The sequence below is a fragment of the Perca flavescens genome, chromosome 18 (assembly GCF_004354835.1).
Source record: "Perca flavescens isolate YP-PL-M2 chromosome 18, PFLA_1.0, whole genome shotgun sequence".
NCBI classification, from domain to species: Eukaryota; Metazoa; Chordata; class Actinopteri; order Perciformes; family Percidae; genus Perca; species Perca flavescens.
The window spans coordinates 7,720,066-7,864,244 of NC_041348.1; the positions used below are offsets into that span (position 1 = coordinate 7,720,066).

General features: G+C 39.5%; 8 protein-coding genes and 2 long non-coding RNA genes across 10 annotated transcripts; 4 read left to right on the top strand and 6 right to left on the bottom strand.

Moving 5' to 3' along the window:
- Positions 1-42,435: 42,435 nt before the first annotated feature.
- Positions 42,436-43,783, top strand: LOC114573761 (uncharacterized). The gene is made up of 3 exons (XR_003694944.1): positions 42,436-42,467; positions 43,188-43,235; positions 43,738-43,783. It is a non-coding gene; the product is annotated as an uncharacterized LOC114573761 (long non-coding RNA).
- A 4,748-nt stretch (positions 43,784-48,531) lies between these two features.
- Positions 48,532-49,345, top strand: LOC114573762 (uncharacterized). The gene is made up of 3 exons (XR_003694945.1): positions 48,532-48,550; positions 48,657-48,695; positions 49,293-49,345. It is a non-coding gene; the product is annotated as an uncharacterized LOC114573762 (long non-coding RNA).
- A 987-nt stretch (positions 49,346-50,332) lies between these two features.
- LOC114573603 (mucin-2-like) lies at positions 50,333-64,279 on the top strand. The gene is made up of 49 exons (XM_028605879.1): positions 50,333-50,354; positions 50,492-50,563; positions 50,670-50,708; positions 50,851-50,922; positions 51,804-51,842; positions 52,051-52,122; positions 52,231-52,299; positions 52,508-52,579; positions 52,686-52,724; positions 52,867-52,938; positions 53,045-53,113; positions 53,322-53,393; positions 53,501-53,569; positions 53,712-53,783; positions 53,890-53,928; positions 54,071-54,142; positions 54,249-54,287; positions 54,430-54,501; positions 55,838-55,876; positions 56,019-56,090; positions 56,972-57,010; positions 57,219-57,290; positions 57,398-57,466; positions 57,675-57,746; positions 57,853-57,891; positions 58,034-58,105; positions 58,212-58,280; positions 58,489-58,560; positions 58,668-58,736; positions 58,879-58,950; positions 59,057-59,095; positions 59,238-59,309; positions 59,416-59,454; positions 59,597-59,668; positions 59,775-59,813; positions 59,956-60,027; positions 60,134-60,202; positions 60,411-60,482; positions 60,980-61,018; positions 61,161-61,232; positions 62,114-62,152; positions 62,361-62,432; positions 62,540-62,608; positions 62,817-62,888; positions 62,996-63,034; positions 63,627-63,698; positions 63,805-63,843; positions 63,986-64,057; positions 64,161-64,279. The coding sequence occupies exons 2-49, from the start codon at positions 50,539-50,541 to the stop codon at positions 64,277-64,279; spliced, it is 2,937 nt and encodes a 978-aa protein (XP_028461680.1). The 5' UTR covers positions 50,333-50,354; positions 50,492-50,538.
- Positions 64,280-64,369: 90 nt separating this feature from the next.
- Positions 64,370-73,597, top strand: LOC114573605 (adhesion G protein-coupled receptor F4-like). Its single transcript, XM_028605880.1, has 14 exons — positions 64,370-64,404; positions 66,761-66,867; positions 66,955-67,013; positions 67,102-67,241; positions 67,323-67,532; positions 67,932-68,141; positions 68,233-68,373; positions 68,478-68,653; positions 70,584-70,751; positions 70,870-72,240; positions 72,359-72,400; positions 73,075-73,134; positions 73,337-73,403; positions 73,481-73,597. Exons 2-14 carry the CDS (start codon positions 66,775-66,777, stop codon positions 73,549-73,551), a joined length of 2,808 nt encoding a protein of 935 aa, XP_028461681.1. The 5' UTR covers positions 64,370-64,404; positions 66,761-66,774; the 3' UTR covers positions 73,552-73,597.
- Positions 73,598-84,294: 10,697 nt separating this feature from the next.
- Positions 84,295-85,296, bottom strand: LOC114573606 (trace amine-associated receptor 1-like). Its single transcript, XM_028605881.1, has one exon. It carries the CDS (start codon positions 85,294-85,296, stop codon positions 84,295-84,297), a length of 1,002 nt encoding a protein of 333 aa, XP_028461682.1.
- Positions 85,297-93,718: 8,422 nt separating this feature from the next.
- On the bottom strand, positions 93,719-94,720 carry LOC114573607 (trace amine-associated receptor 1-like). The gene has a single exon (XM_028605882.1). It carries the CDS (start codon positions 94,718-94,720, stop codon positions 93,719-93,721), a length of 1,002 nt encoding a protein of 333 aa, XP_028461683.1.
- Positions 94,721-97,499: 2,779 nt separating this feature from the next.
- LOC114573608 (trace amine-associated receptor 1-like) lies at positions 97,500-98,498 on the bottom strand. The gene has a single exon (XM_028605884.1). It carries the CDS (start codon positions 98,496-98,498, stop codon positions 97,500-97,502), a length of 999 nt encoding a protein of 332 aa, XP_028461685.1.
- Positions 98,499-115,800: 17,302 nt separating this feature from the next.
- Positions 115,801-116,697, bottom strand: LOC114573693 (trace amine-associated receptor 1-like). Its single transcript, XM_028605992.1, has one exon. It carries the CDS (start codon positions 116,695-116,697, stop codon positions 115,801-115,803), a length of 897 nt encoding a protein of 298 aa, XP_028461793.1.
- Positions 116,698-127,879: 11,182 nt separating this feature from the next.
- Positions 127,880-128,776, bottom strand: LOC114573685 (trace amine-associated receptor 1-like). The gene has a single exon (XM_028605982.1). The coding sequence runs from the start codon at positions 128,774-128,776 to the stop codon at positions 127,880-127,882; it is 897 nt and encodes a 298-aa protein (XP_028461783.1).
- Positions 128,777-136,521: 7,745 nt separating this feature from the next.
- LOC114573609 (trace amine-associated receptor 1-like) lies at positions 136,522-137,439 on the bottom strand. The gene has a single exon (XM_028605885.1). The coding sequence runs from the start codon at positions 137,437-137,439 to the stop codon at positions 136,522-136,524; it is 918 nt and encodes a 305-aa protein (XP_028461686.1).
- Positions 137,440-144,179: the final 6,740 nt, after the last annotated feature.

A 144,179-nucleotide genomic window follows, 5' to 3' on the forward strand; every position in this document is an offset into this window, starting at 1 on the left:
AGTTAGCCTAACAGCTAGTTTGATTTGCATTGAGAGATGATTTTATGGAAAGTACCCCATGCCAATCTCTAGGTATGGTGAAGGGTATGTGATGATGTGGGGCTATTTTAATTCCAAAGGTTAAGGGAACTTTATCAGGATGCATAGTATCCTGGATCCATGAAATAACTGGCCTGCCTCTATGGGAATTTAACATAGGGGGGTACTGACTTTTGTTGCCAGCGGTTTAGACATTAGTTGCTGTATGTTGAGTTATTTTGAGGGGACTGGACATTGGCACTGTTATACAAGCTGTACACTTAATACTTTACATTGTAGCAAAGTGTAATTTCTTCAGTGTTGTCCCATTAAAAGATATAATGAAATATTTACTAAAATGTGAGGGGTGTGCTCACTTTTGTGAGATACTGTATATTTGGTGACTAATTTATAATTTCAAAAGGATGATTAATAAAATGTACCCTGTGTTTTACCATTTGTATGCACAATTCCAGCACTGTTCAAACCACTGTGAAAAGAAGGCCCAGTAATTAATTTATTCTGGTTGTAAAATACACTGACTGACAGGGGGGAAAAAAACAGGTTTTAAATATTTTCAATTCTCACATTCTTACTGGAAGAGGTGTGAAACCTGCAGAGCAAGTTTTTCAGGCTTGATGCTGCTTGATGGCTGTGCAGTATTTGCTGTGTGCTTTTTTGTGACTGGATTCCATATTGTTGGCTTAGTGTGGTTGTTACCAATGCTTTTGTGGACTGACAAAGGTAATAGTAATACATAGGCTAATTATTCCTGGACATTAAAGTGGGTCAAAATAAATTCCTTTGTGTTTCTGAAAGCTAGAATACACTCAGTGAGTGTTTGATGTATGTGACATTTCAGCAGGTTGACTCCAATGACAATTTCCAAATTTCATCTTCAATTTTGAGTGTGAGGAACTGGCAGTAAAGCCATAGAGTCATAAAGTAGCATATTATGTGTCCCTCAATGTTAAATTAAATCTGCACGCTTGTACGGATGACAGTTACTGTTGCAGTCAACGCTGTTGGGAGTTTTATGCTAAGTAGGCCTATTTTTGTCATTTCTGTTGCTTTTTAGTGCACCGTTATACAATTGTTTTCCGGACCCACTCCAATTATCTACTCTGATCTCATACCGATTTCCCCCATCAAATACAAAAATGTTTTCATCAGAGCCCTTATGTCCCCACAACTTTTCAACAGAAAGTGACACCCTTGATTTTACCTGCATAAAGGAGGATATATGATGTGGTGTGATTGATGTTTCCACATTACCCCTACCTTAACTAAGTTTTTTTTCTTCCTTAATAATTGTAGCAGTTGGTATGATGAACAGTGGCAATTATAGTAACAATAAAGATAATGGAACTATGACTAGAAATAACTGTTGTAGCAGTTCAGGGCATAGCAACTCCTTAGTCACTACATTTTGCATTAACCTACATCCTGGACTATACACCTGTACATTGCACACACTATATATTTCTGCACATTCTATTCTATTCTATTCATCCTCTTTTTTTCTTATATTAAACAGCTACTTTGTGCATATTTATACCAGTAGTTGTTTATTTCATATATATATATATATATATATATATATATATATATATATATATATATATATATATATATTTTTTTTTTTTTTTTTTTTTTTTTATTTATACAGGACAGCTGAAGACATGAAAGGGGAGAGAGAAGGGGAATGACATGCAGCAAAGGGCCACAGGTCGGAGTCAAACCTGCGGCCGCCGCGTCGAGGAGTAAAGCTCTATATATGGGCACCTGCTCTACCATTTGAGCTAATATGTTTGTGTATGAATGCAGCAACCACCAAGGCAAATTCTTTGTGTTAATTACTAGGCAATAAATCTTTTTCTGATTTTGATAAGCTTGATCAACTTGTTTGACATGCATTGCTCATTTGGGAGGTGTGCTCTTTGCTGTTGGCTGTTAAGTGTTAACAATGACTACAATATTCCGTTTTTTGCGGTTATTCCACTAATATTCCTGTTTACATGCAGTTGTGCAAAACAGGATTTTTTTCAAAGTTTTTTGTCCGCTGGTGGACTTGTTCAACCGTGCAAACACAGCCCTCCGCTGTCGTTCCTTCAACCACCTTCTTGAAAATGTTGGTGTTGCGATGTTTGTGCATTACTCTTGAGAGGGTAGTTGCCCCTCAACTTCAGTCCCACCTTGACTCAAACAACCTTCATTAACCCTTCCAATCGGGTTTCCGCCCTAAACGCAGTACTGAAACAGCCCTGGTTAAAATCACCAACAACCTCCTCCGTGCAGCAGACGTTGGCTTGCTCATCCTCCTCGACCTTACTGCTGCCTTTGACACCATCTCTCACCCACTACACTTGGAATTTACCTCCTTAGGGAGCTAAATCCTCCACCACCATGGTGTCCACTTTCACTGCTACGGTGATAACACACAGGTTTACATCTCAACTCAAGCCACCACTGCTGTTCCTCACCCCTCCCCACATCAGGAAATGGATGAGCAGGAACTTCCTGAAGGTCAACACCAGCAAAACTGAGGCCCTGCTCATTGGCTCCAAAACCACAATCTCCAAAGCCCAAAACATCACTGCCCTAAACGTCACCAACGGTTTCCCTGGAGCCTTCTCCAGCCAAGTCAAGAGTCTCGGTGTCACCTTGGACAGCACCCTTTCCTTTGCACCTCACATAAAAATCATCACCCGGACTGCTTTCTTCCACCTTCGCAATCTCTCCAGACTCCACTCTCGTCCATCCCTATCTGAAAATCCAGCACTGAAATCTTGGTCCATTCATTCGTTACATCCCAGATTGACTACTGTAATGCTGTTCTGTCTGGCCTTCACTTTTCAGAGCGAGTCACTCTCTTCTAACAGCTCTGCATACAGTGGCTTTACTAATATGCTCTGCATCAACAATGTTAAAAAAAGAAAAAAAAACGTAATGTGACACTAATAATCTGCTGGGATGTAGAGTATGTTCACGATGGGTGACGTTAGTGATATGAACAGGGATAAGGTTATGTAGTCTAGTTTAGATAACTGATAGACTGGGAAGAAAACCAAATAGGTAGTTATCTGGAAATTAAAATGCGTTGGGGCCTCAATATCATCTCCGATTAAGTTTTACACCCCTGAAGTAATACAGCTTCTTCATCAACGGGATCCTCGACAAAAGGAAATGCCATGTTTTGAGAAAAAAAAAAAAAGTTTTATAGTCTGCCTAACATGGTTAATAAATTCTTGATATAATAAATATTCATGCAGATAACAAACCAACCCCAACCTTACCCTAAAATGAGGAAATGAAAGAGGGCTGTGTCAGAGGGAGGTTTCTTGAAGAAAACCTGCTCCCGACCAGGTTAGGTTCACAGACTCAGTTAGCATAGTAATTGATTCTGAGGTTAAGTTACCCTTTCTTTCTGAAACCGAAAACCCAGAGTTCCCCTCATCTCAGGGTTAACAAACTCTAAACCTACTAAACCTGCTTTCTTAAACGGACCCCTGGTGCTTTGTGTTATCACCTTACCTTTTAACTGTGTTTTCAAGTTGCTGCTAATGCCACTTTCTATGATGCTATCTTATGAATTGTTTAGGGGAAAATGAGAGATTATGACTTGTTTATGTTTATGTTTCACATACATACAGGTACAAAGCCAAAATACAGTAGCTGATAAAATCAGGAAAAATTAAACCTGTTGAGCCACTGCCAGCACTATGTGTCCCCTACTATGTTCCTCAGATTACCACTTGCAGGTTGACAGCATCTACACGCAGGCTTCTGTAATGAAGTGGGTTTCCTAAACACACAGAATGGATACATACAGCTGATTAGAGGATCGTAAGAAGCTATAGGACATTGGCTGATTTACGTGTTTGTAAAAATGTGTATTTGTTGGGACTTGTGTATTTTTTTTTTAGTGTTGGTGTTTTTCAGGAATGGACTCGCTGAGAGGAGCTATTGTTTGCAGATTCCATAAAATCATCTCTCTATCATCTCTTTATCAGGATGCATAGTATCCAGGATACTATGCATCCTGATAAAGTTCCCTTGGTCTTTGGAATTAAAATAGCCCCACATCATCACATACCCTTCACCATACCTAGAGATTGGCATGGTTTTATGTCAGTTAGCCTAACAGCTAGTTTGATTTGCATTGAGAGATGATTTTATGGAAAGTACCCCATGCCAATCTCTAGGTATGGTGAAGGGTATGTGATGATGTGGGGCTATTTTAATTCCAAAGGTTAAGGGAACTTTATCAGGATGCATAGTATCCTGGATCCATGAAATAACTGGCCTGCCTCTATGGGAATTTAACATAGGGGGTACTGACTTTTGTTGCCAGCGGTTTAGACATTAGTTGCTGTATGTTGAGTTATTTTGAGGGGACTGGACATTGGCACTGTTATACAAGCTGTACACTTAATACTTTACATTGTAGCAAAGTGTAATTTCTTCAGTGTTGTCCCATTAAAAGATATAATGAAATATTTACTAAAATGTGAGGGGTGTGCTCACTTTTGTGAGATACTGTATATTTGGTGACTAATTTATAATTTCAAAAGGATGATTAATAAAATGTACCCTGTGTTTTACCATTTGTATGCACAATTCCAGCACTGTTCAAACCACTGTGAAAAGAAGGCCCAGTAATTAATTTATTCTGGTTGTAAAATACACTGACTGACAGGGGGGAAAAAAACAGGTTTTAAATATTTTCAATTCTCACATTCTTACTGGAAGAGGTGTGAAACCTGCAGAGCAAGTTTTTCAGGCTTGATGCTGCTTGATGGCTGTGCAGTATTTGCTGTGTGCTTTTTTGTGACTGGATTCCATATTGTTGGCTTAGTGTGGTTGTTACCAATGCTTTTTGTGGACTGACAAAGGTAATAGTAATACATAGGCTAATTATTCCTGGACATTAAAGTGGGTCAAAATAAATTCCTTTGTGTTTCTGAAAGCTAGAATACACTCAGTGAGTGTTTGATGTATGTGACATTTCAGCAGGTTGACTCCAATGACAATTTCCAAATTTCATCTTCAATTTTGAGTGTGAGGAACTGGCAGTAAAGCCATAGAGTCATAAAGTAGCATATTATGTGTCCCTCAATGTTAAATTAAATCTGCACGCTTGTACGGATGACAGTTACTGTTGCAGTCAACGCTGTTGGGAGTTTTATGCTAAGTAGGCCTATTTTTGTCATTTCTGTTGCTTTTTAGTGCACCGTTATACAATTGTTTTCCGGACCCACTCCAATTATCTACTCTGATCTCATACCGATTTCCCCCATCAAATACAAAAATGTTTTCATCAGAGCCCTTATGTCCCCACAACTTTTCAACAGAAAGTGACACCCTTGATTTTACCTGCATAAAGGAGGATATATGATGTGGTGTGATTGATGTTTCCACATTACCCCTACCTTAACTAAGTTTTTTTTCTTCCTTACATCTACAACTGCTGACAAACTGGCTTTATTCTTATTAGCATTGTCTGACATCCATCTTGTTACTTTTTGTAGGTTAATCAAATATAACTTGTAGGTGTAACCTTTAGTTCACATATTCATGTGACAAACTGGTTTTAACAACCTGGTTGTGTTCCAACCAAAACATTTTAGTGATGGAGAGATTGCCATACCTCTAACATTTCTTATTCATCGAACAATACACCTACAGTGCTATAACACCACAGACTCATGTTTCTATGCTGTAGCTTTATGCATGCTTATACATCCCTTAGTACATTCATGTGGATTTTTTATTTAGTATCTTTTCTTTTATTGTCCATGCTATTCATGTGGATTTGTTATTTTATCATCCATTTTGTGATGTATGTGAATGTTGGGTGTGATCTATCTATCTATCTATCTATCTATCTATCTATCTATCTATCTATCTATCTATCTATCTATCCATCTATCTATCCATCTATCTATCTATCTATCTATCTATCTGTATGGAAACAATTTTCAGTCACCACAAGTTTAAAAGTCATTTTTACTCAAGCTATACAATTTGTGCTTATTAGTTAGTGTATTAATCTTATCTGTGTAATAGGTTGCACAAAAAAACACACAGAAAATAGACATACTGTAACTGTTAATTGAAGGATCATTTCCTCAGGCTAAAACATTTTGAGGTCGAGGGCAAAAGGTGTAGAATATTGTTCTTCTTTTTGGCTTCTTAAAAGAACTCTTTACAGTGTGTTTCCAACGTGTTATATAATTGATTCTGAATCATCCCAGTGATTCACCATAATCAAGCCAACCAGCAGAGTTTTTGCTTAATAAATTTACATTCAAATGTTGTACTGTATCTTCGAGCTTGATACCCAAATGTTGTAAACGGGTGTAGCACACAATTCTGGAGACTGTACAAAGGTCCCATCAACAGCTATTCATTCTCATATCTGTATGGGTCCTCCTCACATTAGGGCCCTGTATACTCAGTCCCCTCCCCCAAGTGCTATGCCCCTGGCTGTAAATGTTATACAGGCGCAGTCATGTTCACTTAGCTTCACTCTCTGCACTGGTAACTCAAAGAAATAGAAAATACAGCTAGTTAAAGCTGTTGTAGGTGTTTTTTTAGACTTTTGCAACAGCATACAGGAGTGCACTAGCCATCACAGACTTGTAAAACATCCTCAGCATCGTCTGACAGGACTTCCGCCTCCTCAGTAAAGTGTGGCGACTCTGGCCCTTCCTGTACTCCTGTAGAGCTTTTTTTCATCCAGTCCAGTTTATTGTCTTTATGTACTCCCAGGTATTTGTAGTTCTCCACTATGTCCACATCGACACCTCGGATGGTGACGGGTCACCAGTGCCTTTCTCCTTCTCTGGTCCACTACCAGCTCCTTTGTCTTTGTCACATTGAGCTGTAGATAATTGTCCATGCACCACGTGACAACGTTCTTCACCACAGCCCTGTACTCAGACTCTTCACAATCACTGATACATCCCACTACCGCCGAGTCATCAGAAAACTGCTGAAGATGGTAGGACTCTGACTGGTAGCTGAAGTCTGTGGTGTAGACAGTGAAGAGGAAGGGAGACAGGACGGTCCCCTGTAGGGTAATCTTTCCTTTTACAGCCCCCTAATTACCAAGTATTTAGCTGTTAATTACATGGTAATAATATTACATTATTAGGTAACTACTAGAGAATACCAGAGAAACTACAGCTGAAGTAAAAACTCAAGTAGTACTTGTTAATTTAACAAAGTACCATGTAGTTCTGACCAGTTTAGGATGGTAATAACTCAGATAAAATTGTATCTTCCTTAGAAAATAGGCTACTTATCCTTTCCCGCCTCAATTACCCAACAATAAAAGGTACAAATTTAGTTATCCAGGGTTTATTTTGTAACGGCCCCAGTTTTATTGTGTACTTTCTATGAATTTAGAATTGAATTTAGTACTTTCCAATTAATTAGTTTTATGAAGTTATTGGTCAAGGCTATGAGCTTTATTTGATTTACCTTTAGAAAATATAATCATTACATCAGTACTTACCTAGTAACACTCACTGGGTTCAGTCAACACCAACTTGAGTGTAACTTGAAACTAGCTTTGTTTCCAGGTTATTACCATATACCTTGTAATAGATTCCTACCTTTGTTTGTACAGTCAACACCAACTTGTACCATACAGGTACCTCAAAATAACTGAAAAACATGAATATTTACACATTACAAAGGTTGAAAATGGACTTTCAAAGGAAGTCTTGTTTGTTCCATGGATAACTAAATTGGTACATTTCATTGTTGGGTAATTGAGGGGGCATTTCTAAGGATTAGTTGCATACTTTCTTAGGAAGTACCCAATTTTATATGAGTTATTACTATCCTAAACCGATCAGAACTACATGGTACTTTGCTGAATTGATGAGTAATACTTGAGGTTTTACCTCGTACTTCAGCTGTAGTTTCTCTTTAATTGCCTACTTATTACCAGTGGTAGTTACCTAATAATGTAATATTATTTCCATGTAATTAACAGCTAAATACCTGGTAATTACGGGGCTGGTGTTTTAAGCCCTCAACGTCTCCTTCCAGGCAGCGCTGCAACCATTGACTTCAAGGCACCTAAACCTAACCTTAAAGGTCCCATGGCATGATAATTTCACTTTATGAGGTTTTTTAACATTAATATGCATTCCCCCAGCCGGCCTATGGTCCCCCAGTGGCTAGAAATGGCGATAGGTGTAAACCGAGCCCTGGGTATCCTGCTCTGCCTTTGAGAAAATGAAAGCTCAGATGGGCTGATCTGGAATATTCTCCTTATGAGGTCATAAGGAGCAAGGTTACCTCCCCTTTCTCTGCTTTGCCCGCCCAGAGAATTTGTCCCACCCATGAGAAAGAGAGATCATGGCTTTCAAACGAGCAAAGTGGCAGTTGGTCAAGCCCACACCCCCACCCTCCACCTTGCCCCCCCTCTCTCTCCTTCTCAATAGCTACAGACAAAGAAATGCCACATCCTAAGGAAAGCTCATTGTGGGACTGGCTCTTGTGGCTGTAATTCTGCACCAAGGCTGAATTTCGGGAAATAGACTTCAGATACAGTATTAGGTGACCACTAAGGTCTATATAAAAGCATCCAAAGAGCACTATGTCATGGGACATGTGTATTGTTTTTTTACCCTCATAGTGTTTTAAATCTTTCTTTTGGCAGTGTTAAGAAAATCTAAAAGACGTGATCGTTTGATTTCCGAGGAGGAAGGAGAGGCTTAGTCCAATTGAAAGATTAAGCAAAAGGTTTAATAAACAACATGATGAAAATGACAAGACTAAACGCAAATGTTACAATGCAGCTGACAGCGGAGTGGATCATGCTTCTCCTTGTGGGATTCACATAAAAACTTGTCTTGTGAGATGACAAAACAATACACTGTATCCCTTGTGGGGTCACAGTTTACAGCCCTGAATCATCTCTGTTTCAGAACTATAGTAACTATTGTGGGTGTTTCCTTGAATGGAAACCTCTGATTTCAGGCTTACTCCAGGTCACAGACAAAGGTCGTTTATCATGGTAGTGCCAATTCTATTCAACTTTACAGAGATATGCATTTCCTTTGTTCTAATCAAGTCTGTCCCAGCAGGGAGTGGCTCCCCAAAAGGCAGAAGCAATCTTTCCTGTGGGGACATTGGCCCTCATTTATCAACCTAACGTAGAAACCAGCGCAGATATGAGCGCAGAAATCATCTTACGACAGGCTTCACGTGGGATTCATGAAAAGTTTGTATCACACCAATCCGAGCGTAAGAATGGTCGTACATTGATAAATGCGGCGGCTGGAAACGATCGTCATTTAAATATCACGCCCCATTATATTCTGGGTTTTGAGGCCTCGCCCCTAAAATTTACGACATTGCGAGACGTAATCCGGCTGAGAAGCGGAACTTTTCAGAGGTGGAGATTGAAACCCTGATATCTCTGGTTCATTTGCACTAACGTGTGTACTATTTGGCAGCCTGAAAACTGTTATTAAAGGCTGTAGAAAGAATGCGGGATGAAAAGAGATCACTGATGCGGTCAACAGTGTTTATCGTAGTAAATCGGACTCCAGCTGAAGTTTAGCCTATTTAATTTATACATCCTTGACACATTTTCTATAGTCCTAATAGTAATATACAGGCTTCTATTGCAATCTATTAGGCCTACATGTAGGTGTACCTATAATTAAATAAACACACGGTAGCGGAGTTTATGCAGTGTCTTTTATTTTACTCGTGTTCGTCTGAACGAGGCAACAGCTGAGGGAGAGCGCGTGTCCTCCACCCCCCCGTGCTGGACCCTGTCTCCTGACAGCAGAGGGGCTGGAAAAACAAGCCAAAATAACTTGGTCAATGGCAGAAATAAATCATTCACTTGAAAGAGAAACAAAAACCTGAAGAATAAATAAAAATGTTGTGCATCGTCATGTTTCCTGTATTGAATATCATTGCCAAACATAACACTATAGGCTACCTTTTAAAAGTGAGGAATAATATCCTGTTTCCTTCATACAGCCCTCAGTTGGTGGCTGTTCTGGACACTGCTCTCTGGGCATCGGGTCATCTGGCTCCATCGCTACATTTATGGCACCGTGTCTTCCTGTGCAATGTTGTGCAGAACCCCACAGGCTAAAACAATGTTGCAGACCGGCGCATAGAGGTCTTCTAAAAGAGCCAGATCTGCCATTACTGATACGTGATCAACTGATGACTTCTCCTTCTCCTGTTAAACTGATTATATGCTGCACCGCAAGTCCACACTGACTTGAAAACTTGCGTACACGAGTTCAGACCAGACGTGAGATTTGATCGCAGCCTACGCTCACGTCCAAATTGATAAATGCCGAGCTTTGCGTAGGAATCGGCGTACGCACGTTTCATAAATGAGGGCCAATGAGTCTTCTCCAGACCTGATGATTCTTTAGAAGCTTGTGTGAGCCAGACAAATGCTAATTAGTGTAGTTATTTGATTAGATCTAGCTGCAGGCTACATAAAACCAAAAGTACATTGTTTTCAAAACATAAGCATGGTTTTAACTTTTTTTATCTTCAACAGCAGCGATAAAGGCAGTGATGTTTCCCGTTTAATGTATGGGACTCTCACGTGTGGTTGCGTTTCTCCAAAGTCAGTCTCAACTTTTCGCTGCAGGCCTGCAACCCCCTTTTTCAGCTCCTTTAACCAGCTCTAAAAGCCCTCTTCTTGGAGTTAAAATGTCCTTAATGTCCCTTTTTACCCATGGCTTGTCTTTTGAGTAAAAATGAACAGTCCTTGTTGGGAAAATGGAGTCCACACAGAAGTTTATGTAGTCTGTTATGCACTCATTAAGCCCATTAATGTCCCTTCTGTGCAGCTCACTGAGTGCATTCCAGTCATCACCTCAAAACAGCCCTGCAGTGATTCAAAGGACTCCTCAGACCATCTCCTCACTGTTCTGGTGGTTACAAACTGTCTCTTAACCAAGGGCACATAGCAGGGATTGAGGTGGATTAGGTTGTGGTCTGACCTGTCCAGAGGGGGGAGGGGTGAAGAGCTGTATGCCTCCTTCACATTAACATACAACAAGTCCAGGGTCTGTGGTCGGGCAGCTTACATACTGTATGTAGTTGGTCAGGGTTTTTTCCATGGTGACGTCATTGAAAACTCCTGATATTATGATCACTGCACTGGGGTGTTTAGTTAGCAGTTTTGCGATAACGCTGTCATGACGCTGACGCGAGTGACTTCACACGTCGACGTTAGGTTTGCTGAGCGGAGGGTGGGATGTAAACTGCCACAACAATGACATGAGGAATCTCCCTGGGAAAATGATATATTATTGCTGGCCTACAGCAATAATATGTAGGACTGCTCTCTCTTTTGATCTTAGTCAACTTAGATTTCTTTAGTCTATTAGTCATGTTTTATGCTTTTTTTCATGCTGAATGACTTATTTCCAAGAAACGTACGAGCACATGTCTGGTAAACAGAAGAATCAAAGTGGTGCTTTTGCATGACTCTTTGCGGAGAAACTCAGATTTACAGATCTGTCGATTAAATCAACTAATCGATTAGTCGATACAATTGAATGCGTGTTAGTCGACTAAAAATGTCTTTAATCGAGCACAGCCCTAATAATAAGTCCTACAGCCAGCATTTCAATGTCCGGGCAGCACACACAATCGTTGATCTTGATGTGACCAGGATTAAACCATCTGTTGTTAACAAGAATGGCAAGCCCCCCTCTTTATGCTTACCACTCGTGGTGCGGTCCCTGTCTGCCCGAACAGTCTGAAAGCCGGTGATGGTCACATTGTTATCGGGGACGTCCCGGTGCAGCCATGTCACTGTGAAACACACGATGCTACACTCGTGAAACTCCTGCTGACTCCTTGCTAACACCGTTAGCTCGTCCACTTTATTCCCCAGGGACCTCACATTCCCCAGGACAACGGAGGGAAGTTGGGGTTTATATCTCCTTCTCTCCTTCCGTGCTGCTCTCTTCCACTGTCTCGTCCTCCTTCCCCTACCCCTTTACCCCCGATGCTTCCTCCTTGTTCTCCTCTGGGACAAGCTGGGTAGAGTCAGCGGCTGGTGGCGGCAGTCGGAGGGCGATCAGCTGTTCCTGACTGTAAATAATGGCTGCATGTTGTTGTTGTCCCCTGGAAGAGGGGTGAAACCTGCAGAGCAAGTTCTCCAGGCTTGATGCTGACTGGTGGCTGTTTCTCCTTTAGCTATGTTGATGTTACCACTGTGTACAGCACCACTGCAGCTACAGAGGGAAGTCTGATGCTGAGATTGACCAATCACAATTGGGGATCGGGAACATTTGCCACAGTACTAAACTCCAAGCCACATGCATTGCATACAGTATGATACAGCCAATTAAAGGCAACCATTTTTTCATCTTTCATAACACATTAAAGATGCTCAACTATTCTATTCTTTTGTATAGTACTTTAAATTATCGTATTAGATGCTCAACATAAGCTCTAAGCACTGACACTGTGCACAAAAACACACCGAAAATAGACAGATAACTGTTCATTGAAGGATCATTAACCTCAGGCAAAAATATTTTTAGGTCAAGCCAGGGCTGAAGGGGTTGCATTTTCTAGATTATTGTTTTCCTTGTTGGCTTCTTAAAACAACAACTCATTACAATGTGGTTCCAACTTGTTATATAATTGACTCCACCATAATCAAGCCATCCAGCAAAGATTTTGCTAAATAAATTAACGCCCAAATGTTGTACTGTATCTTTGAGCTTGATACCCTGAATGCTGTAAACAGGGTCAAAGCACAAACTTCTGGACACTGTGCACTGTAAAGAGCTGCTTGCATCTTAAACCTTACATCTAAAATGAAGTGATTCAGGAGAGGGCCACTTAATTTCACTAATTTTACATTATACATATAAATTTAATCTTTATAGTCTAGTTGCACTCTTTACAAGCTTCAGCAGTATCAATACTCTTTAAAATGAAATGGCTTACATTAAAATTACAGTCGGAATCTGTCTTGCGCTATGATTACATTAATTTATTATTTTCTCTGACAAACTCAAAACTTACAAATCACTGTTCAAAGATAACCTGTTTTATGTTTGGTTAGGTTTGGGCCACAAAGGGGAAAGGGTTTAGGGAAAGATCATGGTTTGGGTTAAAATTATTACTTTTATTAAGGTTAGGTTATAGTTACAATCACAAGGTTAAGGAATAGTGATAGGATAGTGGTCGTGCTTTTGAAAAGAATTCAGAAAACAGCAGAGTTTGTTGTTTTGTAACAATGTTATCTGATTTCCTCCTTTGAGCCTATCATTTTTACCACAGGTTTTACTACAGTGGGGTACAATGGGGTTTGCCACTGCATTTTACACAGGTGTTAACCCTTCCTAAACCTTTAACCGCAGCTAAACTAATGACAGTAATAGGTGTTTCCAAGGCCTAGCAGTGCCCTGTAGTGTTTATACACAAACACATCAACAAGGGTTGGGTACCTAGAAATAGTTCTGAGTTAGGAGAGCAAATGGCAGGCTTTTTCCAAACAGTTCACATCCGGTGACATAGACTAATGTAATGTTAACACATAAAGCAAAGTAGTTCCTTTCAGTTTTATAATTACGCCTGCTTTGGCATGTTTATGACATGTATTGTTGTGGTTAATGTCAAGTTGTCATTACAAATAGTGTTTATTTTGTCAGACGAGACAAGACTAAATATGTTCGTCAATGACCTTTTTTTCCATGACTAAGACGAGACGATGACGAGACTGCGGCAATGTCCAAAAACGCTGACTGAGACTAAATTAACATGCATTATTGTTGACGAAAAAAGACAAGACTAAAATGTTTTGCATGAAATAAAAACTAAGATAAAATCTCTCTTCATTTTCGTCTACAATCGTCTCTACTTTTCCATCATGAGATAGAATATTTAGCTGTTAATGGGTTGGGTGCCGAGACCCGGTGCTAATACGGCACCGACCGGTGCCTTAACAACGGATTTCGGTGCCACTTAAATGCCTTCACTTCTCTCTGATGCTCCTAAACGGACGGCTAGTTAACACTATACTTGGCAGCAGGTAACGTTAGCCTACCGTTAGCTAGTTAACACTACACGTGACAGCAGGTAACGTTAGCCTACCCTTAGCTAGTTAACACTACATGTGACAGCAGGTAACATTAGCCTACCGTTAGCTAGCAGCTGGATTAAACACGGTTAAAATGCTGACAGCTAAATGGTTTAAAAGTTTGTCTGTATTTCACCATGTAGGATTCCAACCGCGGAACGTACGACAGCTGCAGCTGCCGTTGTCTGAAAACAAATATGTAGCATTCACTTCAAACTCGCCTCGCCAGCCTCGTGCTGCGTTCAGTGTTATTGTAAAATACAATTTTCCTATTCAATGGTTGATTTTGTCGTTTAACAAGAATTTACTGGTGAAATAAGGAGGAGGATATTTATATAACTTTATACAATTTATTGTTATATAACTATTTGACCAAAATGGTTATCAGACTAAAATGTTTTGACTAAAACTTGAATAAGATATATTCAGTTCACTTTTGACTAAAACTAGACTGAAATGACGAGACTTTTAGTCGACTACAACTTGACTAAGATACCTTGAGTTCTCTTTTGACTAAAACTAGACTAAAATGACGAGACTTTTAGTCAACAAAAACTTGACTAACAAAAAAAGATATGTGAATGACTAAATATGACTAAAACTAATAAGGACATTTGGCACAAGACCTTAGTCTAAATTAAAAATGGGTGACAAAATTAACACTAATTACAAAGACATCTCAAACAATGTCAACTTTGCATAAAAAATGACATAATTGACGGAATGACACTTAATGACAACAGTCCTAAAGAGTCATACATACTCCATGTTCATGTCGGGTGTCATGTCATGGTAATGGCAGATACATGTCTGAAACCTTGATTAACTGCAGACTAGAGGAAATTTTGAAAAATAGTGGAACTGAAAGAGTGAACAAGAAGGTGATTTTGGACACAGTAAGTGTAAGTCAGTGTTTAGCTTCAGTCTTCAGATTTGAGCATGCTTCTCGGGCTGCACATACATTTGATCAGCTTGGTTGCATTGCTGAGATTTGGGAGGTGTGCTGTCTGCCGTTGGCTGTTAAGTGTTAAGAGTTTTGCTTGAGTGCACTGACTGGGCTTGGCTTTGTGTGTTTTCCAGCAGGCTTAATATTTGAAGGGGTGATTTCTTGGCTATACCTAAATAATAATAATAATAATAAATCTAATAATAATAATAATAATAATAATAATAAGGTAATTCATGTATTCAGAATAAAAGTGAATCACCTGTGCATTAACTGGAAGTCAGTCTGTTGCAGTGGATTTATTTAAATAGCTGCCACTTTGTTAAACAGAGTCACTGTATCCCTGGTGCTTTGTGTTATCATCTTACCCTTGTTTATAAGTTGCTGCCAATGCAAGTTTATGTAATGCTCTCCTATGAATTGTTTAAGGAAAAACATTTTTCTTTAAAAATCATTCTTCCATCTATATTTCTTCTTGTGATATTATGTCTTTGTTTCACAAATACTTACAAGTGCAAACCCAAAAAACAGTAGCTGAAAATCAGACAAGGAAGCTGAGGGAACAAATAGACCTGTTGAGCCACTGCCAGCAATCTGTGTCCCTTACTATGTTTCAGGAAGTCATTCATGCAGCATGTTTCCCATAGTTCCATTTGCAGGTTGACAGCCTTCTAATGAAGTGTTTCTTTTCCTACACACAGAGTGGATGAATACAGCTGAAGAGAGAGGATAGTAAGAGGCTATGGTAAGGACAATGGCTGATTTACATGTTTGTGAAAATGCCTGTGTTGGGAGTTTTTTTGTTGGTGTTTTTCAGGAATGTTACAATGTTATATGGTGCCTTTTCAACAAACAATAGCTTTGTAAATGTGTGTGAAATGATTGAAGTTAAAGTGAAATAGTTTTCCCTGATAGTCAATCTATTTGCTTTGACTCATCTGCGTCTTTGTTGACTTAGGCTAGGCAGAATTGGTGTGTTTTTTGGGTTAAATTATTGTATATTGTTGACTTAGTGTTACCAATGCTTTTGTGGACTGAAGCAGTACTAATACACACTTATTCTTTGACATTTAAAGTGGGTCAAAATAAATCCCATGTATTTGTGTTACTAAAAGCAGGAATATAAGACAAGTGTTTGATTTATGTGACATTTCAGGTTGACCTTAAGATATATTTGTTTTCATAGTATTTACACTTTTCCAATACTTTGCTGGCTCCTTTATCCTCAGTCAAAATGTTATAATAAAATGACTGCATCACCAGCATTACAAGCTGTTACTAGAATGAAATTAAATAATACTTATTAGATAATAATAACTTTACTGATCCCCAGCAAAGGAAGGAAAGTTAGCATTACATCAGCACAAGACTAAACTAAAGAGATAGGTAAGGTACATAATGAAAAGGAAAACATATTGAAGCCTTATAATGAAGGTAACACAGTCTATTAAGTGTAAATTGGCCTATCAACATTACTCATAGGTCTAAATGAGCATTCGATAATATGGTGATGTTTGTTGCCATTTTATGGCCCTGTCTGACAGTCTTTGCAGCGAGGGACAAAATTTAGAGGATAAGGCGTTGGGCCATAGAGGTACTGTATGTAAGCTATAACACACATTTTAGTTGAATGAAATGTTATGTATATGTAGGCTATTGGCCCTAAAAAGGTTTCGGGCTAGTGCTAGGACTAAAAAATAATGACAATAAGAAAGTGTCCAAAATCTCCATTTACTGCTCACTTTAGAATTAAGTATTCAGTGTCTATCATATAGCGAGTAGTGAGTTCACCTATTTTGTCTGATGCATATTCTCTTTTGCTGCTGTTGTTTTGCTACTTTTGTTCTGTTGCTTGTATGCTAGACTGTATGTCATTTATGTTATGATTGTATGTTAGTAGTGGATATGTTAGAAATGTTTGGAGGTGTGCTGCTGTCTTTTAACTTTTTACATTTCTCTTTTAGTCCCTACTCCCCCTCCCCTTTCCCAGGTCGCAATTGTAAATAAGAATTTGTTCTTAAATTGCCCATATTATGAAAAAAACACTTTCTGGGATTTGGGGTATTATTTTGTGTCTTTGGTGCTTCCAGACGCATACAAACTTTGAAAAAAACAAACATCCATGCTGTTTTGAGTGAGATACGGTTTCTGAATGTCTTTTGCCTTCAGTCTCCTGGTGAGCTGTTCAAAATCTGCATGGCTTTCTACGTCACTAGCCAAAACGAGGGACCTAGGGGGCTAACCGCTAGCATGCTAGCACTAGCAAAAATGGCAAAAGACTGCTACACACAAATTCCACCCGGTAACACTTTACAATAAGGTACACAAAAAAATAGGTAGTTAATGATTAGTTACTGTTTTTGATAGGGTAGTTACCCTTTTTCAGAAGGGTAGTTACCCTTTTTGAAAAGGGTAGTTACCCTTTTTCAGAAGGTAGTTACCCTTTTTCAGAAGGGTAGTTACCCTTTTTGAAAAGAGTAGTTACCCTTTTTCAGAAGGGTAGTTACCCTTTTTGAAAAGGGTAGTTACCCTTTTTCAGAAGGGTAGTTACCCTTTTTCAGAAGGGTAACGAATGGTTAGTTACCCTTTTTGAAAAGGGTAATTACCCTTTTTGAAAAGGGTAGTTACTAGGGGTGTGACGAGACGCTTACTCCACGAGACGAGACACATCACGAGATTGGGTTCACGAGAACGAGACGAGATTTCTCGTCGAGGTGAAAAGTTGTCTCGTGATTCAATGTGATGTCAGATGGAGCGTGGAATTACTATTGAAGATCCCCCTGCCACTTTTAAATTATTTGTGTGGCAACATTTTGGTTTTCCTGCGGAAATAATAAACGGCAAAAGAGTGACAGACAAGACAAACACAATATGTAAACATTGTAAGAAAAAAATGCTGTATACCGCGGCTAACACGAGCACTATGCAAAAACACTTACAGCACCACCACAGCTCTCTACTAACTACGCGGGTGCAGTAGTTAGTAGTACGGCATTTTTTTCTGTGTGGCAGGGGGATCTTCAATAGTAATTCCACGCTCCATCACGCTGACATCACATCGCCTCACGAGACAACTTTTCACCTCGACGAGAAATCTCGTCACGTTTTACGAGATCTCGTCACACCCCTAGTAGTTACCCCTTTTTGAAAAGGGTAGTTACCCTTTTTCAGAAGGGTAGTTACCCTTTTTGAAAAGAGTAGTTACCCCTTTTCAGAAGGGTAGTTACCCTTTTTGAAAAGAGTAGTTACCCTTTTTCAAAAGGGTAGTTACCCTTTTTGAAAAGTGTAGTTACCCTTTTTCAGAAGGGTAGTTACCCTTTTCCAAAAGGGTAGTTACCCTTTTTCAGAAGGGTTAACGAATGGTTAGTTACCCTTTTTCAGAAGGGTAGTTACCCTTTTTCAAAAGGGTAGTTACCCTTTTTCAGAACGGTAGTTACCCTTTTTGAAAAGGGTAGTTACCCTTTTTGAGAAGGGTAGTTACCCTTTTTCAGAAGGGTAGTTACCCTTTTTGAAAAGAGTAGTTACCCTTTTTCAGAAGGGTAACGAATGGTTAGTTACCCTATTTCAAAAGGGTAGTTACCCTTTTTCAGAAGGGTAACGAATGGTTAGTTACCCTTTTCAAAAGGGTAGTTACACTTTTTCAAAAGGGTAGTTACCCTTTTTCAGAAGGGTAGTTACCCTTTTTCAGAAGGGTAGTTACCCTTTTTCAGAAGGGTAACGAATGGTTAGTTACCCTTTTTGAAAAGGGTAGTTACCCTTTTTCAGAAGGGTAGTTACCCTTTTTCAGAAGGGTAATGAATGGTTAGTTACCCTTTTTCAAAAGGGTAGTTACACTTTTTGAAAAGGGTAGTTACCCTTTTTCAGAAGGGTAGTTACCCTTTTTGAAAAGAGTAGTTACCCTTTTTTCAAAGGGTAGTTACCCTTTTGAAAAGTGTAGTTACCTTTTTCAGAAGGGTAGTTACCCTTTTCCAAAAGGGTAGTTACCCTTTTTCAGAAGGGTTAACGAATGGTTAGTTACCCTTTTTCAGAAGGCTAGTTACCTTTTTTCAGAAGGGTATTTACCCTTTTTCAGAAGGGTAGTTACCCTTTTTGAAAAGGGTAGTTACCCTTTTTCAGAAGGGTTAACGAATGGTTAGTTACCCTTTTTCAGAAGGGTAGTTACCCTTTTTCAGAAGGGTAACGAATGGTCAGTTACCCCTTTTCAAAAGGTTAGTTACCCTTTTTGAAAAGAGTAGTTACCCTTTTTGAAAAGGGTAGTTACCCTTTTTCAGAAGGGTAGTTACCCTTTTTGAAAAGAGTAGTTACCCTTTTTGAAAAGGGTAGTTACCCTTTTGAAAAGTGTAGTTACCCTTTTTTCAGAAGGGTAGTTACCCTTTTCCAAAAGGGTAGTTACCCTTTTTCAGAAGGGTTAACGAATGGTTAGTTACCCTTTTTCAGAAGGGTAGTTACCCTTTTTGAAAAGGGTAGTTACCCTTTTTCAGAAGGGTAGTTACCCTTTTTGAAAAGAGTAGTTACCCTTTTTCAAAAGGGTAGTTACCCTTTTTGAAAAGTGTAGTTACCCTTTTTCAGAAGGGTAGTTACCCTTTTCCAAAAGGGTAGTTACCCTTTTTCAGAAGGGTTAACGAATGGTTAGTTACCCTTTTTCAGAAGGGTAGTTACCCTTTTTCAGAAGGGTAACGAATGGTCAGTTACCCCTTTTCAAAAGGGTAGTTACCCTTTTTGAAAAGAGTAGTTACCCTTTTTCAAAAGGGTATTTACCCTTTTTCAGAAGGGTAGTTACCCTTTTTGAAAAGGGTAGTTACCCTTTTTCAGAAGGGTAGTTACCCTTTTTGAAAAGAGTAGTTACCCTTTTTCAAAAGGGTAGTTACCCTTTTTGAAAAGTGTAGTTAACCTTTTTCAGAAGGGTAGTTACCCTTTTTGAAAAGTGTAGTTACCCTTTTTCAGAAGGGTAGTTACCCTTTTCCAAAAGGGTAGTTACCCTTTTCAGAAGGGTTAACGAATGGTTAGTTACCCTTTTTCAGAAGGGTAGTTACCCTTTTTGAAAAGGGTAGTTACCCTTTTTCAGAAGGGTAGTTACCCTTTTTGAAAAGTGTAGTTACCCTTTTTCAGAAGGTTAGTTACCCTTTTCCAAAAGGGTAGTTACCCTTTTTCAGAAGGGTTAACGAATGGTTAGTTACCCTTTTTCAGAAGGGTAGTTACCCTTTTTCAGAAGGGTAATGAATGGTTAGTTACCCTTTTTCAAAAGGGTAGTTACCCTTTTTGAAAAGAGTAGTTACCCTTTTTCAGAAGGGTAGTTACCCTTTTTGAAAAGGGTAGTTACCCTTTTTCAGAAGGGTAACGAATGGTTAGTTACCCTATTTCAAAAGGGTAGTTACCCTTTTTCAGAAGGGTAACGAATGGTTAGTTACCCTTTTTCAAAAGGGTAGTTACACTTTTTGAAAAGGGTAGTTACCCTTTTTCAGAAGGGTAGTTACCCTTTTTGAAAAGAGTAGTTACCCTTTTTCAAAAGGGTAGTTACCCTTTTGAAAAGTGTAGTTACCCTTTTTCAGAAGGGTGTTACCCTTTTCCAAAGGGTAGTTACCCTTTTCAGAAGGGTTAACGAATGGTTAGTTACCCTTTTTCAGAAGGCTAGTTACCTTTTTTCAGAAGGGTATTTACCCTTTTTCAGAAGGGTAGTTACCCTTTTTGAAAAGGGTAGTTACCCTTTTTCAGAAGGGTAACGAATGGTTAGTTACCCTATTTCAAAAGGGTAGTTACCCTTTTTCAGAAGGGTAACGAATGGTTAGTTACCCTTTTTCAAAAGGGTAGTTACACTTTTTGAAAAGGGTAGTTACCCTTTTTCAGAAGGGTAACGAATGGTTAGTTACCCTTTTTGAAAAGGGTAGTTACCCTTTTTCAGAAGGGTAACGAATGGTTAGTTACCCTTTTTGAAAAGGGTAGTTACCCTTTTTCAGAAGGGTATTTACCCTTTTTCAGAAGGGTAATGAATGGTTAGTTACCCTTTTTGAAAAGGGTAGTTACACTTTTTGAAAAGGGTAGTTACCCCTTTTTCAGAAGGGTAACGAATGGTTAGTTACCTTTTTTCAGAAGGGTAAGGAATGGTTAGTTACCCTTTTTCAAAAGGGTAGTTAGCCTTTTCAAAAGGGTAACTAACCATTCCTTACCCTTCTGAAAAAGGGTAACTACCCTTTTCAAAAAGGTTAACTACCCTTCTGAAAAAGGGTAACTAACCATTCGTTACCTTTCTGAAAAAGGGTAACTACCCTTTTCAAAAAGGGTAACTACCCTTCTGAAAAAGGGTAACTACCCTGTTGAAAAAGGGTAACTACTCTTTTGAAAGAGGTTAACTAACCTTTTGAAAAAGGGTAACTACCCTTCTGAAAAAGGGTAACTACCCTTTTCAAAAAGGGTAAAAGGGTATTTTTTTTTATTGTAAAGTGTTACCATTCACCCTAATCTACAAAATTAATTGTATAGAACTACTTCCATGTCCCTGTTCTGCAGGTATTCCACGCAAAGTTGGAAGTGTGCCCTCATTTAGAAGAAGTCTCCCGGCTTTGGAGAAACGGCTAGGTAGCTCATGTAATCCTTACCTAGCTACTGCGCATGTGCGACTGACAGCAAAGATGTTACAGAAGTTGAGAGCTCTCACTCTGAAGCTAAAACAGAGACCTGACACAGGGTGAAAAGAGGAGCTGCAGCAATGTGCAGTACAACAAAAATATGGTTAAAAAAATTAAACCATGTAAACCTATTCTGATAAAATCTCAAATTATAATTATGAACCTGAAAATGAGCATAATATGGCCAATTTAATGATTTGCCTGGCTAAATAAGGGTTCAATAAAATAAGAACAATACAAATAAACACTCAAACTCACACAAAATGACTATTAAAATGTGTGATGTGTCATCATGTCTTTGTGCCATGTTAAATTACAGCACTATGGGTCGTCTTTAAGTGCACATTTGAGCCAAACATGCACATTAAATTGTGTTTGTCTTCAGATTTTAGTATCATTTTAGTATAAGTATCTTAATGCATTTCTCATCTAAATCTCATCTTAATCTCATCTTCTGCTGTTGTGCCATCCAGCAACATTGGATCTTGTTGACTCAGCCAATACAATGTGGAAACTTCCCTGTCTTAATGCAGTTAAAGTTAGCTTGAAGAGGACAAGCCATTAGAGGTGTGTATACTGGAACACAATATGAGGTTTGTGTTTATTGTAAAAACAAAAAACACTGATATAAATTACGTCTGATATTTATGTCACACTTGGCTTGGCTATGAGTCAGCAGAACAATCAGGTGTCTGTATCATGGAATTTAAGTTACCACTAATGTTACTGGGCCATGCTAATAGTTGTGTTATAATTTGCCTGGTTCTTTCTGGGCCACCAGCCCGGTACAGTAGGTGTATTATATTTCACCTCGCTGTCAGAATTTCTTTTTTATTGGATCTAGTATTTGAAGAAGTAGTTCCAGTTGTGAGGTATCCTGTGTAACTCAGACACTTATTCTGAAAAGTTAAGTGTCACTTGTGATGGATGTGAGCACAACAAAGATGGCTATCTCAACTCTGGGCAAAAGCAAAAAACTCTGTATGAGTAAATACCACTAGAGGTTGCCACACATTCTCATACCTAACCGACGAATAGGTCGATTTCCAATCCCTCACAAAGCAACATACATGACTGTTCTATTTACTGACGTGATCGTAACACGTGACCACGGTGGCTGTTTTAACCATGTGACTGTTCTATTTAACACAACGGCTGCTGTTTTAAACACATAGTTAACGTTAAACGGAACTAGTTAAGTTGAGGCAACAAAAATAATTAGAGTTAGGAAATCATCAGAGATTGGTTAAAAATGAGTCACGTAAAACTACTAAAATTAGGAGGTTACTGTGTCACGGACGTCACAGCATTACAGGCTAATGTCCGTATCAGTCGGTTATTTTGAAAAAGTGACCGTTGACTTTTGGTTTTAAATGGGAAAAGTGTACTTGTGGAAAGGATGTCTAAGCTTTGGTCCTCTGAGTGGACATTTCCCATTCTAGGCATTTATCTTAGAGCAGACGTTGCTTAGAGACGCGCTCAACGCACAACTGGTCAGAATAAGGCTTTTTCTTCCAGTTGACCTATGTCAAAATCACACTGACCCACACCTAAATTAGTAAAATTGAACAACTTAATGTTTCATTCACACACCCACAGCATAGGAAAGCAAAGTGCTCTCTAACAACTTTGTTTGGCTCTTTATCTGTATCCAGTGTCGGTGGAATTATCAAGCTAGCTAACTAACATTAACGTTTTTTTTTAAACTGAATGTAAACCACTGATTGATGTAATAAGAAAATGATTAAGTTCAGAAACCCCCATTGCATTAATAACTGGCTTGACTTTCACTTGTTTAGTGGTTGGTAGTGGTTAGTAGAGCTATGACTAATGTGTGAGAAGTTTCATATCCATGTGACTGTTTAGCAATAATCAATAGTCTGTGAAACAACGCAGCAAGTACAGCTTGATGTTATCACTGTATAATTGATATCTCGTTTTTTTCTGTCCCTTTCAACTTTTCTTCAAAGGAATGGCAATATCTAAGAATGGCTTCACCATCTTTTCCCTTCTATTGACATCTACTATTTTGGAAACAGGGAGCTTCATTGAATGTTCAAGTCCGGTTTTACCGGTAGGTCGACTATATTTACAATTCTGAACAGAAAATATGGGATCAGAGGTTTCGATAATGACACAAAGCAATTATTTGAACTTGATATCTGTTGTCTTAGGTACCCTATGGAGAAGAAAACTTTCTACCTCACACCAGGGAGAAAAGAAGTGGTTAGTCCAATTAATAAATATGATATGAATATTGAGAAATACACCTACCGTAGTCACTTTCTAACGTATGATTAGATGAAAAGATTGATACCACTCTGATATATTTCTTACTATATACAAAGCTACAGCCAGGAGATTAGATTAGTTGAATAGAATGAGAGTCGAATGGACATTGAACTGTTTGCCAAAAGAAAATGGTGCCCAGCACTGTGCACTGACCATGGAATTAGAATGAGTTAGCCCACTAAATGGCCACCGCTCTGACCATCTTGTTATGTTGATTTTATGTTGAAATCCCCCCCGAGACCACCGTTTTATTTTCACTTTGTTTTATTTTTTTAAGATAATTTGATTGGGCTTTTCCACCTTTAATTTGATATGACAGCTAGGTGAGAGAGAGGGGGAAGACATGCAGGAAAGCATGTCTTCCCTTTCTTTAGTCACAGGTCGGATTCAAACCCTGGACCTGCTCTACCCACTGATCCAATCCGGCTACGCACTTTGGGGTTTTTAAGAACTAAACATGGTAGTTATCGAGCTTTAGTGGTGCTGGTAGGCAGATATTTTCACTATTTAACTGTTTTCACCTTTGGACGTTTCCAGTCTTTATTTTAAGCTAGACTAACTGATCCTGGATGTAGCTTCAAATTTAGTGTACAGACATGAGACTGGTGTCAATATTCTCATCTAACTAAAAACAACGAATAAGCGTATTTCCTGTTGTATATAATGTATCTATGTTTGTAAAAATTCACAGTTTTTTTTTTATCCATCTTTCTTTGCAGTGCTTACAGGCCAATGGGAATACATTATTGATGTTGTAGTTAATGTCTCTAATGTAGAAACATTTGAGCTGATTCGTTCCTCATTAAATGCTGAGTTATAGCTTGAGTTAATTCAATTTAGTGCAATTCAATGCTTGTTGCTTTAATTCGACAAACACAATTTGTCAATAAAGCACAAGAGACAAAAGTATAAATAAATGTATAAACAATTACATAAACACATAAATAAATGTTCAGGTTTTTCATGTAGTGATAAATACATGATCCCTAACTGGCTTCCCATGCCTAATGAAGTCCCTTATACATCATGTTGTATTTTTCATCCAGCGCTGTTGGATCTGGTTGAGTACGAAGTGTATGTGGAGTTGAATGTTACCAATATCGAGACAGTGGACTACCTTAGGAGCCTCCTGGACAACGGCGGCTTTACCCTGGCCTTGGGTCCCACTGTGAACGTCACAGACATTCACATCACCACAGGTAAGAATGGAGCTTCTTCTGGTCAGAACACTATGGGTGCTACTTTTGTAAATCAAGGTGCAGGATTCCCTAAGTCAAGTCTACTCTGCCCTTTTTCTGCAGTTCAAGTGTTTTCTGTGTAATGTCTAACCTATTAACTCCAGATATCTGGAGGAAATGATACAGCATCTAAAGTTTAAAGTCACTTTTTAACGCCCTGAGGCAGGAACCTTGCCGTCATTTTTTAAAGTGCTGGGTAAAACCCCTTGTTTAGGGTTAAGGAAAGATCGCGGGTGGGATTAAAAACATTTAACACAAACCTGGTCTCCTGTGTTGTTTATCAACCACCCCAACCTACCTCCATATGCAGATTGTCATTTTACAGCGCCGTGGTCGAGCTGCTGCTACGCCTGGTACGTCCCATACAGATGCTGAAAAGTATATACGATATTGGACGCTGAAAGCCAAGTGTCATTATGTGACCACTTGGGAGTGAGAATGAGTTGTATTTGGACACTTCAGTACTGTCCAAATACTTCTGAACTGCACTGTATGTCAACAAAAAGTTCCTCCTGAGCTTCAAAGACGAGACAAGAAAAGTTCAACCATATATAATCCTGCAGTCGCTGGGCAGCACAGGGGAACCTACTCGGCCCAGGGACTGCAGACACCAAAGATATGTGGGCAATCAATGATTAATCTAATAGGTGTCTTTCATTTCCTCATAGTTCACAACCAAGTCTGAAATATGAAAATGTTTGAAACTACTGCATATCTTTAATTGCAGACTAGTTGGTGCTCTTTCTTTTTTTTCTTACTTGTGTTTTGTTTTGTTTAGTGTGTTATCAAAATGGTACCAGCTTCCAGTGCAGATGTGAGGACCAGTATGTTTGGTCATATAGTAACTGTCTTACATACGGGGCATGTGATGAGATCACTGATGAAACATGTGGGTGTATCAACAGTCTCCCTACCAATGGGCAATACTGCCAGCCAAAGAAAGGTAATAGAGACTTTAAATGGTTACTTTATGCTTATGCTTAATAATGTACCTTTACATGTCAACATCTTGATGTTTCCGTTCTATGTGGAAATTTATGCAAACAAATATGAGCATGGCAGTTCCTTCTTGAGCGTTCAGAGCAGCATACAGTATGCAAAAAAAAGAAAAAAATTGATTATTTAGAGCTTTCACCTCAATCTCAGTCTTCATTTAGCAAAAATACTATTTAATTACACTGTTTTTTCCAACAGTACTTCCAGTTGTGTATGAATACCAGATTTCCATTGAGGTGAACACCACAGACATAGATCAACTGAGAAAAGCCCTGACAATAATAACTTTCCCCGTCAAAATCAGCAGCCAAACGACCATCTTAGATGCTAATATCACTACAGGTGAGAACAAATAGATGGTAGAATTTGTTTTAGTGTCTCTCTTAAACAATTCACCTTTTCATAAGAGAAAATATGGTGTTATTTTTAAAGTTTGCAGCCAAGATGACACTGGGTTCCAGTGCCGCTGTGAGGATGACTACCTTTGGCCTTGTGACAAGTGTGCTACCTATGGGGAATGTGATGGTAGTACAAACAACACATGTGGGTGCATCAAAGCTATTCCCAGAGATGGACTGTACTGTCAGTCAATACACCATCAAAGTGAGTAGCTATGGTCATACACTAATCCCAGTTTTAATGCCCAAATTCAATTTTTCTAATGTTTTTTACTTGGAATGATGACAGAAATTGTGTGTAAGTGACTCTCCTTGGCTATATCCTTGTTTGTAAGTTAATGTCTATTAGTGAGTCCTCACAGGGGAATTTCTTCTTCTTTTTTACCTCATGCATGCTTATTTTGACAAAAGTAGACACCTCTTCATCAACATATCCTTCTTTCTTTCAACAGACTTTTCAGTGTGTCCTCGAACAACAATTTCACCATCAACGGGTAAAGCTCAGAAGTCGCTGCTGATTTTAATCAGAAAACACATGAATCCAAGAATCTTGTTTGCCTAGGATCCATTTGATGTCTATTATGCTTTTCTTTTCTCTAAACGTGATCATACTAATTTAACGTTTTACAATTGTTCTTTTACTTTCTGCCTCCGCAGCTCCTCCAGTTCTCTATGAATACATAATTTCTGTTGAGTTGAACACCACAGATGTATTGCTAATAAATCAAATGAGAACCCTTCTTAGAGAAATCAGTTACCCCTTCAGCATCAACAACAGCATACAAATTTCTGAGGCCAACATTTCTACAGGTAAGAATAATGGCTGTACACAACTTGTTTCTACCATCATTTATTTTTTATACTCTCTTAAAGCTCTATCGGTGGCATACTAGTATTACCTGGGGGCCTCTAGTTATTTGTAATAATTGCGGAGGTGGTTGTGATCTTAATTCCATGCGAATCTGCCTTATCTGTAATTTATCAAATAAAAATGTCCCCGCAAATGACCTACCATTTTTCGCCAAACAGAGGTTGTGTGATAATATTAGTCCCATGCGAATTGCCATCTCTGTGATTTGGGGTTGTATTGGCTGAGTTGGCAATTATAAAGGAAAGACTTGACATTATATGTGGGGGATAATGCCAGTAAATTCAATTAAATACAGACCGCTTATCCTGTGCAAAATGTGCCGCAGGAAACACAGATGTGGGAGGTGGGAAGCCACGTGTTATTGTGTTCTTTAAAAACACTGATGAATCCCTATGTTTCCAGTTTGCTATCCGAGCAGTGGTGGTTACCAGTGTTTATGTGAGGATCAGTATCGTTGGCCATGTGACCAGTGTTTCCTGTATGGATCCTGTGACAACATCACTGATGACACATGTGGATGTATCAATGCCATTCCTCCAGATGGACAATACTGCCAGCCTGCTGATCAATACAGTAATCCAGTTCAAGCAACATTTTAAAGAATTTTGTTAATAAATTTGACATGTAATGTGGTGCAACTATTCTAATAGCAATCATGTCCAACGCCTCACATTATGCATAATTAATAGTGTCTTTTATTACATCTGTGGTTGGCACTGTGTATAATTAATGAACAATCATTTCACCAATTGAGCAAAATACACATCTGGACAAGCAGATTTGCAAGATTTCTATTGTACTTAATGTCCACTCTTCTCTCTTTGTCCTCCATCAGACTTCACAGCTTGTCCTGTGACGACACCCTCTCCACAACCTACAAGTAAGACTGAATGGACAATATTGAATCATTCAACACCATCAAATATGTGTCATGCCTTATTGTGAAACAAGAGACTATCTTGTCCCTCACCTTGCCTTTTAATTTCTCTTGCTGCAGCTCCTCCAGTTCTTTATGAATACATAATTTCTGTTGAGTTGAACACCACAGATGCTTCGTTAATAAATCAACTGAGGACCATTCTGAGAAGCATCACTTACCCCTTCAGCATCAACAACCACATACAAATCTCTGAAGTCAACATTTCTACAGGTAGGAATAGTGACTGTACACAACTTTTTTGTACCATTATTTATTTTGTATTCATTGAATTCAATAAAATACACACTTCACTTATCTCTGTGTGGTTCAACTTCCTTGTCTGCTCTCGCAACCTTAAAACAATGCACCTCTATGCCATGAAAGCCTAAAATATTTTTATGACTTAATCTTAACTTTCTGTGTCAGAGGTCACCCAGAGTAATTTTATCCACTTCCTCAATGACTACCACAGCTCTTTTCCAACCAGCACATACACACATTTTGTCAATAAAATATTTCTACACAGCACAAAACACAGATATGGGAGGGTAATTTCTGAATCACATGAGGTTCCTTGGTAATGCTAATCCTGTGTGAATAATGCGCTTACAAAAACACTATTTTATCTGTTATTTTACAATCACTTCTTTCTTGCCCACACCTTGCTTAAACATTTTACATCGTAAACATTTGTTTGGCTATACATCTAATGTTTTCTCAAAAAGGCACTTGTTATTGTGTTCTTTATAAAAACTGATGAATATGTATGTTTCCAGTTTGCTATCCGAGCAGTGGTGGTTACCAGTGTTTATGTGAGGATCAGTATCGTTGGCCATGTGACCAGTGTTTCCTGTATGGATCCTGTGACAACATCACTGATGACACATGTGGATGTATCAATGCCATTCCTCCTGATGGACAATACTGCCAGCCTGCTGATCAATACAGTAAGCCAGTTTAAGTAACTATTTCAAAAGAATTTAGTTAATAATTTTTACACGTAATGTGGTGCAACAATTCTAATAGCAATCATGGCCGACGCCTCACATTGTGCATAATAAATAGTGTCTTTTATTACAACTGTAGTTGACATTGTCTATAATCAATTAACAATAATTTCACCAAATGAGCAAAATACACATCTGGAAAAGCATATTTGTAAAGTTTATATTTTACTTAATGTCCACTCTTCTCTCTTTGTCCTCCATCAGATATCACAGCTTGTCCTGTGACAACACCCTCTCCACCACCTACAAGTAAGACTGAATGGACAATATTTAATCATTCAACATCATCAAATATGTGTCATGACTTACTGTGAAAAATGAGACTATATTTTACATCTGCCTTTTAATTTCTCTTGCTGCAGCTCCTCCAGTTCTTTATGAATACATCATTTCTGTTGAGTTGAACACCACAGATGTTACGTTAATAAATCAACTGAGGACCATTCTGAGAAGCATCAGTTACCCCTTCAGCATCAACAACCACATACAAATATCTGAGGCCAACATTTCTACAGGTAAGAATAGTAACTGTACACAACTTGTTTGTACCATTATTTATTTTGTATGCTCTCTCAAAGCATACAAAATGTTCTCCTAAAGCTCTATCGGTGCCATACTAGTATTACCTGGGGGCCTCTAGTAATTTGTAATAAGTGCGCAGGTGGTTGTGATCTTAAATCCATGCGAATATGCCATATTTGTAATTTGTCAAATAAAAATTGTACTCCAAATGACCTACCATATTTTGCCTAACACAGATGTTGTGTGATAATAATAGTCTTGTGCGAATTGGCATCTCTGTGATTCAGGGTTGTATTGGCAATTATAAAGGAAAGCCATGACATCATATGTGGGGGATAATCTCAGTAAACTCAATAAAATATAGACTTCACTTATCCCACGTAAAATGCGCCGCACAAAACTCAATTGTGGGAGGGTAACTTCTGAATCGCATGAAGTTCCTTGGTAATACTAGTCCTGTGTGAATAGGGTGATTACAAAAACCCTGTTTTATCTGTTATTTTACAATCTGTGCTTTCTTGGCCACACCTTACTTAAACAGTTTAGATCAATAACATTTTTCTGGGTTTAAAAACACTGATGAATCCATATGTTTCCAGTTTGCTATCCGAGCAGTGGTGGTTACCAGTGTTTATGTGAGGATCAGTATCATTGGCCATGTGACCAGTGTTTCCTGTATGGATCCTGTGACAACATCACTGATGACACATGTGGATGTATCAATGCCATTCCTCCAGATGGACAATACTGCCAGCCTGCTGATCAATTCAGTAAGCCAGTTTAAGAAACATTTAAAAGAATTTTGTTAATAAATGTGACATGTAATGTGGTGCAACAATTCTAAAAGCAATCATGGTCGAAGCCTCGCATTGTGCATAATTAATAGTGTCTTTTATTACATCTGTGGTTGGCATTGTCTATAATTAATGAACAATCATTTCACCAAATGAGCAACATTCACATCTGGAAAAGCAGATTTGCAAGATTTCCATTCTACTTAATGGCTACTGTTCTCTCTTTGTCCTCTATCAGACTTCACAGTTTGTCCTGTGACAACACCCTCTCCACAACCTACAAGTAAGACTGAATGGACAATATTTAATCATTCAACACCATCAAATATGTGTCATGCCTTATTGTGAAACAAGAGAATATCTTGTCCCTCACCTTGCCTTTTAATTTCTCCCTCTGCAGCTCCTCCAGTACTTTATGAATACATCATTTCTGTTGAGTTGAACACCACAGATGTTACGCTAATAAATCAACTGAGGACCATTCTGAGAAGCATCAGTTACCCCTTCAACCTCAACAACCACATACAAATCTCTGAGGCCAACATTTCTACAGGTAGGAATAGTAACTGTATACAACTTGTTTGTACCATCATTTACTTTTTATACTCTCTTAAAGCTCTATTGGTACCATACTAGTATTATCTGGGAGCCTCTAGTAATTTGTAATAATTGTGCAGGTGGTCGTGATCTTACACCCGTGCGAATCTGCCATATCTGTAATCTGTCAAATAAAAATTATACTGTAAATTACCTACCATAATTTGCAAAGCAGAGGTTGTGTGATAATATTAGTCTTGTGTGAATTGGAATCTCTGTGTTTCAGGGTTGTATTGGCAATTATAAAGGAAAGCCTTGACATCATATGTGGGGGATAATCTCAGTAAATTAAATAAAATACAGACTTCAATTATCCCGTGCAAAATGCGCCGCACAAAACTCAAATGTTGGAGGGTAAATTCTGAATCACATAAGGTTCCTTGGTTATACTAGTCCCGTGTGAATAGGGCGCTTACAACAACCCTGTTTTTTTCTGTTATTTTACAATCACTGCTTTCTTAAACATTTGTTTAGCTATATAAATGTATTCACAAAAAAGCCACGTGTCATTGTGTTCTTTAAAAAACACTCGTGAATACCTACTGTACGTTTCCAGTTTGCTATCCGAGCAGTGGTGGTTACCAGTGTTTATGTGAGGATCAGTATCGTTGGCCATGTGACCAGTGTTTCCTGTATGGATCCTGTGACAACATCACTGATGACACATGTGGATGTATCAATGCCATTCCTCCTGATGGACAATACTGCCAGCCTGCTGATCAATACAGTAAGCAAGTTTATGCAACTATTTTAAAAGAATTTAGTTAATAAATTTGACATGTAATGTGGTGCAACAATTCTGATAGCAATCATAGCTGAAGCCTCGCATTGTACATCATTTACAGAGTCTTTCATTACATCTGTGGTTGGCACTGTGTATAATTAATGAACAAACATTTCACCAAATGAGCAAAATTCACATTTGGAGAAGCATGTTTGCAAGATTTCTATTCTACTTAATGTCTACTCCTCTCTCATTGTCCTCTATCAGATTTCACAGCTTGTCCTGTGACAACACCCTCTCCACCACCTACAAGTAAGACTGAATGGACAATATTTAATCATTCAACATAATCAAATATGTGTCATGCCTTATTGTGAAACAAAAGTCTACCTTGTCCCTTACCTTGCCTTTTAATTTCTCCTCTGCAGCTCCTCCAGTTCTTTATGAATACATCATTTCTGTTGAGTTGAACACCACAGATGTTACGCTAATAAATCAACTGAGGACCATTCTGAGAAGCATCAGTTACCCCTTCACCATCAACAACCGCATACAAATCTCTGAGGCCAACATTTCTACAGGTAAGAATAGTAACTGTACACAACTTGTTTGTACCATCATTTATTTTTTATACTCTCTTAAAGCTCTATTGGTACCATACTAGTATTATCTGGGAGCCTCTAGTAATTTGTACTAATTGTGCAGGTGGTCGTAATCTTACATCCGTACGAATCTGCCATATCTGTAATCTGTCAAATAAAAATTATACTGTAAATTACCAACCAGAGTTCGCCAAGCAGAGGTTGTGTGATAATATTAGTCTTGTGTGAATTGGCATCTCTGTGTTTCAGGGATGTATTGGCAATTATAAAGAAAAGCCTTGACATCAAATATCGGGGATAATGTCAGTAAATTAAATAAAATACAGACTTCACTCATCCCATGCAAAATGCGCCGCACTAAAACACAGATGTGGGAGGGTAACTTCTGAATCACATGAGGTTCCTTGGTAATACTAGTCCTGTGTGAATATGGCGCTTACAACAACCCTGTTTTTTCTGTTATTTTACAATCACTACTTTCTTGCCCACTTCTTGCTTAAACTGTTTAGATCAAAAACATTTGTTTAGCTATATAAATGTATTCACAAAAAGGCATGTGTCATTGTGTTCTTTAAAAACACTGATGAATATGTATGTTTCCAGTTTGCTATCCGAGCAGTGGTGGTTACCGGTGTTCATGTGAGGATCAGTATCGTTGGCCATGTGACCAGTGTTTCCTGTATGGATCCTGTGACAACATCACTGATGACACATGTGGATGTATTAATGCCATTCCTCCTGATGGACAATACTGCCAGCCTGCTGATCAATACAGTAAGGCAGTTTAAGCAAATATTTCAAAAGAATGTAATTAATAATTTTTACATGTAATATGTTGCAACAATTCTAATAGCAATGATGGCCGAAGCCTTGCATTGTGCATAATTAATAGTGTCTTTTATTACATCTGTGGTTGGCATTGTCTATAATTAATGAACAATCATTTCACCAAATGAGCAACATTCACATCTGGAAAAGCAGATTTGCAAGATTTCCATTCTACTTAATGGTTACTGTTCTCTCTTTGTCCTCTATCAGACTTTACAGTTTGTCCTGTGACGACACCCTCTCCACAACCTACAAGTAAGACTGAATGGACAATATTTAATCATTCAACACCATCAAATATGTGTCATGCCTTATTGTGAAACAAGAGACTATCTTGTCCCTCACCTTGCCTTTTAATTTCTCCCTCTGCAGCTCCTCTAGTACTTTATGAATACATAATTTCTGTTGAGTTGAACACCACAGATGTTACGCTAATAAATCAACTGAGGACCATTCTGAGAGGCATCAGTTACCCCTTCAACCTCAACAACCACATACAAATCTCTGAGGCCAACATTTCTACAGGTAGGAATAGTAACTGTACACAACTTGTTTGTACCATCATTTATTTGTTATACTCTCTTAAAGCTCTATTGGTACCATACTAGTATTATCTGGGAGCCTCTAGTAATTTGTAATAATTGTGCAGGTGGTCGTGATCTTACATCCGTGCGAATCTGCCATATCTGTAATCTGTCAAATAAAAATTATACTGTAAATTACCTACCATAATTTGCAAAGCAGAGGTTGTGTGATAATATTAGTCTTGTGTGAATTGGAATCTCTGTGTTTCAGGGTTGTATTGGCAATTATAAAGGAAAGCCTTGACATCATATGTGGGGGATAATCTCAGTAAATTAAATAAAATACAGACTTCAATTATCCCGTGCAAAATGCGCCGCACAAAACTCAAATGTTGGAGGGTAAATTCTGAATCACATAAGGTTCCTTGGTTATACTAGTCCCGTGTGAATAGGGCGCTTACAACAACCCTGTTTTTTTCTGTTATTTTACAATCACTGCTTTCTTAAACATTTGTTTAGCTATATAAATGTATTCACAAAAAGCCACGTGTCATTGTGTTCTTTAAAAACACTCGTGAATACCTACTGTACGTTTCCAGTTTGCTATCCGAGCAGTGGTGGTTACCAGTGTTTATGTGAGGATCAGTATCGTTGGCCATGTGACCAGTGTTTCCTGTATGGATCCTGTGACAACATCACTGATGACACATGTGGATGTATCAATGCCATTCCTCCTGATGGACAATACTGCCAGCCTGCTGATCAATACAGTAAGCAAGTTTATGCAACTATTTTAAAAGAATTTAGTTAATAAATTTGACATGTAATGTGGTGCAACAATTCTGATAGCAATCATAGCTGAAGCCTCGCATTGTACATCATTTACAGAGTCTTTCATTACATCTGTGGTTGGCACTGTGTATAATTAATGAACAAACATTTCACCAAATGAGCAAAATTCACATTTGGAGAAGCATGTTTGCAAGATTTCTATTCTACTTAATGTCTACTCCTCTCTCATTGTCCTCTATCAGATTTCACAGCTTGTCCTGTGACAACACCCTCTCCACCACCTACAAGTAAGACTGAATGGACAATATTTAATCATTCAACATAATCAAATATGTGTCATGCCTTATTGTGAAACAAAAAGTCTACCTTGTCCCTTACCTTGCCTTTTAATTTCTCCCTCTGCAGCTCCTCCAGTTCTTTATGAATACATCATTTCTGTTGAGTTGAACACCACAGATGTTACGCTAATAAATCAACTGAGGACCATTCTGAGAAGCATCAGTTACCCCTTCACCATCAACAACCGCATACAAATCTCTGAGGCCAACATTTCTACAGGTAAGAATAGTAACTGTACACAACTTGTTTGTACCATCATTTATTTTTTATACTCTCTTAAAGCTCTATTGGTACCATACTAGTATTATCTGGGAGCCTCTAGTAATTTGTACTAATTGTGCAGGTGGTCGTAATCTTACATCCGTACGAATCTGCCATATCTGTAATCTGTCAAATAAAAATTATACTGTAAATTACCAACCAGAGTTCGCCAAGCAGAGGTTGTGTGATAATATTAGTCTTGTGTGAATTGGCATCTCTGTGTTTCAGGGTTGTATTGGCAATTATAAAGAAAAGCCTTGACATCAAATATCGGGGATAATGTCAGTAAATTAAATAAAATACAGACTTCACTCATCCCATGCAAAATGCGCCGCACGAAACACAGATGTGGGAGGGTAACTTCTGAATCACATGAGGTTCCTTGGTAATACTAGTCCTGTGTGAATATGGCGCTTACAACAACCCTGTTTTTTCTGTTATTTTACAATCACTACTTTCTTGCCCACTTCTTGCTTAAACTGTTTAGATCAAAAACATTTGTTTAGCTATATAAATGTATTCACAAAAAGGCATGTGTCATTGTGTTCTTTAAAAACACTGATGAATATGTATGTTTCCAGTTTGCTATCCGAGCAGTGGTGGTTACCGGTGTTCATGTGAGGATCAGTATCGTTGGCCATGTGACCAGTGTTTCCTGTATGGATCCTGTGACAACATCACTGATGACACATGTGGATGTATTAATGCCATTCCTCCTGATGGACAATACTGCCAGCCTGCTGATCAATACAGTAAGGCAGTTTAAGCAAATATTTCAAAAGAATGTAATTAATAATTTTTACATGTAATATGTTGCAACAATTCTAATAGCAATGATGGCCGAAGCCTTGCATTGTGCATAATTAATAGTGTCTTTTATTACATCTGTGGTTGGCATTGTCTATAATTAATGAACAATCATTTCACCAAATGAGCAACATTCACATCTGGAAAAGCAGATTTGCAAGATTTCCATTCTACTTAATGGTTACTGTTCTCTCTTTGTCCTCTATCAGACTTTACAGTTTGTCCTGTGACGACACCCTCTCCACAACCTACAAGTAAGACTGAATGGACAATATTTAATCATTCAACACCATCAAATATGTGTCATGCCTTATTGTGAAACAAGAGACTATCTTGTCCCTCACCTTGCCTTTTAATTTCTCCCTCTGCAGCTCCTCTAGTACTTTATGAATACATAATTTCTGTTGAGTTGAACACCACAGATGTTACGCTAATAAATCAACTGAGGACCATTCTGAGAGGCATCAGTTACCCCTTCAACCTCAACAACCACATACAAATCTCTGAGGCCAACATTTCTACAGGTAGGAATAGTAACTGTACACAACTTGTTTGTACCATCATTTATTTGTTATACTCTCTTAAAGCTCTATTGGTACCATACTAGTATTATCTGGGAGCCTCTAGTAATTTGTAATAATTGTGCAGGTGGTCGTGATCTTACATCCGTGCGAATCTGCCATATCTGTAATCTGTCAAATAAAAATTATACTGTAAATTACCTACCATAATTTGCAAAGCAGAGGTTGTGTGATAATATTAGTCTTGTGTGAATTGGCATCTCTGTGATTCAGGGTTGTATTGGCAATTATAAAGGAAAGCCTTGACATCATATGTGGGGGATAATCTCAGTAAATTAAATAAAATACAGACTTCAATTATCCCGTGCAAAATGCGCCGCACAAAACTCAAATGTTGGAGGGTAAATTCTGAATCACATAAGGTTCCTTGGTTATACTAGTCCCGTGTGAATAGGGCGCTTACAACAACCCTGTTTTTTCTGGTATTTTACAATCACTGCTTTCTTAAACATTTGTGTAGCTATATAAATGTATTCACAAAACGCCACGTGTCATTGTGTTCTTTAAAAACACTCGTGAATACCTACTGTACGTTTCCAGTTTGCTATCCGAGCAGTGGTGGTTACCAGTGTTTATGTGAGGATCAGTATCGTTGGCCATGTGACCAGTGTTTCCTGTATGGATCCTGTGACAACATCACTGATGACACATGTGGATGTATCAATGCCATTCCTCCTGATGGACAATACTGCCAGCCTGCTGATCAATACAGTAAGCAAGTTTATGCAACTATTTTAAAAGAATTTAGTTAATAAATTTGACATGTAATGTGGTGCAACAATTCTGATAGCAATCATAGCTGAAGCCTCGCATTGTACATCATTTACAGAGTCTTTCATTACATCTGTGGTTGGCACTGTGTATAATTAATGAACAAACATTTCACCAAATGAGCAAAATTCACATTTGGAGAAGCATGTTTGCAAGATTTCTATTCTACTTAATGTCTACTCCTCTCTCATTGTCCTCTATCAGATTTCACAGCTTGTCCTGTGACAACACCCTCTCCACCACCTACAAGTAAGACTGAATGGACAATATTTAATCATTCAACATAATCAAATATGTGTCATGCCTTATTGTGAAACAAAAGTCTACCTTGTCCCTTACCTTGCCTTTTAATTTCTCCCTCTGCAGCTCCTCCAGTTCTTTATGAATACATCATTTCTGTTGAGTTGAACACCACAGATGTTACGCTAATAAATCAACTGAGGACCATTCTGAGAAGCATCAGTTACCCCTTCACCATCAACAACCGCATACAAATCTCTGAGGCCAACATTTCTACAGGTAAGAATAGTAACTGTACACAACTTGTTTGTACCATCATTTATTTTTTATACTCTCTTAAAGCTCTATTGGTACCATACTAGTATTATCTGGGAGCCTCTAGTAATTTGTACTAATTGTGCAGGTGGTCGTAATCTTACATCCGTACGAATCTGCCATATCTGTAATCTGTCAAATAAAAATTATACTGTAAATTACCAACCAGAGTTTGCCAAGCAGAGGTTGTGTGATAATATTAGTCTTGTGTGAAGTGGCATCTCTGTGTTTCAGGGTTGTATTGGCAATTATAAAGAAAAGCCTTGACATCAAATATGGGGGATAATGTCAGTAAATTAAATAAAATACAGACTTCACTCATCCCATGCAAAATGCGCCGCACGAAACACAGATGTGGGAGGGTAACTTCTGAATCACATGAGGTTCCTTGGTAATACTAGTCCTGTGTGAATATGGCGCTTACAACAACCCTGTTTTTTCTGTTATTTTACAATCACTGCTTTCTTGCCCACTTCTTGCTTAAACTGTTTAGATCAAAAACATTTGTTTAGCTATATAAATGTATTCACAAAAAGGCATGTGTCATTGTGTTCTTTAAAAACATTGATGAATATGTATGTTTCCAGTTTGCTATCCGAGCAGTGGTGGTTACCGGTGTTCATGTGAGGATCAGTATCATTGGCCATGTGACCAGTGTTTCCTGTATGGATCCTGTGACAACATCACTGATGACACATGTGGATGTATTAATGCCATTCCTCCTGATGGACAATACTGCCAGCCTGCTGATCAATACAGTAAGGCAGTTTAAGCAAATATTTCAAAAGAATGTAATTAATAATTTTTACATGTAATATGTTGCAACAATTCTAATAGCAATGATGGCCGAAGCCTTGCATTGTGCATAATTAATAGTGTCTTTTATTACATCTGTGGTTGGCATTGTCTATAATTAATGAACAATCATTTCACCAAATGAGCAACATTCACATCTGGAAAAGCAGATTTGCAAGATTTCCATTCTACTTAATGGCTACTGTTCTCTCTTTGTCCTCTATCAGACTTCACAGTTTGTCCTGTGACGACACCCTCTCCACAACCTACAAGTAAGACTGAATGGACAATATTTAATCATTCAACACCATCAAATATATGTCATGACTTATTGTGAAACAAGAGACTATCTTGTCCCTCACCTTGCCTTTTAATTTCTCTCTCTGCAGCTCCTCCAGTACTTTATGAATACATCATTTCTGTTGAGTTGAACACCACAGATGTTACGCTAATAAATCAACTGAGGACCATTCTGAGAAGCATCAGTTACCCCTTCAACCTCAACAACCACATACAAATATCTGAGGCCAACATTTCTACAGGTAAGAGTACTGTACACAACTTGTTTGTGCCATCATTTGTTTTTATACTCTCCTAAATCTCTATTGGTACCATACTAGTATTACCTCGGGGCCTCTAGTAATTTGTAATAATTGCGCAGGTAGTCGTGATCTTAAATCCACGCGAATCTGCCATATTTGTAATTTGTCAAATGAGAATTGTACTGCAAATGACCTACCCTATTTCGCCAACGCAGCGGTTGTATTAGTCTTGTGCGAATTGGCATCTCTGTGATTCGGGATTGTATTGGATACGTTGGCAATTATGAAGGAAAGCCTTGACATCATATATGGGGGATAATTACAGTAAATTCCATTAAAAACAGACTTCACTCATCCCGTGCAAAATGCGCCGCAAAAAACACAGATATGGGAGGGTAACTTATGAATCACATGAGGTTCCTTGGTAATACTAGTCCTGTGTGAATAGGGCGCTTACAAAAACACTATTTTATCTTTTGTTTTACAATCACTGCGTTCTTGGTCACACCTTGCTTAAACATTTTAGATCGAAAACATCTGTTTGGCTATGAATAAAATGTTTTCACAAAAAGGCACTTGTTATTGTGTTCTTTAAAAACACTGATGAATACGTATGTTTCCAGTTTGCTATCCGAGCAGTGGTGGTTACCAGTGTTTATGTGAGGATCAGTATCGTTGGCCATGTGACCAGTGTTTCCTGTATGGATCCTGTGACAACATCACTGATGAAACATGTGGATGTATCAATTCCATTCCTCCTGATGGACAATACTGCCAGCCTACTGATCAATACAGTAAGCCAGTTTAAGCAACTTTTTTAATATAATTTAGTTAATAACTTTGACATGTAATGTGTTGCAACAATTCTAATAGCAATCATGGCCAAAGCCTCGCATTGTGCAACATTTACAGTGTCTTTTATTACATCTGTGGTTGGCACTGTCTATAATTAATGAACAATCATTTCACAAAATTAGCAAAATTCACATCTGGAAAAGCAGATTTGCAAGATTTCTATTCTACTTAATGTCTACTGTTCTCTCTTTATCCTCCATCAGACTTCACAGCTTGTCCTGTGACAACACCCTCTCCACAACCTACAAGTAAGACTGAATGGACAATATTTAATCATTCAACACCATCAAATATGTGTCATGCCTTATTGTGAAACAAGAGACTATCTTGTCCCTCACCTTGCCTTTTAATTTCTCCCTCTGCAGCTCCTCCAGTTCTTTATGAATACATAATTTCTGTTGAGTTGAACACCACAGATGTTACGCTAATAAATCAACTGAGGACCATTCTGAGAGGCATCAGTTACCCCTTCACCATCAACAACCACATACAAATCTCTGAGGCCAACATTTCTACAGGTAAGAATAGTAACTGTACACAACTTGTTTGTACCATTATTTATTTTGTATGCTCTCTCAAAGCTCTTTTGGTGCCATACTAGTATTACCTGGGGGCCTCTAGTAATTTGTAATAATTGCGGAGGTGGTCGTGATCTTAAATCTGTGCAAATCTGCCATGTCTGTAATTTGTCAAATAAAAATTGTACTGCATATTACCTATCATATTTCACCAAGCAGAGGTTGTGTGATAATACTAGTCTTGTGCGAATTGGTATCTCTGTGATTCGGGTTGTTTTGGCTGCGTTTGCAATTATAAAGGAAAGCCTTGACATCATTTGTGTGGGATAATATCAGTAAAGTCAATAAAATACACACTTCACTCATCCCATGCAAAATGAGCCGCACAAAACTCAAATGTGGGAGGGTAACTTCTGAATCACATAAGGTTCCTTGGTAATAGTAGGCCTAGTCCTGTGTGAATAGGGCGCTTACAAAAACCCTGTTATATCTGTTATTTTACAATCACTGTTTTCTTGCCCACACCTTGCTTAGGCCGGTTACACACTGCCGGCGTGGCGTGAGCGTGGCGTTTCTATTGCGTGTCAGCTGCGTGTCAGCAGCGTGGATTTTTCTATGTCTTTACACACCAGAAATGTTTCTGACGCGGCGCTGCTGCTAGCCTTGTCTGGACACATGTATGTTTCCCATTGATGAAATGAAATACCATGTTAAACATAAATATATACTGATTTGATTACAGCAAAGACAACGTCGGCAATATCGACGGCAAAATAGGCTACAGAATATTCCGTTCTGTACTGACAGGTGCAATATTAGAAAATCGATAAAAAAAAAAAAAATGGCATTCATATATCTGCATTTATATCAAAACCTAGAGGCTTTCAACATCAACATGTCATTTATTAATATGCATTTGTGTCTAAATGACATAAAAACATATTTTCCTATTGTATTTTGCCTGGAAACGCTTCCAACACGCTCGCGTCTCGCGTGAAAAATAGGCGTCGGTTCTATTTCTAGCAGGCATGCGTCTCACGCAAAGCTCTAACCTGTTAACATGGGAGCCAAAATATGAACGGACCCGCCACGCGGCTGACACACTCGGGCGACGCGTCCAGTGTGTAACCGCCCTTAAATATTTTAGATCCAAAACATTTGTTTGGCTATACATCTAATGTTTTCACAAAAAGCAACGTGTTATTGTGTTCTTTATAAAACACTGATGAATACGTATGTTTCCAGTTTGCTATCCGAGCAGTGGTGGTTACCAGTGTTTATGTGAGGATCAGTATCGTTGGCCATGTGACCAGTGTTTCCTGTATGGATCCTGTGACAACATCACTGATGACACATGTGGATGTATCAATGCCATTCCTCCTGATGGACAATACTGCCAGCCTGCTGATCAATACAGTAAGCAATCAGTTTGGAACTTATATACTCATATATTGACGATTAAAGGGATGATCAGCAATTGATTTTTCCTATGCCGATATTAAAGGGATTTGAGCTAACTTATTATCACTAATAAGGTGAGGTAAGTACTAACTGTTTGTTTTCAGGAATGACTCCGTCTAAATGACTCCGTCTCTTTTTCAAACAGATCTCTTCATTTGCCCATCGCCACCAACTCCAAATGGTACGAAACACCAGTGTATTTTTCAGACCTGTAATTGTAAAGTTTTTATTCTATACCACACTAAATGTGTTTTTGCCTGGTGCGCAAAAAACGGTAATTTATTTTACCTCTTTACTCTGTTGCTTATTCACTCTGATTTATCGAGCTACTGCTGGCTGTTTTCATGAACCATTCGTACATATAACTATGAATAGTAATGCACCGTAATTCGTATGTATTTCACGTACTGTATTTATTGCTGTATGCACTACATTAACTGCTGCTGCATAAAACCGTTCGGCTCCATTTAGGGAGGAGGTCGTGGTGGATGGGTGGGTCATAAAACACAGGGGTTTCAAGTGGGGGTGCAGAGTTTGTGTCCCAGGGAAAACGCAAGACTTTTACCCAGGAAAAGGGGGTTTTGTCTTTGGAGTAATTCTTAAGGGGACTCGAGTTTTAATCCAAACCACTTTTTTTTTTTTTTATCTTATCTAGATGTTTTGGTGCCTAAACTTAGAGAGATTTTGCTAGAACCAATCATGTCACTACAGCATCTACAACTACCACAACAACTAAGAGATAAACTTAGACAGTAAACTAAAAGACAACACTGGCATATTTATGTCTATATTGCTATCACCAACTGCCATGCATGGAATTGTAAAGAACAGTGGAATCCATAGTGCATGGGTAGTCCAATGAATTGATTTCAATAAACTGGTATTTAAATTGTCTTTTCAGACACAACACCTGTTTATACGACAACAGCACCCACAACTGCTGTGACCAGTAAGTATTTACAAATAAGGTAAAGGTAACACCCCTCTGATTTTATCGGAATACTTTTTAGATTCCACACCAATACTACGGGGTTACGGTTAAATTACTGTAGGTGCTGTTTCTTATTAAATTACAGCAGATTTTTAAGGGTTATTTTTTATTTTAAACTAAAAGACAACACTGGCATATTTATGTCTAAATCATCAACTGCCATGCATGGAATTGTAAAGAACAGTGGAATCCATAGTGCATGGGAAGTCCAATGAATTAATTTCAATAAACAGGTATTTAAAGAGTAAACAACTGTTGCTACAAAAGATGTAAACACCAGACAGCTGTATAAACATATCAACTGTAACAACAATTGTCTTATGATTAATTGTTGTGATACCATTCATTGCTCAAACAACAAATTGTGTATAGCAAAATCATTGTGAATAGCAAAAATGTAAGAAGCTTTAAAAACATGTTTTACATAGCCTAACACATCATTATAATTTTCTTTTTTTAGACACAACACCTGTAAATGCGACAACAGCACCTATAACTGCTTTGACAAGTAAGTATTTACAAATAAGGTAAAGGTAACACTCTTTTTTTAGATTCCACACCAATACTATAGGGTTAAATTAGCTGTTGTTTCTTATTAAATTACAGCAGATTTTTAAGTGTTATTTATGCAAAAGAATTGTATAGTAAACATGATATAAACTTTAAGTGGAATTTTGGTATTTTTTAACCTGAAACCTATTTTTCCATGCATTTGTGTCCAAGTAACTAATATTAATAAAGATCTTTGAAATGAGTGATAGCGCTGTAACCAGCAGCTGTGAACCATGCTGCAATGTTATCATTTAGGGCAATTGCGCATTCTCAATGTACGTCCGCTTAAAGTGCTGTTTTTGCCACTGACAAGATCAGATTGTCATTATAAGTATATAACTAATGCCTGTTCTTTTCAGATCCTACACTGCAAACACTATAACAGTTACAACACCAACAATTCTAACAAGTGCTGTAGTCATTTTTATGATTTTAAATGAAGCAATTGTGTATTCCATTATTGTCAGTTGAAAATGGTTCAAAATGTTCTTTGCAGACACAACATTAATTGGTACATCAGACCTGAACCCTACAACACCCACAACTACTGATACAACAGATTTAAACACTACTACAGCCGCAACAACCCCAATGACAATTCTAACAGGTAAATGCATTTGTTAACATTACTATTACTTTTTATACATAAACTATGTAATTTTTTATATCTAAAACATGCACAGTAAAAATGCTGAATCATTATGATTCTGTGAATGATCTGGGCTGAAATATTTTTTACTACAAAATGTTCTTTACAGACACGACACCTTTTGTAACAACAGATCTAAACATTCCTACAACATGGCCATTTTTGGGCTTATGTTTTATCTGTTTAAATTCTAATCTCAATGATCTTGTAATGTTTGCAGTTGATTTAATGATCAAACTAAAGTGTAACTTCTAATGGAATATCATTTAACAATTTACTTTAGCTTTGTCTTTACAAGAGCCGGCAAAAGGAAGCTAGTACTGGTGGATTAGCCGTGCACTACCCCCCAAAAATTATTTATCTGATAATTATCTGCAGAAATATGTCAGTCTTACCTGAAAATGCACCTAACAAATCCTCACATAATATCATCAAGGTTCAGTCCCCCCCTTTTTAAGTCTCATCTTTTGGAAAAAGACTGACTGAAGAACAAATCTTGTTTTAATGAAGAAAATATTTTTATTGGAAAATATGTCAGCAATTAATTTGCTGCTTTGTAGTTTGACAAACGTGTTTATCACTATCTCAAAGTTCATCAAAACTCTGTCATTTGTTTGCTAATTTTCACTACTCATGACATACTTTATTGTCCACTTGGGGAATCTTTTTGGACTCCGGCATTGACAACTTTAGTTGCACTTACAATAACAATAAAAATCAATAAATAGACTAAGGCAGACATTAAATAAATCGGAACAATAAAAACAGACTTAATAAATAGAAAAAAAAAAAACATCCACAAGTGTGCAAAGTGCAAATCAATAAGAGCACAAACAGAACACCATGATATTATTATTACACAACCCATACGGCCTCAAGAAGTATTTGGCTACAATTAGACTGCAGGCCTTAATGCTCAATTCCGATATTTTCCCAAATCCAATTTTTTTTTTTAACTGCAGTTTGGGAATGGAGACGTTAATAACATTAAATCCATGTTAAAGGCTTTATAGCATACAGCGCTCGGATGTATTATAAGATAATATACATGATGAATTACAGCCATTATATCCATTATTACAGCTACAGCAACTCGGGACAATTGTCATATGAGCCTGCAGTGCAGGGCGGATCTGCCCCGTATGGAGAAAATATTTATTCATAATTCAAATTGAAAGTCCAAAGAGAAATTGAAAGTCCAAAGAGAAACAAAGCGAGATCATATTAAAAATATTATTACTATTTTTAAATTTTCCATTTGGCTTTGGCTTTTGAATTTAATATTTGGCTTTTGAATTTCAATTCATCATTGGCTTTTAATTTTCATTTAATATTTGGCTTTTGAATTTCAATTTAACATTGGATTTTAATTTTCATTTAATATTTGGCTTTTGAATTTCAATTTAACATTGCATTTTAATTTTCATTTAATATTTGGCTTTTGAATTTCCATTTAACATTGCCTTTTCATTTGGACTTGACACATGTCAATGTAAATGAGGAGGCGTGGCCCAAAGGCTGGTGGGAGGGTCTGAAACGAAAGGGGTGCAGAGCACCTTATGAGCAGCAGGGGGGAGCTGACTGTTGGGGAGCACACTGTTAAGCATCTGTCTGCAGCTTCACCACTAGGCTGGGTCTTGTATCACATGATAGAAAATGATGATGTAAGCTAAACACAAACCACATTTCATGCAACAACAGTGAAGTTTTCATGTTGTTACTATAATTGGGCCCGTGTTAGTGAGGACTAGATTAGGACTGGATTTAAAGCTGATTCTGGTTCCCAACTTCGCCCCAGGTGTGTCTGTTTAAAACACGACTCAGACAACTTCTCTCTTTTGATGTTATATTTAATTAAGCAACAGTAGAAACATGGGTGTGGGTAGCTCTGCTTACGTGTGTTTGTGTGTGGTCAGATCTCAAGGACACACACACACACAATCTCAACCGGATAGTCATCGTCCGAACTGCAACCTCTCCTTTTTCTTTCTCCGGGTGGTGCGCGCGGTGTGAGGTTCGTGTCCGCGCTATTCTCCAACATGTAGCCTACTCACAACTATCACTCCTGATTGACGGCCTTTTGTACAGCCCGTGTACTTTTTCAGACTTCCAGCTAACAGCGGTGTCTGTGAACATCACTGGCCGGCCAGCAGGGAGGCCATCCCGGCCGCTTCTGACAACATCGGAGAAAATGTGCAGTTGGCCATCAACGTTTGTAAAACTGCCCATATTCAAACTCTACACAGTTAATTTATCGCATAAAAAAGTCTCAATAGTGAATTTAGTGGTGGAATAACAGATGAAAATTGTAAAAAGTTTCCAGTTGTTTGCTGCTGCTATTATGGCAAACTCCCGATCTAGATTATAGAATCGATTGCTTTTTTATAATTTCCAAAGAAAAGGCAATGTTAAATGGAAATTCAAAAGCCAAATATTAAATGAAAATTAAACTCCAATGCTAAATTGAAATTCAAAAGCCAAATATTAAATGAAAATTAAAATCCAATGTTAAATTGAAATTCAAAAGCCAAATATTAAATGAAAATTAAAATCCAATGTTAAATTGAAATTCAAAAGCACAATATTAAATGAAAATTAAAAGCCAATGATAAATTGAAATGCAAAAGCCAAATATTAAATTCAAAAGCCAAAGCCAAATGGAAAATTGAAAAAAAAAAAAAAATAATAATATTTTTAATTTGATTTCGCTTTGTTTTCTCTTTGGACTTTCAATTTGAATTATGAATAACTATTTCCTCCATAGCCCCGTTGGTCTGCCTAGTTAAAGAACTATGGATTTGGCTATTATTACATGTTACAACTTTTTAAACATAATGATTTAAATAAAGACTATTTAAGTGTTCCGACTTGTAAGTTCATGTACCTCAAACATTTATTCACTGATATATATAGAAGTGTCTTTTGCCATGTAAAGTCTATGGTAGAAACGTTGCAATTCCACCGTTGGCTGCTATGCCCTTTTCTGTATCAAAGCCTGCCGCTGTTCCTGGGGGCTTGCTGTTCTCGGCGCAGAATTGTGATGACGGTTGCTCTAGAGTGACGTCAGAGTCGATCTGACTGTCCAGACTCAGATCACATTTTTTTAATTATCTGACCTGTAACAGTCATAAACATTTATTGAGACTCCAGGTTCATGACCGTTATGTCAGTCTTATGCACACCCCTTCAAAGAAAATGTTACATATGATTGTAAAATGCACTTTTCAGATTCAACACCTACTGTTACACCACATGTGAACACTACAACACCCACAATGACTTGTCAGGTCTATCTTAAGCTTAACATATGTAATTATGACAGTGAAATTATCTTTTCAGACTCAACAACAGTTGCTACAACAGGTGTGACAACAGTTACCACAACACCAACAAATGTAACAAGTAAGTGCTTTGAAATAATTATGTGACATACTTTTCCAGAAAATATGTAGTATAACGTTATAGTAAGTAATTTGGGCTGGAATAGATTTAGTTTGTATTGCAAGCAAAAACATATGGTAACAAAATGACCCTTACATTTGTATGTGACTATGCCTTTCATATTGTCATACTTGATGACTGTTTGTTGATTATAAAATGTTCTTTTCAGATTCAACACCTATTGCTACAACACATCCAAACACTACAACACCCACATCATCACCAACATCTGCAGTTACCAGTACGTTTTTCAAAAGATGACGTAGCATTCCATAACTAGTTGTTGTTGTTTATCAAATTGTACCTCTCTGTTTAACACACATAATTATGATTTGTTTTCTTTTTCAGACTCAACAATAGTTGCTACAACAGGTGTGAATACAACAACAGTTACTACAACACCAACAACTGTAACAAGTAAGTGCTTAGAAATAATTAAGTGACATACTTGTCCAGAAAATATGTACAGTAATAAAACATTATAGTAAGTAATTTGGGCTATAATAGATTTGGTTTGTATTGCAAGCAATAACATATGGTAACAAAATGACCATTGCAGATTCAACACCTATTGCTACAATACATCCAAACACCACAACACCCACGATGTCACCAACATCTGCAGTTACTAGTAAGTTTTTGAAAAGATGACGTAGCATTCCATAACTAGTTGTTGTTGTTTATCAAATTGTACCTCTCTCTTCAACACACATAATTATGATTTCTTTTCTTTTTAGACTCAACAACAGTTACTACAGCACCAACAACTGTAACAAGTAAGTGCTTAGAAATAATTAAGTGACATACTTGTCCAGAAAATATGTACAGTAATAAAACATTATAGTAAGTAATTTGGGCTAGAATAGATTTGGTTTGTATAACAAGCAATAACATATGGTAAGAAAATGACCGTTGCAGATTCAACACCTATTGCTACAACACATCCAAACACCACAACTACCTCAATGTCACCAACATCTGCAGTTACCAGTACGTTTTTCAAAAGATGGCGTAGCATTCCATAACTAGTTGTTGCTGTTTATCAAATTGTACCTCTCTGTTTAACACACATAATTATGATTTTTTTTCTTTTCAGACTCATCAACAGTTGCTACAACAGGTGTGAACACAACAACAGTTACTACAACACCCATAACTGTAACAAGTAAGTGCTTAGAAATAATTAAGTAACATACTTGTCAATAAAATATGTACTAAGACTTTATAGTAAGTAATTTGGGCTAGAATAGATTTGGTTTGTATTGAAAGCAATAACATATGGTAACAAAATGACTGTTACATTTGGATGTGACTATGCCTTTCATATTGTCATACTTGATGACTGTTTGTTGATTATAAAACGTTCTTTTCAGATTCAACACCTATTGCTACAACACATCCAAACACTACAACACCCACATCATCACCAACATCTGCAGTTACCAGTAAGTTTTTCAAAAGATGGCGTAGCATTCCATAACTAGTTGCTGTTGTTTATCAAATTGTACCTCTCTCTTTAACACACATAATTATGATTTCTTTTCTTTTCAGACTCAACAACAGTTACTACAGCACCAACAACTGTAACAAGTAAGTGCTTAGAAATAATTAAGTGGCATACTTGTCCAGAAAATATGTACAGTAATAAAACATTATAGTAAGTAATTTGGGCTAGAATAGATTTGGTTTGTATAACAAGCAATAACATATGGTAAGAAAATGACCATTGCAGATTCAACACCTATTGCTACAACATATCCAAACACCACAACTACCTCAATGTCACCAACATCTGCAGTTACCAGTACGTTTTTCAAAAGATGGCGTAGCATTCCATAACTAGTTGTTGTTGTTTATCAAATTGTACCTCTCTGTTTAACACACATAATTATGATTTTTTTTCTTTTCAGACTCATCAACAGTTGCTACAACAGGTGTGAACACAACAACAGTTACTACAACACCCATAACTGTAACAAGTAAGTGCTTAGAAATAATTAAGTGACATACTTGTCAATAAAATATGTACTAAGACTTTATAGTAAGTAATTTGGGCTAGAATAGATTTGGTTTGTATTGAAAGCAATAACATATGGTAACAAAATGACTGTTACATTTGGATGTGACTATGCCTTTCATATTGTCATACTTGATGACTGTTTGTTGATTATAAAACGTTCTTTTCAGATTCAACACCTATTGCTACAACACATCCAAACACCACAACACCCACATCATCACCAACATCTGCAGTTACCAGTAAGTTTTTCAAAAGATGACGTAGCATTCCATAACTAGTTGTTTTTGTTTATCAAATTGTACCTCTCTGTTTAACACACATAATTATGATTTGTTTTCTTTTTCAGACTCAACAATAGTTGCTACAACAGGTGTGAACACAACAACAGTTACTACAACACCAACAACTGTAACAAGTAAGTGCTTAGAAATAATTAAGTGACATACTTGTCCATAAAATATGTACTAAAATTTTATAGTAAGTCATTTGGGCTATAATAGATTTGGTTTGTATAACAAGCAATAACATATGGTAACAAAATGACCATTGCAGATTCAACACCTATTGCTACAACACATCCAAACACCACAATACCCACAATGTCACCAACATCTGCAGTTACTAGTAAGTTTTTGAAAAGATGGCGTAGCATTCCATAACTAGTTGCTGTTGTTTATCAAATTGTACCTCTCTCTTTAACACACATAATTATGATTTCTTTTCTTTTCAGACTCAACAACAGTTACTACAGCACCAACAACTGTAACAAGTAAGTGCTTAGAAATAATTAAGTGGCATACTTGTCCAGAAAATATGTACAGTAATAAAACATTATAGTAAGTAATTTGGGCTAGAATAGATTTGGTTTGTATAACAAGCAATAACATATGGTAACAAAATGACCATTGCAGATTCAACACCTATTGCTACAACACATCCAAACACCACAACTACCACAATGTCACCAACATCTGCAGTTACCAGTATGTTTTTTAAAAGATGACGTAGCATTCCATAACTAGTTTTTGTTGTTTATCAAATTGTACCTCTCTGTTTAACACAAATAATTATGATTTGTTTTCTTTTTCAGACTCAACAATAATTGCTACAACAGGTGTGAACACAACAACAGTTACTACAACACCAACAACTCTAACAAGTAAGTGCTTAGAAATAATGAAGTGGCATATACTTGTACAGAAAATATGCACAATAATAGAACATTATAGTAAGTAATTTGGGCTGGAATTGATTTGGTTTGTATTACAAGCAAGAACATATGGTAACAAAATGACCGTTGCAGATTCAACACCTATTGCTACAACACATCCAAACACTACAACACCCACAATGTCACCAACAACTGCAGTTACTAGTAAGTTTTTCTAAAAGATGGCGTAGCATTCCATGACTAGCTGTTGTTGTTTATCAAATTGTACCTCTCTGTTTAACACACATAATTATGATTTATTTTCTTTTTCAGACTCAACAATAGATGCTACAACAGGTGTGAACACAACAACAGTTAATACAACACCAACAACTGTAACAAGTAAGTCCTTAGAAATAATGAAGTGACATATTTGTCCATAAAATATGTACTAAAACTTTATATTAAATAATTTAGGCTATAATAGATTTGGTTTGTACTGCAAGCAATAACATATGGTAACAAAATGACCGTTGCAGATTCAACACCTATTGCTACAACACATCCAAACACCACAATACCCACGATGTCACCAACATCTGCAGTTACTAGTAAGTTTTTGAAAAGATGGCGTAGCATTCCATAACTAGTTGTTGTTTATCAAATTGTACCTCTCTGTTTAACACACATAATTATGATTTATTTTCTTTTCAGACTCAACAACAGTTACTACAGCACCAACAACTGTAACAAGTAAGTGCTTAGAAATAATTAAGTGGCATACTTGTCCAGAAAATATGTACTAAAACTTTATAGTAAGTAATTTGGGCTAGAATAGATTTGGTTTGTATATTAAGCAATAAGATATGGTAACAAAATGACTGTTACATTTGGATGTGACTATGCCTTTCATATTGTAATACTTGATGACTATTTGTTGATTATAAAACGTTCTTTTCAGATTCAACACCTATTGCTACAACACATCCAAACACTACAACACCCACATCATCACCAACATCTGCAGTTACCAGTATGTTTTTCAAAAGATGGCGTAGCATTCCATAACTAGTTCTTGCTGTTTATCAAATTGTACCTCTCTGTTTAACACACATAATTATGATTTGTTTTCTTTTTTCAGACTCAACAATAGTTGCTACAACAGGTGTGAACACAACAAAAGTTACTACAACTCCAATAACTGTAACAAGTAAGTGCTTAGAAATAATTATGTGACATACCTTTCCAGAAAATATGTAGTATAACTTTATAGTAAGAAATTTGGGCTGGAATAGATTTAGTTTGTATTGCAAGCAAAAACATATGGTAACAAAATGACCCTTACATTTGTATGTGACTATGCCTTTCATATTGTCATACTTGATGACTGTTTGTTGATTATAAAACGTTCTTTTCAGATTCAACACCTATTGCTACAACACATCCAAACACTACAACACCCACATCATCACCAACATCTGCAGTTACCAGTAAGTTTTTCAAAAGATGGCGTAGCATTCCATAACTAGTTGCTGTTGTTTATCAAATTGTACCTCTCTCTTTAACACACATAATTATGATTTGTTTTCTTTTCAGACTCAACAACAGTTACTACAGCACCAACAACTGTAACAAGTAAGTGCTTAGAAATAATTAAGTGGCATACTTGTCCAGAAAATATGTACAGTAATAAAACATTATAGTAAGTAATTTGGGCTAGAATAGATTTGGTTTGTATAACAAGCATTAACATATGGTAACAAAATGACCGTTGCAGATTCAACACCTATTGCTACAACACATCCAAACACCACAACTACCACAATGTCACCAACATCTGCAGTTACCAGTATGTTTTTCAAAAGATGGCGTAGCATTCCATAACTAGTTGTTGTTGTTTATCAAATTGTACCTCTCTGTTTAACACACATAATTATGATTTTTTTTCTTTTCAGACTCATCAACAGTTGCTACAACAGGTGTGAACACAACAACAGTTACTACAACACCCATAACTGTAACAAGTAAGTGCTTAGAAATAATTAAGTGACATACTTGTCAATAAAATATGTACTAAGACTTTATAGTAAGTAATTTGGGCTAGAATAGATTTGGTTTGTATTGAAAGCAATATCATATGGTAACAAAATGACTGTTACATTTGGATGTGACTATGCCTTTCATATTGTCATACTTGATGACTGTTTGTTGATTATAAAACGTTCTTTTCAGATTCAACACCTATTGCTACAACACATCCAAACACCACAACACCCACATCATCACCAACATCTGCAGTTACCAGTATGTTTTTCAAAAGATGACGTAGCATTCCATAACTAGTTGTTTTTGTTTATCAAATTGTACCTCTCTGTTTAACACACATAATTATGATTTGTTTTCTTTTTCAGACTCAACAATAGTTGCTACAACAGGTGTGAACACAACAACAGTTACTACAACACCAACAACTGTAACAAGTAAGTGCTTAGAAATAATTAAGTGACATACTTGTCCAGAAAATATGTACAGTAATAAAACGTTATAGTAAGTAATTTGGGCTATAATAGATTTGGTTTGTATTGCAAGCAATAACATATGGTAACAAAATGACCATTGCAGATTCAACACCTATTGCTACAACACATCCAAACACCACAATACCCACGATGTCACCAACATCTGCAGTTACTAGTAAGTTTTTGAAAAGATGGCGTAGCATTCCATAACTAGTTGCTGTTGTTTATCAAATTGTACCTCTCTGTTTAACACACATAATTATGATTTATTTTCTTTTCAGACTCAACAACAGTTACTACAACACCAACAACTGTAACAAGTAAGTGCTTAGAAATAATTAAGTGAAATACTTGTCCAGAAAATATGTACAGTAATAAAACATTATAGTAAGTAATTTGGGCTATAATAGATTTGGTTTGTATTGCAAGCAATAACATATGGTAACAAAATGACCATTGCAGATTCAACACCTATTGCTACAACACATCCAAACACCACAATACCCACGATGTCACCAACATCTGCAGTTACTAGTAAGTTTTTGAAAAGATGGCGTAGCATTCCATAACTAGTTGCTGTTGTTTATCAAATTGTACCTCTCTCTTTAACACACATAATTATGATTTCTTTTCTTTTCAGACTCAACAACAGTTACTACAGCACCAACAACTGTAACAAGTAAGTGCTTAGAAATAATTAAGTGGCATACTTGTCCAGAAAATATGTACAGTAATAAAACATTATAGTAAGTAATTTGGGCTAGAATAGATTTGGTTTGTATAACAAGCAATAACATATGGTAACAAAATGACCATTGCAGATTCAACACCTATTGCTACAACACATCCAAACACCACAACTACCACAATGTCACCAACATCTGCAGTTACCAGTAAGTTTTTCAAAAGATGGCGTAGCATTCCATAACTAGTTGCTGTTGTTTATCAAATTGTACCTCTCTGTTTAACACACATAATTATGATTTTTTTTCTTTTCAGACTCATCAACAGTTGCTACAACAGGTGTGAACACAACAACAGTTACTACAACACCCATAACTGTAACAAGTAAGTGCTTAGAAATAATTAAGTGACATACTTGTCAATAAAATATGTACTAAGACTTTATAGTAAGTAATTTGGGCTAGAATAGATTTGGTTTGTATTGAAAGCAATATCATATGGTAACAAAATGACTGTTACATTTGGATGTGACTATGCCTTTCATATTGTCATACTTGATGACTGTTTGTTGATTATAAAACGTTCTTTTCAGATTCAACACCTATTGCTACAACACATCCAAACACCACAACACCCACATCATCACCAACATCTGCAGTTACCAGTATGTTTTTCAAAAGATGACGTAGCATTCCATAACTAGTTGTTTTTGTTTATCAAATTGTACCTCTCTGTTTAACACACATAATTATGATTTGTTTTCTTTTTCAGACTCAACAATAGTTGCTACAACAGGTGTGAACACAACAACAGTTACTACAACACCAACAACTGTAACAAGTAAGTGCTTAGAAATAATTAAGTGACATACTTGTCCAGAAAATATGTACAGTAATAAAACGTTATAGTAAGTAATTTGGGCTATAATAGATTTGGTTTGTATTGCAAGCAATAACATATGGTAACAAAATGACCATTGCAGATTCAACACCTATTGCTACAACACATCCAAACACCACAACACCCACGATGTCACCAACATCTGCAGTTACTAGTAAGTTTTTGAAAAGATGGCGTAGCATTCCATAACTAGTTGTTGTTGTTTATCAAATTGTACCTCTCTGTTTAACACACATAATTATGATTTGTTTTCTTTTTCAGACTCAACAATAGTTGCTACAACAGGTGTGAACACAACAACAGTTACTACAACACCAACAACTGTAACAAGTAAGTGCTTAGAAATAATTAAGTGACATACTTGTCCATAAAATATGTACTAAAATTTTATAGTAAGTCATTTGGGCTATAATAGATTTGGTTTGTATAACAAGCAATAACATATGGTAACAAAATGACCATTGCAGATTCAACACCTATTGCTACAACACATCCAAACACCACAATACCCACAATGTCACCAACATCTGCAGTTACTAGTAAGTTTTTGAAAAGATGGCGTAGCATTCCATAACTAGTTGCTGTTGTTTATCAAATTGTACCTCTCTCTTTAACACACATAATTATGATTTCTTTTCTTTTCAGACTCAACAACAGTTACTACAGCACCAACAACTGTAACAAGTAAGTGCTTAGAAATAATTAAGTGGCATACTTGTCCAGAAAATATGTACAGTAATAAAACATTATAGTAAGTAATTTGGGCTAGAATAGATTTGGTTTGTATAACAAGCAATAACATATGGTAACAAAATGACCATTGCAGATTCAACACCTATTGCTACAACACATCCAAACACCACAACTACCACAATGTCACCAACATCTGCAGTTACCAGTATGTTTTTTAAAAGATGACGTAGCATTCCATAACTAGTTTTTGTTGTTTATCAAATTGTACCTCCCTGTTTAACACAAATAATTATGATTTGTTTTCTTTTTCAGACTCAACAATAATTGCTACAACAGGTGTGAACACAACAACAGTTACTACAACACCAACAACTCTAACAAGTAAGTGCTTAGAAATAATGAAGTGGCATATACTTGTACAGAAAATATGCACAATAATAGAACATTATAGTAAGTAATTTGGGCTAGAATTGATTTGGTTTGTATTACAAGCAAGAACATATGGTAACAAAATGACCGTTGCAGATTCAACACCTATTGCTACAACACATCCAAACACTACAACACCCACAATGTCACCAACAACTGCAGTTACTAGTAAGTTTTTCTAAAAGATGGCGTAGCATTCCATGACTAGCTGTTGTTGTTTATCAAATTGTACCTCTCTGTTTAACACACATAATTATGATTTATTTTCTTTTTCAGACTCAACAATAGATGCTACAACAGGTGTGAACACAACAACAGTTAATACAACACCAACAACTGTAACAAGTAAGTCCTTAGAAATAATGAAGTGACATATTTGTCCATAAAATATGTACTAAAACTTTATATTAAATAATTTAGGCTATAATAGATTTGGTTTGTACTGCAAGCAATAACATATGGTAACAAAATGACCGTTGCAGATTCAACACCTATTGCTACAACACATCCAAACACCACAATACCCACGATGTCACCAACATCTGCAGTTACTAGTAAGTTTTTGAAAAGATGGCGTAGCATTCCATAACTAGTTGTTGTTTATCAAATTGTACCTCTCTGTTTAACACACATAATTATGATTTATTTTCTTTTCAGACTCAACAACAGTTACTACAGCACCAACAACTGTAACAAGTAAGTGCTTAGAAATAATTAAGTGGCATACTTGTCCAGAAAATATGTACTAAAACTTTATAGTAAGTAATTTGGGCTAGAATAGATTTGGTTTGTATATTAAGCAATAAGATATGGTAACAAAATGACTGTTACATTTGGATGTGACTATGCCTTTCATATTGTAATACTTGATGACTATTTGTTGATTATAAAACGTTCTTTTCAGATTCAACACCTATTGCTACAACACATCCAAACACTACAACACCCACATCATCACCAACATCTGCAGTTACCAGTATGTTTTTCAAAAGATGGCGTAGCATTCCATAACTAGTTCTTGCTGTTTATCAAATTGTACCTCTCTGTTTAACACACATAATTATGATTTGTTTTCTTTTTCAGACTCAACAATAGTTGCTACAACAGGTGTGAACACAACAAAAGTTACTACAACTCCAATAACTGTAACAAGTAAGTGCTTAGAAATAATTATGTGACATACCTTTCCAGAAAATATGTAGTATAACTTTATAGTAAGAAATTTGGGCTGGAATAGATTTAGTTTGTATTGCAAGCAAAAACATATGGTAACAAAATGACCCTTACATTTGTATGTGACTATGCCTTTCATATTGTCATACTTGATGACTGTTTGTTGATTATAAAACGTTCTTTTCAGATTCAACACCTATTGCTACAACACATCCAAACACTACAACACCCACATCATCACCAACATCTGCAGTTACCAGTAAGTTTTTCAAAAGATGGCGTAGCATTCCATAACTAGTTGCTGTTGTTTATCAAATTGTACCTCTCTCTTTAACACACATAATTATGATTTGTTTTCTTTTCAGACTCAACAACAGTTACTACAGCACCAACAACTGTAACAAGTAAGTGCTTAGAAATAATTAAGTGGCATACTTGTCCAGAAAATATGTACAGTAATAAAACATTATAGTAAGTAATTTGGGCTAGAATAGATTTGGTTTGTATAACAAGCATTAACATATGGTAACAAAATGACCGTTGCAGATTCAACACCTATTGCTACAACACATCCAAACACCACAACTACCACAATGTCACCAACATCTGCAGTTACCAGTATGTTTTTCAAAAGATGGCGTAGCATTCCATAACTAGTTGTTGTTGTTTATCAAATTGTACCTCTCTGTTTAACACACATAATTATGATTTTTTTTCTTTTCAGACTCATCAACAGTTGCTACAACAGGTGTGAACACAACAACAGTTACTACAACACCCATAACTGTAACAAGTAAGTGCTTAGAAATAATTAAGTGACATACTTGTCAATAAAATATGTACTAAGACTTTATAGTAAGTAATTTGGGCTAGAATAGATTTGGTTTGTATTGAAAGCAATATCATATGGTAACAAAATGACTGTTACATTTGGATGTGACTATGCCTTTCATATTGTCATACTTGATGACTGTTTGTTGATTATAAAACGTTCTTTTCAGATTCAACACCTATTGCTACAACACATCCAAACACCACAACACCCACATCATCACCAACATCTGCAGTTACCAGTATGTTTTTCAAAAGATGACGTAGCATTCCATAACTAGTTGTTTTTGTTTATCAAATTGTACCTCTCTGTTTAACACACATAATTATGATTTGTTTTCTTTTTCAGACTCAACAATAGTTGCTACAACAGGTGTGAACACAACAACAGTTACTACAACACCAACAACTGTAACAAGTAAGTGCTTAGAAATAATTAAGTGACATACTTGTCCAGAAAATATGTACAGTAATAAAACGTTATAGTAAGTAATTTGGGCTATAATAGATTTGGTTTGTATTGCAAGCAATAACATATGGTAACAAAATGACCATTGCAGATTCAACACCTATTGCTACAACACATCCAAACACCACAATACCCACGATGTCACCAACATCTGCAGTTACTAGTAAGTTTTTGAAAAGATGGCGTAGCATTCCATAACTAGTTGCTGTTGTTTATCAAATTGTACCTCTCTGTTTAACACACATAATTATGATTTATTTTCTTTTCAGACTCAACAACAGTTACTACAACACCAACAACTGTAACAAGTAAGTGCTTAGAAATAATTAAGTGAAATACTTGTCCAGAAAATATGTACAGTAATAAAACATTATAGTAAGTAATTTGGGCTATAATAGATTTGGTTTGTATTGCAAGCAATAACATATGGTAACAAAATGACCATTGCAGATTCAACACCTATTGCTACAACACATCCAAACACCACAATACCCACGATGTCACCAACATCTGCAGTTACTAGTAAGTTTTTGAAAAGATGGCGTAGCATTCCATAACTAGTTGCTGTTGTTTATCAAATTGTACCTCTCTCTTTAACACACATAATTATGATTTCTTTTCTTTTCAGACTCAACAACAGTTACTACAGCACCAACAACTGTAACAAGTAAGTGCTTAGAAATAATTAAGTGGCATACTTGTCCAGAAAATATGTACAGTAATAAAACATTATAGTAAGTAATTTGGGCTAGAATAGATTTGGTTTGTATAACAAGCAATAACATATGGTAACAAAATGACCATTGCAGATTCAACACCTATTGCTACAACACATCCAAACACCACAACTACCACAATGTCACCAACATCTGCAGTTACCAGTAAGTTTTTCAAAAGATGGCGTAGCATTCCATAACTAGTTGCTGTTGTTTATCAAATTGTACCTCTCTGTTTAACACACATAATTATGATTTGTTTTCTTTTCAGACTCAACAACAGTTACTACAGCACCAACAACTGTAACAAGTAAGTGCTTAGAAATAATTAAGTGGCATACTTGTCCAGAAAATATGTACAGTAATAAAACATTATAGTAAGTAATTTGGGCTAGAATAGATTTGGTTTGTATAACAAGCAATAACATATGGTAACAAAATGACCGTTGCAGATTCAACACCTATTGCTACAACACATCCAAACACCACAACTACCACAATGTCACCAACATCTGCAGTTACCAGTACGTTTTTCAAAAGATGGCGTAGCATTCCATAACTAGTTGTTGTTGTTTATCAAATTGTACCTCTCTGTTTAACACACATAATTATGATTTTTTTTCTTTTCAGACTCATCAACAGTTGCTACAACAGGTGTGAACACAACAACAGTTACTACAACACCCATAACTGTAACAAGTAAGTGCTTAGAAATAATTAAGTGACATACTTGTCAATAAAATATGTACTAAGACTTTATAGTAAGTAATTTGGGCTAGAATAGATTTGGTTTGTATTGAAAGCAATATCATATGGTAACAAAATGACTGTTACATTTGGATGTGACTATGCCTTTCATATTGTCATACTTGATGACTGTTTGTTGATTATAAAACGTTCTTTTCAGATTCAACACCTATTGCTACAACACATCCAAACACCACAACACCCACATCATCACCAACATCTGCAGTTACCAGTATGTTTTTTTAAAAGATGACGTAGCATTCCATAACTAGTTGTTTTTGTTTATCAAATTGTACCTCTCTGTTTAACACACATAATTATGATTTGTTTTCTTTTTCAGACTCAACAATAGTTGCTACAACAGGTGTGAACACAACAACAGTTACTACAACACCAACAACTGTAACAAGTAAGTGCTTAGAAATAATTAAGTGACATACTTGTCCAGAAAATATGTACAGTAATAAAACGTTATAGTAAGTAATTTGGGCTATAATAGATTTGGTTTGTATTGCAAGCAATAACATATGGTAACAAAATGACCATTGCAGATTCAACACCTATTGCTACAACACATCCAAACACCACAACACCCACGATGTCACCAACATCTGCAGTTACTAGTAAGTTTTTGAAAAGATGGCGTAGCATTCCATAACTAGTTGCTGTTGTTTATCAAATTGTACCTCTCTCTTTAACACACATAATTATGATTTCTTTTCTTTTCAGACTCAACAACAGTTACTACAGCACCAACAACTGTAACAAGTAAGTGCTTAGAAATAATTAAGTGGCATACTTGTCCAGAAAATATGTACAGTAATAAAACATTATAGTAAGTAATTTGGGCTAGAATAGATTTGGTTTGTATAACAAGCAATAACATATGGTAACAAAATGACCATTGCAGATTCAACACCTATTGCTACAACACATCCAAACACCACAACTACCACAATGTCACCAACATCTGCAGTTACCAGTACGTTTTTTAAAAGATGACGTAGCATTCCATAACTAGTTTTTGTTGTTTTTCAAATTGTACCTCTCTGTTTAACACACATAATTATGATTTGTTTTCTTTTTCAGACTCAACAATAATTGCTACAACAGGTGTGAACACAACAACAGTTACTACAACACCAACAACTCTAACAAGTAAGTGCTTAGAAATAATTAAGTGGCATATACTTGTACAGAAAATATGCACAATAATAAAACATTATAGTAAGTAATTTGGGCTAGAATTGATTTGGTTTGTATTACAAGCAAGAACATATGGTAACAAAATGACTGTTGCAGATTCAACACCTATTGCTACAACACATCCAAACACTACAACACCCACAATGTCACCAACATCTGCAGTTACTAGTAAGTTTTTCTAAAAGATGGCGTAGCATTCCATAACTAGTTGTTGTTGTTTATCAAATTGTACCTCTCTGTTTAACACACATAATTATGATTTATTTTCTTTTTCAGACTCAACAATAGTTGCTACAACAGGTGTGAACACAACAACAGTTAATACAACACCAACAACTGTAACAAGTAAGTCCTTAGAAATAATGAAGTGACATATTTGTCCATAAAATATGTACTAAAACTTTATATTAAATAATTTAGGCTATAATAGATTTGGTTTGTACTGCAAGCAATAACATATGGTAACAAAATGACCGTTGCAGATTCAACACCTATTGCTACAACACATCCAAACACCACAATACCCACGATGTCACCAACATCTGCAGTTACTAGTAAGTTTTTGAAAAGATGGCGTAGCATTCCATAACTAGTTGTTGTTTATCAAATTGTACCTCTCTGTTTAACACACATAATTATGATTTATTTTCTTTTCAGACTCAACAACAGTTACTACAGCACCAACAACTGTAACAAGTAAGTGCTTAGAAATAATTGAGTGGCATACATGTCCAGAAAATATGTACTAAAACTTTATAGTAAGTAATTTGGGCTAGAATAGATTTGGTTTGTATTGAAAGCAATAAGATATGGTAACAAAATGACTGTTACATTTGGATGTGACTATGCCTTTCATATTGTAATACTTGATGACTATTTGTTGATTATAAAATGTTCTTTTCAGATTCAACACCTATTGCTACAACACATCCAAACACTACAACACCCACATCATCACCAACATCTGCAGTTACCAGTACGTTTTTCAAAAGATGGCGTAGCATTCCATAACTAGTTCTTGCTGTTTATCAAATTGTACCTCTCTGTTTAACACACATAATTATGATTTGTTTTCTTTTTCAGACTCAACAATAGTTGCAACAACAGGTGTGAACACAACAACAGTTAGTACAACGCCAATAACTGTAACAAGTAAGTGCTTAGAAATAATTATGTGACATACTTTTCCAGAAAATATGTAGTATAACTTTATAGTAAGAAATTTGGGCTGGAATAGATTTAGTTTGTATTGCAAGCAAAAACATAAGGTAACAAAATGACCCTTACATTTGTATGTGACTATGCCTTTCATATTGTCATACTTGATGACTGTTTGTTGATTATAAAACGTTCTTTTCAGATTCAACACCTATTGCTACAACACATCCAAACACTACAACACCCACATCATCACCAACATCTGCAGTTACCAGTATGTTTTTCAAAAGATGGCGTAGCATTCCATAACTAGTTGTTGTTATTTAACAAATTGTACCTTTCTGTTTAACACACATAATTATAATTTTTTCTTCTTTTCAGACTCAACAACAGTTACTACAGCACCAACAACTGTAACAAGTAAGTGCTTAGAAATAATTAAGTGACATACATGTCCATAAAATATGTACTAAAACTTTATAGTAAGTAATTTGGGCTAGAATAGATTTGGTTTGTATTGAAAGCAATAACATATGGTTACAAAATGACTGTTACATTTGGATGTGACTATGCCTTTCATATTGTAATACTTGATGACTGTTTGTTGATTATAAAATGTTCTTTTCAGATTCAACACCGATTGCTACAACACATCCAAACACTACAATACCCACATCATCACCAACATCTGCAGTTACCAGTATGTTTTTCAAAAGATGGCGTAGCATTCCATAACTAGTTCTTGCTGTTTATCAAATTGTACCTCTCTGTTTAACACACATAATTATGATTTGTTTTCTTTTTCAGACTCAACAATAGTTGCTACAACAGGTGTGAACACAACAACAGTTACTACAACACCAACAACTGTAACAAGTAAGTGCTTAGAAATAATTAAGTGACATACTTGTCCATACAATATGTACTAAAACTTTATAGTAAGTAATTTGGGCTAAATAGATTTGGTTTGTATTGTAAGCAATAACATATGGTAACAAAATGACCATTGCAGATTCAACACCTATATCTACAACACATCCAAACACCACAACACCCACGATGTCACCAACATCTGCAGTTACTAGTAAGTTTTTGAAAAGATGGCGTAGCATTCCATAACTAGTTGTTGTTGTTTATCAAATTGTACCTCTCTCTTCAACACACATAATTATGATTTCTTTTCTTTTCAGACTCAACAACAGTTACTACAGCACCAACAACTGTAACAAGTAAGTGCTTAGAAATAATTAAATGGCATACTTGTCCAGAAAATATGTACAGTAATAAAACATTATAGTAAGTAATTTGGGCTAGAATAGATTTGGTTTGTATAACAAGCAATAACATATGGTAACAAAATGACCATTGCAGATTCAACACCTATTGCTACAACACATCCAAACACCACAACTACCACATCATCACCAACATCTGCAGTTACCAGTACGTTTTTCAAAAGATGACGTAGCATTCCATAACTAGTTGTTGTTGTTTATCAAATTGTACCTCTCTGTTTAACACACATAATGATTTTTTTTCTTGTCAGAATCAACAACAGTTGCTACAACAGGCGTGACCACAACAACAGTTACTACAACACCAACAACTGTAACAAGTAAGTGCTTAGAAATATTGTTGTTTATTAAATTGTACCTCTCTGTTTAACACACATAATATATATATATATATATATATATATATATATATTTTTTTTTTAGATTCAACACCTATTTCTACAACACATCTGAACACTACAACACCTTTAATTTCACCAACAACAGCAGTTACCGGTGAGTTTCCAGAAATAAGGCATGGGCTAACACTTCCCTGGTTACCATTTGTTTGAAATCTTTCAGTAATTCACATTGACTTGAAAGTTGCCACAACACAAACATTTGTTACACATAAACTAAAAATATTGTCCGAATTTAGAAATGTAGCAATTACAGCAAGTAGTCTGGGCTTGAATCTTTTTGATTTTAGCAATAACATGTTGGCGGTCTTCTGAATAGCAAACTTCTTCAGTTACACTGTTGATTGTTAAGATGTCCATCCTCGTTACAAGAAAGCAGTTAGTGTGTCAGTTAAGAATATGTGACATACCGGTACTTAAAATATAATGCATTTTAGTAAAGCTATACAGTAAGTCCTCTAAGTGTAAATCATTTTGTTTTCTATTGTCAGCTGTAATATACGATTGTAAAATGTTCTTTTTGGATTCAACAGCTACTGTTACACCACATGTGAGTGCTATGATATCCCCAATGTCCGCAACAACAAGTGCATGCTTCAAAAGGATTGTTACATTACTCTTCCATGTTATAGACCGAATCACTGTGATGTCGCGCTAACACAAAAATCGCCTCCGGGTGGACAACTGGCTGTTGAGTTGAATTGCCGAGATATGTGAAATTGGCAAACTTGTTTATTTCTGTTGTCATTATACAGTATAGTTGAACCTGGTGAGCTGAAGTTTCTGCTGTGCTTATTTTCTGTACTGTGTTGCCTTGCTAGCGACTTTGATAATCAAAATTTAGTGCTTCGAACGGCAGCATCTCACCGCTGGTTGGACTAACAGCTAGTTTTGGTGGTGTCCCTTTCTTTATTCTGTGGCCCAACAGGTAAATTAGCTCTCCAACCTAACGTTAGTGAAACTGTTGACATACGAAAGCATCAAACTTGCATTTTTGATGGATGAGATGAGTTTATTCAGTTCTTCCTCGCCCTTGTATACTCAGCATCGTATAATTGTTTGAACAGGACAAAGGAGTTTTCTACCTGAAAGTTATTGGAAACAAACATTGTGATTGCCCAACAGCATGTCTTTACAGCAGCATGGCTAACACCAACAACAGAAGCTAAAGTTACCCACAATCCATCAGGTGTATCTCAACTACGGATCTCACAGCGACCCAAAATACAAAACATCTCCTCCCCTCTTACAGTAGATAAATAACAACTGAGGGTCTACTCAAATTCGTAGCTCTCGTTATAACACAACATTCACAACTTCAATGAAAATATGAACATTACAACATTCTCAACATTGTGTTTCTCTATGCTGCTTTAAGGGTGAGGGTAAACTCCTGACTGTGGCCATGGGGATTATTCTGCCCCGTTGACTTGGGTCAGTCATTATTTAACCTAATAATTCAGGCATGCAGGAGGCCACTGCTCTCTGGTGGGGTATCAGCGGTCTGCAGAAACATGGAAAGCTTGTTTCTGGTGCTGATGCAAAAGAAGGTGTTTCAGTCTTATTCAATGGTAGACATAACTAATAATATATATATTTTAAAGATCTACACATTACAACATTAACTAATAAAATAATGTTGTATACCGTAAAAATCTTAATTTAAACACCTTAGACCTCTCTCCCTCTCTGGATAGTGATTTTACATGGCCATTTGTCTACCCTGAAGTGATTTTTGTGTTATCAAGTCATCACAATGATTCTGTCTATACACAGATAGGGAGCTTAACGTTTAGGGAGCAGCAGCCAAGGCCCACGCTAGAATGTGTGAGGTAGACAGCCGCGACTGCTCTATTACAGTATGACAGTAAGACCACTTGTCATGCAAATGTTAAAAACATATCATAATGCTGTAATGTCTCATATTGTACATCTTTCTACTTACTGTCCCCATTTACCTTTACTTTTTTTATGAATATTTTTTTATTATACTAACTTCATTTAAATAGCTTGATGTGCAACATGGCCTCTCAGAAATCACTTTTGTCATGTAAGCTTGCTGGACTTTTTAACTTGCAGAACAAAAGATACTGTATGTTTAATAGCCAAATTGACTGTTGATATGAGACTTGATACAAAAGGAATAACAGCTACCAGAGTGCATTTTGTTGAATTATCCAATACATTGCAATAAACACTGCTTTAATATTGGTCTTCTTAGTTCTGACAGCCACATGACATAAACATAGCTTATAGAGATATGTTATATATACCTTTTGATCTGCAGTGGTATTGCAAATACTAAAAGGAGCCATCATTTACAACTGTTTTTGTTTTTGTGTCCTCTCTACCTGACCTTTTTCTGGTCTTTATCCTTTTCTTTACATCATGAAAAAACGGAAAGTATTTATCCATAGCTTTGCTCATATTTTTCATATCTTTTAAATTAACAGTATTCCAAGTGGCGATGTCAATGAAACTAGACAAGCAATTCACAGCCGCATTAAATGATGCAACAAGTTCTGAATACAAGAATCTTAAATTAAACATTGAGTCAGTGGTAAGTGCATTGATTACTCCATATCCAATTGTAACTTGTATTTCCTGTTCTCCATGTTACAATGTTGATATCATATCTCTCCCACAGTTAAATGAGCAGTATAAAGTAATCACAGGGTTTATCGGTGTTTCTGTTAACGGATTCAGGTATGGAATTTCTGGCTTTAAATATTTTTTTCCGGCAGGACTCCATACACATTTTACACCACAACTTTGTCTTTTGTTATTCTTACAGAGAAGGAAGTATAATTACAGACTTTGTTGTTCAGACAACACAAGTTAAGCCGACTGAAATGGCTAAAGTAAATCAAAAGATCCCTGACGCAATGAAGTCTATTGCCGCAGTCATTGGTTCAATTACTGCAGATTACAACAGTAAGTTAAAAAAAAATAGTACCTAATTATTTTTTGGTTGACCGAATTCCCAACTGATCTCTTTTTAATTTTTTTTTAAAGGTCAAACTCCAATCAGCATACCCCAGATCACGTATACTGGTACAAGCATGACGCTGACATGTGGGCCTCCGGAGATTAATGTGGGACAAATTAATGGTTCTGAGTGGACATTAAATAGAGGGGAAATTACAGAAAGTGCAAGAATTAAAGTAAATACTTCTGGCATGGTGTCTATGCTTACAGTTGACAACGTCATTCTTGCTGATACTGGTAAGTCAAAGATAACTGGATTTTAACTACTAAGAAATTAGTAAACCTGAAACTACTATAAAATGTTACCAATGCAGTTATATAAACACTTCTAAAGCTGGGTCTTACATTTCATGATTCTGTGAGGTGATATCAGAAATATAGTGCATTTTGGAATTTTATTAATCTTATATTTCAACTGAATATTGTGAAAAAGCAGAGACATTATCGCTCATTTTTACTGCATCTCACAATAAATGTTGGACTGAAAGCACCAACAGCAGTCCTGTTCCTACACAAATATCATATAATATAATCAAAATATTTAGTCAGCTAAAGTGAAACGTGGCAAATTATAAATGAATCTTTATTTTACGGTATACTAATGCAATCATGAATATTTACTTCTCTTCATCACAGGAATTTACGAATGTACTCTAATAAGCGAAGTCATTAATTTCACCCAAAAAGGAGATACAACGAATAAAATCCAACAAGCTCCCATTATACAACTACAGAGTATTGTTAATGTTTATTGTAATGGGACAGAAGGACAGAAACAACCACTTGAGTGTTGCGTGCAGTCCCCCTATACGGTCACGTGGTTTAGCTCAACTAATGCACCCTTAGGTAAGTATGAAGTGACGTTGAAAACAGGATACAGCTATTAACAGTTTATATTATTAACAACACTGTTAAATGTTTACATGTTCCACTATAGTTTCCAAGAGTGAAAAAAACTGCATCACGTATGATTACGTGCTTGGGAGCTGCAGTGGAGGACAACAAATAAATTTTGTTTGTAAAGTAGATAATCCAAAGGATTATAATAAAACAACAGTAATTAAAATTTTCACACAAGGTAAGAGCAACCTTTGAAATGTGATTATATTGGCTTAGCTAATAGCTGTTAGCTGTTTTACCTTTTTTTCTGTGTAAAACTAATTGATTTTTGTAATTCTTTAGTTCCAACATGTGTTGATACTCATTATGGGTCTGGACGAGTAGGCGACATATCACGCATAGGATGTGATGTAGGTCAGGACGGGAGCAGGACTGCGGTCTGTCAGCAAACAGGGTGGACGCTTTTGCAGGACACCTGCATCGTAACAGCAATCAACAATTTGTTAATTTTTTCAACGGTAGGTAATCTTTTGCAAACAAATCATCCCCATTAGAACTCCCCAGAAGATACAATATACCATACGGTCAAATATTAGTTAATAACAAAAACGTAATGCCATGTCACCAGGGCCTGCAGTTAACTTTTTTGGCCACCAGCCACACAGGCTTTTCAACAGCCAAATTTGTTGATGACTCGTGGTACTTAATGGCTTCTAATTTTAGGTGTTTAGTCACATACATACGACAGGTACTGCACTACAGTTGTTCCGTACTACTGTCGTGAATCAGCTACTCACTTTTAATCAAGTTGTGGCTGAAACATACAGTATGAAACCTGGTTATTCATCTTCATGTATGTTTCTGCTATTATGCAGGTATCTGAGTGTTTCTGTTATGTACTGAGCTGCAGGTAGTATCAGTATCTGCCTTTCAGTTGTGGATGTTCTGACCAAATTTTATGATTCTACATAATGCAACTTACAATGCACACTTTAGGCAGACGTTATAATGATGAAGCAATTTGAATAGTTCTGCATCAAGAAAATTGTATTGCCCATTGTATTTTCTATAATATCTATTAAGAGTGGATGTTGGTTTTGATCTGTTCCAGGAAGACCTGGACAGGATTTCAACACTTGTTAACCTCAGCGTTAAATACTGAAGTTCTGAACACAAAGCAGCACTCCACATCACTAAAAAAGATTTACAAGTACCACATTGCTCAAATCGTTCATGCTTAAATCTGTCATATAATTCATTTAAACTGACCACTGTTTTCATGTATTGTTTGGCTGAGCGGGTCACTTGTTTGAGCAAACACAGTTACATGTATAGCCAATACCTTACTATTACTTTATTTTTAATTTCAGGATGTAGATCCTTGTTTATCATTGTATCTTTTGCTACCAGACCTGTGAGAATTGAAAATGCCCCTGTGCACAAAGTGGGACATACTTGTCCTTGTTATGGGATCTTGTCCCAAAGCCTATTATGTTTGTATGGAACATGATTCACACAACAGTGTCACAAAAGAAGCAGCAGCCAGCAGTAAGCTGGACAGCAGTGTGACCGACTTGTTTTCGTTTGATTGGGCAATTGGCATTGTAAATTAATAAAATGATTCCTTCCTCTTCCTTAGCACCCCTCCAGCTTGTGGCATCCTAAGCTACTGCCTAGCTCCGCTATGTCCACATTTGGTCACATTCTGCTTAAGAACCTCATGCTGTGATCTCAGCATCTCTGATGCCAGAGACCTTTGTTGTACACCACAAGCTCAATCTTTTAAGATTGAACATTAGTCTGGGGAGTCTGCTCTGTATTTTTTCTACTGCACAAGAGGCTGGATCAAGGGGCGTAGTTCAAATGACTCTGTACGTAATTGGATAGTCTTTCAACCAATCAGACCAACGATCCGGGTGACGTACTTTGCAGAGCAAGGCAGAGCGAAAGCCAGTGGCCGTCATGTTGAATGTAAACAAAAAGCTGCTTGCCTTAACTTCCCTATCGTCATCAACCTGCCAATAGCGCGCCAGGTGGATAAGCCAGTTTGTGATTGGTTCCCGCAAATTTGTAACGGAAGCAGGATAGATAAATGTACAGGTTTCCAGCCTGAGCTGCAGGGTGAAATCAAATTGCCAGCAGATTGGGCTGGGTTTACCCAGTCTACCACTGCCCCTCTCTCTCCACATATTACCATCTTTCCGGTGCGCCAGTGCAGGAATGTTAACAAAGACAGCAGCGTTGTGTGAACTCATTTGGCAAGGGCTTGAATGTAATGGACACTCAGTTATCTGTAAAAGTTCCACACTTTAGCTTTAAAACACATTCTCTTAGCCTGCCCTGCCAGTTTCTAGTGGCCAGAAAAAAACATCTTTGCGTTTATCATGAATAGTTTGTAATCTCATGCTAACATTTGGTGTCATACTTTTCTGTGTATTTATCTTTTAGAATTTGAAGGAGGCTCAAGTACCAGACTTCGTGGCAAATCTAAGTAGCACGGTCCAAAATGTAAAAGACAAAATAGCAACGTCATCTGCAACCATATCAGCTATCGTTGACATCCTAAACAACATTGCAAATGTTTCCATTGGTGTTGTCACTGCACGTGTCATGGAGGTAGGCTAAACCTTCCACTCTGTAGCCTTTTAGTAAAGGTTATGTGTTTTGTCATTAAAAACCTTTCGACTTTTTGATGAGGTTGTACACTTACAATGCAATGTCTCTTCATTTGCAGAATGTACTTGAAACAGTTGATGTCGTCATTGGTAGTGAATCAAGACAGTCCTGGACATTTCTGAATGAAAATAGAACCAGCAATGCGAGCTCAGCACTACTGGGTTCAATGGAGACCCTGTCTGAGAGGTTGGTAGGGGAGATTGTCTTAGAGACTCCACGGATCTTGCTCAAGAGAAACACTACGTTTAACAACTCCTTCACGGTCAATCTGAACAACAGCATTTCCATAGACGTTCCAAAAATCAACAGTAATGTCTCTTTCACCACCATCACATTCTCCACCCTTAATAATGTTATGCCAACACGGAACTCCAGCTTCAACACTACCAGCAATTACACTGTCACAGATAATGCAATAAACGCTGCTGTGGTGCTAGTCAAAACAAATGCAGTGGTTCAGAATGTTACTCTGAGCTTCAACAAGCTTAACAGTTCGCTATTACTAAACCCACAGTGTGTCTTCTGGAACTTCAAACTCTTTAATCAGTCGGGGGTTTGGGATGATGAGGGTTGTACGTTTGTTTCTGATGTAAACAACACTGTAACCTGCAGCTGCAACCATCTCACCTCATTCTCAATTCTGATGGCAACAGACATCCCTCCAGACCTGAGAGAAGCCTTGGATATAATCACTTATATTGGAGTTGGGATATCTCTGGCAAGCTTAGTTATATGTCTCATTATTGAAGGATACGTGTGGAAAGAAATGACTAGAAATAGCACTTCCTTCATGCGCCATGTTTCCATCGTTAACACTGCCCTTTCTCTGTTGATCGCTGACATCTGTTTCATCATCGGGGCTTCTATTGCCAAGAACCCCCTTGAAAACCCAGTTCCAGTTGGACCATGCAGCACAGCAACATTTTTTATGCACTTTTTCTACCTTGCTCTGTTTTTTTGGATGCTTGTGTCGGGCCTTCTGCTCTTTTACCGCACGGTCATGGTCTTCTCCCACATGTCCAAGTCAACCATGTTGGCCATTGGCTTCCTATTAGGCTACGGGTGCCCTCTGATTATAGCTGTTATTACTGTTGCTGTCACAGCACCAGGGAATGGATACATCAAGGCAGACAATGCTTGCTGGCTCAACTGGATCCAGACACGTGCCCTGCTGGCCTTAGTGATACCTGCCTTGACTATAATTTTCATCAACATAATAATCGTGATCGTGGTATTATTCAAAATGCTGAGAAGAGGTGTAGGAGACGCCACCCAAAGAAATGAAAAGCAAACGCTGGTGGTCATTGTCAGGTGTTTAGCCATTTTGACTCCTTTATTTGGACTGACCTGGGCTTTGGGAGTGGGAACCATAATATCGTCAACAGATAAGGGAATCCACATTGCTTTTGCATTCTTCAATTCACTACAGGTATTTGCATTCACTGAAATACAAAGTTCTTTAATACTTGTGGCAGTATTTTGTGTAATAAAACATTTTGTGTTCTTCCAGTGATAAAAAAATTTGCATGTCATCTGTTTTTCCTTAGGGTTTCTTCATTTTAGTGTTTGGGACACTATTCGATTCAAAGGTATGTTGACTTCAAAGAAAGACATTTTGCAAAATATACTTATTTGCTTTTCAGAGTGCTGCCGTAGATGAGAAGATAGCTATCACTCTGACAGTAATGGAGAAATTATTTAAATCCTTTATTAACTAATGGCAGCAGAACCACAATGTAAAAAAAAAATCATTCACAACTTAATTTCCTGGATCCTAAAATATTCTCAAATGAATGTACAGAAGTATTATCAGCTAAATGTACTTAGTATTAAAAATAAAAAAATACTTCTTATGGAGCAGAAAGGCTCCTGTCAGTGTGAGATTTTTCAATAGCTAGAGCAGTTACAGACAGGAGACACTTAGCTTAGCATAAAGACTGGGCTCTGTCCAAAGCAAAACAATCCAGCAACTGAAAGTTATTCAAAAACAAATAAGCTTGGGGGCCTGGATAGCTCATCTGGTTGAGCGTGCACTCCATGAATAATTGCCCAGTCCTTAGGGCAGCGGAAGTGGTTGAATTCTGACCTGCGGCCCTTTGCTCCATGTCCTCCATGTCTCTCTCCCCTTTACAGTCTTAAACTGTCCTGTCAAATAAATGCCCCAAAAATAATAGTTCTTATTTCCCAAAATCTTGCTAAATATTTTCCAAATTACACAGTAGTAATGATTTTGACATTGAAATCCATTTTATTGTGCCTGTAGATCCGTTCTATCCTCTCAAGAAAATTACCTACAGCAAGCACAGGCTCAAATACAACAAGAGTAAGTGCATTTTATTAATATCCCAAAACCATTACATAAACATTTTGAGTTTAGGCAGGTTTTCTTTGTTTGTAAAGTATCCTACCTTTGGTTGAATCTAAAGATATGAAATGAATATACTGTAAGAATATAAATTATACAGACATTATTAAAATTTCCTGCAAGAACTTTATTTTACATATATTTATTTTTTCTACTATAGAGTACAAGTGGAGGCATTTCCTCTCTCCCTGGCCTAAACTGGATAAATCAAATGCGTGGAAGAAGATGTAAGTTGTGTTTAAATATGGCTTTTTTGCCGTTTACTTGAATAAGCTGTCTTATTAACAATTTATTTGTCTTTCAGATATGTATCGTGTGTCAGAAGCTGCAAACTCAAGCAGCACTGGTGCATCGGAGTCATTCGTCAATATCTGAATTCACGAATCAAACTGTACACATATATTTTATTTAATTACTGATTCAAAAGATCTGGCAGTTATTGTAAGTTTTTTTAGTAAAAAATCAGAAAGTGAAGAAAGTAAAAAGCTTAGTGGGATGAAATTGTAAAAGCTTTTAATTCATTTAAATCAGAAGAAAATAGTGTGGTTCGAAACAAACAGCATTACAAAATGATTGCATGGTAATGTTCCCGTTTGTGTAATGAGAAGCCCTAGGAAAGCAAGTGTGACATAATCTGAAAAAGTTTAGATATACTATATTGTGAATGTAACTGAAATGGTATTTTAGTAAACGTTGAAGCAGCATGAAGAAACTGTTTCTGATTCTTAAATGTGAAGTCCATTGCTGCTTTGTTAGCCAACAACTTAAGCAACTTATAATTAACGAATGTCGTAGAAGTAGATCCTGAATTACTCTGGATCAATGACTCAAGTACCAAAGTTATTTAACCCAGTCTGACTCCCAATTTGTTTAATACGGACATTTGGTTGGTGGCTCTCAGCGTCAGATGCCGATGCAAAGGGCACCCTTTAGCATCTCTATGGGGGGCGATGGGCATAGCAGCAGTTTGACCACAGTGCTGTGGGATGACGTAGTATGAAGCGAGTAGTATAAAAAAAAACAAAAATCAAAACAACAGGACTTTCACCCAGGAGACTGGGGTTTGTGTCCTGTTCTTGTCCCACGTGTCCCTTAAATGAACATTTTGTAACCCCATCCACAATCTTTTCTCATCCTTACTGTCTCATTCTTGTCCCTTCTGTGACTTGAACATACTTAAACACACCTTTGCTCTTTTCCTTACCCTAACTTTACCCTGGGTGTAAAAAAATGAAGCCAAGGTGTATCGACCCAGAGCGTCAAAAAAGTGACATCAAGGGTCGTAAATGACACCAAAGAGGTAGGGGGTAACCAGAGCGTCATATATCGCTGCAGATGGGATTACATTGGAATAAATTGAAAGCCCCCTGCGTCTGACTGAGATGCTAAAGACACTCCCCTGACCAAGCATTGGTTTTTGACGCGTGACGTTTGAGAGTGTTGTACAAGTCGATCCTGAATAACTCTGAATCAATGACTCAAAAACCAAATGTATGTAATCATAAAATATTTTTACTTAAATTTAAGTCCTGACTAGTTATTAGGTTTCTTGTGATTACCTTACATTACCTACCATGCCAATGTCCCCTTAAGTAAGTAGACCATCATACTTCCTATCTGAAAAGTAGCTAATAAGGATTTAACAGAGTATCACTAATACCACTATTTAATGGAAGGCTGAAATCTATAACTTATTTTAGGGACAAAATGTATTGTGTGATATATTCTCTGTATGGATGTACATTGCTTGACAAGCACTGTCAGTTAACTGCTTTGCACTATACCAAAATCTGTCTGTAAGTTTGTCCCAGGAAATCACGTTTGCACAATCAGTCTGTAAGTTTCTACCAGTATATCTAGATTGCACATTGGTATGGAAAGGTAAATTGAGTCTTGGTAGTAGTGTAGCTCAATAATGTATGTTAGCTTAGTTGTGGCAATGTGTAATTTCACAAGCATTGCCATCATTGTAGTGAATGTGAATGAACAGTGGCAGTTACATTTTGTTTTTGTTTTAATTGTTGTATTTTTTGAGTTATACATTTTAGGATGTGTTTTTACTTCATAACATGCAAGATAACACGCAACACATTGCTAACTCTGTTAAAACACAAAACCATTTGGTTACCGATAGTTGCCGATTATTTATAGCATTATCACATATAAAATTATCTTTTGTCTTGCACATGTTCAATGACTATTTGGCTGTAATAAATGTTTTTATTTGACTCTACTTGAACTCTGTTATTCAAGATGATGAAGCAGGTATGAGGGTGAAATATTTTTCTGTGATCAATCTATCATGTTATTGCTTTTATTACATATTTCTTTGAAACTCGCTTGGTAAGTAAAACGTTTTCCATAACTGCACATCCCAGTTAGACAGTAAATGCTGTAAACATATACTGTACTTATAATGATCGAAAGGAAAACACATTTTCACTCACAACCCAGTTTCACGGCAGTTTGTGAAATTGTCACGTTATTTAATCTATTGATTCATGTACACGGACACGTTAATGTCGTTTATTTCGTACTGGTCAGCACGTATTTTAAACTAATGTATTTCAATGGGAAGCATCTTTTGTGATCACAGCACGACTACAGTAGCGAGTGGTATGAAATGCCGAAAATCCGCGCAGGGATGTTGGTTGGGGTGGTGGATTTGGTGGACTTTCACCCCGGAGACTGGGGATTGTGTCCCGTGTGTGACGTTAACTTTCCCTGTTGTTCTTTTCCTAAACTCAACCATCCTATTGTTGTCACGCGTCCCCCAGGGACAGTGGATCATGTCCTGCCGTGTGACGTGTCCTTTCCCAGTTCTTCTTTTCCTAAACACAACCGTCCCATTGTTGTTGCACGTCCCCCACAGACCGTGTATCGTGTCCCGGTGTGTGACGTTAACTTTCCCCATTGTTCTTTTCCTAAACTCAACCCCCGTTGTTGTCCCACGTCCCCCACAGACCGTGTATCGTGTCCCGGTGTGTGACGTTAACTTTCCCCATTGTTCTTTTCCTAAACTCAACCCCGTTGTTGTCCCACGTCCCCACAGACCGTGTATCGTGTCCGGTGTGTGACGTTAACTTTCCCCATTGTTCTTTTCCTAAACTCAACCCCCGTTGTTTTCCCACGTCCCCCACAGACCGTGTATCGTGTCCCGGTGTGTGACGTTAACTTTCCCCCTTGTTCTTTTCCTAAACTCAACCCCCGTTGTTGTCCCACGTCCCCCACAGACCGTGTATCGTGTCCCGGTGTGTGACGTTAACTTTCCCCGTTCTTCTTTTCCTAAACACAACCTCTGTATAGATGCTTCCCATTACGTGCTGACCACCACAAAATAAACAAGATTAACGTGTCCGTGTACATGAATCAATAGATTAAATAACGTGACCATTTCACAAACTGCCGTTGAGACAGTGTTGAAAATACGGATGCTTAGTCAGGTGCCTTTGGTGTTGTTATTGACGCACTCAATGACAACTGGCAAAAAGGCAAACCATCACTCTTCAGAAAAGGAAAATGCAGAAGAGGTTGCTGACAGACATCAGCAAAAACATACAGGACATGTGTTTCTAAAAGTACACACAAGGTGTCGACCTCTAGCCTGGTTGACACCAGACCCTTCTCAGTTGCAACTGAGAGTGGGTCTGGGAAAGGTTCATTGACAGTTCATTTCCAAAGGGGCGTCACCAACGGAAGCCACTCAAATGCCTCTGGGCGCATTTGATAGTCCTTCAACCAATCAGACCAACGATCTGGGTGATTCTTTTCACATCCAATATACAACAAAAAAAAATTTGATTTTGGTTTTTGGTGTCGTCCCTCCTTGCCCTACTTTTTCCTTGCAGGTGTTGCATATTGCAAACTTGTTATCTTCTGCACACACACTGAAAAATTTCCAAACAGCTGACATGTTCAGTTCAGTTTATTCTTTGTCCCAGAAGGGCAATTTGTGTGCAGCAGGAAGACATCACATGGAAATATATACCACAACCACACAACAATTAACTTACTAAAAACAGCAATACATACAGCAATAAGCAGCAATAGCAGAAATTATGTTGGGGACATAATAACAAGTAATAATCAATAATAATAATACATTTAAAAGAAATACAGGGATAACTAAGATAAACAAACAAAAGCTAAACAAACAAAAGCTATCACCTCCTATTAGCTAAATTGAGTGCCTGAATGGAACGAGGAATAAAAGAGTTTTTATATCTCTGTTTACGAGCTAATGGAGTGCTAAATGTAAGCCAGAAGGTAATAGCAAGTATTCTCCGCAGGTTAATTCACAAGGTTCCCTACATGTGCGAGAATAGCGCAGACACGAGCTTCACACCGCAAGCAGGTATGCGCCACACACGGCGGAGAAGTTGAGAGAAAGGAAAAAGAGGCCGTGCTGTTGCGTCCGTGTGTGCGTGCGTCCTTGAGAACTGTAACTCGTATAACTTATGTTGTCAGTTAATTGTAGCGTTGACCGGCATGAAATTGGCACATGTCAGACTGACCTGCTGGTCGCCGGTCATAGCCGAGCACGTGAAGCACGGCTTCGGTAGCCGTCATGTTGAATGTCCGTGCGTTCATGGACATCGGAAAAACGTTTTTCCGAGTGAAAACGTCACCATTCACGTAACGTCCTGTGGGAATCAGAGGTGTGAAACCAAGGGGGTAAGCTTCGCTTCAGAACTCGAGCCATCATGGCGCCATTTTGTTGCTAATTGGCCATCACCTCCTGCCATGACCGTCATTTTTTTTTTACGTCATTTGACTGCGAATAACTTTACATCTGAAGCGTTTAAAGACTCTATTTGTCCGTTGTTTAGTTCCAAAGAAACACGACAATGTATAAAAGGCTCCATTACCTTGTACCTCACGTTATGGCTCCGTAGCAGACGTTTTTGTAAAAATAGGCTAAAGATTGTGTCATAACCAAGTGACTTACTGTCGCATAGTAGAGGAATTACCGTATAGTACAGGAGAAGCTCGCAGGCAGTTTCGACTTACATTAGCTGTTTGGGTTTAATTACTAATGTTAACTAGCATGTTAGTGATCAATAATTAGCCTGTGCCCATGTTATCTCCTTACATACACCTGCAGTCTCCGTATCTGTAAGATTGGGAATGATTGAGATTTCTCTTGGCACAGCTACCAGAAGACTTACAACTTTCAGACACGTTGCTCACGTCACATTCTCTCAGTTGGAGGCTGCGCAGTAAAGCTGGCCATCACCGGAAAAGGGCTTCTAATAGCCTTCACTGGTCTCCGTCCAGAGCAACGGGGTCTATTGGTCCATTATATACTGTCTATGTGTGAAACTCAGGCTGGATTTTGATAACCAGTTGGTGACGCGTTGTTGACAACTGATGTTTGATGGAGGCGACTTTGGTTCACTGAACATATTTCAATGATAATAAACTGTTTATTGTGGACAAATTCCTCTGCCAATAAACATACACAGACATAATATGTTTAAAATTATTCACAAATAGGCCTATGTATAAAAAAACAACACATTATCCGTGTCTTTTCCCGTTCGCTGTCCTGCAGATAACACAAAAAAACACATGGTGATGTGCTGTTTGGATGCTTTCATAAGAAAACAGCAGAAAATCTTCTGTTATTGTGGCCTCCATGTTTTCACACACCAGATGCTCCAGGCTACGGCCAACCGTTGGTGGCAGTCATGCAAAAAGTTGTTATGCCAAACATGCCAATATAACAGAAGAAGAAGAACACGCATCCCGACCATGTGAACGCTGCCAGTCGGAAAAACAACGTAAACCAGGGGGGGCGGTGCCTGTTATTCCGAGGTGGCATGAACGCAGCATCAAAACAAAAAGCTGCTCGCCATCGCTGCGCTATCGTCGTCGCGTAAAGCCCGCCTCAACGGTTGTGATTGGTGTAGAGCCCGCCTCAGCGGTTGTGATGGGTGCCTCGATTTTGGGGACATTGGAAATGGGTTTGAATGGGCTCTTCGCCAGACTGACTTACAAAGCAAATCTCAAATTTGCCGGAAGTTCGTCATGGTTTACCCAGGCTTGTTGTCCTCCTTTTTCTGCAGTCAAAGGCCATTTTGGGATGTAGCATCAACTGAAGATGACAGGGAAACTTGTCAGTGCAAGACACATGAGAACCTACAGTTAATGTCCTCTAGTCTTTACAATTGTGGGCTTCTTTCCAGTAAAGATGTGGAGGAGATGGCAGATACCATTGATTGTGATCTTAATTTGAAGGATTTTGCTTCAGGTGTTTGTAAAGAGTGCCACCTGCACCTGCTAACTGCATTTACAGTGGTAAGGCCCACATCCAAGAACTCCATTGCTCTGACACTTTGGCCTACTGAAGTCAACAATGATGAAAAAAAGGAGATCATGCTGACAGAGGTTCAAACGGTCCAAAAAGCTTCATAGGGTACCCAGGAAACCAAGTGTGAGATGGGATAAACAGTTTATGAGATATTTCAAAGACAACAGACATACATGCGCACACATGCACACACACACACACACACACACACACACACACACACAGATATATTGTTAGATTACTAAGTAATTACTCATAAAATCTTAACTTACAGTTATACATTTAGCTTTTTTAAAGTCTGTTGCAATGATATTATGTAAACAGAGACCTCTCCCATTAGAGGTGTGAATGACTGTTGAAATTTTGGTCCCTGAGCTGCTCTGGTGGTGCAGTGCTTTTCCCTGAGGTACAGTATGTTTTAAGCAAACTCTCTAATTGTCACCAGGCGATTATGTAATGTTTATATGTGAAACTTTTCCAACAAAGTTACAAAGTGGCACAAAATAAGAGCAGCTGAGTAATAACAACAATGACATGGTGACTGCAAATATAACTTTTGTTATTGTTACCTATCTAACTACTGTACTGAGGCCAGAGATGGGGACTCAAGTATAATACTCGGACTCGAGTCGCACTTAAAGCGTAACTCTCGGCAAAATGCAACCTAGGGTCTTTTTGTGAATATACCCGAGTCAAACTTTCGTTTAAAAGCATAATTAGGATGGAAACGCCACTTTTAAGATTCAGCGTATTCTCGTTTTTGGTCAAATGGCCTTTTGTTAGGGAGTGCTAGGGGCACTACTATGATCGCATCAAAATCACTATTTTTAAAACACTAAGAAGGCTCGACACAACATGAAACTTTGCTCGAAGTATCACCAAGGGCTCTACACATGTACACAGTGAGAGAGAGAACAACTCACTTTAGCAGTTGGTTTTTCCGGTCGCCGCCATCTTGCCAGTCAAAGTGTCGATCTCTGAATGCAACACAACATGGAGGAGAGTAAAGATGGAAAGCTCCTAAAGCTTAGTTCCATATGCACAGATAATTTGTTGTTTTGCCGTTAGTGAAAAACAATATTAACCTTGTAGTTGAAAAAGGAGCCTCATATAAGAATGACATTTCCTCCTATGCGCGACCGGAAAAACCAACAGCTAAAGTGAGTTGTTCAAAACCTTTCTTTTTAGTAAATTCTGTGTACACAAACAATGTTCTCAATGCTGAGTTCAGGTGTAGAGTCCCTGGTGATACTTCGAGCAAAGTATAATGTTGTGTCGAGCCTTCTAAAGTGTTTTAAAAATAGCGATTTTGATGCGATCATAGTAGTGCCCCTAGCACTCCCATTCAAAAGGCCTTAAAAGTGGCGCTTCTGTCCTAATTATGCTTTTAAATGAAAGTTTGACTATATATTATATATGTATATTGTATATTCACAAAAAGACCCTAGGTTGAATTTTGGCGAGAGTTCCCGCTTTAAAGGAACACGCCGACTTATTGGGAGTTTGGCTTATTCACCGTAACCCCCAGAGTTAGACAAGTCCATACATACCCTTCTCATCTCCGTGCGTGCTGTAACGCTGTCTGACGGCTCCAGCATTAGCTTAGCCCGGCACAGATCCTTCAGGTAACTGGTTCCAACTAGCCTACTGCTCCGAATAAGTAACAAAATAACGCCAACATATTCCTATTTACATTTTAAGATTTTTTATAGTCACAGCGTGTACACAAAACAACGTAACATGAGACACAGCCATCTTCTAACCGTAAACAAACCGGGAACTATATTCTCAGACAGGCTTGCTGCGAGCATATCACTCCGCCCAAGTACTATATTCTTCCGCCTGAGAATATAGTTCCCGGTTTGTTTACGGATAGAAAGTGGCTGTGTTTCATGTTACGTTGTTTTTTGTACACGCTGTGACTCTACAAATCACAACATGTAAATAGGAACATGTTGGCGTTATTTTGTCACTTATTCGGAGCAGTAAGATTGCTGGAACCATTCACCTGCATGTTCTGTGCTGGCCTGATGCCGCTGGCGGCGTCAAACAGCCTTACAGCATGCACGGAGATGAGACGGGTATGTATGGACTTGTCTAACTCTGGGGGTTACGGTGAATAAGCTAAATTCCCAATAAGTCGGCGTGTTCCTTTAAGTTGCACAAACAGTGACTTGTGACTCAACCCAAAAGACTTAAGACTTGACTCGGACTCGAACTTCATGCAATTATTGCGTTTTAAATCTAAATGTATTCATGTATTTCTATTTTCTTTTATTGGTGCTTATACGTTGGGGAAACATATGACGAGCTGCATGTCTCCTGCCCTTTGCCATAATATGCAACGTGAGCAGCCTATATGCCTATGTGCGCGCACCCACATATAAAAAAAAAATGCATTAATGATGGCGACACCAAGTCCTCCCGGAGTTGTACCTTTTGTCATTAGTTTTGCTTTCAATAACTTTGTAAACAGTGGCAGTAAGCCAACAGCTACATGCAAGGTGTGTGGCACCAAGATAAATGATGCTGGATCAACAACGTCGAACTTCATCAGGCATCTCAAATTGCACCCAGATAGGTCATTCACTTGCTAATGTGGAATAGACGTTGCATTTAGCATATATCGTCACAGGTAACAAGCTAATCATCGCAAAGTGTTGTGCTAATGCTGGGAACAGGCAAATTGTGTCTTTATAGTTGTATCCATATGATGTGACAGACAGGTTAATATTTCACCAGGTCCGAGGGCTAGAGGGATGTGTTTAGTAGCAGAACATTAGAGCATATGATGTCCTAAGTTGGAGAGGTAAGTTCTGGATGTAACAAAATTAAGCTAGCTCCAGTAAAGCATACATGATATTTTTCCCGTCACAAGTTCACATCCACTCTTGGCTGCAGTGCCCACATTTTATTTCAGAAAAAAATATATATAAACATGATATGATGATGACATTTAGTATTACTTTAGCTATTTCCCCCACAGAACACTACACATATGTCAGTTTTATGCAGATTTTATTAGTGGCAAGCAAGATAATTTCCCATGTCCATCTACAGGTTTACAGAATTCACCAATGCTAAAAAAGGTACTATTGGAGAGGGACAGAGCAGCATTGAGTCAGTCATTATAAAAATGTAATAAATGATGATGTTTGGCTTTACAGCCAGTTTGTCGTGGGTTGGGGTTTTTGTTTCCAAATTTCTAGTTCTTTTTTTGTGTGTTTCTCTGTTGGCCCTGCCTTTCTCTGTGTCTCCTGTGTTTTCTAGTTCTTTTTTTGTGTGTTTCTCTGTTGGCCCTGCCCTTCTGCGTGTCTCCTGTGTTTTCCCTCCCCCTGCCTGCTACTGCCAGCTGACGACGCACACCTGTTCCTCATTCCACAACCACAGCCACAACACCTGCCAGCCATCTACAATCAAAGCTCAGTATTTCAACCCCGGCTCCACTCACTATCTTCGCTGGATTGTTTTCTCTGCCACAGTGGTGACATGCGACACAAGCGCTCTCTAAGAAACAGTTGCAGACCTATCTGTCGTAGTCCTGTCCTGACCTCTCCTTGGGTTTCTCCCCGCAGTCATCGCTCCCCACCTCGTTCCTGCCTTCAGTCAGCTGGCATCACCACCTCACCCTGTCTCTGCTCCCGCTTCCAGCCTTCCGTTCTTGGACCCCCCCCTTGTTCCCCGGACTCCAGTGCTTCCCCCTCGGTTCTCTCGGCCCAGGTTTTCCCCGCGCTCCCCGAGCTCCCTCGCCATCCTATCCCAGTGAGCCCCTTGCCATCCTACCCCAGTGCGTCCCTCGTCATCCTATCCCCAGCCCTTGTGTCTTCGCTTCTGTTTTTGGCGTCCGCCTTTCCTCCCCTCCCTCCTTTCCTTTATTTAAATAAACCTGTTTTTGTGAACATTGCATTTGGGTCCGTTCTGTACCTCCCTGTAACACAGTTAGTAACGCAGACAAACATGTATTCTTTGGTGCAGATACCAAAATGTTGAAAAATACAGTTAAGATTGAAAGAGTTAATTTGTGTTTCTTTGATTGCATTGCAAGTAGACCCCATGAAGTTATCCTACAACTGATTTTGATACTGTACTGTATGGAGGGTAGCTACAGGACATGCGTTGAATTCATAAGATTTAACAATACAGTGTTAGGGACGGATCAGATGGCCAGAGACTTGAGACTTGATTCAACTTGCCCCTCAACGATTTGAGACTAGACTTGGACTCAAGCTCAAAGACTTGAGACTCGACTTGGACTTCCAAAAAAAGAACAAGAATTAAAAAAAAAAAAAGATTATAAATAAATAAAACTAAAAAAATTCCATTCCTTTATCTGAGCACTGACAGTAACACATATTCTCTGTGCCACACACACTCACACACACACAATGAATGACCCTTTAATTGCTTTCAACATGGTTGCTAGTTCAGAGAAGCGATCAGTGTTTCTAAGCACATATCAGCACAAGCCCCTCTCAGGTACACACAGAGCCACGATGAACACACACATATACGCACACACATAGACACACACCAGACCATGAAGTGATGTGTAATAACAATTTGCTTCATTTTACTTGCTTCTTAAGGGTAAAGGATAACACTTCCCCAGTCACAACAGCACTCAGACCAACTACTGTTCCTACTGAAGATACCATGCATCAATACACATAGGTGAAACTTTATTTTTATTTTGTCTTGTCAGTGCACAATAATATGATGCTTAAAAATGTACACTTCAGAAGTAAAGTATAATCTATTATTCCATCTTAATAAGCAATGATATATTTTAGCAAACCATAAAATAATCAAAACAATTTTGAGTTCGCAAAATCACCTTGAAATATTTTTCCTGAAATTATCATTTTGAAAGCTGATCTGAACCAGCTGTAAAAGAAAGCATAAATAAAGGGATTGAGCGTTGAATTTGATAGTGTAAGCCAGTTGAGGGTTTCAATCACAGGAACTGGTGGGGGATTATAAGATAAAGGCTGAAAGACAATACAAAGAAAATAAGGAGTCAAACATAAAAGAAAAACTCCCATTACTATAGCCAGAGTTTTGGTAGCCTTTCTCTCCATCTTACTGACAGTTGCTCCAGACTTTGTGCTCTGACAGGTTGTGTTCTGGATGCTGCGTGCCTGTTTCTGTGCAGCAAGGAAAATCTTTAGGTAGATACAGAGCATTATGATCGCTGGGAGGTAAAATGAGAGAACAGGTCCAATAGTGTTTGCCATTACAACGTCAACCGAGCACATCCCTTCACATGCTCCTTGGCTGAATCCTGCAATTATGATGCCAATTCCAATTAGAACAGAAACCCCCCAAGTCACAAGGATCATAACCACAGTTACGTGAACGTTTATTTTAGTTCTATAGGTCAGAGGCTGACACACAGCATAATATCTGTCAATAGAAATGCAACACAAGTTTAGAATAGAAGATGTACACAGTGATACATCAAAGCTGTCTCGTATTTTACATAATACATGTTCATGATACATACATGAGCTTACAGTGAATGCCATGCTAAAAGGAAAAACTAAAACTCCTACAAGCAGGTCAGCCACACCCAGAGACAGAATAAGGTAGTTTGTAGGAGTATGGAGCTCTTTGAAGTAAATGATGGAGATGATTACAAGAAGGTTTCCACATATTGTGGCGACAGATAGTATACCAAGGAAAATATATACTAATACACATACGATGGAAGGGTTGCTTGTAAATACATAACTTGTATTAGCTGATTCATAGCAGGGATGTATGCCATTAACAGTGTAAGTCCCATTGACAGTCACTTCTGGTTCCATGCTTTTTTGATTTCTGAAACAATAATCTATATTTATTTAATATTTAAGCATTAACATCTATTGAGTCAGCATATATGTACAATTATAGCAACAGCAATCATTTTAAAGAAAACAAGACATGATCATTTTCAGTTAATTTGAGCTTTTCATTAAGTTTGTGTCCCTTACCAGGTAAATGTAACACCTCAGTATAACCCATGCAAGGACAGTGTTACGTGTTCTTATTCACTGCCACTGTGCCGAGGTTTTGGACTTGATTCGGTATTTATAAACCCCTATCTCATTACCTAAATGAACAGAAGATGTGGTCATCCAATCAGATGTGGGTTTGCATGAGATACAAAGATGCAAAGTGACGAGTAATGTTACAATAACTGTGTGTGTGTGTGTGTCTGTGTGTGTGTGTGTTTTTTCTTGTTTGCAAGTGTTTAAATCTCTAAACGTTTTTGAAATGAGATGGACTGAAATAAGTTATACTGTCTCCTATATACATCATTATGATGATGATTATACATCATTATGATATGAAGATATTATACTGGCATAAAATGAGTGAATATATGGATACAAATATAGTTATATCCTGAACAGTAAAAAAAAATTCAGAACATTTTGAAGAAAATTATGACTGTAATACCCAGCTAACCTAAAGCCAGATCTTGCAACTTACATGGCAAAACATTTCTTGCACAGTGTGTGCTATTGACTGTGTTGTCATTTTTGAATCCTAATAGTGCATGTGCAATGGCGCTAATTGTGTGAGTTTGATCGCGGGATCATATTGGGACCATTTGTTTTTAATCACATTATTCGCTTGGCTTGTGCCGATTCCTGATCAGGTTGTATATGGACAATTGAAGGGATGATCAGCGATTGGTTTGTCCTACTCCAATATTAAAGCGATTTTAACTACTCACTAACTTACCTTCAGAACTACAATTGTTCTAGAAATAGAGTCTGTGCCCGTTAATCAGTTATAGTTAATTTGAAATCTTTAATGTTAATTACAAACCAGTTTGCCATAGTTTCTTCATGGATCTGACATCTGATGGACCGTGCTTCTTTCAGACAGTCACCCAGTCTCCTGGCTTCTCGGCTGCTGCCAGGGGACGGGAGCTACATTAGTCAGCCTGCATTGACTTCTGGGGGCTACATTACAGCAGCTAACAATAATGATCGAGTTTCCCTGGAGCGGCGCCTTACCTTCAACCAGGGGCAATTCACTAGCAAGGAACATGTCACAACATGTTGTGAAAAGTTTTAATGAATGCTTGATTATAGAATGTTGAGAACATAGAAATGGATTTGGATGGGGGTGAGATTGAAAAAGAGATATCGTCTGATTGCTTGGTCAGGGAGGATGTACTGGAGACTAGTTGGAGTGAGACTCAGTGTGGGGGCTCTGTCTGAGGTGCTTTCACCCGAGCAGATTTGCGACCCCACTGGACGGTAGAATGAGAAATGAGAGCGGTATGCACCAGGTTGAGTAGGGAGGGATGATGGAAGAGGGGATGAAGGAATGAGGTAAGGGGAAGGTTGAGGTATCGAAGGGAAAGGGTGGGTGGGTTGAAAGGTCTGAGACAAACAGCATTGAGTGGGTTGTTGAGGAATATAAAGGCTTGTCAGGTGATTAAAGGTATTGTTTGAGGTGTGGCCCTGCTCCCGAACCTAACTTAATTCATTAACTTTATTGAGGGGGGGAAAATATGCTTAGAAATATCAGACATATTGGATAGAATAGAACAACATATTGTAATTGTGCTAAATGAAACATCACATAACTTGTCACATCACATTCATTATTAGTTTAGTAATTAGTTAGTTATAAGTGTTTAATTAGGGCCCGAGCGCCGACAGCGGCGAAGGCCCTATTGAAACTGAAGGAATTATTCTTTCTTTCTATTCTTTTTCCCGTCAAATGAATTGCCTTTTTGAGGAGCTTAACATATTCAAAAACTCACCAAATTTGGCGGTCGCATCAAGTCTGGTGAAAATTTACGTATTTTAAGGTTTTCGGGAATAGGCGCACAAAAATGGCTCGCTAGCGCCCCCTAGAAAGTTACAAAAATTGAGCCCCTGCAGTGCGTTTAACGTAGACTTACGAAACTTGGTAAACATATGTAACATGTCAAGATGTACAGAAAACTTCACTAGAGCCATACCCTAAACCCAACAGCAAGTCCGCCATTTTGAATTAAATGTTCAAAATTAGTGCGATTTTGGCCATTTCCACATGTCGTACTTTAACGAACTCCTCCTAGAGATTTCATCCGAACAACTTCAAACTCGGTCTGTGCCATCTTAACATATTAAAGATGAAAAGTTGACTTTTCGTCATAGGGCGTGGCCGTGGCAGGGCGGCCATTTTGTGCGTTTCGCCGCCGAAACAGGAAGTGGGTGTAACTTGAGTGTAAGTTGTCCGATTACCTCGAAACTTTTCAGGATTCATAAGAGTCCAACCCTGAGGACAAATAAAGGCAGACATTTACTTAAAGTCATAGCGCCCCCTAGTGGCAACAGGAAGTAGGCCTAAAAGTCAAGGTGCTATCCTTTAACGAACTCCTCCTAGAGATTTCATCCGATGGACTTCAAACTCGGTCTGTACCATCCCAACACCTTAACAATAACCAGCACAACTTTATTTAAACAACTATGTATTTAAAAAGAGCAAGACAATACAAGATTCAACTTACAAACATAATAAGATAGTGACTCTGACTGAGTTTTTTAACTCACAACAACAAGTATATACAGTAACTTTGTTTAACTGTAGTGTTATTTTTTTTCCTGTCTTCATTTAACTCGTACCTTGGGCATAAAACAAATTGCCCCCACAACCAGTACTACTTTAAAACTTGAGATTATGCAAAATAATCTTTTACCAGAAGTCTAGCATGGCTAAACTAAATGATTCAGTATGGTAATCAAATTTATATAGGCCAATTAGGTCCAAACCCAATGTACTCAAACCACAACTTAGATATCAAAAACCCAACAAAGAAAATAAAAAATATAAAACCAAATTAACCAAAAACTGAGATCTCTTATTTCATAGAGATTACCAGGGGAATACTAAATCAGTCTGTTTGTTCAACCCTGTTTCATTAGTTTGAGTGCACTCAAATTCCTACCACCACCCTTAGCAGGTAAAACTGTCCATCCTGGCTCCTCACAGAATAGAGTAGGGAAACGACGGGAAAATCCTGTGAGTAGTGGAGATGATGAATGCAAAGATCTAGTGAGTGGTAAGAAGATGGTGATGATGAAGATGAAACCCAGGAGGCAGTATGACAGCGGTGACTTGAGCAGCACAGTTCTGTCTCTAGTAGAGTCTCACCAAAAAAAAAAAAAGCCTTCACAAAACGTGCAGAATAATCACTCAGTTGTCCATAGTAACAGTTCACTTGGGCTTCTCCTCAAGATACAACATATTCTTACATTATACACATTTTAACCACATTTCACTTAAACATTTTAGCTTAAATGTCCCATGGCATGAAAATTTCACTTTGAGGTTTTTTAACATTAATATGAGTTCCCCCAGCCTGTCTATGGTCCCCTAGTGGCTAGAAATGGCGATAGGTGTAAACCGAGCCCTGAGTATCCTGCTCTGCTGAGCCGATTTGGAATCTGCTTGTTATGAGGTCATAACAAGCAAGGTTACCTCCCCTTTCTCTGCTTTGCCCGCCCAGAGAATTTGGCCAACCCATGAGAGAGAGACATCATGGTTTTCAAACGAGAAAAGTGGCAGTTGGTCAAGGCCACACCCCCACCCTCCACCTTGCCCCTCCCACTCTCCTCCTCAATAGCTACAGACACAGAAATGGCACATACTAAGGAAAGCTCATTGTGGGACTGGCTCTAGTGGCTGTAGTTTTGCACTAAAGCTGAATTTCAGGAAAGAGACTTCAGATACAGTATTAGGGGACCACTAAGGTCTATATAAAAGCATCCAAAGAGCACCATGTCATGGGACCTTTAAACTCAATGTTATTTGTCCATCTTAATTGACTAGCTTACAGAAAACATAGCAGTCACAACTAAAGGACGGAAATTACATACGTGTCTAGCTGAATTAACCAACAGCTAAGTTAACATTTTCCTAAATGTACAATGTGTAATGTAACAATTTCAGTATTAACCATACCCTTTTATCAGGTTCATCAGGTTAGTAGCTAATTCCGACTGGCTTCAAAACACAAATCAAGCAACAATTCTCAAGGTTAACAACACCGATAGTAGTAATTTGCTGTTAGCTAGCCGCTAAGATAACTCACCAGAATATTCAATTCACATGCCGTTTGGACGGGGACAGCAGTTCCACGACGTTGTATAACTCTTTCACTCTTTCAAGAATCTCTCCTTGTTTATTGTTGCTAGTTTTTTCTTTAAGAAACCAATTAGAGACCAGCTTCAGGTCACATGCTGGCCGAAAGTTTAAGGACTCACATACACATCCATTTGGCCGGCGTCCCTGCAGCCAAGAAACCGGAGGAAACATATTGAAACATAGAAAATAGTTAACCGATTAAAGCCAGTTTTTATTAAATGCTGACTCTCTTACTACCAGCCAGCACATCGTATGAGTAAACTATTTTATTTTATTTTTCATTTTTTATTTAATTTTTATATCATTTTTGTATACATATATTTATGGAATTTTGATGGGGGCGGTGCCCTCTATTGACAAGCCGCCAGTGAACGGTGCATGTTAAAATCCGGTGGAATTTGTGCTTCATTACGGTGCCACTTAAATGTCTGCAAAACAGAGGTTAGAGGCAACAGAAACGTCGCTGCATGTCACACTTACTAAACACTAATAATACGTTACACTTGGCAGCATGTAACTTTAGCCTACCATTAGCTACAGTAGTAACTGGATTAAACATGGGTAAAATGCTGACAGCTAAATGGTTTAAAAGTGTGACTATTTTACTGTAGAGGATTCTACAGCTTTAAAGCTATGAGCTTAAAGACACAAACTAGCATTGGTCACTACTGTTGTCGGAAAAACAACACAGACCACGTAAATAAAGTTTGCGTTTACTTAACCCTTATATTGTGTTAGGGTTAAATGACCCGTTCTCAATTTCAGATATGTAAAAAGTACCATTTACCATCACTTTTTTTTTTTTGGAAAAAGGCTTCATGATATCCTCAGAAATTACTTTTTTTTACAAGTAACCAAGCAACACTACATTGTCAATTATAACAAGACATCTTTCTAATAACCCCATCCCACCCACAACAAACCCTTGTGCCGAGGAAAGGAGGACAGATAAATAAACAAAAAAATATTATTAAAAATTAAAAATATTACCTCGGCACCGGTGCCCTATTGGCACCGCGTTTCGGTACCAACCCTAGACAGGACTGAGTATGGAAAGATCAGAGAAATGGAACTTTTGCCTAAATTGTATCCAGATCCTAAGTGTTGAACTTGGGCTAGAGGAGAAGCATGATGGGGAGAGGGGGAGTTTTGATGTAATCAGCGCAGCAAGTAACGCTTGTTTACAAAACTTGGCCTTGGCACTACACCAGTCTGTTTCAGCAGATTGAAACCAGTAAACCATTTTTTGTAAATTTGCAGCCCAATAATAAATCATTAAGTTTTGGAGGGCAAGCCCACCCCTCTGTCTTGGTCTTTCAAGGAGTTTTTTACGCAGCCTTGAAGTTTTACCTCCCCCTAAAAAACTTGAAAGTAGCTTATCTGTTGCTCGGAAGAAAGACTTTGGAAGGTAAACTTTTTTTTTTTTTTTAGATCAACTTTTAAAAAAAAAACAAAAAAAACAAAACAAACTGAACAAGAACAAAACCTGAGGTCATTAGGTCTGATATTTGCACTGCTGCGCTTTTCCATAGGTTGACAGTTGATGATTTAGCTTTGTTAATCCTTGCTGTAAAGAGCTCAAGCATTACTGTGTCTAGAAAATACACCAACCACTGTTTAATACAAAGCGAGTGTTGCCAGCGTTGAGCTATCATTTTCTTGGTTGCAGTTGAGCCGGCTAGCCAAATTTTCCTCTGTCTCCCAAGCAGGTGTAATTTGGAGTCGTCATTAAGTAATAAAACAGTCTGGTCAGTAGGAATTCTACATCCTATCACATCAGATATTATTGATGTTGTTTTATTCCAGAACTCTTGCACCTGTTCACACTCCCAGACCATATTCAGAAAAATAACTTATAGAAGGCCCTCTAATCATTTGTGTTGATAATGCCGCTCTTTTTACTTCAAGTAAAAATTTGAAAGCACAACTTGTACTGTGCCGTCAGAAGAGGTTTTACCATTTGGTCTCGTTAATTTGTGTGTTTTTTATTATTCATTTTTTTATAAAAATCAACCTGTAAGACATGTTGCAGCACGGTTCAATCAGTTGCGGCTCGGCTGCTGCTCATCTAGAGATTTGGAGTGTCGCACTTTTTCCGTGTATCAGTCACACATTAAAGTAGACAATGTGGCCCAGGCGGAGGAAGCAGGGAGCCCGACTAAGCCTGCTGGGGAAGCTGCTACAGCAAGCAGAACGGCCAGAAAAACGTGCGCAACCGCTGGCAACAAAACACCATTTTGGATAGAGCCTGGACATTATTCAACATGTGTTTCTGTATGTAAGTTTCATCATTTGCATGTATTGTAGACAGGAAGCAGTTTGTGGCCGATGATGACTTTTTGGCAAACACCGGTAGCCCACTGCAAAGACAAGGCAGGCCCCAGCTGCACACAGGTTTTTTTTTCTTTTCTGTGATGTGACGTCTTCTGCGCATGCAGGATGTTTGAAAGACACACATTATTAAAAAAACACAGGGGTTCCTACCTTTTATAGTTACAGTACATGCTATTATTGTTTTACTTTTTTCCTCAATCTATGTCCAGTGAAGTACTTTGTAATATCTATTTTGAAAAATGATATAAGAATGTATTATATATATATATATATATATATATATATATATATATATATATGTGTATATGTGTACTTTTTGGACTTGAGATATGTTGAGATATGTCTCAAAAACCAAGGAACTTTTCATCGATTTTAGACGTGTTAAACCTGCAGCCATGGAGTCTATCATTCACAATAAAAAGCTGGAAATGGTCACCTCATATATATGAGGTGATATGATATGCCAAATATGATAATATTTAGGTACAATTTTTGATGACCACTTTAAATTCAATGTTAATACTGAGGCTATTGTGAAAAAGAGGCAACAGAGAATTCCCTTACTCAGGAAACTGAACCTTTTCTGTCAGGCCAGTCATTGTTGTTTTTATCAATCTTTTATTGAAAACCGTATGACTTTTTCTTTTATCTGCTGGTTTTACAGCTTTACAGTGTAAGACAGACACAGCCTAAACAATGTTGTCAAAACCTGCTCTCGTTATATAGACGTTATATTTTACCTGCTTTTAAATTGATAAAATCTCTCTCTCTCTCTCTCTCTCTCTCTCTCTCTATATATATATATATATTTATTTATTTATTTATTTATCTACTCTCTAGGGTGTAGGCCTATATGTACGCTTGTGTGCTGTATGTATGTGTGTGTTGTCTGTAGCTGCTCCTAACTAATTGCCCCTTGTAAATTCCAAATCCTGTTATTTGCATGTGTTAATGAGTATTTTTACATGGACACTAATATTGCACAAATTTTCCGAATATGACAATATTCCGAATTTGATAAGGGTCATGTAAACAGCTTTTCCCCCACTAATTTAGCATTTTCAGATTAAGACATGTGGAATATGCCAGTGATATTCGGGGTTTAGATTCTTTGGACATGTATTCAGCACATTCGGAATATGCGTCTCAATTTGGGTTTTTTCCACAGTTTACGGCTTTTTGCCTGTTTACGGCTTACTGTCAGTTCTGTGCATTGCTTTGTTTGTTGTACACAAACCAACTAGCCAACAGTTTGCATGGCTGGGGTATAAAAGAAAAGAAGGAAAACACACACAAACATTAGGAAAGACTTTGATATCAACAGGTTTTTGGATATGCGCAAACATCACAATGCCGACCTTTTCAAGAAGGTGGTTGAAGGAATGAAAGAGGGAGGCTATGTTTGCACGGTCTGTAGAAAACGTTGGAAAAAAATCCTGTTTTTCACGGCTGCATGTGAACTGGAATATAAGTGGAATATTCACTTTCATTAGCCATGTAAACAGCTTAGTCGTAAAATTGGCTTTTTCTGAATAAGGGCAAAATCCAAAATATTATGTTAATGTAGTCATTGTGTTGAAATTAAGTGTCAAACTGTTCTTATATTTACTTTAACGTATCATTATTTTTAAATGCAAAATACCGGTTAATATACAAAACATTTTTCTCAGTGAACGGTATATATTATACAGTAGTGGTAAAATATGAATCTTTATTGTTTCAACCTTCACCATAACTCAGAACATTCAGACCAACAAGTCAAAGAAGTTTTGAGTTGGCAAAATGTCCCTGAAATATCTTTCCCGAAATGATCATTCTGAAAGCTGATCTGAACCAGCTGTAAAAGAAAGCATAAATGAATGGATTGAGCATTGAATTTAAAAGTGTAAGCCAGTTAAGTGTTTCTATCACAGCAATTGGTGTAACGTTATATGTTAAAGGCTGAAATATGATACAAAGAAAGTAAGGAGTCCAACACAAGAGAAAAACTCCCAAAACAATAGCCAGAGTTTTGGTAGCCTTTCTCTCATTCTTACTGACTGTTGCTCCAGACTTTTTGCTCTGACAGGTTGTGTTCTGGATGCTGCGTGCCTGTTCCTGTGCAACAAGGAAAATCTTTAGGTAGATACAGAGCATTATGATCACTGGAATATAAAAGGAAAATATACACGCTAGAGTGGTTGATATTAGAGCATCAATTAAACAACTTTCTTCACATTTTCCTTGATTAAAACCTGCAATAATGATGCCAATCCCAATCAAAGAAGCAATTCCCCAGCTCACCAGGATCATAATCCTAATAATATGATCATTAATTTTACTTTCATAAGCAAGAGGCTTACAAACCGCATAATATCTGTCAATAGAAATACAGCATAAGTTCAAAATTGAAGCTGTGCTCAGTGTAACATCAAAGCTTCCTCGTACTTTACAAAATAAACCCTCATGATACCAACACGAGGTTACAGTGAATACCATGCTAAAAGGAAAAACTAAAACTCCAACAAGCAGGTCAGCCACAGCCAGAGAGAGAATAAGGTAGTTGGTAGGGATGTGGAGCTGTTTGAAGTAAATGATGGAGATTATTACAAGAAAGTTTCCACATATTGTGACAACAGACAATGCACCAAGGAAAAAATATAATAAAACGCATATGATGGAAGGGTTGCTTGTAAATATGTAGGTTGTGTTATCTAATTCATAGCAGGGATGTATTTCATTAACATTGTAAGTCCCAGTGACAGTCACTTCTGGTTCCATGCTTGTAGATTCCTGAAATCGAATTACATTAAAGAAACTTTGTAAATATTTGGAATATTTAACATCAATGTTCTTAAACAAAAACACTTGTAGTTTATTATGTTTCATATCATATACCTTTGGTTATCCGATGCATCAGTGTGGGTGTGAGTCCTTATTAACTGTGACACTGTGCAGAACCTTTGGACTTGATATTAAAATAATCAATCCCCACCTAACTACCATGAGACGAAGGTCTCTTGTCCAATCAGATGGGATACACTGCATTCTGTTCGCATGTGATATGAGTAATGATACCATGAGACAAAGATGTCTTGTCCAATCAGATGGGATAAACTACATTCTGTTTGCATGTGATATGAATAATAATACACTAACTGTATGTGTGTCTGTTTCAATAATTTTAAATTAACTTTAACCTTTGCCTTTTCCGACCACCTGCCCCAAAAAAGAGGTGTGCAAAAGCGCTTTTGAATCAACTTTTAGCATTTGTTTAATGTATTTTTGGTCATACTTTATTTTCTGGTACATTAAAAAAACGTAATGCACCGTACTTCGTATCAAATTAAAACAATAACTAGAAATTATGTTTTTCTTAGACAGAAAACAAACAGTTACTGTATACCCTAATGCAATAAGAAACCATACACCTAAATTATGCTGTAACTAGAAACGCATATATTGCTGTATTAAACTCAAAATATACTATATATAGACAATATATTATACCAAATTACACTATTTAGAAACCAAATACCGGTGCCTTCCAGGCAGCGCTGCCTGGTAGGCACCGTTGGGAGGCACTGCTTATGGTTAGGGTTAGGGTTAGGGGGGGTTAGGGTTAGGGTTAAGGTTAGGTGCCTTGAAAGCAGCAGTCGCAGCGCTGCCTGGAAGGAGCAGTTGGGGGCAAAAAACACCATCAAGCTTCCATCAATAGCCAGGTGATTTGTGATGCAACGTGTAAAGTTACACATGTATTCGTCAATTATCCTGGATCAGGCCGTGACTCCTTTATATTGGCCAACTCTGTCATTCCTGTAGTCTTCCAGGGGGAACCACCCTTGAATTTTCAAAAACATAACGAAAGCACGCGCTGTAATAGATAGAACGTTTGGCATGCTGAAAATTGGCTTCAGATGTTTGGATAAGTCATGGAGAACATTAGGATATAGTCCTCAGAAGGTCAGAACATTTTTAGTGGCATGTTGTGTGTTGCATAACATTGAGAGATTACAGGACTTTAGAAAGCGTGATGCTGAACTGCATGTGCCGATGCCGATGAACATGAAAGTTACATTTAATTTATTTCATTTTGTGGCATGTGTTGATTGATTGATTTATTTCTGGATCAAGACGATAAAACAGTAATCCAAAGGATAACATGCTAAAGTAAAAATACTTATTTCCAGCACAGTCCTTTCCACACTGAGGGTAGAGGCAGCGAGAATAGGACATGCTCACCGCTACCTCCTCCCATGCCTGTGTTACTTTGTGGAGTTTTGCTGACATAGTGCTCGTGCCATCGCGAGCTTTCACTTCACGCACAAGCAGTTTCTTCTCCTGAAAATCTCTCTTTCCTGCTTAGCAAATCTGCCATCATAGTAGGAATGCGCTAAGGTACAAACAAGCCTGGCTTTTAAAGGGAAAATCTCATTAAAATAGGTCCCACTATCTTAATGACGGACAACGTGTCAAATTAAACAGAAATCCCCAGATTTCCTTCAAAAATCACATTGTTTTGTGAGTTGAGTTAGGGGAGACTTTTTAAACCCTTTAAACACTGTTTACAACAGATTTGTGATCATTTGTGCCCTATCGTAAACTCAGCAAACAAAATGCATCAAGTTATTTCTATCTTTGTTTAAAAAAAATGTTTGTCCTGGCCTGTTACTGTTTGATGGGACGGCTGTGGCTTTGTCATTCTTATACTTGTATCTGTTCAATTACTATTGGCTTTTGTCAATTTGTATTTACAACAGGGTCCGGATAAGAAATAGTTTGGGTGCTCTGTTTCTCTTCACACGGTGATCCGAATGTTAAAATAGTTTAGGTAAATATGTGTGTATATTGCATTTACTATACACATAATGACATTGCGTACAGCTAAATGTAACCACGTTCATATGCTTTTTTGCTTTCTGATCTAGGTTAGTGTACTCCATGTTTAGGCAGGTGGGATGGGTGGGTGGAAATGTTTGTTGTAAATTTATAAAAATTGAAAGTATTAGTCTAAGAACATGTGACTCTTATTTTGTACTTGCCAATAATTAAAAATTTAAATATTTAACAAATTGTGGTCGAAGAGGGTGACTTAATTTACAATATAGCCATGCTCCTCTTTTGGCAGCACTGAAGAAATGTAATGTGGAGGTTGAACTGGTCCAGGATTTCCATATTCAGAGCCTCAGCTCTGTAAACCCCACTGTCACAGCCAGGCCTCAGAAAACCTTGCTCTTTTAAAAAACAGCATTCCGTACTAAACTTTATTCAAATCAACATTACAACCTTGTGTGTGTCATAATTGATTGACACAATTATGTTGTTCAGATTTCTTTTTTTTATTAGTTACTGTTTAAAAGTTGATGAAATCTACTAAAACCTTCACACATGGATTTCAAAGATTTTCTTCAACATGTACATTTTTATATATTTTTTCTCTGGTAGAGAACAGTGTATAGTATTGTGTGTGTTTGTGCGTGTGACTGCTTTCATTTCAATTATAGACATGTCTATTCAAAACATATTCAATGGAACCATATTCTGCACACCTAACAGTAAATCAGAGCAGTTTTGAGTTGGTAAAATCATCTTGAATTATTTTCCCAGAAATGATCATTCTGAAAGCTGATCTGAACCAGCTGTAAAAGAAAGCATAAATAAATGGATTGAGCATTGAATTTGACAGTGCAAGCCAGTTAAGTAATTCAATCAAAGGAAGTGGCACATAGACATGACTGAAAGAAAGGACGGTAGTACAAAGAAAGAAAGGAAGCCAACAAATCAAAAAGATTCCCATAACGATAGCCAGAGTTTTGGTAGCTTTTCTTTCATTCTTACTGACAGTTGCTCCAGACGTTTTGCTCTGACAGGTTGTGTTCTGGATGCTACGTGCCTGTTTCTGTGCAACAAGGAAAATCTTTAGGTAGATACAGAGCATTATGATCACTGGGAGGTAAAATGAGAAAATAAGTCCAAAAATGTTTGCCATTATAGCATTAATTAAACATGTTGGGGCACATTTTTCATGGTTTATTCCTACAATTATGAAGCTAATTACAATTACGACAGAAACCCCCCAGCTAACTGAGATCATGATGACAGCAACATAATCATTTATTTTAGTTCTATAGGTCAGAGGCTGACACACAGCATAATATCTGTCAATAGAAATACAACACAAGTTTAGAATAGAAGATGTGCACAGCGATACATCAAAGGTGCTCCGTACTTTACAAAACAAATCTTCATAGTACAGACATAATGTTCCTGAGAATTCCATGGTGAGAGGAATGACTAAAAAGCCAACAAGCAGGTCAGCCACAGCCAGAGAGAGAATAAGGTAGTTAGTAGGAGTGTGGAGCTGTTTGAAGTAAATTATGGAGATTATTACAAGAAGATTTCCACATACAGTTACAACAGATAATGAGCCAATGAAAATATGTAACAATACACATATTCCGGAAGGGTTGCTTGTCAGTACGGAAGAGGCATCTATTTTATAGCAGGGATGTATCACAGTAAGCTCATTAGTCCTGTTAATGCTGATTCCCATATCCATGCTTGTGTCTTCCTGTAATTCAGCATACATACATTGTAAAATTATATTGAGAAATGTTCAGCTCTAGAAAAATATTATGTTCAGTTTTAATGCACAATTCAAACAGTAATTTTCTTTTATAATACCTCTTAATAAAAGTTTATACCATACCTATTAAACCCTCTGGGTAGTCTAAACACCAGTATGGATGTTCTTGGTTACTGTGGCACTCTGCAGGACATGGACTTAATATTTAATTTCCTATCTAATTAGAATAATTTATACAAACATTTCTTGCCCAATCAGATGTAGGATACAGCAGCCTGTAATATGCGTGTGTGTGTGTGTGTGTGTGTGTGTGTGTGTGTATATACGTCGTCATCTTACTTCTTTCTTTGCTCCCAACATAAATTACTATGGTTACTAGAGGGTTGCCCCCACTAGAAACGTGAATATTCGCAATTGCTGCTTGAACAAAAGACCTAACGAAGCGTTTTATGGGGGAAAACGGTGTCGGCTTTAACCTTGAGTCATTGTCTATGGCATCTGTCTTGATCAGTTTTCATCTTACTTGAAAGTTTTATTTTGCTAGTATCATTTTGGGTTACCCAAGTCTAAATTGAATGGCAAAACATTCATTAAAATGTTACAGCAGGCTCAAATTAATACTTCACTGTAATTATCTGTTTTAATATAATTTAAAAAATACAAAATAAGTATACAAAATCATGGTTTATGCAGGTTTCACCAAGTCAAATTTAAGACTTTTTAAAACCATCATTACATTAATTATTACATTTAAGAGCTATATAATGACATAAAAAAAAGAAGGAAATGCTTTCTTGCTTAAAAGCAGTAGGTTTCAAAATACGTTATTGGTAACTGACTTAAACCAAGCCCAAAATTCTATTTTTTTCCAAGCCAAGTATCCCTAAACTTGCACTTCCCCATAGCCTATGATACAATCCGAAAGAGACTCGCGCCAATAATACGAAAGCTGATTGGCTGCAGAATAAGTAAGTCTCAATTGTAGTGTAATACAGCAAATTATATTTGGAAAAGCAAAAGAAAGAACTACAACACCATGGAATTGAAAAACAAACATTCTAAGCGTTACATTGAGCATTAAAGGTGTACATGGACGTAGGAAAATTAAGACCTGTTTTGAGACCTATTTGATATTATTCAAGACCAAGAACACAATGCTTCAGCGAATTTAAGACTTTTAAAGGCCTAAAAATATTTTTTTTTTAAGACCCCGCGGAAACCCTGAAAATATAATACAAAGAGAGAACGTTTTAGTATGAATGAGCCAGTTTTAAGTCCACTTAATTTGAATTAATTGCATTCACTGCACTGTCCCACTACAAATGTTGGTGTGTCAGTCTCCCTGAATTTTTTGCTTTTATTCATTTAAACTGCTTATATATGGATCTCTCTCTTTTTTCTTTAATCTCCTATGTGGTCACAGAATATTGCATCTAGCAATATTCTGTGACCACATAGGAGATAAAAGAGAGTCACAATCGTACTTGTCTTGCGGTTAGCAATGCTAGTACTGTATGGCTGTATGGATGACAAATGGTAATGTCGGTCAGTTTGTCTGTCAGTCTGTCAGTTGGTCCATCTCTTTGGTCCATACTACATAGCTACCCATAACATTTTGAACTTGCATAATGGCATTTAAAGATGATGTTACGACAAACTTACAAATCCAAATCTATTCTTTAAAACTTTAGTGCGTAGTTTCTGTCACCCCCCATGAGGAATTCTAAGTAATGACAACAACACGGTCAGCGCATCCACATGAGGCAAGCCTTTGGTGATTACGCACCACCCCCACCCCTCCTCCAAACATTTGCTAGTAGCATTTATTCCCTCCAGTGTGGTTTTTAGGTTGGGAAATTGAAAGAGCAGCACTTGTCCCTCTCTCATCACCACCACCATTGAGGTGCCCTTGAGCAAGGCCCTTAACCCCAACCGCTCCAGTGGAGCTGTTCAGTGGCCAGCAGATCAGACTGTGGTTGTACTGGGCAGCTTCCAGGTATGAATGTGTAACTGTGTGAATGTAACAGGTCGTCGTTGCAAATGAGAATTTGTTCTCAATCGACTTACTTGGATAAATAAAGGTTAAAAAAAAAAAAAAATAGATTTAGCAACTTTTAAGACTCTTCGCGTTTTTTTTTTTGCCAAAAAGCGACTAGCGAAAAATCTGGTGACTTTCTGTAGAAGAGACGCCAGTATTGTCCAGCGAGGGAGCAAGGTCTTTTTCCCTTGTGGCCGCCAGTCACCTCTCTCTTCTTTTCAGTGACTGAGGAGAAAGCAGGCTCCCCCGCTCTGCCCTTACCTATTGCGCAGCAGCACTGCGCAGGCAGTTAAGCCAGGAATACACCGCACGCTGAAGCGCCGCAAATATCCGTGACACGTAGATTCGTGCATGATCGCGGGCCTGGCTGTTCATACCAGACGTGCATTTCTCCGTGCCGGTCACAAAGCGATCCTTCCCTCCACTCTACAAAACCCCTCTCTCTCCCAGTGGGCCCTATTTTAATGATCTGAAACGCAAGTATGAAAGGCAAAACGCAAGTAGCTTTGTGGGCGGATCTCGGGCACTGTTGCTATTATACCGGCGGGATAAATGAGTCTCAAATCTTAAATGGGTTGGTCTGAAGTAGCTAGGTGTGGTTTGGGCGTAACGTGCAATAAACCAATCAGAGCGTCATCTCACATTCCCTTTAAGAGCAGGCGCGCTTGTTCCATGGCGGATTGCTATTATGAGGGCGGATTTGCCTGCCGCACGCCAGCGGGAGCTGTCCGGGATGCGGCAAAGTAATAAATGCCCGTCTTGGCTGGGTGGCGATGTTGCTGCGGCCTCTCGGGCGCATCTCTTCAAGTCTGGAGAGGATTGCTGCAGCCATGCAGCATGGGCCTCCAAATGCACCACCTGCTCCTGTTGTGCCCCTTCCTCCCCCACTCCATCTCCGTCTACCCGCTCCATCAGGAGCACATCGCGCATTACTCCCGGACCAGATCCCGCTGTAGTTCAACATCACATCTCCTTAAGTCCTCTAATATTTCGTCATTTAGGTCATCAACACATCCATGATTCAGGGAAATGATTCAAAGAATGCTGCGACTTTTTGAGGACTGTACTGTAAAGTGCCTCCTGACCGATCCAAACACCTGAAGCGCGTTTTCAGTAATATTTTTCCTTGTAATTATGTATGGTTTGCACAATGGGAACTGCTGCGTCCGTTTAGATGAGAGAAGTGTATGCGCATTGTGCACACGCTACATTATGGTCAAGCATGCGCCCCTAAAATAGCATCTGAATAATGCGCTACTGACTTTAGACCAGGTTTTTCCTGGTCAGTGGCGGAATTGTTTTCTGAAACTGCAAAATAGCACCAAGTAACGTTTTTACGCTGGAACACGCCTCCTCTTTTCGCTGAACTGCCCCCGGGAGCGCAAATACATTCCCTATTTTACCGACGTGCTTCTGTGGAGGGAAAAGTCCGCTTTGCGTCGGGTGCAAAATAGGAATGATACATGCGTTGGTGTACAAAGGCAATTGCGCTGGGTGCAAGATAGGACCCAGTGTGTGTATGTGTCACTGCCTGTCTGTCCATCGGTCTCTCTCACCGCGTGCCTAATTGCGTGTCTTGCTTTAGACACAGATGAGAAGTCAAGACAGCAAAAATCATCATAAACCTGGGTGTTTTATTTTGAAACTGGTTAATTTTGTAAAGGATCCAGCTGCACTGTGGCCCTCCTGCACGTGATTACCTACCTACCTTGACACATTCGCTCACGGCTCACACCACAAGAAATAGGACATATTGAATAACATGGGCGCGGAAATGAAAATAGCTCCGCTTTGTGGCTGTTCGTGGTGCTTTAGCGTGCAGTGTGTTTCTGGCCTTAAAAGGGGTGGGGGGACGGGGCACAGCGGGAGAAAGATGCCGCTGAGCTGGCCTGGCCCTGGGCATCCAGTCCTTTGTGACTGAACCAAGCCAGCCTTTGTCAGCCTCTTTTGTAGGTTTTTTTTTTTTAAACTTTAATACCTAAGTAGTGTCACGGACGACCAGGAGACAGACTGGAGTAGTGAAGCAGATCTTTATTAATAATGATCCAACAGAGAGCAGGAAGCAACAGGCAGGAATCTGGTAGCTGAGTAGGCAGGTATAAAGCAGCAGCAGACAACAGGATACAAAGTACTGGTAAGGCAAACTTGGATAGACTAGGCATAACGTGTGTGAGTCAGAGCGTCATGTAGAAACGAGACTAGACAAAGAGTGTGTGTGGTTGTGCTGCTTATGTAGGTGGTTGATGATTAGCTGCAGGGGGTGAACTGAGGATGAGGCTTGATGAGGTGCATGTGTGTGTAATCAGTACTGAGGGGACTGGGAGCGACTGATCTGCATGAGTGGCGAGGAGTATGAATCAGTGGGAGGAGTGAGTGCTGGTGCCGGTGGGACCCTGACAGTACCCCCTCCTCCCAAGGCGGCTCCTGACGGCTGAGAAGAGGGTCGAACACGGCGACGAGGCCTGCCCTGACCCCGAGGGGCAGGGCGACCTGGACGGTCGGCGTGGAACTGGTCGAGGAGAGCAGGGTCCAGGATGTCATCCCGTGGTACCCACGACCGCTCCTCAGGACCGTAGTCCTCCCAGTCAACCAGATACTCGAGACGCCGACCCCGTCGCCGTGAATCCAAGATGTGACGGACTCTATAGATGGCTTCATTGTCGACGGGTACGGGAGGAGGAGGCACCACGGTGTCAGGGTCTGTGGGAGGAGGAGAGACAGGGTCAATAAAGGGTTTCAATAGGGAGACATGAAACAAAGGTGAGATTCTGTACTGAGAAGGAAGAGTTGGCCTGTAGGTGACGTCATTTATCTGCTTCTGTATGGTGAAGGGCCCAATGTAGCGAGGGCTGAGCTTTCGGCAAGGCAGGCCGAGGCGAAGGTCCCGAGTGGACAGCCACACTTTCTGGCCGGGTTGGTACTGTGGGGTGTCGGACCGACGTCGGTCTGCATGTTCCTTGTGCCTGTGGACAGCTTGTTGGAGCTGCACGTGAGCTGCATCCCATACCCTCTCACTGTTCTGGAACCAGTGGTTAACGGCAGGCACCTCTGATGGCTCACCCGACCAAGGGAAAAGTGGGGGGTTGATAACCCAGGATGCATTGGAAAGGGGTGAGTCCTGTGGTGGTTTGACGAAGGGAATTCTGGGCATATTCTGCCCAGGGGAGGAAACGGCTCCAACTTTTCTGGTTCTGGTGGCAGTAGGTCCTGAGATGTCCTATTTCTTGGATCTTCCGTTCAGTTTGTCCGTTTGTCTGAGGGTGATAACCTGACGATAGACTGACTGTCACTCCCAAGAGTCTGAAAAAGGCTTGCCAAACTCTGGAGATGAACTGAGGTCCTCTGTCTGAGACGATGTCCTCTGGAATGCCGAAGTTCCTGAACACATGACAGAAGAGTGCTTCTGCTGTCATGAGGGCAGTGGGAAGCCCGGGTAGAGGAATCAGCCTGCACCCCTTGGAGAACCTGTCCACTGCTACCAGGATGCAGGTGTGGCCATCGGATAAAGCAATGTCAGTTATGAAGTCTATCCCTAAGTGGGACCATGGGCGTCGAGGAACAGGAAGGGGCATGAGCTTGCCTTCTGGGAGATTTCTGGGGGTGTTGGTTATGGCACAAACCAAACAGCCGGAAACATAACGGGACACATCCTGAGAGATGGTGGGCCACCAGTACCGTTGGTGGAGGAGGGAGAGGGTACGCTTCCTACCCGGATGTCCCGAACCTGGAACAGTGTGGGCTGAGTCCAGCAGGATGGTACGGAACTGAGGAGGGACGAAGAGCACCCCTTCGGGACCTCCTGGCGGAGCGGGAAGGTGAAGGTTTGCGTGGGTGATCTGTTAGTCGATGTCCCAGACAATAGGATTGACGATCAAGGCAGGAGGTATGATGGGTTCAGGTTGGAGATCCTCAGCAGCTGATTGATGGAGACGAGAGAGGGCATCAGCCTTGCCATTCTTGCTGCCTGGTCTATAGGTGATGTGGAAGTCAAAGCGAGTGAAGAAGAGAGCCCAACGGGCTTGGCGAGGGTTCAATCGTTTTGCCTCTGATATATTCCAGGTTGCGATGATCTGTTATGACCTCAAACTGGTGATTTGCTCCCTCTAACCAATGTCTCCACTCCTCAAGGGCCAGTTTGATAGCCAGTAGTTCCCGGTTTCCGATGTCGTAATTCTGTTCTGCTGTAGAAAGCTTCTTGGAGAAGAAGGCACAGGGATGGAGTCTGGGAGGTGTTCCTTGCCGTTGTGACAGTACCGCTCCTGCCCCAGTGGAGGACGCGTCAACCTCAACAACAAAGGGCAGGTCGGGGTTAGGATGAGCCAGGATGGGAGCGGTTATGAAGGCATCCTTAAGACGAGCAAAGGCAGTGATGGCTTCCTGAGTCAGGGACAGGGATTTGGGCTGCCCCTTGAGGGCCGAGGTCAGAGGAGCACTGATGTCACTGTAGCCGAGGATGAAACATCTATAAAAGTTGGCAAATCCCAGAAACCGCTGGAGGTCCTTGATGGTGGAGGGAAGAGGCCAATGACTGATGGTGTCCACTTTCTTTTGGTCCATCTGGACCCTGTGTTGGTCGATGACGTAACCCAGAAACTGCACAGATGGGGTGTGGAACTCACATTTCTCCAGCTTCAGATACAGTTCGTTCTCTCTGAGTTTCTTCAGGACTTGACGGACGTGTAGTTGGTGTTCAGAGAGAGAAGAGGAATAGATGAGGATGTCATCAATGTAGACCACAACGAAGCGGTTGAGGAATTCCCGGAGGACCTCGTTCATGAATCCCTGGAATACAGCTGGAGCATTAGCCAGTCCGAAAGGCATGACCTGATACTCGTAATGTCCAGAGGGGGTGACAAAGGCTGTCTTCCATTCGTCACCTCGACGGATGCGGATCAGGTTGTAGGCGCTTCGTAAATCCAACTTCGTGAAGATGCGGGCTCCCCGCAGCTGCTCCAGGGCCGCCGGAACCAGTGGAAGGGGATATCTGAACTTTATGGTTTGGGAGTTAAGGGATCTATAGTCAAAGCATGGTCTCAAACCTCCATCCTTTTTGGCCACAAAAGAAACTGGAAGCGGCAGGAGAGGTGGATGGGCGGATGAACTGCTGCTGAAGGGCCTCCTTCACATATTCCTCCATGGCTTTCTGTTCTGGGATTGAGAGGGGATAGACCCGTCCCTTAGGGACGATGGCTCCGGGGTTCAGGTCAACAGCACAGTCCCAGGGTCGATGTGGAGGCAACTTCGTAGCCAGTTGTTTACTAAACACGTCCTCAAAGTCCTTGTAAAAAACGGGAAGGTCCACTTGATGAAGAACGTCGGGGCTCTTGATGGTAGTGGAACACACGGGAAACCGGGGTCCATTGCTTGTAGATGAAGAAGGAGGTTTTGGAGGTGATTTCCTCTGGAGCGGTGTGACGCATGCATGAATACAGTCCTCTCCCCATTGTAGAACCTCTCCAGTCGTCCAGTCGATGATAGGTTGATGCTGCACTAGCCATGGCCTTCCCAGGATGATTTTGGCTGTGGAGTCTTCTAGTACCATGAAGGTGAGTTTTTCAGAGTGCAAACTGCCGACCCGGAGCGTCAGTGTAGGGGAAACATGGCCAATCCGAACCTTTCCTAGCGGCTTGCCTTGGATGGTGTGAATTTCCAAATCCTGCGGGATCCGACGTTTGTTGACCCCTAACGTCTGGAGGAGGGGAATGGAGATGAAATTCCCCGCTGAGCCTGAGTCGATGAGGGCATGCGCTGTGACACAGATACGGGTAGTCAATACTTGTACAGGAGTGCGAATCAGAGTCTCAATTCTTGGAGGGAGTTGGATGGCACTCACCGCTGGGCGCTGGGGACGGATAGGGCAGTCTCTGATGAAGTGCTTGTCCCCTCCACAGTACAGACAGAGCCTTAGCCCTAGGCGGTGCTGACGCTCAGCGGGTGACAGGCGAGCAGAATAGACTTGCATAGGTTCAGTGGCTGGAATACTGCTAGGCGACACCGAAGGAGGAGAGGAAACAGCCGTGGCAGAGGGTTCACAGGCAGAGAAGCGTTGAGCCACACGTACAGTCTTTTGTATGAGGTTTTCCAGTCCCATGGTGTCATCATACACCACTACTAGCTGACGAACATCAGGGTGGAGACCATGTCTGAATGCGGTTATGAGGGCTGTCTCGTTCCAACCACTAACAGCCGCTAACGTACGAAACTGGAGAGCATATGTACTCACAGACGATCCTCCCTGGCGAAGCCGGTAAAGTTGATCATGCACAGTAAGGTCAGCCGCCACCTGCCCGAAAACTTCCTTGAAGTGTTGAATGAAAGCCGACAAGGATGTCACCAACTAGGAGTTAGAGTTCCATAACGACTGGGCCCACTGGAGAGCACGGCCTGACAGCAGGGAGATCACAAAGGCCACTCAGGCTGTGTTGTTGTTGAACAGGTGGGCTTGCATCTGGAAATACAGCGACACCTGGAGCAGAAACCCACTGCAGTCCTCCGCCTCTCCAGTGAATGTCGCTGGTCGGGCGATGGGACTTGAGCAGCAGCTGTAGCCGAAGAAGCCGGTGTTTGCGGAAGCAATTGTCTCTGTGCAGAGCGCAGGATCTCTTCAGGCACGGTGGGCGGATTAACAGGCGGAGAAGGCAGGAGAGATTGACGAACCGCCTGTACGAGCTCCGTGAATGGATCGTGAACAGAATCCACCGCGGGCTCTGTTGGATCTTGCATCTTGGTCTAGTCATCTGTCACGGACGACCTGGAGACAGACTGGAGTAGTGAAGCAGATCTTTATTAATAATGATTTAACAGAGAGCAGGAAGCAACAGGCAGGAATCCGGTAGCTGAGTAGACAACAGGATACAAAATACTGGTAAGGCAAACTTGGATAGACTAGGCATAACGTGTGTGAATCAGAGCATCATGTAGAAACGAGACTAGACAAAGAGTGTGTGTGGTTGTGCTGCTTATGTAGGTGGTTGTTGATTAGCTGCAGGTGGTGAACTGAGGATGAGGCTTGATGAGGTGCAGGTGTGTGTAATCAGTACTGAGGGGACTGGGAGCGACTGATCTGCGTGACTGGCGAGGAGTATGAATCAGTGGGAGGAGTTTGTGCTGGAGAATGAGAGGGAGGAGTGAGTGCTGGTGCCGGTGGGACCCTGACAAGTAGTAATTATAAGTTACTGTAGTGAGTTTGTGATTATTTGGCTAGAGATTTGTATCCATTTCTATCTACTTTGCTCTTGATCTCTGACTTGCTGCACCTGACACAACCACTAAGCTTTATGCACATTATTGCTATATATATATATATATATATATATATATATATATATATATATATATATATATATATATATATATATATTTTTTTTTTTTTTTTTTTTTTTTTTTTTTTTTTTTTTTTCACAGTTGGTTTTTGTTTTTTCCAACATTTTAAATTGTTAAATTTTTATTCTACACACTTTCAGTGCTTATTTCTACGTCCCATATTTTCTGATATAAAACAAAAATTGAAAACGGGTCAGTTTGACCCAAAGTCAACACAAGGGTTAAGCTAGCTACTTTCATTGGAGAAGAGTTGTCAACAGTGATCCCCCCAAATCAAGGAGGACACAGAGTATTAAAAAAACATGATGGACTTTTCAAAAGAGGTAATTATCTTATAATTTGTAGGCAACAGAAATGCGGTCATCACTTTCTTTTTGGGATTTTAGTCCAGCTGAACATGTTGGTCTTTTCTTAGCAGTGCGATAACTGATTGAAACATTTTGTGGGTGCGCTTCTTCAGGTTTTCAGCCATGCCTTCACCTGTTGCAGCAGTCCTCTTTGGCTATGTTCAGACTGCAGGGAAATCAGATTTATTTTGGGGTCAAGTGACCAGGTCAGACTTCTTCAGAAGTAGTGTGAACACTCAAATCTTGCCCAGATCTGATTTTTTTTTTTTTTTTATTTAAATTTTTTTATTCCTATTCTCGTCCTCAGCACCTGCTCATTAATGTTATGGCTGCCATTACACAAACATTTTGAAATAAAAGCGAAAATGCTTACTTTTTCCATAACCTCCCTACTTTAGTACAACAGCTTGCTGTGTCTGATGTCATCGTTATTGTTCTTTTGCGCATGTGGGTCAGTTCGAAACTGCAAACAGTTCACACTGGATTCTGATTATAGGCCACATTTTAAAAGGTAATGTGAGCAGCCAAACAAAAAATTTGATCTGAGCAAAAAAATCCTAATTAAGCATTAAAGACTTGCGGCGTGAACGTAGCCTTTGTCTGCAAAGCTGAATGCTGTTGTCCTTTCTTTAAACACATTTTGTAAACATAGCCATACTGAGAAATACTGTGACTTTTATGGAGCTGATAGGCTTAATTAGCTTTGAATCAACTCATTTGGCAATGGCTTGAATGTTCACTGTAAAAACTCTGACTTAATATTGTTGACATGAAAAATTATTTTAAGTGTTTAAGAATTGAAAATGTAAATTATTAATATTTGACTAAAAATGTAAGTTGCTCCAGCAAAAGTTCAAATTTGTATGATTCAACGGCATTTAGTAAGTCATTACAAAATACATAATTCAGTTGTGATGCACAACTTATATTTAAATGTCCACAACAAGTGGAGAAAGTTCTGATAACTCATATGTCTTTGTTGTGAAATGCGGGAAAGCCAACTTTCCGAGTTGAAGATAGTCATTTGAAGTCATCAGATCCCCGCACTGGCTGTTGCAGCGGAGCTGCATGAAACCTGGAGCCCACACTACAATTGGTCCGCACAGGCAAGTTTGAACCTTTTTTTCACTTAAAATATAAATTGTGTAATTGTATAATTGTGTGATACATTAGTGGATAAGGTAGGCAGTGTTATTTTATTGACAACAGTTTGGCCCAAAGCTAATGTTAGCCGCTAGCTTCTGCTTAGCTAGCAGCAAGGTTACCGTTAGCTAAGACTAACGTAAGCTGATAAATGCGGTACTTTTCTAAGCAGGTAGGTAACTTGGCTAAGGTTACCGTTTAAACTTCGTAAAAGCTCTTCAGACTGGTAGCGTTAGCTAAGTTAAAATACTTGTGTGATTCTACTATTTCGTAATTGCAGGAACGTTAGCTAGCTAGTAACGTTATACATTTCTAACAGGGTCGGCTTTCGGTTGCTTAAACCTAAACAACCTAGCTAGCTCGCTAGTACCAACAGTTAAGCTATTAGTTGGGTTCAATTCAAGTCAGTGTTGTGAATAGTGTTTTAAAGTAACTTTAGTACTAACGTGAGTTAGCGTTAGTATAAGTATAATGTCTAAATAACAGGTAAGAAGAATAGATTGCGCTAGCTAAATCATGCTGCTTCAAGACAGACTTCCACCTGCATCTCTCTGTCTTCTGATTCAGGAGAGAAGCAAGGAGGTTTTATAAGACAGATAGCAGAGTTAGGCTGGTTACACACTGCCTGTGTGGCGTGAGCGTGGCGTTTCTGTTGTGTGTTAGCTGTGTGGATTTTTCTGTCTTTACACACCAGAAATGCTGCTGCTAGCCTTGTCTGTACACATGTACTGTATGTTTCTCATTGATAAAATTAAATACGGTGTTAAACATAAATATCTACAGATCTGATTACAGAAAAGACAACGTCGGCAGTATTGACGGCAAAATAGGCTCCAGAATATTTACTTCTGTATTGACAGGTGCAATATTAGAAAATCTCGAGGCTTTCAAACATCAACAGAACATTTATTAATATGTATTCGTGTCTGAACGACATATAAACATATTTTTATATTCTATTTTGCCTGGAAATGCTTCCAACACGCTTGCTTGTCGCTGAAAAATAGTCGTCGGTTCTATTTCTAGCATGCAGGTGTTTTTCAACGGCAGCTGACACACTCGCCAGCCTTCGAGATTGAGCGGGGTCTATTAATGAATGTTATTGCGCTTGACTGACGCGGGGCTCCACCCCTAAAATATACGTGTATGTATGTGTATGGATCAACTGATCTGTGCTACCACAATTAATCAATGTTTTAAACTGATTAAGAACCTGATTAAGAATTGTTTCTCCTATGTTTTGCTTATTACCAATATATTGTAACCTTTGTCTTTCAGATTGAGTTGAATGCAATGCAAATCCTGCAAATTCACCAACCTCAATGAAGCTGTTCTCCTGAAGCACTAGGCCTACTGTCTGTATCACAGAGGCAGGCAGAGTTCTATCGGATCACCAACAAGAACCTACTAGACAACTTTAGAGCAGCCATTAATCAACACACTCCAGGACTGCTTAGACTCTATCGGGCTAGGAGGCCAGCTTTTCCGTTTGAGATGGATCAACTCCTTAAGGGACTGGATGAAGAGGTGATTAAAATTAATCACCTCTTCGTAATCTCAGTATTTTGGAAAATGTTGACAGTTGTATTACAAGAAATCGTGGGATTTTTTTACTGCAAGATATATAAAGCTAAAATAATAAATACAAACTTTCCAATTTAAGGTGTTTATCATAGTATCAAACATCTGTTCAGGAGTTGTCTGGTGAGTGGTTATTAGCAACTCCTGTTTATGTTGTACTTGACTAGGATTGTTACCGTTACAGTTAACACTGCCCATTTTTCCATTCCAGTTTATCTATCCACTGTTGTCCTTGCCCATTTTTATCTAAATGCATGAAGTGTCTCAAATAGATGTACTTTGCTGTTAATTTTCTTTATTTAAGCTACAATATTGAGAAATTTGGTTTGGTGCTCTTTAGTGCCATCTAAAAGCCCCAAAATTGCAACTGCACTAAAACGTATAGTTGTGAAACGGATAAGAAACTCAGTCAGAAATCTGTCATCAAATACATGTTTACTCATTAATTAATCTAGATACCTAATTTTGGAAACTTAAATTAATATTTTTTGTTAATTAGACTCTTTATATAGCCAATATATAATAAAGCTTCTAATATAACATATTCATACTAAACTTATGCTCTTTTGAAGGTATTAACGCAGTTCTCTCCTGTCAGATACACAGCACAGGAAGGTCTTATTTTCTTTCAATTCTAAAGGGACCGTTTTATTACTTATTATAATTTGGTGATTAACAACCAAGTCTCTTCCTATTCCATGAATTGTATGACAATTTTTTCTCGTTGTCTCTGCAATTTAAGATTTACATTAGCATCTTTGTACTGTCTTCTTTTTCTTTGCCCTCTTTGTTAGTTTATTTCCGGTAACGGCAGCCGCCTGATAGGTCATCAGCATGACCAATTGCTGAACCCAGATTGTCTCTGTCAGAAAGCTGAACGTTTAGGAAGCAGCAAACGATCCCGTGAGGCAGATAGCCGCAGTAGTGCCGTTTTTTAACTCTCTTACAATATATAATTAAACTGTACATTTTCATTTTTAAATCTGTTGTTTTTTTAACAATTTGAATATATATTCAAATTTAGAATATTCTTTGACAGCCCTACTAGATACACGCTTATAATCAGGGGAAGAAGTAAAAGTACTAATACAACATGTACAAATACTCTAAAGATTGTAAAATGTCTGTCAGTTTGATTTACAAATCGTATATATTTGTCTTTCCTGTCGGACATCACAAAGATACTGACTCAGAAGAGGAGCAGACAAAGCCTCATTGTGGGGATACTTACTATGGAGGATGATCAAAGTACGGCTCCGGCAAGTTGCAAATGTAGCTGTGGTTCTAGAAGAAGACATCGTCTTACAAGACCTCCCTGACCTGCTAACAGCCTTTGTTTTGCTCTTTGGACTGATATGCCTCAAACATTCAGTTTCCCAAGGAACTGAGGTACACCTTTCGAAACATTTCAGAAGGTGTTAAATAATCTAACCTTGCTGTCCTTACTAAGTATTTAAGTAAAAAAATTAGAATACGTTAACTGACATCCACAACTACTACTGTTCAGTAGGGGGGCACGATTCTGAAAATGTCACGATTCAATATCGATTTTCGTAGGGCTGTGTTCGATTGAAGAAATTCTGAGTTGACTAAAGCTCATTCAACTGTATCTGTGACGAGGGAGCAGGGAATTCGGACCCAAATGCAGAGAGGAGGCAGGCAGGCAGGAGGTGGTCAAACTGAGGTATTTAATATAACAAAGGGCGGCAGTACAAGGACTGGAAACATACAAAATAGAACACTGACGGCAGGAGCAAACAGAACACACAAAGGAACAAACACCAGACATGGGCAAGCACACAAGATGATCTGACAAGAGACAAAGGGAACACAGAGGCTAAATACATGAGGTGACAGGCAAATCATAAACAGGTGAGACAACAGGTGAAGCACATCAGGGCGGGGCAGGACAATCACAAAGGAGGGAAAACACAGGAAGTAGAACTAGACATGACAGAAAACAGACTATCAAAATAAAACAGGAAACGGGAACAACTAACAGAAGACATGGAATCTACTAAATACAGAAACTTGACAACACTAAACACAAGGGAGAGCAGAGAACACAGGAAGACACAGGGAACATAAATACACAGTCCAGAATAAAGCCAACAGGATAAATACAGGAAACTAGAAAGGAAACAAAATAGCAAGCAAAAACACCGAAACCATAACAGTATCGACCAATCGATTAGTTGATTTAATCGACAGATCTGTAAATCTGAGTTTCTCCGCAAAGAGTCATGCAAAAGGATGCATATATTGAATAACATAATGCCTGCTTAGCATATTTAAACACATTTCAGAAAACGTGTTATACAACAAATAACTGCCTTAATGAAAGTTATTAAAGTAGATTTCACGGTGATATCTATTAGGTAAAATGTCAACCCTTAATTTGTGTGTTTACCAGAGATGTGCTCTTACGTTTCTTGGAAATAAGTCATTCAGCATGAAAAAAGCATCAAACATGACTAATCGACTAAAGAAATCAAAGTTGACTAAGACCAAAACAACCGATTAGTCGACTAAGAGGGAGCAGCCCTAGATTTTCGATTTAAAAAACGGTAGAGCTTGAATCGCGATTCAAATGTGAATTGATTTTTTTGCACACCTACTGTCCAGGCAACACTGTTTATTAAAGGAATAGTTTAGCATTTTTTTAAGTGGGGTTCTATGAGGTACCTATGCATAGTTATGGAGATGGCGATGAGTGCAGTCACTATAAGGAGATGGGGGAGATGTCACTGTAGCAGAAGTCATCCTTGTACTGTGGGGGTGAGTAGAAAAAATGCCTTTTTACCACATAGGAAATTCTTACCTAAAATAATAAATAAATGTCTGTTCAAATGTACACAAAATGTGGTCTCTGCTTTAGTTTGCCGCCAGACAGACATTTATTTTTGCACTTTTTTTTTGTAGTGTAGTTTGGGCCATGTATTTCTGCACCAACTCCCCTGCTCTGATTTGCCGTATTGAGTGATTCGCTGCACTCCACCAGCACGAGTTGGCATAGTAATACAGGGCTAAGGGACATCTCCCCCAAACTCCTTATAGTGAATGCACTAATCACCATCTACATAAGGGAAAAGACTAACTATGCATAGGTAGCTCATACAACCGCACTTCAAATATGCTGAGCTATCCTTTTAACTGTATACTTGTTTAACTTACTAACAAACATTGCTCTATCTGTACACTTTTTAAGTTTTTGTCTCCTTTTCTACCCATTTCTTATATTCAGTTGTTCTTTAAGTAACCTGCACTTTATTAGTTATATATAATACTATACTGTTATTTACTTGTGTAAGGATTTCATTGTGTGAAATTGTTGATACACCGACAGTATTTTAATACATATGGCATTTGCTGCAACATTTTACAAGTTAGAAAAGTACAACTGTTTGGCCAGATTGGGTCAATTACAGGTCTCCGCTGCTCTCAGTTGCTTGTATGAAGCATTTGATACATGTTAAACATGTTGAATAAAAAAAAGCTTTGAATCAAGACATTGTATATGATTATTTGTATGTGCAAATTATTTGTATAAGTGTGTATTATGGTTATATTGAAATTGCCCTAACTTGGGTTTTAAATTTGTTACAAAGCACAATCATGAGTTACTGAAACTTGGAAGTTGAGTTGAGATAAGAAAGGTTTTAGAGTCATCACAATGTATTGTTATGAGTCACTGCGACTTTGAGTTTAGTTAAGATAAGTAAGGTTTTGAAGTTTTCCCAATTCGGAATTATAAGCTACTGCAATTTTGAGTTAGGTTGAGATAAGTAAGGATTTAAAGTTCCCTTAATTCATTGTTGTGAGTTACCGCAACTTGGAGTTAAGTTACGCAAATTTAAAATTGAAAGTTGGACCAACTCAAAAGCAAAACTTAAAAAGTTAAGTTTTTTTCCCCAATTTAAAATTTTGCTGAAGTTTGTTGCCTTAAATTGTAAGTTGTGTCAACTTTTTATTTTTTACGGTGTTACAGAAGTTCATTAATATGAAATATTGTAGCACTGTAGCCTCTAAGATATATTGATACCTACAACTTTAAAATCTACAGATTATATACAGATTATATACATTGTTGGGAAATAGACTTAGAATTATGTGTTGTTATTTTGTTTTTTAAAGAGACACCAGTATTGTCCAGCGAGAGTGCAAGGTCTTCGCCAGGCACCTCTCTCTTCTTTTCAGTGACTGAGGAGAAAGCAGGCTCCCACCGCTCTGCTCTTACCTAAAATATACTTATACCTACAACTTCAAAAATCTACAGATTATATTCACAGTGCAACACTAAAGTTGTAGTTGTGGTGATGAATCATTATTTTTTTTCTTCTTGCTTGTCTCATACCTTTTTAAATTGTGCCAACTATAGTGGCGCAAAATGAAAGTGCAGATGACACAAAAAATAATCTTATGCAAGAGGCTCAAAATGTGGCCAACAATCATATTTAGAATCAGAATATATCTAACAGTCTATGTGTGTACATAGTGTGTGCCACCTAGGGGCTGATTGACGTCAACTTTTGCACACAGCCTTAGTGGAGCATGGGGAACTACTGAGTGGAGTTTTGTGTTAATCTAAATAAGAGTAAATAATGCTCATAACTTTTTGTTTTGACTGCAACCTTCATGACGTTGTTGCTCTGTAACTTGTGAATAGTTACTTTTAGATGATCTTTTACACAATAGCATAAACAGACAGCTCACTATAATGCACTGTTGTGCCTTAATATGTCATTTATATTGCATAATAAAAAAAGATGACAAAACGCTGAGATGCAGGTAGGAAAGTCTAATCACACATTCTTGATCTTTATTCAGTACTCCAGAGAATATGTCAAAGCAGTTTTGTGTTAGAAAAATCACCTTGAAATATTTTCCCAGAAACGATCATTCTGAAAGCTGATCTGAACCAGCTGTAAAAGAAAGCATAAATAAATGGATTGAGCATGGAGTTTAACAGTGCAAGCCAGTTAAGTGTTTCAAACAATGGAAGTGGCACTGACACATGGGGCAAAAGCTGAAGGATAAAACAGAAAAAGAAAGGTGTCCAACAAATCAGGAAAACTCCCAAAACGGTCGCAAGAGTTTTAGTGGCCTTTCTCTCCATCTTACTGACAGTTGCTCCAGACTTTTTGCTCTGACAGGTGTTATTCTGGATGCTGCGTGCCTGTTTCTGTGCCACAAGGAAAATCTTTAGATAGATACAGAGCATTACAATCACTGGTAGATAAAATGAGAAGACGGGTCCAAAAATGTTTGCAAGTAGGGCATCAATAAAACAATTTTCTTCACATTTTTCATGTTTTAAATCTGGAATCATAAAGCCAATGGCAATTAGAACAGAAACACCCCATCTGAGCAGGATCATGACCATGACAACGTTAACATTTATCTTAGTTCTGTAGATCAGAGGCTGACACACTGCATAATATCTGTCAATAGAAATACAAAATAAATTCAAAATGGAAGCTGTGCTCAGTGTTGCATCAAAGCTGTCTCGTATTTTGCAAAATATATCTTTATAATAAAAACATGAGGTTACAGTAAATGCCATGCTGACAGGAAAAACTACAACACCAACAAGCAGGTCAGCCACAGCCAGAGAGAGAATGAGAGAGTTAGTAGGACTGTGGAGCTGTTTGAAATAGATGATGGAGATTATTACAAGAAGGTTTCCACATACTGTGACAACAGATAATGAGCCAAGGAAAATATACAATAAAACACACATTGCAGAAGGGTTACCTTTCATTATGTTAAAGAAATTATCTATTTCATAACAAAGATGCATGTAATCAACATCAGTGCGGTTGACAGTTACATCTGGTGCCATGTTTCTGGGTACCTGCAAATCAGTTTTTACTGAATGATTAGCAATATTTAAAGTAAAAAATATTTATTTTAAAATAGTTTGATGAATGAATGTTTAACTACAAGAATAGTTTTAATAGTTCTCTACAATAAGATACATATTTTCAGTTCATATCATACCTTTTTACAGCTCAAGATAGTTCTGCATCAGTATTGATGGGTGTTCTTCATTACTGTGTCACTGTGCACAATCTTTTATCAATGTTTGTCTCTTTACTACGGTGGCCGAGAAGGGTCACAACACATACAAACGCCACAACAACTGCATATTCAGAAAACACCTCCAAATTCAGCAAAACACATGCAAACGCCGCCACAACAACTGCATATTCAGAAAACACCTCAAAATTCAGAAAACACATACAAACGCCACAACAACTACATATTCAGAAAACACATACAAATTCAGAAAACAACTTCGTCGATTTCACATCACGTACGCTGCAAATATTCACAGCACGAGTAAATAGGGAAACGAACTGCAAGCTGCAAAGACGACAACGGAAATGTTTCCAGGGGGGCCATAATCAGTGACGGACCCTCATCCATCTGGTTGTCTTCTCGCTATCTGCCGTTTCTCATTGTCAAGGATCCTTCAGAGGCTAGGACAGACTCCTCCTGAGCATTCGGACAACATGTACATTGGAACAGGCTAGCAAGTGCACGTCATTTCGTGCTTGCGTCATTGAAAGTGTTTCGCCACCTTCACTTCCGCGCTGCATTTCAAAACACTGGACGACATGGATGTGGAACTGTGAACTGTGCTGTTCAATGTTTTTGTTGAAATGAAGAATATGAATCAGCGTCAGTCTGCTTGCAGGAGGAGAATAATCTGTCGGCAACTTTGCCGCAACGTGCTAAGGTAGGTAACGTTACCGACACTGTTAGGCTTTAATGTAAGCAATAGTCGTTTTCTCTTATTTATCCCATGTCAGTAAATTAAAAAAAAATTGTGAGAGTTCATGTTTGCAATTGCATTAATCTTAATTGCATTATCCTTACAGTAGAAGTATACATTAGCTCGTAGTTTACTAAATGTATGTAACATTAGCCCATTGTCCAGTAGCTTCTAGCTTTCAAACAAATGCAGTGCAAAATATGATCAGCATCTACAAGGTAAACACTACCAGCTAATGACCTACCACAGGCAGTGTTATATGCAGTATGCTTAAATATATTTGTGATACAATTCTAATCTTACCAGGACAGGTTGGATAACTACTGGACTAACCTAAAGCTTTCTCCTTCTGTCTGCAGTCTTGAAGCAACCCCATCATCAGCTACTGAGTCTGGTCGCCGCTTCATGTTGAATATACTTGTGTACAGTTTAGTAATGTTTGAATAAATGTTATAATAAAGATACACGTTTCGTTAATGTCTTTTTAGAGCTTATATACCTTACAAGTTATTGAAACAGGTACCATCTGAATATAATTATTCAGTTAGAAATAGAAATTGAAAAATGTTTATATTATATACACACCCAAAAACGAAATGACAAAGACAAACCAGTTAAGTTAATGCATTTATTTTCAGAATGGCAAATAATCTAGCTATTCAACATCTCTCTTTGGCCTCTGTCTCCCTGCTTGTCTTTTGCTTTCCCATCATCAGCGACCACCTCCGTTTGTCCCTGTTAAAAGACAGCAAACACAAGAAAAATATGTTTACCATTATGAATTCCATAACGTAACGTTATATGCAACGTTATACTTGTTACATGGGATACTACTCATATATTTTAGCCTTCATGTAACGTTGATAGTGAAGTAAATAAGGTGCAGCGTTACCTTAAATCATGCAGCTACAACTGATAAACACACATTTCTAAATCTCGGCTAACGTTATATAAAAGAGATGAAAATGCCACCGGACAAACTTTAAAAAAGCAAATGGTACAAAAAGACAGCAACCTAGCTAGCTAACAGCCTACTGTTAACGATAGCTTAACGTTAGCTCGGGTGTATCTACCAAATTACTATAGCAATTTGTACCAGCATTGAAGCGTTAAGCATTACATTGATGTAAAACATTAACGGTGATAGTACATGTACGACACACTAAAGATACTTACATTTAAATTATTATTTCGCCGTGGCCATAGTTGGATTCGTAATTTTGCACCCCGGATGGATGCGGGTCCGTCACTGATTATGGCCCCCCTGGAAACATTTCCGTTGTCGTCTTTGCAGCTTGCAGTTCGTTTCCCTATTTACTCGTGCTGTGAATATTTGCAGCTTACGTGATATGAATTTGACGAAGTTGTTTTCAGAATTTGGTGTTTTTTTCTGAATATGTAGTTGTTGTGGCGTTTGTATGTGTTTTCTGAATTTGGAGGTGTTTTCTGAATATGCAGTTGTTGTGGCGTTTGTATGTGTTGTGACCCTTCTCGGCCACCGTACTTTACCACCACCAATCAGATGTGGGACTTTTCATCATGACGACATTAGATGCCAAGGCAACAATGTATTGTAAATGAGACAAACACTTTAAATCCCTTTTGAACCTTTAATTTTATCAGTATAGCTAAAAACAGATTTAAGTCTTATTTCTTATAAAATAGGATATACCATTTAAATAGACTTTATAGGCTATGATCTTTTTCTAAGGACATGAAACCAAAAGTCTCCTGGCAAAATAATTGTTTTTAACCCTAACCCTATCTATTTAAGATTTAAGAACGGGCCAAATCCAAGGTTGGAAATTGGCGAATGAATTTGGCCGGGCGCAGGTGAATTCAATCTACCTGCCAGAAGAACCAAAAACAAACTGTCAGCTAAACTGTACATTACATCTCCCCGAAATGAAAGCGGGGTGTGAGCGCGAAACAATCGGCTACACTGCTTACATTCGAGCTATAAGTGGCCAGTAAAAACAACAACAAAACTAGAACTGCAAGCAGTTATGATGGGGTCCAAGCCTCCCCGGCGCGAGTCCCCCCTGGCGCAAGTCGTCCCTGATGACACGCGGAGCTTATGAAAGTGTGGCCCATGAAAGCGGAGCCTGCAAAAGCCAGGAAATTTCACTAAAGGCAGAGACACATCAGGCCGATTATCGGCCGTGGGACAGTCTGGCGAGGTCAGTGACTCAAATCGGTTGGGTGTCCCGTGTCGTCGTCCGTCTGGGGGGCTGTCGGCGTTCATTTTGGCCGACCTGACATGTTCGGTCGGCGGCAGGGCTGTCGGGACTCACCCGGAAATGACGAGCGGAATGAGGTGACTACAGTCTCTCAAAATCTGATGAAAATCTTTTAAACTGACCTTTGTTGAGCTGATATGAAGACAGATTCAGCAACTGCATGGCCTATTTCTCGCTTAAAATGTTTTCAGAAACACGTTTCAGTGAACTATTTTAGTACAATATGAGATCGTATTCTGAACGGCCGCCATGACAGTCTGAATATCCGGAGAAAACCAACCCATGTGACCTGTTCGTCCAATCAGCTGCCGGTTTTCATTTCTTGGGCAACATTACAGATTAGCGCCGCCTGCTGTTATGGAGGCGTATTACGTCTCGTCTCCTCTCGTCTTTTTGATGTGTCCCGAGGCAGTTTTTTGGACCTCGGGGACGCGACTGATCATATCGACGGGGTTTTCTCGGTCGGCTATGTGTGTCTACACCATAAGTGCAAGCTCCAAACTCTATAGTGAAATGTAATAGCAAATTCCCCATTCATTGAGTAAAAGGCCAATCATAGCGCTCCCTAAAGGCTGATCTTCACCAAGTTTCATGTTGATAGCAATTACTACGGCAGAGATATTGCAATCACAAATGTCCCATTTACATGGATTGAGTTATTGGCCAAAACACATAAATGTTGATTATAGCGCCCCCTAATGGCCAATCTTTGCCACATTTGGTAGAAAGCATTGCAGTGGTATGTTGAACTAAAATCTCAAGGTTTTTGCTTTTAAGCATTTAATTTGGCCAAGATATGATAAAGTTAGTGTTTCGCAGCTAGCTACGAAATTTAGTTTGGTGGTAAATTGCGCATAGTTTAACGTAGCAAATTTCTTTTGGGCCCACCACCTGTGGGAGGAACCGTTGGGGTCGGGTGCGCTGTCAAATGGGTGACATTGAAGGTCAGGGGCCTCGACGGACCAGACCCGGGCAGCAGACGCTGGCTCTGGGGACGTGGAACGTCACCTCTCTTTGGGGGAAGGAGCCGGAACTGGTGCGGGAGGTGGAGCGCTACCGGTTAGATCTGGTGGGGCTTAACTCTACGCACGGTCTCGTTTCTGGAACCATACTCCTGGATAGGGGTTGGACTCTTTTCTTCCCCGGAGTTGCCCAGGGTGTGAGGCGCCGGGCGGGTGTGGAGATACTCACAAGCCCCCGGCTGAGCGCTGCTACGTTGGAGTTTACCCCAGTGGACGAGAGGGTCGCCTCCCTACGCCTGCGGGTTGTGGGGGGGAAAATTGACTGACAGATTGACTGTTGTTTGTGCATATGCACCAAACAAGAGTTTGGAGTATTCGGCCTTCTTGGAGACCTTGAGTGGAGTCCTGCATGGGGCTCCAGTGGGGGACTCCATAGTTCTGCTCGGGGACTTCAACGCGCACGTGGGCAATGATGGAGACACATGGAGAGGCGTGATTGGGAGGGACGGCCTCCCTGATCTAAACCAGAGTGGTTGTTTGTTGTTGGACTTCTGTGCTAGTCATGGATTGTCTATAACAAACACCATGTTCGAACATAGGGATGCTCATAAGTGTACCTGGTACCAGAGCACCCTAGGCCAAAGGTCAATGATCGATTTTATAATCGTATCATCTGATCTGAGGCCGTATGTTTTGGACACTCGGGTGAAGAAAGGGGCGGAGCTGTCAACTGATCACCATCTGGTGGTGAGTTGGGTCAGGGGGTGGGGAAGACTCTGGACAGACCTGGTAAGCCCAAACGGGTAGTGCGGGTAAATTGGAAACATCTGGAGGAGGCCCCTGTCCGACAGACTTTCAACTCACACCTCCGGCGGAGCTTTTCGTGCATCCCTGTGGAGGCTGGGGGCATTGACCCTGAGTGGACAATGTTCAAAGTTTCCATTGCTGAAGCTGTGGTCTTAGGGTTTTAGGTGCCTCAAGGGGCAGTAACCCACGAACACCGTGGTGGACACCAGTGGTCAGGGAAGCCGTCCGATTGAGTCTTTCCGGGATATGTTATCCCAGAGGACTCCGGAGGCCGTTGCAGGGTACCGAAGGGCCCGAAGGGCTGCAGCCTCTGCCGTGAAAGAGGCAAAGCAGCGGGTGTGGGACAAGTTTGGAGAAGACATGGAGAAGGACTTTCAGTCGGCACCAAGGTGCTTCTGGAAAACTGTTCGCCAGCTCAGGAGGGGGAAGCGGGGAACCATACAAGCTGGGTACAGTAAGGAAGGGACATTGTTGACCTCAATTGAGGAGGTAATAGGGCGGTGGAAGGAGCACTGTGAGGAACTCCTAAATCCGACTAACACTGTACCTAAGGAGTGGCAGACAGGGGTGGTGGTTCCCCTGTTCAAAAAGGGGGACCAGAGGGTGTGTGCCAATTACAGGGGTATCACACTTCTCAACCTCCCTGGTAAAGTCTACTCCAAGGTGCTGGAAAGGAGGGTTTGGGCAATATTCGTGTTTGTGGATCTGGAAAAGGCGTATGACCAGGTCCCCCGGGAGATACTGTGGGAGGTGCTGCGGGAATATGGGGTGAGGGGATCCCTTCTCAGGGCCATCCAATCTCTGTATGACCAAAGCGAGAGCTGTGTCCGGGTTCTCGGCAGTAAGTCGGACTCGTTTCATGTGAGGGTTGGCCTCCGCCAGGGCTGCGCTTTGTCACCAATCCTGTTTGTAATATTTATGGACAGGATATAGAGGCATAGTCAGTTTGGGGAGGGGTTGCAGTTTGGTGGGCTGGGGATCTCATCGCTGTTCTTTGCAGATGATGTGGTCCTGATGGCATCATCGGCCAGCGACCTTCAGCACTCACTGGATCAGTTTGCAGCTGAGTGTGAAGCGGCTGGGATGAGGATCAGCACCTCTAAATCTGAGGCCTTGGTTCTCAACAGGAAACCGATGGAGTGCCTACTCCAGGTAGGGGATGAGTCCTTACCCCAAGTGAAGGAGTTCAAGTACCTTGGGGTCTTGTTCATGAGTGAGGGGACAATGGAGTGGGAGATTGGTCGGAGAATTGGTGACGAAAAGAGAGTTGAGCTAGAAGGCAAAGCTCTCGATCTACCGGTCAATTTTTGTTCCTACCCTCACCTATGGTCATGAAGGCTGGGTCATGACCGAAAGAACGAGATCCAGGGTACAAGCGGCCAAAATGGGTTTCCTCAGGAGGGTGGCTGGCGTCTGCCTTAGAGATAGGGTGAGAAGCTCAATCATCCGTTAGGAGTTCGGAGTAGAGCCGCTACTCCTTTGCGTCAAAAGGAGCCAATTGAGGTGGTTTGGGCATCTGGTAAGGATGCAGGGAGCAGGCCTGGGGGAAGTGTTAAGTCTCTGTCTTCTGGGTCAGTAATGGGACATGAACACAAAGGGATGAATAAATGGGGCCAACAGTTCCAGCAACCCGTTCTTTTCCCAGGTCGTCACATACCAGCGCCAATGGGAGTGCAAAGACATGCATGCACTGCTGGACCGGCTACCAAGAAGAGATAAACTTAGTGTAAAGAAGGACTTGCTATTTTATGTTCGGGGTAACAGGGATCAGCCAATCAGTGCCTTTGTTTTGGGGTCACAGAGAGGACAACAGTTTGGCTGGCTGATACGTTTTGTTTTTGATTTAGTAGTGAGAGTGGCCGGGAAAGCACATTGTAGATATTTTTGAAGTGTATCAATGTCGTCTGTGTCGCCATCTGTGCATGTGTGCGTTCAGAGTACACTGGTGTAAATGTTTACATATGTGTATTTCGGTGCCTTAGGTTTATATGAATGTTATCTGTTCTGGGATACTCAGTTGAAATGCAGTATGTTAGCATACATTTCGCTAGCAGCATGCTAATGCCTAGTATTATTAGTGTTTACACTACTATTGTGCTTATCTTATGTGTGTACTCACATGACACTGCATAATTATTATCGGAGTGTTTGTATGTTTGGGTTGCTGTTACTGAGACCCCAGCAGTAATAAGGCTGTTTTTAATTTATTAAGGAGCGTGTGATGTGTGTTATCTGGTATATTGTTTGGTTGTTTGATATGGGCAGCTATAGCTGCTTGAAGTTGTTGGAACCTAACCGTTATGATGAAGAATATTCTGTGAGGCCTGAAGCTTCCCCTGAGGCCAAAGAGCGGCCTGTAGGGAAGTCACCAGCCTGTGACCCCTCACTCCTAACAAAGAATTCCCCAAAATGGAGATTTTACCTCCAAGACATGAGGAAAAATGGCAGACTGGTGGAGGGCTTGAGAACTGCAACAACGAGTTCTCACACCTTCGTTGAGTTCGGGATTTCTGACTGGCCGCGGCTCCTTGAACGCACCACTCGCCGCCAGCAGGCGGCGGAGGGCATATAAAAGTAGCCGGCGGTCGCCGCCCGGGGTTCTTCGAGGTAATCCATTGCCGCAAGAAGACACATTGTTCAGCGCTGTTCGAGAATCAACATCGTATCATTCGCTGGTCAAGTGAGACATTTGTATCGTTTGTGATATAACAGGGTCCTGGTGAATACAAAGCCCTTATTACACCAAATCTGCAGAGGGGTAAATCAGCCCCGTCTCAAGGAAGAAGAGACAACGTGTTTTCCTTGCAAGTCGACTGGACCGTGTTTCCGCGCCGCTGCCCTGGACGGTACGGGTCGTTAATCTCTGGCAAGAGGTTAACTCAGTTCTGTTCACCAGAAAATCCACCGGATAATCAACGGACTGTACACCAAAAGTAAGAGGCATTTATTAGTTTTGGGCAGATTTGAGAACTAGGGTGTTTATTAATGAGTAAAAGGTATTGCTATTTGTTTACCATTAATGTGTGATTGCCACGTAGCTCCCGAGCTAACGCTGCTAGCTTAACCACGTGGAGTTTGTATAGAGCTAAACACATGACCTAGCAAAAAAACGTGCGCGTTGCCTAGCAACCCCCCCTCGGCTTCTTCAATCCCTCCTCGTGCACCCAGCACCACTACCGCCCTCTAAAGGCTAAATAGTTATGTGCAGCTCACCGGAGTAGCCATTTTGGTAGTTTTTGTGTTAGACTACATTTCGACACCGCCCCCTCCACTTTCACTCACTCTCACACACGCACGCACACACACACACACACACACACACACACACGCCACACAGACACAGAGGTGTCCATGCTACATGCTGTTTTGTTTTTGCTTTGTTTTTGGTTGTGATATTGTAAACGGGTATATAAGTTTATTATTGAAGGATTACTGATTGGCTACTGATAATTGTGACGTTAATAAATCTTATTTATTTAAATAGCAGTTGCTTGTGATTATTTGTGTACTTATTGTAATAATTGCTGGCTGAACAGGTCCGTGCTCGAAATCACCCCTTCCTTTGTTTCCTTTTAAAGGATTTTCACAGAAATGAAACTGTTCCACAGTTTTATTATTGGTCCCTGACTTACAGGGTGGTGCCCCATTTTGATTGTTTGTCGATTTGATAAAGTTATTAATAACCATATTCATAACTTTATTAATATTGATAAAACATCTTTGATAATTTGCTAATGGTCAAATCTGTACCCTACGAGTATCCTAAAAAGTGAACGTTGTGCTAGTTGCCATTTATTGGGCTTGCTACGTAGTTGCATCCTGTCAGCGCTGTTGTTTTTGCTTGTATGCTGATATCAACTTTTTTATTGTTTTTTGTAGAACCACACATACACTCACAAAGACACAGACAATCATCTGCTGGCTGCCAATAAATCTATTGAAAAGCATCAGAGCATTTGACTGCTATCTTACTAATGCACCAGTGGTCACATATTCCCAACTAGCTACAGTTACAGTCCTAGTTATCAAGTCTCCATAACACTTAGATCACAACACACACATAGGGAGTGTGACTTAATTCTCTACTCAGGACACCCTTACTTCACTATGTCTTTACATTTAATTTTAGTTTGCTTCTATATTTATGCTCTGAATGGTGTTTACAGGTGCTTTAATCATGCCTGCCACTTGACTCTAGTGATGGTCCTCCTGGATATTGTTACAACAGCCATCTTATTCATCTTGACAACGACCCTATAGAGGTTAAATAGCTGGGTTTACGTATTGTTCAGTCAGAAATCTTGAATGAGAGACAAAACGTCTTTGAAGCACATTTAACCAAGTCCAGTATGCCCTGATTTGAACCCTTCCTTGAATATTGATTTTGTGCTTGTAATAATAATTCGGGAAGAGTAATCTATGGTCTGTGTCGTCATTCCTATTAACAGTTTTTAAGGGACCTTTTTTTATTTTGTGGCATCTAGGCCTAGACATGAAAGGGGAGAGAGAAGGGGAATGACAAGCAAAAAAGTGCCTCAGGTCGGAATCAAACCTGCAGCTCCTGTATAGACGACTGAGACCCTATACACAGAAGTGCCCTCCACCACTAGGTCACCCAGGCACCCTAACATTAGCATGCTGACAATAGCATTTAGCTACAGCACTACTGTGCCTAAAGACCTTTTTATGTGCAGGCTCAAGCAGAGCTTTCGCGTAGCCTAGGTAAGTGGCCTGATGTTTATACTTGCGCGCTGGTGCGTGCGTCGAGCTGGCATGTGTGGGGAATGGGTGATAGAGTGAGGGAGAAGTGAGAGATTGACGGCGATTATCTTCGGAGTGATTAATGACTCAAGAGTCATAGTGAGAGAAACAAAGTGTCTCCCTTTTTCTTTCTAACAACTGTGGGAAATCTGTAGCAGGAAAATTAACCCTCTCCTTGATTTCATTTTGTTTATGATGGGGGAAATGGGGGAAATGCAACGCTACCAAGCCATGGCCGAGCGACGTGTAGTCACATTTTTTGAGTGGTGCACGTCAGGCTACAGCGTAGGGTCCGGCGTAGACGCAGAGGGGTCTGCGGGGGTACGCCGTCGATTCTACACAGAAGCATAAAAAAGCCTTAAGCCTGACATAACCACTTGCATGAATGTAGACGCTTGCTTCGGCTTGATTGTGGGCTCTGAACTAGGCAGCAGGACTCTATATCTATCTAATAAATAATGACTATTATTATTATTATTTGAAACAGTTTTTTTGGACTATGGTTACTATTTAAGCCAACATTCATTACACTGAAAAGTTATATTACTAAATTATTCAGTCATTCAGCAGTGGTGCCACCGTGGTGGGAAGAAAGGAGGGCTCTCCTTTACATACCATGTGCATCTCTTATCGATAATATTGCATCTCTATCCATAATGGTTATGTCATGTTTGAATAAAGTCATTAAACAACATTTATATGAAGAAGACATATGTTTGATTACTGAAAGGAAACTTGGCCCGCTTAAGCCGTTTAACACAATGTAGAAATGATGACACCTTCTAATGCCTAAAGTTTAGGTTACGTGTGCAGCACTAAAGTTGTAGTTGTGGTGATAAATCATTATTTTTTTTCTTCTTGCTTGTCTCATACCTTTTTAAATTGTTGTACCAACTATAGTGGTGTAAAATGAAAGTGCATATGACATAGCCTCAGAGAAAAAAGAGAATCTCATCCAAGAGGCTCAAAATGTGGTCAACAATCATATTTAGAATCAGAATATATCTAACAGTCTATGTGTGTACATAGTGTGTGCCACCTAGCGGCAGATTGACGTCAACTTTTGCACACAGCCTTAGTCGAGCATGGAGAACTACTGAGTGGAGTTTTGTGTTAATCTGAGTAAATAATGCTCATAACTTCCTTTTGACTGCAACCTTCAGGATGTTGTTGCTCTGTAACTTGTGAATAGTTACTCTTAGATGATCTTTTACACAATAGCATAAACAGACAACTCACTATAATGCACTGTTGTGCCTTAATATGTCATTTATATTGCATAATAAAAAAAGATGACAAAACATGATGCTGAGATGCAGGTAGGAAAGTCTAATCACACATTCTTGATCTTTATTCAGTACTCCAGAGAATATGTCAAAGCAGTTTTGTGTTAGAAAAATCACCTTGAAATATTTTCCCAGAAATGATCATTCTGAAAGCTGATCTGAACCAGCTGTAAAAGAAAGCATAAATAAATGGATTGAGCATGGAGTTTAACAGTGCAAGCCAGTTAAGTGTTTCAAAAAATGGAAGTGGCACTGACACATGGGGCAAAAGCTGAAGGATAAAACAGAGAAAGAAAGGTGTCCAACAAATCAGGAAAACTCCCAAAACGGTCGCAAGAGTTTTAGTGGCCTTTCTCTCCATCTTACTGACAGTTGCTCCAGACTTTTTGCTCTGACAGGTGTTATTCTGGATGCTGCGTGCCTGTTTCTGTGCCACAAGGAAAATCTTTAGATAGATACAGAGCATTACAATCACTGGTAGATAAAATGCGAAGACGGGTCCCAAAATGTTTGCAAGTAGGGCATCAATAAAACAATTTTCTTCACATTTTTCATGTTTTAAATCTGGAATCATAAAGCCAATGGCAATTAGAACAGAAACACCCCAGCTGAGCAGGATCATGACCATGACAACGTTAACATTTATCTTAGTTCTGTAGATCAGAGGCTGACACACTGCATAATATCTGTCAATAGAAATACAAAATAAATTCAAAATGGAAGCTGTGCTCAGTGTTGCATCAAAGCTGTCTCGTATTTTGCAAAATATATCTTTATAATAAAAACATGAGGTTACAGTAAATGCCATGCTGACAGGAAAAACTACAACACCAACAAGCAGGTCAGCCACAGCCAGAGAGAGAATGAGAGAGTTAGTAGGACTGTGGAGCTGTTTGAAATAGATGATGGAGATTATTACAAGAAGGTTTCCACATACTGTGACAACAGATAATGAGCCAAGGAAAATATACAATAAAACACACATTGCAGAAGGGTTACCTTTCATTATGTTAAAGAAATTATCTATTTCATAACAAAGATGCATGTAATCAACATCAGTGCGGTTGACAGTGACTTCTGGTACCATGTTTCTGGGTACCTGCAAATCAGTTTTCACTGAATGATTAGCAATATTTAAAGTAAAAAATATTTATTTTAAAATAGTTTGATGAATGAATGTTTAACTACAAGAATAGTTTTAATAGTTCTCTACAATAAAATACATATTTTCAGTTCATATCATACCTTTTTACAGCTCAAGATAGTTCTGCATCAGTATTGATGGGTGTTCTTCATTACTGTGTCACTGTGCACAATCTTTTATCAATGTTTGTCTCTTTACCACCACCAATCAGATGTGGGACTTTTAATCGTGACGACATTAGATGCCAAGGCAGCAATGTATTGTAAATGAGACAAACACTTTAAATCCCTTTTGAACCTTTAATTTTATCAGTATAGCTAAAAACAGATTTAAGTCTTATTTCTTATAAAATAGGATATAACATTTAAATAGACTTTATAGGCTATGATCATTTTCTAAGGACATGAAACCAAAAGTCTCCTGGCAAAATAATTGTTTTTAACCCTAACCCTATCTATTTAAGATTTAAGAACGGGCCAAATCCAAGGTTAGACATTGGCGAATGAATTTGGCCGGGCGTAGGTGAATTCGATCTACCTGCCAGAAGAACCAAAAACAAACTGTCAGCTAAACTGTACATTACATCTCCCCGAAATGAAAGCGGGGTGTGAGCGCGAAACAATCAGCTACACTGCTTACATTCGAGCTATAAGTGGCCAGTAAAAACAACAACAAAACTAGAACTGCAAGCAGTTATGATGGGGTCCAAGCCTCCCCAGCGCGAGCCCCCCCTGGCGCAAGTCGTCCCTGATGACACGCGGAGCTTATGAAAGTGTGGCCCATGAAAGCGGAGCCTGCAAAAGCCGGGAAATTTCACTAAAGGCCGAGACACATCAGGCCGATTATCGGCCGTGGGACAGTCTGGCGAGGTCAGTGACTCAAATCGGTTCGGTGTCCCGTGTCGTCGTCCGTCTGGGGGCCTGTCGGCGTTCATTTTGGCCGACCTGACATGTTCGGTCGGCGGCAGGGCCGTCGGGACTCACCCGGAAATGACGAGCGGAATGAGGTGACTACAGTCTCTCAAAATCTGATGAAAATCTTTTAAACTGACCTTTGTTGAGCTGATATGAAGACAGATTCAGCAACTGCATGGCCTATTTCTCGCTTAAAATGTTTTCAGAAACACGTTTCGGTGAACTATTTTAGCCATGACAGTCCAGGTCTGAATATCCGGAGAAAACCAACCCATGTGACCTGTTCGTCCAATCAGCTGCCGGTTTTCATTTCTTGGGCAACATTACAGATTAGCGCCGCCTGCTGTTATGGAGGCATATTACGTCTCGTCTCCTCTCGTCTTTTTGATGTGTCCCGAGGCAGTTTTTTGGAGAGCACCCTAGGCCAAAGGTCAATGATCAATTTTATAATCGTATCATCTGATCTGAGGCCGTATGTTTTGGACACTCGGGTGAAGAAAGGGGCGGAGCTGTCAACTGATCAACATCTGGTGGTGAGTTGGGTCAGGGGGTGGGGGAAGACTCTGGACAGACCTGGTAAGCCCAAACGGGTAGTGCGGGTAAATTGGAAACATCTGGAGGAGGCCCCTGTCCGACAGACTTTCAACTCACACCTCCGGCGGAGCTTTTCGTGCATCCCTGTGGAGGCTGGGGGCATTGAACCTGAGTGGACAATGTTCAAAGTTTCCACTGCTGAAGCTGTGGTCTTAGGGTCTTAGGTGCCTCAAGGGGCAGTAACCCACAAACACCGTGGTGGACACCGGTGGTCAGGGAAGCCGTCCGATTGAGTCTTTCCGGGATATGTTATCCCAGAGGACTCCGGAGGCAGTTGCAGGGTACCGAAGGGCCCGAAGGGCTGCAGCCTCTGCCGTGAAAGAGGCAAAGCAGCGGGTGTGGGACAAGTTTGGAGAAGACATGGAGAAGGACTTTCGGTCGGCACCAAGGTGCTTCTGGAAAACTGTTCGCCAGCTCAGGAGGGGGAAGCGGGGAACCATCCAAGCTGGGTACAGTAAGGATGGGACATTGTTGACCTCAATTGAGGAGGTAATAGGGCGGTGGAAGGAGCACTGTGAGGAACTCCTGAATCCGACTAATACTGTACCTAAGGAGTGGCAGACAGGGGTGGTGGTTCCCCTGTTCAAAAAGGGGGACCAGAGGGTGTGTGCCAATTACAGGGGTATCACACTTCTCAGCCTCCCTGGTAAAGTCTACTCCAAGGTGCTGGAAAGGAGGGTTTGGGCGATATTCGTGTTTGTGGATCTGGAAAAGGCGTATGACCAGGTCCCCCGGGAGATACTGTGGGAGGTGCTGCGGGAATATGGGGTGAGGGGATCCCTTCTCAGGGCCATCCAATCTCTGTATGACCAAAGCGAGAGCTGTGTCCGGGTTCTCGGCAGTAAGTCGGACTTGTTTCATGTGAGGGTTGGCCTCCGCCAGGGCTGCGCTTTGTCACCAATCCTGTTTGTAATATTTATGGACAGGATATAGAGGCATAGTCAGTTTGGGGAGGGGTTGCAGTTCGGTGGGCTGGGGATCTCATCGCTGTTCTTTGCAGATGATGTGGTCCTAATGGCATCATCGGCCAGCGACCTTCAGCACTCACTGGATCAGTTTGCAGCTGAGTGTGAAGCGGCTGGGATGAGGATCAGCACCTCTAAATCTGAGTCCTTGGTTCTCAACAGGAAACCGATAGAGTGCCTACTCCAGGAGTGAAGGAGTTCAAGTACCTTGGGGTCTTGTTCACGAGTGAGGGGACAATGGAGTGGGAGATTGGTCGGAGAATTGGAGCAGCGGGTGCAGTATTACATTCAATTTATCGCACCATTGTGACGAAAAGAGAGTTGAGCTAGAAGGCAAAGCTCTCGATCTACCGGTCAATTTTTGTTCCTACCCTCACCTATTGTCATGAAGGCTGGGTCATGACCGAAAGAACGAGATCCAGGGTACAAGCGGCCAAAATGGGTTTCTTCAGGAGGGTGGCTGGCGTCTCCCTTAGAGATAGGGTGACAAGCTCAATCGGAGTAGAGCCGCTACTCCTTCGCGTCAAAAGGAGCCAATTGAGGTGGTTTGGGCATCTGGTAAGGATGCAGGGAGGAGGCCTGGGGGAAGTGTTAAGTCTCTGTCTTCTGGGTCAGTAATGGGACATGAACACAAAGGGATGAATAAATGGGGCCAACAACCCGTTCTTTTCCCAGGTCGTCACATACCAGCGCCAATGGGAGTGCAAAGACATGCATGCACTGCTGGACCGGCTACCAAGAAGAGATAAACTTAGTGTAAAGAAGGATTTGCTATTTTATGTTCGGGGTAACAGGGATCAGCCAATCAGTGCCTTTGTTTTGGGGTCACAGAGAGGACAGTTTGCGCTGGCTGATAAGTTTTGTTTTTGATTTAGTAGTGAGAGTGGCCGGGAAAGCACATTGTAGATATTTTTGAAGTGTATCGATGTCGTCTGTGTCGCCATCTGTGCATGTGTGCGTTCAGAGTACGCTGGTGTAAATGTTTACATATGTGTATTTCGGTGCCTTAGGTTTATATGAATGTTATCTGTTCTGGGATACTCAGTTGAAATGCAGTATGTTAGCATACATTTCGCTAGCAGCATGCTAATGCCTAGTATTATTAGTGTTTACACTACTATTGTGCTTATGTGTGTACTCACATGACACTGCATAATTATTATCGGAGTGTTTGTATGTTTGGGTTGCTGTTACTGAGACCCCAGCAGTAATAAGGCTGTTTTTAATTTATTAAGGAGCTGATGTGTGTTATCTGGTATATTGTTTGGTTGTTTCATATGGGCAGCTATAGCTGCTTGAAGTTGTTGGAACCTAACCGTTATGATGAAGAATATTCTGTGAGGCCTGAAGCTTCCCCTGAGGCCAAAGAGCGGCCTGTAGGGAAGTCACCAGCCTGTGACACCTCACTCCTAACAAAGAATTCCCCAAAATGGAGATTTTACCTCCAAGACATGAGGAAAAATGGCAGACTGGTGGAGGGCTTGAGAACTGCAACGACGAATTCTCACACCTTCGTTGAGTTCGGGATTTCTGACTGGCCGCGGCTCCTTGAACGCACCACTCGCCGCCAGCAGGCGGCGGAGGGGATATAAAAGTAGCCGGCGGTCGCTGCCCGGGGTTCTTCGAGGTAATCCATTGCCGCAAGAAGACACATTGTTCAGCGCTGTTCGAGAATCAACATCGTATCATTCGCTGGTCAAGTGAGACATTTGTATCGTTTGTGATACAACAGGGTCCTGGTGAATACGAAGGCCTTATTACACCAAATCTGCAGAGGGGTAAATCAGCCCCGTCTCAAGGAAGAAGAGACAACGTGTTTTCCTTGCAAGTCGACTGGACCGTGTTTCCGCGCCGCTGCCCTGGACAGTACGGGTCGTTAATCTCTGGCGAGAGGTTAACTCAGTTCTGTTCACCGGAAAATCCGCCGGATAATCAACGGACTGTACACCAAAAGTAAGAGGCATTTATTAGTTTTGGGCAGATTTGAGAACTAGGGTGTTTATTAATGAGTAAAAGGTATTGCTATTTGTTTACCATTAATGTGTGATTGCCACGTAGCTCCCGAGCTAACGCTGCTAGCTTAACCACGTGGAGTTTGTATAGAGCTAAACACATGACCTAGCAAAAAAACGTGCGCGTTGCCTAGCAACCCCCCCTCAGCTTCTTCAACCCCTCCTCGTGCACCCAGCACCACTACCGCCCTCTTAAGGGTAAATAGTTATGTGCAGCTCACCGGAGTAGCCATTTTGGTAGTTTTTGTGTTAGACTACATTTCGACACCGCTCCCTCCACTTTCACTCACTCTCACACACACACACACACACACACACACACACACACACACACACACACACACACGCCACACAGACACAGAGGTGTCCATGCTACATGCTGTTTTGTTTTTGCTTTGTTTTTGGTTGTGATATTTAAAAGGGTATATAAGTTTATTATTGAAGGATTACTGATTGGCTACTGATAATTGTGACGTTAATAAATCTTATTATACTTAAATAGCAGTTGCTTGTGATTATTTGTGTACTTATTGTAATAATTGCTGGCTGAACAGATCCGTGCTCGAAATCACCCCTTCCTTTGTTTCCTTTTAAAGGATTTTCACAGAAATGAAACTGTTCCACAGTTTTATTATTGGTCCCTGACTTACAGGGTGGTGCCCCATTTTGATTGTTTGTCGATTTGATAAAGTTATTAATAACCATATTCATAACTTTATTAATATTGATAAAACATCTTTGATAATTTGCTAATTGTCAAATCTGTACCCTACGAGTATCCTAAAAAGTGAAAGTTGTGCTAGTTGCCATTTATTGGGCTTGCTACGTAGTTGCATCCTGTCAGCGCTGTTGTTTTTGCTTGTATGCTGATATCAACTTTTTTATTGTTTTTTGTAGAACCACACATACACTCACAAAGACGCAGACAATCATCTGCTGGCTGCCAATAAATCTATTGAAAAGCATCAGAGCATTTGACTGCTATCTTACTAATGCACCAGTGGTCACCTATTCCCAACTAGCTACAGTTACAGTCCTAGTTATCAAGTCTCCATAACACTTAGATCACAACACACACATAGGGAGTGTGACTTAATTCTCTACTCAGGACACCCTTACTTCACTATGTCTTTACATTTAATTTTAGTTTGCTTCTATATTTATGCTCTGAATGGTGTTTACAGGTGCTTTAATCATGCCTGCCACTTGACTCTAGTGATGGTCCTCCTGGATATTGTTACAACAGCCATCTTATTCATCTTGACAACGACCCTAAATAGCTGGGTTTACGTATTGTTCAGTCAGAAATCTTGAATGAGAGACAAAATGTCTTTGAAGCACATTTAACCAATTCCAGTATGCCCTGATTTGAACCCTTCCTTAAATATTGATTTTGTGCTTGTAATAATAATTCGGGAAGAGTAATCTATGGTCTGTGTCGTCATTCCTATTAACAGTTTTTAAGGGACCTTTTTTTTATTTTTTTATTTTGTGGCATCTAGGCCTAGACATGAAAGGGGAGAGAGAGGGGGAATGACAAGCAAAAAAGTGCCTCAGGTCGGAATCAAACCTGCAGCTCCTGTATAGACGACTGAGACCCTATACACAGAAGTGCCCTCCACCACTAGGTCACCCAGGCACCCTAACATTAGCATGCTGACAATAGCATTTAGCTTATAGCACTACTGTGCCTAAAGACCTGATGTTTATACTTGTGCGCTGGTGCGTGCGTCAAGCTGGCATGTGTGGGGAATGGGTGATAGAGTGAGGGAGAAGTGAGAGATTGACGGCGATTATCTTCGGAGTGATTAATGACTCAAGAGTCATAGTGAGAGAAACAAAGTGTCTCCCCTTTTCTTTCTAACAACTGTGGGAAATCTGTAGCAGGAAAATTAACCCTCTCCTTGATTTCATTTTGTTTATGATGGGGGAAATGGGGGAAATGCAACGCTACCAAGCCATGGCCGAGCGACGTGTAGTCACATTTTTTGAGTGGTGCACGTCAGGCTACAGCGTAGGGTCCGGCGTAGACGCAGAGGGGTCTGCGGGGGTACGCCGTCGATTCAACACAGAAGCATAAAAAAGCCTTAAGCCTGACATAGCCACTTGCATGAATGTAGACGCTTGCTTTGGCTTGATTGTGGGCTCTGAACTAGGCAGCAGGACTCTATATCTATCTAATAAATAATGACTATTATTATTATTTGAAACAGTTTTTTTGGACTATGGTTACTATTTAAGCCAACATTCATTACACTGAAAAGTTATATTACTAAATTATTCAGTCATTCAGCAGTGGTGCCACCGTGGTGGGAAGAAAGGAGGGCTCTCCTTTACATACCATGTGCATCTCTTATTGATAATATTGCATCTCTATCCATAATGGTTATGTCATGTTTGAATAAAGTCATTAAACAACATTTATATGAAGAAGACATATGTTTGATTACTGAAAGGAAACTTGGCCCGCTTAAGCCGTTTAACACAATGTAGAAATGATGACACCTTCTAATGCCTAAAGTTTAGGTTACGTGTGCAGCACTAAAGTTGTAGTTGTGGTGATAAATCATTATTTTCTTTCTTCTTGCTTGTCTCATACCTTTTTAAATTGTTGTACCAACTATAGTGGTGCAAAATGAAAGTGCAGATGACATAGCCTCAGAGAAAAAAAGAGAATCTCATCCAAGAGGCTCAAAATGTGGTCAACAATCATATTTAGAATCAGAATATATCTAACAGTCTATGTGTGTACATAGTGTGTGCCACCTAGCGGCAGATTGACGTCAACTTTTGCACACAGCCTTAGTGGAGCATGGGGAACTACTGAGTGGAGTTTTGTGTTAATCTGAGTAAATAATGCTCATAACTTCCTTTTGACTGCAACCTTCAAGATGTTGTTGCTCTGTAACTTGTGAATAGTTACTTTTAGATGATCTTTTACACAATAGCATAAACAGACAACTCACTATAATGCACTGTTGTGCCTTAATATGTCATTTATATTGCATAATAAAAAAAGATGACAAAACATGATGCTGAGATGCAGGTAGGAAAGTCTAATCACACATTCTTGATCTTTATTCAGTACTCCAGAGAATATGTCAAAGCAGTTTTGTGTTAGAAAAATCACCTTGAAATATTTTCCCAGAAATGATCATTCTGAAAGCTGATCTGAACCAGCTGTAAAAGAAAGCATAAATAAATGGATTGAGCATGGAGTTTAACAGTGCAAGCCAGTTAAGTGTTTCAAAAAATGGAAGTGGCACTGACACTTGGAGAAAAAGCTGAAAGGTAAAACAGAGAAAGAAAGGAGACCAACACATCAGGAAAACTCCCAAAACGGTCGCAAGAGTTTTAGTGGCCTTTCTCTCCATCTTACTGACAGTTGCTCCAGACTTTTTGCTCTGACAGGTGTTATTCTGGATGCTGCGTGCCTGTTTCTGTGCCACAAGGTAAATCTTTAGGTAGATACAGAGCATTACAATCACTGGTAGATAAAATGACATCATGGGGCCACAGATGTCTGCAAGTAGGGCATCATTAAAACAATTTTCTACACATTTTTCATGTTTTAAATCTGGAATCCTAAAGCCAATTGTAACTAGAAGAGAAACACCCCAGCTGAGCAGGATCATGACCATGACAACGTTAACATTCATCTTAGTTCTGTAGATCAGAGGCTGACACACTGCATAATATCTGTCAATGGAAATACAACTTAAATTCAAAATGGAAGCTGTGCTCAGCATTGCATCAAAGCTGTCTCGTACTTTGCAAAATATATCTTTATAATAAAAACATGAGGTTACAGTGAATGCCATGCTGACAGGAAAAACTACAAAACCAACAAGCAGGTCAGCCACAGCCAGAGAGAGAATAAGGTAGTTAGTAGGAGTGTGGAGCTGTTGGAAGTAGATGATAGAGATTATTACAAGAAGGTTTCCACATACTGTGACAACAGATAATGAGCCAAGGAAAATATATAATAAAACACACATTGGAGAAGGGTTGCCTTTCATTATGTTAAAGAAATTATCTATTTCATAACAAAGATGCATGTAATCAACATCAGTGCGGTTGACAGTTACATCTGGTGCCATGTTTCTGGGTACCTGCAAATCAGTTTTCGTTAAATGATTAGTAATATTTACAGTAAAAAATATTTATTTTAAAATAGTTTGAAGTGCATGAATGCTAAACTACAAGAATAGTTTTAATAGTTCTCTACAATAAAATGAATATTTTCAGTTAATATACCTTTTTAGAGCTCAAGATAGTTCTGCATCAGTATTGATGAGTGTTCTTCATTACTGTGTCACTGTGCACAATCTTTTATCAATGTTTATCTCTTTACCACCACCAATCAGATGTGGGACTTTTCACCATGACTAGATGGCGGGACAACATACTGTATTGTAAATGAGACAAACATTTTAAATCCCTTTTGAACCTTTAATTTTATCAGTATAGCTAAAAACAGATTTAAGTCTTATTTCTTATAAAATCGAATACACTATTTAAGTAGACTTTGTAGGCTATGACCTTTTTCTAAGGACATGAAACCAAAAGTCTCCAGGCAAAATAATTAACCCTATCTATTTAAGATTTAAGAATGGGCCAACTCCAAGGTTGGAAATTGCCAAATGAATTTGGCCGGTGGCAGGTGAATTTGATCTACCTGCCAGAAGCACCAAAAACAAACTGTAAACTCGTACACTTCAGTCAGCGGTGCTTGTTGGAAGATGCGACCGCAAAAAATTTAGCAACTATTTGCCTGGTTTGCACTTAAACTACACCAGTTATACTCAAGCACTTATAGTTCTCTTCTTACAGTGACTTCCTTGCTGATCTCACAATTGTTAAAACGCTGTTAGCTACTTTAGCTTAGCCATTAGCGATGGCTAATTCCTCCCCCCCTCCTGCTCTCTCTGGCACTGTGTGTCAAATGTTTAGCTATTCCTCTGCCTCCTTTAGTGATAAAGATACATGTGATAAATGTAGTTTATTCGCTGGAGGTGAGGTTTAGTGAGTTTGAGGCACGGCTCTGCACCATGGAATCAAAATCGTATGCTTCTGTAGCTAGCCAGCACCCTGTAGCTAGTGCGGGCCAACATACTGCAGCTTCTGTTAGCAGTCCCCCCGGCAGACCCCGAGCAGCCGGGCGAGTGGGTGAGTGTCCGAAAGAAGCGTAGCGCTAGCTCTAAACTGGGGAGTGCACATGACGGCGGTCCTGCCTGCCTGCCTGATCTCTGCGTTTGGGTCCACATTCCCTGCTTCAACGTCACAGAACGATCTGACCAACATAGACCCAGCAGAGAGGTGCCTCTTTGAGAAGAAAGTGGCGGAGTTTGAGCACACCATGGAAAGCCTGTTGAAGTCGAAACCAGGTCAGTGTGCCCATGTCCTGGAGAGGATCGCCACCCAGCAGCGTTGGTTTAAGGAAAGACCGTGGGTGAGTCATTTTGTAGGAAGTCAAGAAGAAGTTAGTGTTTTCTTCAAACTCCTCTTAATGACTCACCCACCAGCTCGCCTACTCTCCAGCCGGCTAACACCCTAGCTATTGGGGCATGGTTTGTTGCTCCGCCTGCCTCTTCGTCGGCTTCTCAGAGTCGAACCACCGCTCCATCCGGGGAGGAGCCAAGGCCCTGCACGTCTTTGTTTGGACAGTTTTCTTTGTGGCTTGAGCGGACTGGGAGAGCTGAGGGAACCTGATGTCTAACCCTTCTGTTCCCAAGCTGATGTGCAACACTTTTGTTCCCGAGCTGACGTGCAACCCTTCTGTTCCCGAGCTGACGTGTAGCTCTCCTGACCCTGGGCTGGCGTGCAGTCCTCCTCACCCTGGGCTGGCGTGCAGCTCTCCTGTCTCTGGGCTAACTAGCAACCACCCTGAGTCCCAGCTAGCTAGCGGTCCCCCTGAATCCAGGCTAGCTAGTAGCCTCCCCGAGTCCCGGCTAGCTAGCAGCCTCCCAGATTTCCCACTAGCTGGCAGCCCCCCTGTATCCAGCCTAGCTAGTAGCCTCCCAAATCCCCAGTTGGCTAGCAGCCCTCCTTATCCCCAGCTGGCTAGCAGCCCTCCTTATCCCCGGCTGGCTAGTAGCCCTCCTTATCCCCGGCTGGCTAGCAGCCCTCCAGATCCCCGGCTGGCTAGCAGCCCCCCTGAGTCTAGGCTAGCTAGCAGCCCCCCTCAGCCACCGCTAGCTAGCATCTTCCCTAGTGTCCCCGAGCTCTCTAGTATCCTTAGTATCCCCGAGCTCTCCAGTGTCCCTAGTGCCCCCAGTGTCCCTAGCACCCCCGAGCTTCCTCCTAGCACCCCCGAGCCTTCTAGCGCCCCCGAGCTTCCTTGTGTTCTTAGGTTGTCCTGTGTTCCAGATCCCCAGCTAGCTAGCAGCTCCCTAGACTCTTGGCTGACTAGCAGCCTCTCTGAGCCCTGGCTGGCCAGCCGCTCCCCTGAGGCCTCCCCAGTGACTTTGACGGTCTCCGGCACCCATAAGACCGCCCAGGAAATTCTGCCGGCCTCTGGTGCCCCTGAGACCGCCCCTGGGACCGCCTCTGGGGCTTTGCCGGTCTCTGGCACCCCTGGGACCGCCTCTGGGGCTTTGCCCATCTCCGTCACCGTGCCCGTCTCCGTCCCGGTCACTGTGCCCATCTCAGTTCCTATCACCGTGCCTGTCTTCCTTCCGGTTACTGTGCCCGTCTCTGTCCCCTTCACTATCTGTGTCCCTATTACTTTCCCTGCCCCTAAGTCTAAGTCCGTCCCGTCTGTGTCTGAGTCTGCCCTGTCTGAGTCTGCCCTGTCCAAGTCTGTTCTGTCCGCGTCTGTTTTGTCCCAGTCTGTCCCGTCTATCCCGGTCTGGTCGAATCTTCTGGTGAGTTCAGACTGGACCAAATCCAGAGCTTCATAAAACTCAGCTCTTCGTTTGAGTTCACCTGTTGCCTGTGCGCTTCCAAGCTAACAGCTTGGCGATAGCATCTGGCATCTTCAGACCATTGTGGGTAGCACACACTTTCACCTTTTCTACCATTTCAGCCACCACCTTGTCATCTCTGTGTCCCTACTGTGACCTTGAGCAGGTTTACACAAGTAATAGCCCCAAGAGCACTTGACTTTACACTCTGAAGGCTCCTTGCTACAGTTTCAGAAAAGGGCTTCGCAGCAGAGGAGGCTGAAAAGAGTTTTGCCATTGAGTGCCTGTTTGTGCAGTCCTGATATTTTTGCCCTTGCATCCCCTCTTACACCTCTATCATCTTTCAAATGTTCCAGTGTCGTTATTTGCACCATCAACACAATATCCTTGAAGGCAATCCAAAGAGATGTTCAATCTTACAAAGTGTCACGTCTGCCTCCGCTCTTATTGTGTTTTCTGTTTGTTTTCATGAACTTCCTGTTTTATTTTGCATCCACTGTGTGTCTTCATTCACTTCACTTGTCTTCCTGACTTTGTTTGTTTCCCGCCGTTTTTGATTACCTGTCTCCGCCCTAATGTTATTCACCTGTGTCTGGTTGTCTTCCCCTCCCCCGTGTATATATACTCACCTGTGTTCACTTGTTCTCTGCCAGATTGTTGTAGCTCCATGTTGACTCACTTTCCAGCGTTCCCTTGTTTTGTTTCCCCGTGTACCCTGACCTATTGCCTGTATCATCGACCACGTTTGCCTGCCTGTTGGATCTGTACCGTTGCTTGCATTGTTCTGGGAGCAATAAACCGATCACCTTTATCCTTGTTTCCTGAGTCGTGCATTTGGGTCCGCCATTGTAGCCTGACAGTACAATCTGGCCAAGATGGACTCAGCCGACTCCGAGGCGGTGAAAGCAGCCCTGCGGGCGCAGGGTCAGCATCTGCAACAACAGGAGGAGCAGATTGCCATTCTGCGGAATGAGCTTCTGGCTATGGCTAGTCGACAGGAGAGCCAGGTGGTCGGACTGGGTGAGCAAGTCAGCCAGCTGGTCACCCATGTTCAGCGGTTGACAGCGAGGGATTCCACTGCTGTACCCAGCACCGGGAGCAGTTCCACAGCCGTTTCCAGCCCCGCAATTTCGGGAGGTGATCCTGTCAGGGTGAAGGTCCCTTCTTCTACATTCCCACATCTCGCCAAACCGGAGATGTTTTCGGGAGAATCGGGGGATTGCCGGGCATTTCTGATGCAATGTGAGTTGCATTTGATTACAATGACGCGTATCCCACGGACCGAGCTAAGGTGGCTTTTGTTATCTCCCATTTCTCCGGAAGAGCTGAATCCTGGGCTGCTGCGGAATGGAGCCGCAAATCTGTGGTATGTGATTCCTACGTCGGTTTCACTCAGACTTTCACTCAGATTTTTCAAAATGTTACTTCCGGGAGGGAGGCTGCTCGAGCCCTGGTGGGTCTGCAGCAAGGGAAGAGAAGAGTCTCAGACTATGCTATTGAGTTCCGTATTCTAGCAGCAGAGAGCGGCTGGAACTCATCCGCCCTGTGTGATGCTTTTTTATGTGGACTGTCACCTGTCATGAAAGATCAACTGATTTCCTTGGACTTACCCGCCGATCTGGATGCGCTAGTGGCACTGACTGTGAAGATTGATAAACGTCTCCTGGAAAGAGAGAGGGAGAGACTACAGAGGAGAGGTTTCTCTACCTACCAGCCGAGGGCGCCAGAATCATCTAGGGTCTTCCAGCGTACTCAACCTGGGACGTCTGAGCTACGTAGCAGTTTGTCTATTGGCCAGCAGAGGAGATTTGACTCATCAAGAGAATTTCATCGCACTCAATCTACGGCATCTGATGGGACTGGGAAGGACTCGTCTGTCGCCCACTGTCGCAGGAGAGAGGGCCGCTGCATCTATTTTGCTCAGCTGGGACATTTCATTGCTTCCTGTCCAGCAAAAGAAGGGGCTCACCAGTAGGAGAGAGGGCGCTGGTGAGCCGTACACATGTTCCTGTTTGTCCCTCTCGACCCAAGCAGGAAGTTACCCTGGTGAACGGATCGGTCTCTCGGATTCAGACTATGTTGGTGGATTCTGGTGCGGACACTAGTCTTATGGATGCGGCTCTCGCCAGGGATTAGTTGCTGAACTCTATTTGTCTTCCCAAGCCTTTAGACGTTACAGGATTGAATGGAAGTCTTCTCTGGCGAGTTACTCATCGCACTTCTCCTGTGTCAATGACTTTTCCTGATGGCCACACAGAGAGTCTGACTTTCCATTTGTTCGATTCCCCGGTTCACCCAGTTGTTCTTGGGTTTCCGTGGCTTACATTGCACAACCCTCACATGGACTGGGTTTCAGGCAGGATACTCAGCTGGGGAGGAGATTGTGAGCAGACCTGTTTTCCGGCTAAGTTGGAGGTGGGGGGAAATGACATCGTTGCCCCAACCGTTCAGCAGGAGAGGGATTCAGTTGACTTTCCTGATCTTTCGGGTGTACCCGAGGATTATCTGGACTTAAAGGACGTCTTTAACAAGACAAAGGCTACATCGTTGCCGCCCCATAGACCTTATTATTGTGCCATAGACTTGTTGCCTGGTACGTCACCACCTAAGGGGCGACTGTTTTCTCTGTCTCCTCCTGAGATGGCGGCTATGAAGGCTTACGTGGAGGCATCATTGGCTACGGGGATTATTCGTCCTTCCTCGTCCCCGGCGGGGGCCGGTTTCTTCTTCGTGGGAAAGAAAGACAAGTCTTTACGGCCCTGTATTGATTACAGGGGACTCAATGACATTACGGTAAAGAACCGTTATCCTTTACCTTTGATTTCCACCGCCTTTGAACTGCTTCAGGGAGCCACAATCTTCACCAAGTTGGATCTTCGGAATGCCTACCACTTGGTGAGAATGAGGAGTGGAGACGAGTGGAAAACTGCCTTTAACACCCCTACAGGTCATTACGAGTACATTGTAATGCCGTTTGGACTTACTAACGCTCCAGCTGTGTTTCAAGCGTTAGTTAATGACATTCTCAGAGACATGTTAAATATCTTTGTGTTCGTTTACTTGGACGATATCCTCATCTTTTCGTCCGACCGAGACTCTCATGTGCAACATGTTCGCCTGGTGCTTCAGAGACTTATGGACAACCAGCTTTATGTTAACCCCTTAACGCCGACTGTCGCTAATTTGCATCAAACCCCTTCCATTCCGACTGCAGGCGAGATAGCGTGTGTATTCCCCCCAATGCCGGTTTGTTTACATGCGATACATACTTCGGAACCTTTTGCATGCACTGGCTTCTCGTAGGACCGGTCGGAGTGGGAGATATATCCGTTTCACGTAAGCAAAATTAACCCTAACCCTACCCCTACACCTAATCCTACCCCTAAACCTAACCCTACCCCTAACCCTAAAGAAACTACTGTCAATGTTAAGGAGTAGGAGAGTGTTTTCTTTCTTGCCGTTGTCAAGATACATGTATTTGTCATTTACAGTTTAGAAGTTCTAACAACTTTGTGACATAAATGAAATCTACTATGTGTTTTATTAATTTTACCATTTTCTAAAGAATTTTACCATAATGCCTGTTGTCGCTAATTTGCATCATACCTAAATTTATATCTATTCCATATGCTATAGACAAATTAACAATCTCAACTTAATTTAGCATCAACTTGGAGCCAGAAACACACATAATATTTTGTTTATATAATTGTGAATAAATTCAGGCGTCAAGGGGTTAAAGCTGAGAAGTGCGAGTTTCATGTGTCCACTGTCTCCTTTCTGGGCTTTGTGGTGTCGGAAGGAGTGATCCAGATGGACCCAGAAAAAGTAAGAGCGGTTGCTGAATGGCCTAC

Excerpts from the sequence above, each read along its gene's own strand:
- LOC114573685 (XM_028605982.1), bottom strand. The coding sequence starts at position 128,776 with ATGTGTGTTTTATTGTATATTTTCCTTGGCTCATTATCTGTTGTCACA.
- LOC114573608 (XM_028605884.1), bottom strand. The coding sequence starts at position 98,498 with ATGGATATGGGAATCAGCATTAACAGGACTAATGAGCTTACTGTGATA.
- LOC114573609 (XM_028605885.1), bottom strand. The coding sequence starts at position 137,439 with ATGAAAGGCAACCCTTCTCCAATGTGTGTTTTATTATATATTTTCCTT.
- LOC114573605 (XM_028605880.1), top strand. The coding sequence starts at position 66,775 with ATGTCAATGAAACTAGACAAGCAATTCACAGCCGCATTAAATGATGCA. Across the intron at positions 66,868-66,954 it reads AATTAAACATTGAGTCAGTG|TTAAATGAGCAGTATAAAGT; the intron begins GTAAGTGCATTG and ends TCTCTCCCACAG. Across the intron at positions 73,135-73,336 it reads CAGGCTCAAATACAACAAGA|AGTACAAGTGGAGGCATTTC; the intron begins GTAAGTGCATTT and ends TTTCTACTATAG.
- LOC114573603 (XM_028605879.1), top strand. The coding sequence starts at position 50,539 with ATGTCACCAACATCTGCAGTTACTA. Across the intron at positions 52,123-52,230 it reads ACCAACATCTGCAGTTACCA|ACTCAACAATAGTTGCTACA; the intron begins GTATGTTTTTCA and ends TTCTTTTTTCAG. Across the intron at positions 58,281-58,488 it reads AACACCCATAACTGTAACAA|ATTCAACACCTATTGCTACA; the intron begins GTAAGTGCTTAG and ends CGTTCTTTTCAG.
- LOC114573606 (XM_028605881.1), bottom strand. The coding sequence starts at position 85,296 with ATGGAACCAGAAGTGACTGTCAATGGGACTTACACTGTTAATGGCATA.
- LOC114573693 (XM_028605992.1), bottom strand. The coding sequence starts at position 116,697 with ATGTGTGTTTTATTGTATATTTTCCTTGGCTCATTATCTGTTGTCACA.
- LOC114573607 (XM_028605882.1), bottom strand. The coding sequence starts at position 94,720 with ATGGAACCAGAAGTGACTGTCACTGGGACTTACAATGTTAATGAAATA.